Source organism: Pseudorasbora parva, chromosome 22, assembly GCF_024679245.1.
Source record: "Pseudorasbora parva isolate DD20220531a chromosome 22, ASM2467924v1, whole genome shotgun sequence".
NCBI lineage: Eukaryota > Metazoa > Chordata > Actinopteri > Cypriniformes > Gobionidae > Pseudorasbora > Pseudorasbora parva.
In genome coordinates, this window is record NC_090193.1 from 32,130,253 (window position 1) to 32,274,431 (window position 144,179).

The 144,179-nt window shown below is 36.8% G+C and overlaps 6 protein-coding genes and 1 long non-coding RNA gene across 11 annotated transcripts in view; 1 reads left to right on the plus strand and 6 right to left on the minus strand.

The window, feature by feature from the left end:
- LOC137058130 (uncharacterized) overlaps window positions 1-294 on the minus strand; it is a 5,952-nt gene extending 5,658 nt beyond the window's left edge. The window contains exon 1 of the long non-coding RNA XR_010900596.1: window positions 49-294. This is a non-coding gene — a long non-coding RNA (uncharacterized lncRNA). The remainder of the gene's footprint in view (window positions 1-48) is intronic.
- Window positions 295-8,007: 7,713 nt separating this feature from the next.
- On the plus strand, window positions 8,008-20,459 carry spoplb (speckle type BTB/POZ protein like b). Its single transcript, XM_067431700.1, has 13 exons — window positions 8,008-8,204; window positions 10,193-10,308; window positions 11,113-11,242; window positions 12,165-12,290; window positions 12,383-12,504; window positions 14,691-14,842; window positions 14,938-15,065; window positions 15,149-15,326; window positions 15,518-15,573; window positions 16,612-16,734; window positions 16,832-16,974; window positions 17,528-17,581; window positions 19,429-20,459. Exons 4-13 carry the CDS (start codon window positions 12,213-12,215, stop codon window positions 19,571-19,573), a joined length of 1,179 nt encoding a protein of 392 aa, XP_067287801.1. The 5' UTR covers window positions 8,008-8,204; window positions 10,193-10,308; window positions 11,113-11,242; window positions 12,165-12,212; the 3' UTR covers window positions 19,574-20,459.
- A 1,908-nt stretch (window positions 20,460-22,367) lies between these two features.
- On the minus strand, window positions 22,368-27,417 carry nxph2b (neurexophilin 2b). The gene is made up of 3 exons (XM_067431117.1): window positions 26,790-27,417; window positions 26,138-26,257; window positions 22,368-23,777 (listed from the first exon to the last, which is right to left on the minus strand). The coding sequence occupies exons 2-3, from the start codon at window positions 26,186-26,188 to the stop codon at window positions 23,043-23,045; spliced, it is 786 nt and encodes a 261-aa protein (XP_067287218.1). The 5' UTR covers window positions 26,189-26,257; window positions 26,790-27,417; the 3' UTR covers window positions 22,368-23,042.
- Window positions 27,418-28,617: 1,200 nt separating this feature from the next.
- Window positions 28,618-33,086, minus strand: si:ch211-227n13.3 (uncharacterized). Of its 3 annotated transcripts, none has more exons than XM_067431055.1 (5): window positions 32,979-33,086; window positions 31,425-32,274; window positions 31,264-31,339; window positions 29,931-30,044; window positions 28,618-29,349 (listed from the first exon to the last, which is right to left on the minus strand). In XM_067431055.1, the coding sequence occupies exons 2-5, from the start codon at window positions 32,227-32,229 to the stop codon at window positions 28,662-28,664; spliced, it is 1,683 nt and encodes a 560-aa protein (XP_067287156.1). In that variant the 5' UTR covers window positions 32,230-32,274; window positions 32,979-33,086; the 3' UTR covers window positions 28,618-28,661. The 3 variants fall into 3 exon arrangements, with proteins under 3 accessions (XP_067287156.1, XP_067287155.1, XP_067287154.1); XM_067431054.1 differs by having other exon boundaries at window positions 32,874-33,029; XM_067431053.1 differs by lacking the exon at window positions 32,979-33,086 and adding an exon at window positions 32,395-32,487.
- A 225-nt stretch (window positions 33,087-33,311) lies between these two features.
- On the minus strand, window positions 33,312-52,498 carry phka2 (phosphorylase kinase, alpha 2 (liver)). 2 transcript variants are annotated; one of them, XM_067430940.1, is made up of 31 exons: window positions 51,895-52,498; window positions 50,804-50,962; window positions 50,159-50,206; window positions 49,816-49,984; window positions 48,391-48,473; window positions 48,230-48,310; window positions 48,049-48,147; window positions 47,633-47,779; window positions 46,549-46,602; window positions 46,346-46,468; window positions 46,120-46,215; window positions 45,744-45,851; window positions 43,971-44,049; window positions 42,837-42,971; window positions 42,586-42,695; window positions 42,317-42,461; window positions 42,145-42,223; window positions 41,915-42,054; window positions 40,413-40,580; window positions 40,220-40,320; window positions 39,997-40,130; window positions 39,730-39,886; window positions 38,590-38,669; window positions 38,427-38,505; window positions 38,226-38,355; window positions 38,045-38,146; window positions 37,832-37,950; window positions 37,367-37,420; window positions 36,709-36,936; window positions 35,879-36,079; window positions 33,312-34,583 (listed from the first exon to the last, which is right to left on the minus strand). In XM_067430940.1, exons 1-31 carry the CDS (start codon window positions 51,970-51,972, stop codon window positions 34,410-34,412), a joined length of 3,660 nt encoding a protein of 1,219 aa, XP_067287041.1. In that variant the 5' UTR covers window positions 51,973-52,498; the 3' UTR covers window positions 33,312-34,409. The 2 variants fall into 2 exon arrangements, with proteins under 2 accessions (XP_067287041.1, XP_067287042.1); XM_067430941.1 differs by lacking the exon at window positions 37,367-37,420 and adding an exon at window positions 37,697-37,720.
- A 2,042-nt stretch (window positions 52,499-54,540) lies between these two features.
- Window positions 54,541-79,584, minus strand: col6a2 (collagen, type VI, alpha 2). 2 transcript variants are annotated; one of them, XM_067430982.1, is made up of 29 exons: window positions 79,444-79,584; window positions 78,458-78,762; window positions 73,152-73,235; window positions 68,120-68,727; window positions 67,936-67,956; window positions 67,436-67,501; window positions 66,329-66,382; window positions 66,148-66,192; window positions 65,823-65,849; window positions 65,697-65,723; window positions 65,553-65,597; window positions 65,126-65,179; window positions 64,977-65,039; window positions 64,833-64,895; window positions 64,699-64,752; window positions 64,570-64,605; window positions 64,423-64,485; window positions 64,184-64,246; window positions 64,021-64,083; window positions 63,798-63,860; window positions 63,575-63,625; window positions 63,298-63,396; window positions 62,712-62,774; window positions 62,569-62,604; window positions 62,445-62,490; window positions 62,206-62,358; window positions 60,819-61,274; window positions 60,667-60,705; window positions 54,541-55,926 (listed from the first exon to the last, which is right to left on the minus strand). In XM_067430982.1, exons 3-29 carry the CDS (start codon window positions 73,225-73,227, stop codon window positions 55,325-55,327), a joined length of 3,036 nt encoding a protein of 1,011 aa, XP_067287083.1. In that variant the 5' UTR covers window positions 73,228-73,235; window positions 78,458-78,762; window positions 79,444-79,584; the 3' UTR covers window positions 54,541-55,324. The 2 variants fall into 2 exon arrangements, with proteins under 2 accessions (XP_067287083.1, XP_067287082.1); XM_067430981.1 differs by having other exon boundaries at window positions 78,454-78,762.
- A 20,839-nt stretch (window positions 79,585-100,423) lies between these two features.
- The window catches only part of col6a1 (collagen, type VI, alpha 1), a 45,098-nt gene continuing 1,342 nt past the window's right edge, over window positions 100,424-144,179 (minus strand). The window contains exons 2-35 of the mRNA XM_067431273.1: window positions 143,846-143,975; window positions 141,493-141,693; window positions 141,252-141,411; window positions 137,964-138,077; window positions 137,047-137,067; window positions 136,932-136,952; window positions 136,802-136,846; window positions 136,570-136,623; window positions 132,482-132,526; window positions 132,348-132,374; window positions 132,172-132,198; window positions 132,033-132,077; window positions 130,019-130,072; window positions 128,813-128,875; window positions 127,489-127,551; window positions 127,246-127,299; window positions 127,083-127,118; window positions 126,890-126,952; window positions 124,638-124,700; window positions 121,880-121,942; window positions 121,726-121,788; window positions 121,588-121,638; window positions 121,456-121,491; window positions 119,624-119,686; window positions 108,433-108,498; window positions 107,521-107,556; window positions 105,923-105,959; window positions 104,339-104,347; window positions 104,117-104,241; window positions 103,736-103,845; window positions 103,394-103,580; window positions 101,849-102,020; window positions 101,718-101,747; window positions 100,424-101,629 (exon numbers count right to left, since the gene is read on the minus strand). Coding sequence (XP_067287374.1) covers window positions 101,028-101,629; window positions 101,718-101,747; window positions 101,849-102,020; window positions 103,394-103,580; window positions 103,736-103,845; window positions 104,117-104,241; window positions 104,339-104,347; window positions 105,923-105,959; window positions 107,521-107,556; window positions 108,433-108,498; window positions 119,624-119,686; window positions 121,456-121,491; window positions 121,588-121,638; window positions 121,726-121,788; window positions 121,880-121,942; window positions 124,638-124,700; window positions 126,890-126,952; window positions 127,083-127,118; window positions 127,246-127,299; window positions 127,489-127,551; window positions 128,813-128,875; window positions 130,019-130,072; window positions 132,033-132,077; window positions 132,172-132,198; window positions 132,348-132,374; window positions 132,482-132,526; window positions 136,570-136,623; window positions 136,802-136,846; window positions 136,932-136,952; window positions 137,047-137,067; window positions 137,964-138,077; window positions 141,252-141,411; window positions 141,493-141,693; window positions 143,846-143,975 — 2,936 coding nt within the window. The 3' untranslated portion in view covers window positions 100,424-101,027. The remainder of the gene's footprint in view (window positions 101,630-101,717; window positions 101,748-101,848; window positions 102,021-103,393; window positions 103,581-103,735; window positions 103,846-104,116; window positions 104,242-104,338; window positions 104,348-105,922; window positions 105,960-107,520; window positions 107,557-108,432; window positions 108,499-119,623; window positions 119,687-121,455; window positions 121,492-121,587; window positions 121,639-121,725; window positions 121,789-121,879; window positions 121,943-124,637; window positions 124,701-126,889; window positions 126,953-127,082; window positions 127,119-127,245; window positions 127,300-127,488; window positions 127,552-128,812; window positions 128,876-130,018; window positions 130,073-132,032; window positions 132,078-132,171; window positions 132,199-132,347; window positions 132,375-132,481; window positions 132,527-136,569; window positions 136,624-136,801; window positions 136,847-136,931; window positions 136,953-137,046; window positions 137,068-137,963; window positions 138,078-141,251; window positions 141,412-141,492; window positions 141,694-143,845; window positions 143,976-144,179) is intronic.

The window sequence follows — 144,179 nt, forward strand, 5'->3', positions numbered from 1 at the left end:
TGAATAAAAAAAAGATGTGATTGTTGTTTGATTACTAACTGTTTATACCCTCAAATTAGCCTTGTGCGTTGCCGAAGTAGTTTTCACCTCAGATCACAGGGAGCCTTGCGCAGTAAAAAAAAGCTTTTCATCCGCTCTCTCCCTCACGAGCCCATGAAACATGCGTTTCGCTCAGTGGTTTCTCATTCCAAAAACACAAATTTAGATATAAGTACAAAAAGAGCTTTAAACCGTGCTGTCAACGGCGGAGATGAAAGGGAGTAAAGCGTCGGAAGCCTGTCAAACCGTTGACATTCCCGCGTTATCTGCACAGCGCGAGCTGCTGGAAGCGCGGGAATTGCGTGTCTGCTGACCGATTCGCCGCCTCGCGCTCCCCTCCTTTCTGTCCTTTCTTCTGACAAGCAGTGGGAGAGAAAGGAGGAACAGACAGGCAATGATGTTTTTCTTCTTTTTCTATTTCTAAAGCGAAATAAGGATATTTTCTTGGAAACCCAAGACAAACAATGTGGTTTTTGTGCGGCGCTGTGTGTCTGTACATTTTCTCTGAGGCCTTATCATTAAGGCTAATGTTGATTAACTTCTAACAGCTCTCTTTCTCTCTCTCTTAAGCTATGTGTTTGGAGTTTGGCAATACATTCCTCCTAATTAAACCAATGTATTCTCAAGCTTTTGTGCTTTTGTTGATAATTATGTGTTTTTGAAATAGCCAGCCAGCCAGAAGTCTATGAAATATCTCTATGCAGACAGGCTTGAAAATGCTGTACTATCTCTCTCTCTCTCTCTCTCTCTCTCTCTCTCTCTCTCTCTCTCTCTCTCTCTCTCTCTCTCTCTCTATCAAAAATGTGATAGCACCGCTGGTATGCTGAAGACTGGTGAAGCATTAAACCAACCTTTATAAAATGTTATATCACTGCACACATTCTTGGTACTTTTCACCTCAATAAATTTTCAATGGTCACATAAAGGTGCCGGCACAGGTCATCTCCTGAATGAGTGATCCGACTTAAAATGAAATTGTGTGCATGCACATTCCTTTTAATAACCCTTGGGGAACTTTTTGCTGACCTATACACATGCAAACATGCACTAACATAATATACAAACCCTCATGCAAATACAAAAACTAGCCTATAGGCACAGTATCTAGCCTACTCAGTGTCTACTGTTGATCAAAAGACAGGAATACCTCTTATTTCTTTAAATGTTTAATACAGTACAACTAATATTGTGAAATATTTTTACAATTTAAATGAACTGTTTTCTATTTTAAAATATAATTTAATCCTGTAATGGCAAGGCTGAAATTTTCAGTGTCACATGACCCTTCAGAAATCATTCTAATATGATGATTTGATTTATGATGATTATATATATATATATATATATATATATATATATATATATATATATATATATATATATATATATATATATATATATATAATTATTTTTTATTTTTTTGCTCTAAACAGTCTTTTTTTCCACAATAATATATTGATATACATGTCTGCATGTATACAAGTCCAATCATAAACATTATGCCACCATTAAATCCCCATCAAGGAACACTGTCTTAGTGAGTGAGTTAAGTGATTTCTGTTTTTGTCATATAATAATTCAACATTTGGTTACACTTTATTTTAAGGTGACGTAGTTGCATTGTACTTACTCAGATAAGGTACAGTATGTAAGTTTCACCCCTATGGTTGCTTATACAAAAAAGGTGTAGCTTGATGATGCCATGAATGAGCGTGGAATCATGGGAGTTGTAGTTGTAGTTGTAGTCTATTTTTCTCCTCCACAGCTGATGGAAATAAATCAGACAGACTCGAGCAGAAATCATGTTCATGAATGAGTAAATCTAGTGAATCAAAGTTTTATTAACGTTTTATTATTACGGTGTATGAAGCAGTACTTGTGTGAGAGACCTTGGGAGCGAATGCTAATGAAAGAGACCTGTGTTTTTATTATGCTTATGCTAGAGTCAGCCGCTTCTGCTCTTTTCTTTGCATATGTGGGGTAATGCAGAGCTGTTTGGGTTAAAACAATCGTACATATATTTTACAGTTGCTACAGTTATGTTGAAACATTACTCTGTGCGTTCACTCGTTGGCTGGTATACGGGAGACTAGTTGCAATTTGCTGTACTCTATATCGAAATTAGAATATCATATTAATAAAAACAGGTTTTTGATTATTACTTGACAAAATAGTGTTGTGAGGCATGGTAAAATGTTATTTGCGGTCAATCAAGAAAACAAAGGATTCAAGACTGTGTTGCGCTGTTTTTTGTTGATAAATGTTTCCAAACAATTGCTCGTCTGTCTAATAAAATACATACTATATCAAAGAGTCTTTGGTGTTTCCATGGTTTCTATGGAAATTATGGCTAGCACGAATATGATGGCGTGGTGTAGACGCAGTGTTATGGTGAATTCATACCAAATGCGAATGAAGCGGTAAGCGCGAATGATTTACATGTTAAGTCAATGCAAAGACATGAATAGACATTCTGTGGTGTAAACTGAGCTTTGACGTGCGTAATGCTTGATTCTGAAATTTAGAGAATATTCACGCCGCGTTAACCAATCAGGAGCTTGCTCTAGTAGTGACAACAGTGAGGACAAAACCATATGTGGATACCTGGAGCTTTACAATAAATCTTATTACTTTATAGTCACAGGAATAAAAAGGATCTTGCTTGGAAGAAAGTGAGTGAGGGGGTCGAAAAATCTGGTAAGTTTGCTCTTTACTCAATTTGACATTTCAGGGTGAATTCAGGGTTTTTGGGGCACTTTTTGCCATTGAGGTGACTTGGTGTCCCAATCACCCTGAATTCACCCTATTGAGACTACAAGCTAGTTAAAGCTGGCAAATTGAGCTTATTCACCATATTTTAAAACAATCCATGTCAGCCATTTTTCAACGAGATGAGCCCCCTGGCAGAACCCCCTTCCATGATACAAATTCACGTCTGTTGTAAAGTGAATGTCACGCGCGAATGAAGCGAATGTCACAGTTATGGTGTGTTCACACCAGACACAACATACTTGAATAAATTGCACTATTTGTGCGTAGTTGATAGCTTGAACATTTTGATTTTACTCGCTTCATTTGCGCGTGGCATTCGCTTTATGCGTTTACACTATACAGGTTACACTGTAAAAAAAAAGCTGCTGTCTTACATTTTTTAAGACAATCAACTTGGATTTTTAAGTAATTTCAACTTAAATTACATTGAACTGACTTTTAAAAAAAATTAGTTGAATCTAAAAATGTAGTTAAAGCAATGTAAAAACATAACTTATTGGTCATGTGTGTGTGTTTATATATATATATATATATATATATATATATATATATATATATATATATATATATATATATATATATATATATATATCACAGTGTTAGTTACTTTATGCATATCGTGTACTGTACACTGTGTACGTCTCCTTAAAATAGTGTTACCCAAACTGTATCTCTCTATTATTATTTTTTTACTAATTTAGAGTTCTATTTCTGTTTATAGCACTGTGACGATCATGTTGTGAAAATGACATAAATCTTAAGCTAGTGTATAAGTAGCTATAGTGTAGCCTGTGTGGTTTGACTTTGTGGAATCCCTCTTGTAGACCGGGTGTTAATCACTTTTCTCTCTCTATCCTTTCCCCCCTATCTCTCTCCATCCTTCTCTCTGTTGCCAAAGGTTTTAAAACTCATTACTATTACCCAGATTAGAATTCAGAACTCAAACAATGAAGTTAATTACGACAGATGATTACTGCTGTAAGAGCTCTGGAGTTCTATAAGACATCAGTTGCCAGGGGGGTATACTTTGTAGGAGCATGCTGAAAGTGAAACCAGTTCAGCTAAACCTATACGCTGAACTATTTTGTTTTTTGTCAAAACATAAGAAGAAGAAGAAGAAGAAGAAGAAGAAGAAGAAGAAGAAGAAGAAAACATTTAGTAGTAGTGCATAATTAAAAATTATATTTATTCACCATAAAAAAGAAGTCTGAAGAAATGTCTAAAACTTTTAGAAATATCTCAAATCTAATTCACATTGCTTTTAGGGTGCATTAATTACCATGTGAGTCATATGAGTCACTGGGAATTAAAAAGTCAAATTAAAAATAAAAATGTTTAAATTCCACCAATTTGTTCATATACATTTTTGGAATAGCAGGAGAAATGCTTGCGTCCACATGCACCTCTCACAATAACAAAAACAGGTCCGAAATCCATGTCTGCATATAGTGAAAATGCTCTGTTTGATGCAGCATTTCAGCTTTTCATTCTGATGAAACTGGCCAACAGCAGTTTCCCGGTGTGCGAACACCAGTGCTTTTATCATCAAAGAAAAGTCTCAATTACTGTATGATAGAACATTTTAAACTCTAATATTAACAACACTGATGCTGAAAAACGTGATCAAACATCATTCCTTTCAGCGTCCCACTACCTGACAGGGAATTTCTGTCTCATAATTGGGAAAGCCAGAGGGGTAAACTCAACACAGTGCTGGAACATCATCTTTCTTTCTTTTTTGGCTCTCTTTCCCTGCACCCTTTTATGTTTCTTCCTTCATTTTTTTTCATTTTTAAATTGTGGAACTGGCAGATGTGCTTGAGAAGAAAATAAATTCCAAGATTATCAAAATTCTAAATTATATTGTGACATTTCAGGTATTTTGGAAAACATTTTGTGCAGTTAATAACCAATATTACTAACTGATAGCGATGATAAAACCAACCTTGAACTAATACATTCTGCTTTATAGCCTTCCAATAACATAAAACAGAATATAACATAAAAACTTTCATAGTACATTTTATTATTGTCTTTTAGTATTGTCTTTTTAAATATTTTTTTATTTTAAAGTCACCATGAAATGGAAGTAGCAACAAATCTTCTCTATCTTCTCATATTGTGACACATTCAAGTGTAATGGATTATTGTAAAAGAAAAGATGTAGGGCGGGGACTTGTTTGAAATGTAATTTGATTGTTTAGTTTGTCTTGCGTTTCATTAGAATACATGGAGGAGGCGGGGTTTATGAGATATACTTGTATCAGCCACCTGGGCGATCAAAGCGCTTTAGCTTCACTTTTTGCTGCACACTTGACGACAACAGTGTATTAAGTATTTCCTTTGTGTTTTTGAAAAGTTTTGCATACAGATGGCAACGTTGTCAAAATGATCCCTGTTCAGATCCACCAAAACAACTAAGAGTGCTGTACTATGCATTCCAGGCCAGTAGTTGGCAATGTCACTTTCTAAAGAAACACTAACAATATTGTTTTCAAAAAAGGCCCCCGAAACGCCGCTGTCATGTAAACAAAAGAACAAAACGCAGTTTTCGTTTTCTGTCTGTCATGTAAATGCCCCCTAAATTATTAGAAACCTCTCATACGTCTCCAGAGAGAAGTCTGTAATTTCAGCAGAAAATCAAGTTTAAAAAAGTATAACAAATTTGCTTGAATAAACGATTACTATAATATCAATAATATGCATTTATAAAATAGACAGGGTAAAGTTTCATTTCACATTGAATTAACAGTCATTTAAAATGATTTATACATTTATACATGCAAAAAATGAATATATTTTTACAGTTAAAGGTAGCCTGACGTCATCATTCTCTAGATTCCAGACAAAATATGAGTCTTATACTGCTCCATTGAGCTGTGATTATGGGGCGTGTTTCAGTCGAACCATAAAATTGGATAGGCCTACACTGTGAAAAAAATTCCGTAAAATTAGGGCACAATGTACTGTATAAATATGAAGGAATTTTTAAATTAAGGAATTATTTTATTTTTTACAGGGTTTTTTTACCTGTATTTTGAATTATACATTGCATTAGTTTGTGTTTCAAGGATCAATAGAAATTTCTGTAAAATTACTGGATAATGTAATGGCAGAAAATGACGAGTACATTTCCCGTTTTAATTTTTTAAAGTGTACAACCAATCAGAGCAATGGAGTAAGTGACATGTTTTGACTTGAGCGACACATAGTTGTGAACAGAACTCAACTTCACGCACGCTGGAAGAAGTAGAAGAAGAAGATGAGTATAAACAATATTTGCCATTGTGTACAAATAATAGATAATAGAATAAAATAATAGAATAAAAGATACACAGAGTACTTATCAACACGTTAAAATTCATTACGTCATTCATTACTCACCCACATGTTGTTCCAAACCCCTAAGACCTTCGTTCATCTGCGGAACACAAATGAAGATATTTTTGATGAAATCTGAGAGCTCTCTGACCCCAGCTCCATAGACCGCAGTTTAACACTTTCAAGGCCCAAAAAAAAAAAGAAAAAGAAAAAAAACCACCCGTTCAAATAGTCCATGTGACTCCAGTGGTTCAACCTTCATTTTATAAAGCTACAAGAATACCTTTTATGCACAAAAAACTAACAAAAATAACTTTATTCAACAATTTTGTTCTAGCCTGTGTTAGTCTCCTTCGCAGTTTACATTGTAAATATGAAGTTATTTTGGATTTGGAATGACATGAGGGTGAGTAATTAATGACAGATTTTAAATTTTTGGGTAAACTAACACTTTAACTATACTGTAAAATAATGAATGTTGGTTTAACTTAAAAGTAAGTAACCTGGACCTGGAAGTTCATTGAAACTCAAAATTTTAGTTATTACAAAGAGACTGTTTAATCAACAGAAATTTAAAATTGTGCATTCTGAGTAACATTGGTGAATCTAAGTGTATTTGACAAGACAAAAAAGTTGAAAATTAACAGATTTAGAATTTTTACTAACATTTTGCTAAAATTACTAACATTTTATAGTGTAAACCAAGATCATCACAACTCAAAGCAAAGCTTTGTAGTTGTTTATTAAAAGCCTCTTTCTATATGATTTGTATGCAGGGCTGTTATACAATCCAGATCTACATTTTTACCACTGATTTATAAAAGCCTTTTATTAAACTTTAGTCTGCGTTTGATAATAGAATATTTTTGCACACAAATACTGGTTCATCCACTCTCATCTTTTTCATTTAGTTGATAATCCTCTTACTTTCAAACACAGATAGTGCCATGAAGCAGGTCACAGGGCATTGAGACTTGGGTTTTGTCATGGTAATGAAGCAAGTGAGACAGCTTTTAATTCACAGACGATGAGCTCACATCAGAAATAATAAGATAAAAAAATGTTTTAAATCATTCAAATTGGCAAGTCACTTTTTCATCTGTTATTATTTCCATGTATATCTCCCCTGGCTTAAAGGAACTGCCTTTCATATTTCATTGAGTGATAGCCTGGATTTGTTGAGGATCATTACCATTACAACAGCCCCTGCAAAAAATACTGTTATCTTCTCCCGTGATATAAAACGATGATATATATTGTGAGGTATCTCATTCAGTTTCACAGATGTGATAGCGATCAGCATGCCAAGAGTATATAATGATGGAGTAGGAGAAGATATAATTTGAGTCAGCCTAAGTGACGCTTCAGTCCCGTTTGGTTATGTGGCGAAGGGGGAACTGGATAGTCATGCCTTTTTCCAGTCATATATATACTAGGCCTATACATCACTAAAAAAAAAGTTACTTGATTTTGTCATACAAATCCAATACATTTTTAAGGTAAAGTTTCTAGACTGTATAATGTTTCAAAACGGCTTATACAAGATAGAGTATATAATACGTGTAACATAATGTGTGATGAAGTACCTATCAGTATATAATAGGTTCACTCTATTATCTTCATGTCATAATTTTCTCCCCCACTTCACGTAAACTGCTAGTGTTTTAACAGCTGAGAGTAACTTTGGAGTGCATCATAAAATGTAGGCTTCTAATGTAGGTGCATGTTTTATTAAAGTAATGGCAGCCAAACTAATTAAAAACAACCACGATAATTACTCCATCCGTAGTTTTGAATCGCATTTCTAGCCATTTGAATTTAGTGTAGGCTGCTAACTAACTGTGCTTGTTATTAGAACAGATGGTTTGAGAGGAAGTTCTGTGCGCATGCGCAGTGCGCCTGCACAGAGCTGAAGCGCAGGCAGCGCTATGAGAGACAGGGAGAGAAAAACACCCCTTATCTGTAGAGAAAGGCTCAAAAGTTCACTCGTTTCGCACAAAATTCTTTCTACGACTCACTCAGGTCACATATCGTACCGTGTTTCTATGTCTGTGATGCGGAGTGTCTAAGAGGTTTGTAAAATTATTTTTCTTGTATTTTAACCACCGCTCTGCGCACTGACACAAAGACAGATGCTTACTCGATCTACACCATTATGTGCTGCTTTGGGACAAACAAATCAGATACGTGCGGGGTTTAGTAGAGTGATCGTTCTTTGTTTCGGCCTTAAAGCAACATTGTTGGCTGGGCTTTGTTGTGGTTCTGTCTCTTGTTTGGGCCGTGCATGAAATTTAGGCCAAGCGAGACAAGCCGTGGTCGGCTAACTTGGTTTCCTTGACTCTCTTTCTCTTCGTTTTCCGCATCAGTTGTACAGCGAGCGAATACAACAGAAACACGACAAGTGTTCGGTGCTCATATGTATGTATAAACTTGTTCGAACGCGGTAAGAAACACGGTTATCGATTTGTAACAAAAACTTGGGGCGGATGGGGCTGATTTAGTAGCGCATTACAGCGATATCCGATTCGCGATCGAACGAATCGTTATTTGGAGTCGAATCTTTTCAGTGAATTGATTGCTTTGGTTCACAAAACCTGTTTGAACGATTTATTCGCGGTCCACAATCGGTTCTCAACAACTAATTCGTAATGAGCGTATTAAAGGGATGGTTAACCCGAAAATGAAACTGCTGTGAGCAATTATTCACCCTCATGTAATTCCAATCCTGTAAGACTTTCGTTCATCTTCAGAACACATATGAACATATTTTGTAATGAAATCTGAGGATTTTCCGTCCCTCCATTGACAGCTATGCAACTACTACTTTGACACTTTTAAAAGTTCATAAAGACATTGTAAAACTAATCCATATGTATTGAGTGGTTTAGTCCAAATATTCCGAAGAGGCCCGATCACTCTATATGACTAACAGAATGAATCTCAGCCTTTTATTCAAATATAAACATTGATAAAGCTCAACCAAACCTGCTTTATGCGTGGGAACAAACCACTGACGGAAACGCAAATGCACACACACTGCACAATATGACAATGAACCGCATTGGATCTGGCTCGATGAGCGAACATGCTTGAGCTTCTGTTTATCAGACCTGACTTGTGCATTGATGAATGTTTATATGTTACTAAAAGCCTAAATTGAGTTGCGTCTCCTAAGATTTTTGGAATGTTTTCAACCGTCAAAGTGGTAGTTGCGTAGCTTTCGATGGAGGAACAGAAATCACTCAGATTTGATTAAAAAATATATTCATTTGTTTTGAAGATTAACAAAAGTTTTACAGGTTTGGAACGACATGGGGGTGAGTAATGATGACGGAATAAAACATTTTGGTTGAACTAACCCTTTAACAATCTAAGTCTCTTAGATATTCATTGTTATTATATTATTTGATATGACATATTAGATATTAGAAGTTTATTTTAAACCATCTAAATCGAGACAATTTCTAGAGTGTTGGCCGAAGGCTGATACAATAAGTCGATTTTATTTGGATAATTTGCTTTGGCCAATAACGGTCCACTTGACCAATAAACAAAAGTTCTTGTTTGTTTGAAGTTAAGTTCCTTATTAGTGTAAAAACAAAAATTTCTGCACAATAAATGTTAATGTTCTACTTATTATTCACCATTATATCTGCTGTCATTATTTCCACCATCCATTATTGCAGTGCATCGTTTTTAAAAAGTAGCTTTCAAAAAGTTCTTTCCTCAACTTCATTAGGAAATAGGAAATAATACGTTTATTTCATGCAATTGGCTTGTGTGTGTTCCTGTCCTCTGCATCAGTTATCAAACATTATGCGCTTTGCGTTTACCGCTGCATTTTATAGTGGTTGCGCATTTCACTTGTTGACAGAACGTTCCCAAACACAACTGGTTTTTTTTGTTCTAGATCGTCTCGTTCACCCGACTCAAATCTGCCCATATCAGCGTTATGATGTCAATAGTCTATAGTCAGAAATGTGAGCTGCAAAGCAAATGGGACCGAACTTGATGCAGTGCCAGTGTAGATGTTGTGTTAAAATCCAGTTATTCCTGCCAGGGTTCATTGAGTCTCTGCTGAGAGTGGCATCCCACTGAACCGCCCTCATCTGCCAAGCTTTCCGCTCTGGAAGGCTCGCAAAACTCCCACAAGTGAGATTCAGCATTCTTACTGAGGTGAGTGTGCGTGTGCGTTTTCATAAGGTCAGTTGTGATGTGTGGATGAGTTAAATGCAGACTTGATTGTAGAGAATGGTGAATTCTGATTCGTCATGTAGAGCTGGCACATTGATACATTTCATCTAAATACAAGTTAAGCTCAGTTGACAGCATTTGTAGCATATTGCTGATTACCACAGTAAATAAGCTATAAATAACTCAATGGAAGTAAACACTATGCATATTAAATGCACAGTGTTTATAGCCTCAAGATATTATACATAATAGTGATACAGTTGCTCGCCGACTTTGTCTGTGTACTACTTATATATCATTTTGTTTTGTTTTGTCATGGTGATGTAAGGCCAGTCATAATCTGTTCACCATGAGTGATGAAGAAAATAGCCAGAAATCGTTCATCTTTATTGACACCTGTTCATATTCTGGCAACGTTCACAGATTTTACTTAGGTGATTAATAACTAGCAGTTCATTAATTTAGAAAGGTAGTCAGTAAGCCAATAAATATATGTACATGTTTATAAAGAAAACATGTTTTGTGGAAGAATTAACAAAAGTATTACCCTTAGGATGCTGGCATTTCTTGCATTTCTTTCTCTTTTTTTTCTCTTCTGGAGATTTTTGCCAGAAGTTGTGTTGTGAATCAACATTATGCAACAATGGATTTTTCAATTTATTAAAAATCTTGTATTTTGGAAGTACTGTATGTTCTTTTGTTTTTTACTCCAAGTTAAATGCTATACAGTTTTGCTGATTTTCATGACATGGATGCATGTGAGGTTAATTCTGCGTCTGTGTTTAGGATGGCTTGTTTGGAGGCTGAGGTCAGTATGCACTGCTAGTCATTGTTTCCAGTCACTCTGACGGCTGTGTCTCTGAGCTTGAGCCCAGGGATGACATGGAAACACAACCTGCTGATCTCTGAACACAAGGTATTATTTGAATTGATACCTCCTGTATTGCTCAGTTTTTGCCATTACTGAGTATTTCAACTACTGTTACACTAACCATACGCATTAAACTTTGCCATTCACACTACTGTTTAAAAGTTTGGGGTCAGCAAGATATCTCTTTGCATTAAATTGCCCAAAAGTGACAGAGGATTTGTTACAAAAAATATATTTAAAAATAAACGATGAACTTTCTGTTCATCAAAGAATCCTGAAAAAAATATTCCGTTTTTTATTTAAATTTTTTTTTTTTTACAAAAATATGGAATATTTAATATTAACTGTTTTCAACATTGATAATAAAAATTGTTACTTGAGCATCAAATCGGCATATTAGAATGGTTTCTGAAGGGTCATGTGACAATGAAGTTTTGTGTAATGATGCTGAAAATTCTGCTTATATTAAAATAGAAAGTAGTTATTTTAAATTGTAATAATATATAATAATATTACTATTTTTACTGTATTTTTAACTGCAGTATTTTTTAATTGTAAAATACAGACTGCAAACTTTTGAATAGTATTACATTTTGATAAAATAGTCAAAAAACTTCAACATACTTGCATTGGAGATCACTCTGAACACCTTAGCATTGTGGTTTATAATTCGCTTTGGATAAAAGCATCTGCTAAATGTAATTATTGTCTGGAGTTTTTTTAATATATTTTTTTATAGGCAAGCATCTTTTTTAGAAAATGCAGAAATCTAGTTTCTTAGTAGATTTCAAACTAAACTATGACTGAATGCTTTTTATGTTAGCAACCACTAAATATAAACTTTGACCTAATGGTGTACCTCAGTTGTGGTTATTTATAGAGCTGCCTTGTGATTGTAACCAGTTCTCATATTGGGAAATCATATTGACTTGTTCTGACTACAGTTTCATCTTGATTTTGTGTATAGGCTAGACAGTAAGCTAAATCAGGGACGTGGAAAGGGTGAAAGCAGGCCATGTCACGGGTTCCCACACCCCCTCCCCCAGGGGAAATGACATCAGGACCTGTGGCGGAGAGCTGGTGTTATACACAGGTGAGAGAGACTGAGCGAATGGAAAGAGACCCGTTCTGAGTTGAGAACGCGAGTCCTAAATTCCCCTCTGTGTTTTTTATTTCCATCGACAGGTAAAAGTCGTGAAGTTTTCTTACATGTGGACGATTAACAACTTCAGCTTCTGTCGGGAGGAGATGGGAGAAGTCGTGAGGAGCTCGACCTTCTCCTCGGGCCCCAACGATAAGATGAAGTGGTATGTTTCACCGCGTTCTGAGTGTTGTCGACAGATCTCAAGTGGCCTCTTAATTCTTCTCTCTAATGCCCCGCAGTCCAGCCCAAACCAAACACAATCACAATCACATACACGCACAAATACAGCTTTGACCTTTCCAAATATAATTTTCTGTGAAACCACTGTGGCCCATTTTGATTAAGGTTGGGTTTACACTGAGCCGTTTGGGAAACATTTTGGGGATCGCAAAATATTTGTTTTGTCACGACAGTTGATTAATTGCTTTTATGATGAATCTTAGTCTACGATGAAGTTCTGACAATATCGACATCAAGCACAGTCCTGCAGTGTGACTGCTTCTACGATGGCTATTTTAAGATAAAAAATGAAATGATGCTGACAGGCCATGCGCATATAGACTGAACTAGTCTTTGGGCTGTTATCGAGTTAGTAAGTATTTGTATTTCTTTACAAACTATATGGATTTTGGCAATATCGTTTATATCGATATATAGTAGTTTTATAGGAGCATATTTGAAAAATAGCAGAGTGCATAATCCAATTATTCCTAAACGTGACGCATACTTTATATTAAGTAAAATAAAATAAAAACTGGTAAGATATAGTTAATGTGTATAGTTTAAATCAGCAGACACTCTGAAAGATCCATGTGATAAATACTAGCGCTGTTTAATGTGTTTGAGATGTTGCGCTTTCTTCAGTGCATAATTTACATTTCACAAGTATATTCTCCATCTTTAAATGTTAGAAATAAGGGCGCAATAATTTTGAATAAATATACATTTTTCTAAAATATTTGTTGTTGGACAATAAATGTGCAATACGTGGAATTTTAAACCTACAAGTAAGTATAATTTTATGAAAGTGACCATTATTATGGGGTAATAAAATGTAGGCTATATAATTAGTCTGTGCTTTTGTTTTTATTTTCATTTTTAGTTTAGTGAATTTAACAATTTTAGTTTCAAGATTGATAGAATAGAATGTAATGAAATGTAATGTAACAAAAAAAACTATACTGCAAGTTGCAAATATAGTGAATATAATAAATGTAGGCTATGCAATATATTATGTGCAAAAAGGGGGTGAAACATCAGGTACAATATGTACCTGACCCGCATTTTTTAAAAGTAGTAAATGCTCATCATAGCGTAAATTTATTCATTTATTTTGTTGGATATTCTTAACAGTTAAGATGCTGCATGTGTTTATCCAGTCTAATCGAAGTGTGTCATTCCCCCAACTTTCCCAAGTCCCACCCCTCTCAGAAAAATGCATAAAACTGACATTACTGAGCTAAATGCATTTCAAAGTAGCCTATTAAAATGGTTCAATGGCATTGCTCAGTTCAACGTGTTGGGAAATCGTCAACTGGGCCTTTTGTCCCTTGTCAGGACAGCGGTTAAAAGGGCTATAAGGTTCAGTTGGTGGCCTGAAACAGAAGATTAGCCTACTTATTTTTAACTTTCCTCGCGCTGTGTAGAAATAATATTGAATCAAGCGTCCCTGGGTTTGAGACGGTTTCTTCTTGCCACAATGACACGAGCTGCGGAGCTGAATGTGCAATCACTGGCTGCACTTGATGCTGGAACGCAGAGGATCCTCCTTGCCAATGGATTTCGTAGTAAACTGTCTAGTACTATATAAATTACAACGGTTCAATTGGCATCTTTATTTCAAATGACCCGACCGACCGCGACTCGAATATCCTTAAAATATTTTTGGATGATTCGTAACCGCGGGTGACCGCAGGGACCCGCTTGTTTTGGATCAACCCGCGCATCACTGACGTCACCGTTTTCACAAACTTGAAACCACAAACTACACAGAGACAATAATGGTAGCGTTTTCAAAAGTTAGTTTTTCATCAGGCCCCCTCTGTTGTCCTGAAATTGAAAGGCCAAAAAGCATACGTTTTCTGTGGGTGTGTAAATGGCCAAATTACAGAATTGTGTGGATATACAGTAGGTGGTTGTTCAGAAGCAATGTTGTCCATGATATTGAATTGGTTCATATTTTTATATTTGTATTTGCCTGCATATGGACACGGTTTATTTTCCTAATGTAGTTTTTAAATTGACATATATTTAATTAGTTTTTTATTTATTATATATAAATATATATACACACACACACACACACACATTTTTAAAACATTTTTTCTATTTTTTTTTTTTTTTCTGTAGGTGTTTGCGAGTGAACCCAAAGGGTCTGGATGATGAGAGTAAAGATTATCTCTCTCTGTACTTATTGCTTGTCAGTTGCCCAAAAAGTGAAGTGAGAGCAAAGTTCAAGTTTTCTTTATTGAACGCCAAAAGAGAAGAAACTAAAGCCATGGGTAAGCGTTTTCTGGACGCTCAGAGGACCGAGTTTGATTCTGTAGAGTGACTAAATGTTTTTATATGTGCTTCTTTGTTCTCCACACACTTTCAGAAAGCCAAAGAGCCTACCGCTTCGTCCAGGGAAAGGACTGGGGCTTCAAGAAGTTCATCAGGAGAGATTTCTTGCTGGATGAAGCTAACGGACTACTTCCCGATGACAAGCTCACTCTGTTCTGCGAGGTACTGCAACGTACCGTTTCGTGTATGCTAAATGTTTTGGTGTGATAATGTCCTTGCTTCAAATCAATGACTCATTTGTTTAGGTGAGTGTGGTCCAGGATTCCGTAAACATCTCTGGCCAGTCGAACACAAACATGCTGAAGGTTCCGGAGTGTCAGCTTTCTGATGATCTGGGTAACCTGTGGGAAGGCTCTAGGTTCACGGACTGCAGCTTGTTCGTAGGAGGGCAAGAGTTCAAAGCGCACAAATCCATACTGGCAGGTGAGTTTAGTCATCCTAACCCAGTATTGATAGACGCTTGGGGTAGCCCAGATTTTGCTTTGCTAAAAAGACAAGCTGCGCAGACAATAGAGAATGTTCAGTGAAATGATAATGAGGCAAGGGATGAATTTGGCAGTACTTGACACGCATATGATTCACTTGAAACTGATGATTCATGTTTCCTTTGACAGCGAGGTCGCCAGTATTCAATGCCATGTTTGAACACAAAATGGAGGAGAGTAAAAAAGTAAGTGAAATTATGCACACTACCTGTCAGAAATTTGGAAACGCCCACTCTCTTTAGAATGAATATTTACCACATTTTAGAATAACAGTAGTCATAATTGATATATGTATATACACACACACATGCATATAATAGAATTTTAATTTAATGTATTCATTATGTTAAATATTATATTTATTTAAATAAAAATGGTAGAAAACATTGGGAAGAAATTCTAAATAAATATAAATAATTTATTGTTTTTGTATAATATTATTGCGTAAATGTGGCGCATATATATATATATTTTTTTTATAAAATGTTTGAAATAAAAATAGTAATGTATTACATATTCTATATAAATAGAATCTTTTAAAATAAAATAAATAATTTTACTGTCACTTTTGATCAATTTAATGCATCCTTGCTGTTAATTTATAGAATTATTAATTTACCCCCCCTCCCCTATTCTATTTTATTTCAGAAATAGAAAGCTGAAATAAGCTTTCTATTTCAGATAAATACTGTTTGTACTTTATATTCATTGAATCCTAAAAATAAAAAAAAATAACATTGATATTAATCATAAATGTTTATGATTAATATCAGTGTTAATATCGTTCTAATATGATGATTTACTGCTTGAGACAGCGGTAAATCATCATATTAGAATGATTTCTGAAGGATCATGTGACACTGGAGTAGTGATGCTAACAGAAATAAATTGCATTTTAAAATATATTTAAATAGAAAAGTTATTTTACATTTTAATATTTAAAAAAATATATTTTTAATTAAAATAAATGCAGCCTTGGTGAGCATAAGATACTTCTTCTAAAACATAAAAAAAATCTTACAGATCAAAAACTTTATATATATTTACTGATCTTTTTAGATGATTAATAAAATTAAAAATGTTCTAAAACGTACCATGTTTACCATGAAACTGTTTAATGAATATTTTGCTATTTTATTAATCTTTTGTAATATTTTTTACAATGTAATTCTAAACCAGATTTTTAGTTCATTAGGTTTTAAATGATCTCAACCCTATTGCAGAACCGTGTGGATATCAGTGATGTGGAACCGGATGTATTTAGGGAAATGATGGTATTTATTTACACTGGTAAAGCTCCTAACCTGGAGAAAATGGCCGACAACCTGTTAGCTGCTGCAGACAAGGTAACAGACTCTTGTGTTTCCTACTCCTGAAGGACGGGCGCTTTAGTTTTGTGTTCCTGCTATCTGCTACCTGCTGTCTGTTTCTCTTTCTCTTTAGTATGCTCTGGAAAGATTAAAGGTATTATGCGAGGAAGCTCTCTGTAACAGTTTGTCTGTAGAGAATGTGGCCGACATCCTCATTCTGGCTGACCTGCACAGCGCAGAGCAGCTGAAAGCACAAGCCATAGACTTCATTAATAGGCAAGTACAAACACTCAGTTCATAATCTTTTTATCTTTAAATATAATCCTTTGTACACTTTACTATCAATGCTTACTGAACACTTAAACGATATTGTATTTACCTTGCAAATATTTGCCAATTTAATGGCTCAAAAGTTAAATTGAGCTTAAAACAATGCATGAAGGGGGCAGAAATTGAATACTTACATTATAAAACTAATCTTCAGTGTTGAAGGGTTTAAAAAGTGTACATCTAAAATGGACCATACTATTTAAAATGATGATAAATAATAATAATAAATCAAATTTATTATTATCTTCTTTCTTCAAAGAATCCTTTTTGGCTTATTATTATCATTATCTTCCTTCAAAGCCTTTAGAGAAATCATACATTTTATTGTGTGGTTCCAATTTCACTTTGAATAAATGGCTGATTAAAAGCAAAGCTGACAGCTATATTAATTGCAATTATTTGTATGATGCTAAATCCTAATTTGTCTTAATGGTGACAGCCGTAGCTGCAGTGCATTCTGGGAACCCTCTGTGAATTCTGCTCTGTGCTCTTTTCTCAGATGCAGTGTTCTTAGACAGCTGGGCTGTAAAGATGGGAAGAACTGGAATAGCAAGTATGTGCGCCAACATGTTACCATCTCCCATAGTCCTTTGCAAATAAAAAGCACCCAACATATCTGTATATTGCAGGAAGCTCTAGTTTGCACAGTAATTATGTGACTAAGATACCTGTAAACCAAAGGAGAGGTGTTTTTTTTTTTTTTTCTCGAGTTACCTTGCACAAAAACACACGACAACTCTTATTGTTTTGCACCATGTTTGAAAGGAATAATCTGGGTTCAATGATATTTAAGTACTATCAACGGCATCTGTAGCATACTTTTTTATTACTATGGAAAATGCCTATAGGAATAACTTTGGTAAACCATAAACAGAATTTCAACCACTTGTAACAGTAATCTCACAGCTCAGACAACATTACAGTTTAAAGGGTTAGTTCACCCAAAAATGAAAATTCTGTCATTTATTACTCGCCCTCCTGTCGATTTCAAACCCATAAAACCTTTGTTCACCTTCAGAAAGCAAATCCGAGAGCTCTGACCCCTCCATAGACAGCCGTTGAATTACCACTTTCTAGGCCCAGAAAGGTAGTAAAGACATTGTTAAAATAGTCCATGTGACTCCAGTGGTTCAACATTAATTTTATGAAGCGACGAGAATTACTTTTTGTGTGCAAAAATAAACAAAAATAACTTTGGCACACGCCAGAACAAACTTTTGCATAGTTTCCTACACAGTATATGCTGTAAATACAGTGCAGCTCCTGTGGCGTGGTGCTCACGAACAGCATCAGGTACCATAGAACTCGAAAGCGCTGCTTTGTTTACAACATGAACTAGGAGACTGACACAGGCTAAGTAATTTTTGTTTTTGCGGACAAAAAGTATTCTTGTCGCTTCATAATATTAAGGTTGAACCATTGGAGTCACATGGACAATTTTAACAATGTCTTTACTACTTTTCTGGGCCTTGAATGTGTTAAATTGCTGTCTATGGAGGGGTCAGAGAGCTCTCGGATTTCATCAAAAATATCTTAATTTGTGTTCCGAAGCTGAACGAAGGTCTTACGGGTTTGGAACAACATGAGGGTGAGCAATTGATGACAGAAATTAAATTGTTGGGTTAAACTAGTCCTTTAAAATAATAACTTTAGCTACATGCCAAAGGGGGCTAGTGTGACATTAAGCATTTTCCCCTAAAAAAAAAAGGTTTTCATGAAAAACATTTTTATATAATTATTTATAATATTTTCAGTTATTTATTTATTTATTTGACACAAAAGTTTGAATTGTTTATTTTTTTGAACGTCTCTGAAGTCATTTATTTGATAAAAAAACAATACATTAAAACCTGTAATATTGTGAAATATTATTCAAATTTAAAATGACTTCTATTTGAATACATTTTATAAATGTAATTTATAAAATGGTAAATGTAATTTATAAAATCAATGTAATTTATCAAATGTATGTGATAACTGAATGTTCAGCTTCATTACTCCAGTCTTTAGTGTCACATGATCCTTTAGAAAACATTTTAATGTACTGATTTTTTTATTTTTTTTTATTTTGAATCAATGTTGAAAACAGTTTAATTTCATGACAAAAAAAATCCATATTCTGAATAAAGTTGAAAGAACAACATTCGTTTGAATCTCTGTCAGCATCCTTGCCCCATTGCTGTACTTTAGATGTGATATAATATAGTTTCCCAAAGCGCATGCCACAGATGCCGTGGAAAGAGCTAAACTTGTTTTAAACCCAGAACATTCCTTTAATTAGCATGATTTCACTGAATTAATAAAAATCCCAGATTATTTTTACTCATTTCATCAGTGTATAGTGAATGTTATGTCATTTATAGAGAAAGAACCTTGAGGCTTGTTTTTGCTCTTTTGCAGTCATGCTGCAGACATAATGGAGACTGCAGGTTGGAAAGCGATGATTCAGTCCCATCCTCACTTAGTGGCCGAGGCATTCCGCGCTCTCGCATCAGCCCAGTGCACCCCTTTTGGTCTGCCTAGGAAACGGCTAAAACAGTCCTGACCTTTGCCCTCAGACTACTTGGGACAAAACGCATGAGGAGGTAACTACCCCACCGAGCCCTACTTCCCCCCCCTCCTTTTCGCCCCTCTTCACTCGCCCTTACCAGAGACACGATGGAGGAGCTAGATCAAACCACAGTGCTTAAGAAGAAAATGGACTTCGCCATGCTGTTTACTTTGAGCGTCATTTGAGAAATGGCCTTAAAGGATCTGCCCCTCTGCTCCTTTGTATCTCTATGTGTAGCTACGTGCCTGCTGCGACTGATCCCAGACCTGTCTGAATTGCACTAGCTCCCACATAATGCAGTAGTTTTAACATGGTGGTGCTTAGGACCTTGTATGTTACATGTTCGTAAGAGGGGGAGGGTTGCGTTAGCCCTTCTTATGAACTCGTGGTCTGACGTTTCAAAAAACCAAGTATACACTCACTAAACGCATACCCACGCACACCCATCAAGTGCAAAGATCGTCTCCACTGACACTTTTAAAGTGATGATGTTGCCTATATTGCTGGCAGAATGTCGCATTTGTATGTTTATCATCATTCAATTTGGCGTAAGTATTAACAGAAGTCGTGCTGTAGAATACTTGGGTGAAATGTAATGCAATTCACATTATGAGTATTACACGAAAACAGCTAAAGATGTCGATATTTTGCACCAACCTAAACTATTGGTAAATATGAATATTTGTTTACCGTGCTGTTTACAGAAATTATCCCTTTTTCGCACAGAGTTAGTTCTGACTTTAGTTGAAGTTATTTTCCATGGTTTAACGTACTCTATGGATCAGGAGATTTCTTTCTGTTGGAAAAAATTTATTGTGGTTCAGATTAACTTTGATTTATTGCTTTGGAAATAAAATGGAGAAAAAACTAATTAAATGTGTATAATTGTTTTATTTATTTTTTACAAAACATGTTTTTAAAGTCAACTTCAGCTCTGAATTTAGCTAATTGCTCAAGTTATGTGCCGCCTGCTCTTATTAATTTTCTTCATATTGCATTCTTCACTTTCTATTTAAGCTTTTTTTAAATTGGTTTATTTGTTTAAGCCAGTCAATCGCATAATGTTTTTGAAATTAATTTAACTCCAATGAAAACCTCATGTTGGGATTTATTATATATATATATATTATGTATGTATGTATGCCTAATGGTTCATCTTTAATGGACACTAGCATGTTGTAAACACTTGTTCTCTTTGGTCTGTGGCTTGAAGTAATTTGAATTAACTTTTAAAAATCTTCCCTCCATTTAGTCTTTAAACATCTGGAGACGACTTAAGCTGAGATCAAAGCCAGCGTGCTGCAAATCCTCAAACGTCCTATTCATCAGGCCATGCGATTACAAAAACTCAAACTGGCATTGTGTGTATATTTTTCAGATCAGTGTCTGCATATATATTCAGACCTCTGCAAATGAAAGGTTTTTCTGCTGATGTGAAACAATAGTCTTTGTTCCCCATTTCTTTCAAATGGCAAAATTTACAAACATTAAACTGTCAAAGTGGCTGTTCTGTACTGAGAGTCCCTCTGGTAGCATATGAAAGATGCTAATGCTCGTAAAAAGATTTAATAGAAAATGTAGTACAGATTTGACTTTCAATGCTTAACCACAATTTTTTCTTTTTGTTCACAGCATCTGTGGATTATTATTTAACTTTTAGTTGTACAACCAGAATCTGCAGACAGTCTTGGGGCCTGTTGTATAAAATGTTGAGCCATCCTAAATTTGATCTTATGATAATTTCCCAAATGTATGTACAAATTATGCAGAGAATGAACATTTGCAGACAAAAAACGTGCATACACCCCTCCAGATGTGAAATTTAAACATTGCAAATGATCTTGAAATGAGCAGCTGAACAATTTTAGATATCCGCCTTGTAAACGCAGCCTAATTAGTCTTTCGCATGGGGGGAAAAAAGAGCGCCAGTCAATGCCCAAATCTCGAGAATAGTGAGCAACGATAATTGCTTAGATTTCCAAATACCTGTAGTACTCCGATTTTCTGCCACAAGGAAAAGTGCGTACATCTGCTTAGACCCTGACATGGTGCGAAGCACTTTTCCACGTCAAATACTGTTTTTATAAATATTAAATATGGACATTGGTGTGTTTTTTTAGCGCACACACACTTTCAAATGCATGTTTTATAAATGAGGTTTTGGAGTCTGTAAATAAAATACACAAGGGAGGGTTCTGGAAACTCATATCAACTTTTCTTTAATAACGAAACAAAATAATTTAGGATACAGTGGAACACATGGCTTCAACATTAATCTTAGTTATTGATTTTCTGTGAACACAAAATCATGTTGGCATGAAAAGGAGGGCACCACAAATGGCTGCAACACAAGATGGTTTATATATTTTTGTGTTCTGTTCTTGAATCTCAGCTTGTGTTGATTGGAAAATGTTTGTATTTTTTAAACTTCACATTGATGACGTCACAAGTCACTGATAAAGGGGTTGGGGTCATTGTGGAAACCGTAGATGTGTTGGACTTGTCCAAGCGCAAGTGTAAAGCCTTCAGGAGATCAGGTCTTACAGGGTTAGTGCACCCAAAAATAACAATTCTGTCATTAATTACTTACTGTCATTCCAAACCCATAAGACTTTTGTTCATGCTTGGAACACAAATGAAAATCTTTTTGATGAAATCTGAGTGCTTTCTGTCCTTCTGTTGACAGTCTACGCAACTACCTCTTCGATGCTTCTAAAAGTTAATAGAACATTAAACTAATTCCTATGAATTGAGTGGTTGAGTCCAAATTTTCTGAACAGACATGAAGGACAGAATTAAAATATGCTTTTATTTCCCATTTAAACATTGATCAGCAAACACAAACTCAACCTGCTTGATTAGCAAGAACAAACCTCATTGGTTCTTGCAGAAGCTCAAATATGCTGCTTAAAACAAGAAAGTTAAGTTAGAATGCTTGAGCTTCTGTTTACTACAACTGATGACTTAATGAATGTTCATACACGAGTAAAAGCCTGATTTCAATCTGTTCATCATTCAGTCTCTTCAGAAAATTAGGACTAAACTACTCAATTCATTTGAATTACTTTTACTACATCTTTATAAACGTTTTTGAAGAACTTGCTCAGATTTAATTAAAAAGACTTTCATTTGTGTTCTAAAGATTTTTGGATGAAAAACCCAAAAAATGAATTTGTCAAAATTACCCTCATTTTGTTCCAAACCTGTTTGACTGTCTTCTGTAGAACAGAAAAATAAATTGTGAAAATGGTAGAAATAATCAATTTTAGTTTTGGGTGAACTATTCCTGTCATCAATTGCCCTATAAGTACAAGTCAGGTGGAATAGAAAGAGTGGTTCCTCATCTGACCTTGCTTCCATTTATCCAGTTTTTTGTGAAACATGACAAGGAAACTACGGGCCAGAGAGGCTGTAACACTGAGATAACACCTCGGATACCTCAACACATCCAATCTAGACTGTGCTATCCTACAGAGGTATAGGGAGTGTCACTGTGGTAGTTGTAGTCTGGGCAGACCTTCTGTACTAGCTTGTAGTCTGCACTGAAGAAGTCAATGTAGATGCAGATGACCTTGAAAGGCTTGGAGCAAAGCCAGGAGACATGGCTTTGGGTCTGCTCCTGGAAACATACCCTGTTTGGGAAGTCGCTGCAAACAGACGTCCTCTTGCTGCGGTCCGTCTTCTCGTATTCCACTCGACAATTGAAGGCCTTGTTGTCTTTGGGTACCTCTATGGTTTCCTGTTGAGTGATCTCAAAATCGACAGCCTTGGAGGGCGGGACCAGACTGACGGACACATTGCCCAGGCCGGTAGAATTATGGCGGAAATAGACGCTGAAGGTTCCGTTGCCGTGGTCAACTATCTTTCCAGTAATGAGAAGGTTGAGCTTGACCGTTTTGATGTTTGAATGGAAGTCGCCCCAACCGAACATCTTCTTAAACTTGCCTGTTTTCACATAGGGGCGACGTTTGGCCCTAGAGAGGGTTCCTTCAGTATCAGTGTGGTTGGATAACCAAGCCCACAGATCCAGTGCCCCAGGGTCCTGAGCAGTTTCACGGCTCTGGCTGTTAGATTGGGAAGTGTGGGAGAAAAGCCGCAGGGATTTGAGAATCCCTGAACGAAAGCCGTAAGGGGAGACACTTTCCTCTTTATCACTCTCTTCCCAACCAAGAGGACTGAGCTCAGCGCCACATGTCACCTTCAAAGACAAAACCAGGAAGAGGACTGTTAACCGCAAAGGTTGTAATGCTAACATATTTTGAGAAAAATAAAGATTCCAATCCAAATCAATGGTTTATCTTAAAGTATATATAAAATGACATTCAAAACCCACTCCATTTCCATTAGGTGACCTATTTCTGTGGGTCTTTATCAATTGACAATTCAGGCACTATTTGGGGTTTCTTAGTTTGCTTCACTAGTGGAACCCTTTGGAGAACTGCCGTTTTATCTTTTGAAGGTGCTTCAAATATCCTAGTAAGGAACTATCCTTTAAGTCGAGATTGCTGGAGGTACCAATGATAGTGTTAAGCATTCTTGCAGAAACTGGTTTCCATTTTAAAGGTTCAGAAGAGAACTGCCCTTTTCGAAAGGGTGACTTCCAGAGGGTTCTACCAGTATAGCAATCTGAGGAACCCTATAATGTCTCAAGCATCTATACAAAAAAACAAAATAAAGATACTTAAAGCATCACTCAAACCAGAAAAATGCTCTAGTAAAAATCTGGTGGCGTTTTGAGGGTCAAAAAGGTTTTTAGGGTGCCTCGAATATCCAGACCAGAAATGTGTATTAAGAACGATATTTTGAGTTTAGATTTGATTTGGAGGAGTTGCATGCGAGCATAAAAAAATTATTTTGATTCAGTGAACATTCATATAAGGTTATTAAGGATTTAAGACTTCCTGAAATACTATAACCTAATGTGCATGTCCACCTTTACACCTCGGATGCAAAATTATACATGAATATCTACTACAGTGTAACATGAATAAAATTACAGCTAGTACGAGATGCATCACTACATAAATAAATCAAAACATAAAGGATGAGAAACTGAAAGCTACACCAGCCTTGTTTAAATGATGCAAACAGGATGTAACATCTTTGAAGCATAAAACTTTACTGCAATGCAAGTTTACTACTGACACAATGCACATCATCTACCTAAAGCATAAGACAGTGACACCCTCACACACCAAGCAAAACTGGTTCTTAAAAAAACAACCACGACTCCTAACGGTTTTAGTCTAGTCTCATATTAGTACTACAGCCAATCACTATGCACTTACTTAGTTAGTACTGTAAGCATGGTGAAATATGAATGAACAGAAAACTGCATAGAAAAGACCAAAGGAGGAAGATCAGGAAGATCTCCTCCTCTCTATCTCTCTATCTTTCAGCAAAGCTTAAAAGACTCTCTCGCACATACTTTCAAAGGCATAATTTTATAGAATGAAAGAGTGTATATATGTCCCACAAGGCTGTTTATCTCCCCAAGTATATATTCAGCTTTCTCCAGCATTTCCCTTTCATTTTCAGAGATAAACCAAAAGCGGGAAGATAATTAGGAGACAGATAATCTGTTCTGTACACCTCACAATTCAAACCTGTGATGGTGAATGAGAACTTAAACCTGAGCATGAAAAAGTATGTTTATTAACTTCAATATAATGCAAATTCATGGTCGTCCCCCGCACCCAAAAACAAAAAAACACTGACATTGTCTGGCGTGAAGGAAAGTCAAGAGATGCAAAGTATTTTAAATGAAGGAGTGTTACCAGAAATAACAAAAACAATGATCATAAATCTCTGAATATTTTTTCTTCTTCTTCAAAAATTAGAAATAGAGATTAGATTTATAAAGTAAATACATTTTATTACAGTTCAAAGATGAAAATAAGTCAAGGGAAATAGACATGATTCAAATAGTGATGGCAACGAAAGAAAAGTCTCTTGAGAGAGGACTTAAGGCTGAGCCATCACACGTCATTTCATCTTAAACTGGTTTCTGGACTAAAGCCGTAAATTAAACTTTGCGTTGGCTTTGTGAAGTCAATTCATATGCATTAAAATTAATCTTTGAAAAAAAATAATCATGCACACATTTTGTTCTCCTTTGAGAAATAAATAAAACTGATGGATTAAGCGCCCTGCAGAAACTGGATTATTTGAACTTAAATACATGAAATGAGACAAAAAGCCACAGCATATTCTAAAGACATATTTGGATTATCTAAACTGCTGTCTCTTTATGGTGAAGATAATCTACAAAAAACCTCAATAATTTATTATTAAAATAATTAATTTATATTTATTTATTTTTGAATTCATACCTACCTGTTTTCTCAAACAAAAAACAGCTCAACACTGACGACTGATAGTTACAAAGATGTAAGTTGCAGTGATAATAATAGTAATAATACACAATGTCTTTTTACATCTCTTACCAGTAATACACCCTGAGAGAAGAAAAGATTCATTAACTTTGGCAAACCAAAACCGGCAATAGTCATATATAATAGTCTGCTTTAATTGAAACTATTGAAATAAAACTCATACCATGTGTAAGCAGAGCATAAGCAGGGCAGAGTAACACTGGCACATCTTCATGAATTTTGAGTCCAGATCCGGGTTAATAAAGATCAGATCCACTCGTGGGAAGGTCTTGTGTCAGTATGCCTAAAAACACAAAAACCATCATGCTTAAAGATATGAGGAAATATATCACATTTGTGTTAAGAACAAACAAAAAAAACGGATAACAAGAAATGCTCAAACTTTACACTACATACTTCATGTAAAGGGGTTCATGTAATTATTTTAGCATGTCATTAACAAATAACAGGTTAAAATGTATATGAATGTATGAAAGAATGCATACATTATAAACGGTCAAATTTGAACCGCCTTTTTTGTTTGCAGATCTTGTGGTGTGAAAAATAAATTCTTAAAAAATTACAAATTCACCAGGTAAAATTAGGTCATAAAACATAACAGAAAAACATAAAACTACAATAATGTTGTTTAAGTTATGACACCGCAGAAAATAACTACTGAGCAATATTAATGAGCAAGAAGTTATTTTGAAAAGATCCTTGTGGTTACTTGTTGTTATAATTTTATTACATGAAAGAGCTGCAGTTAATAATTAATGTAGTGTGAGCAAAAAATAGCAAATTGTATTTAATATGTCAGCTTTAGTATAACTCACCCTTCTACTGTAGAATTGGACCCATACTCTCATCTCCGTGCGGTGAGCATCCTTACAGTGCCGTTCACAGATTGCATTTAGAGAGGATGAAGACAAGCATCGCTCCTCGACAGTCCAAACTCAAAGTGACCAGCAATAAAAAACTTTTTCACATTTGATTAAAACAATATAATCTTCTTCTTTACTCAGTGTGGCTCATGTCCAGCTGCTTTAAATCCGCTTAGCTCTGCTCATCTGGCTGCATGCCTTTCCTCTGCAACACTCACATATCCTAACACGATTATGTGGGGATCTGATTGTCCATCCAAAAGAAAAACAAATAATAAAACTGCTCTCTAAGCAGTGCCCAGGGTGAAAGTCCGGTTTTGCTGCATTCTTGTCCGCTCGCTCTTCCTAAACTGATGTTGTGTGATGGATCAGTGCGCTTTTGGGTTGTGACAGTGGAGTCACTGAGCCCAACCCCTCAACATCAGCACCAATAACAGCACACATTACCGTTTCAAGCTTTTTTTATGTATGTAAACCCATTTAAAACCACTAAGTGTAAACTCAGTGTTTAAAGCACTTTGTTGGTTCATAAAACAGACGAAGACATGCCTTGTGGGCAGAATTTATATTTTTTGATAAAACTGCTATGCCGAAGCATTCTGTCTCATTTTTGTCATGAGACTGCAATATTATATATGAGATACTAGGGTAGTTTCAATTTCATTGAACATTTCTCAGGGTGGCTTTGTTTTTTCGTTTTTATTTTTTATAACATTTTCATCTTGGTAATAAAAGCTATTAACCCAAAATAAAAATAAAAACACATTTACCTTATTCCACATAGCGTGCTACCAGGTCATGTTGTTACACTATATAGGCAAAGTTAATAACAATAGTTAAAAAAACATATATAATAATAATAATACATTTTATTTATAACGCACTTTTCATTCCGAAGAATCTCAAAGTGCAAATATATATATATATATAAAATGTATATATATAAAATATTTATTTTTTAATAATGAAATGCAAAACACCAAAAATGTAAAAGCAGCATCAAACCATTGTTTTCCCAAACAAATATTGCAATTTACAATTCTTTACATTGATTCAAAACATTTAAACTGCATAAAAACCTGCCCCAACCTTTACAGAAATTACCAGTTAAATTACTCTTTTGTGCCGTTTTGTTTTATTCAAAACCTATTACAAAAATATTACATTGGAATTACATTTAAGATGGTATAACTGCTAATGAAAACATATTTGTATAATTTACCATGACTTACCCATGACTCAAAGCCTACATTGTATCTATACATTAATTTAAATAATATTATATATTATCAAACAAATAAAATATATAAATTGCTGGGTCTAAAAGGATACGTATCCATTTAAACTACTGCGTGATAAAACAGTTTTGGTTAATTCACTGAAGAAGAAAAAAAAGAGAGAGAAATAGGAAGTCCTGCATTTTGCACAAATTCATGTTAGATGTCAAAACATCATGTTTAGCCAATGTGATATGTGTATTTGGAAAAAAAGAAAAAAGTCAGATGTAAGATTTAAAATGGTTCAAACAAAACTAAGTGTACATGCAAGTTCGCTAGGAAACACCGCCACCTTGTGGTTATTACAGTGACTGCAGTTCAAGCCACTGTGGCATTAACAGCACAAACATGCGTTTGTTGAAAGATTTATTTACTTATGAAAATACCGATGTTAGAACACAAATAAAGGAGCAATACAATAAATATTCGCCTTTTTTTTTCCGAGATCACATCTATTAATTTAAACAAGAAACCGAAGAAACAACGTGAAGGCAGCGATATTCAACTATACAACTACCAGAACTAATTACAAAACTCCCATAGACACTCATTTGCAGGACTCTTTAATAATCTGGTTCTGAGATTTCACCAGTGTGGCTATTAACATGGACTTGAAGTTTGGCTTCTGTACAGCTGGGATTGTATCACCAGAGGCAGACACTTTCTTCTGGTTCCCTCGCTTAATCTTATGCTTCATGCTGACAAGATCTGTTGGCGTCCTGAAGCCATCCGAATACTCAGACAACTCTTCCTGTTGCTCATACTGGAGACCATTCTGGCCTTCACGAATCTCTCCACGTTTATGCTGCTGCCGAGGGCTTCTCCCTTGTTTCGCAGTTTCCACGGCAACAGTTTCAGGCGTATCGTCAAACTTCAGCACCCGCCGCGTTCCGTCTGTGCCGTCAGACACTTCCTGCTTGTTCAGTTTGCCCCGGACATTAGTCCTCCTCGGTTTGCTGGAGGCATCAGTGTTCTGTTTGTGATCTGCATTTAATCTTGAATTCTGGTCATCTGCAAGCAGCTTCTCCTCCTGTGTCGCATTGATACTCAAGTTGAGTGGATAAAGCTGCTGAGATAATGTGTCATTTATGGAAGACTTTCTTTTCGCCGAATATTTCCACCCTCCAAGGGGCGGCCAGACCACAGCTCGTGGTCTCTTACGATGCCGTGGCTTTGCTTTGGTTATAGACAGGTCAGTCTGAATGGAGATCAGAAACTTGCAGCGACGCAAACTCCTAGACATACGCACACAAAATGACTTTACTTACTACTGAAATCATAGTACTGGGGTATTTGAGTCTATCTTTGAATGTTAACATTATAAGTTACATCGTGCTCATATAAAAACAGAAACAGTTGGATGGCTTAATGTGGTGAACTTTTAAAGTGCATCCAGGTTCACTATCACATTCGCTAATTAGAATGATTTCTGATGGATCATGCGACACTGAAGTCTGGAGCAATGCCTGATAAAAATACAGCATTGCAATCACAGGAATTAATCACATTTGAAAACTATTTTAATATAATATTTCACAATATCACTGTTTTTTTCTGTATGTTAGATCAAGCAAAATGCAGTCTTGGTGAGCAAGAGACTTCTTTCTAAGACAAAAATTTTTTTTCATAACTTTTGAACGGTAGTGATAAAAATTTGAAATAATGCTACTAATAAAAATCAACGATCATTAGAAAAATAGTAATGGAAAATAGGTTCAGCCATCGCTGAAGTGGACCACAATGAGATCTTAGTCCATTTTTCATAGTTCGGCAGTTTGAGTTTGAGTGATCCTGATAATAAATGACATTGACTCACCTCCACTGAAACACATGAGGCCTGGAGCAGTTCACTCGAGTTGTGTTGATGGCTGCAGAACCTGAGCCTTGTGCTGACAGCTTCCTGATGCGACTCAGGCTTTTCCACAATAATCTGAAGATCAACATTTACACAATTCACATTCAACCTAATTAACTGGATTATTAAACTTGCAAGGTGGGCTTTTAATCAAATCTGGCAGTCTATGCAGCATGTAGGAACCAATTTTTTTCAAGCGAGGGATAGAGTTGTGGGAAGGATAAGGGTATGTTTGGATATTCTAGCTCCACCCATTAGGCCCAAATTACATTCACTCCTCTTTGCTGGACGTCTAGCGAGGGTTAGCTACATGTAAGCTCCCTACATTTGCTTTGCAGCCTCTCAGTTTTTGCCTTATTTGACAGTTAATTGAGTCTTTATTTTCTTGATTATCTTCAGGACAGGATAAGCTTAAAGGTCTGGGTGTGGCCTACTGGAGTGTGGCCTGATGGAAGCACATGTTGCCTGTGTCATGAAGCCAGTTTCAATATCTACCCATGGGTGCGTTTCCCGAAAGCATTGTTAACCAACTATGGTCACAAATTGAGCTATCATGAGCAAAATAAGCAAGCTGACATTCAGTGCAATCTCTATTTTATTTTTAATACATGCAAATGTCATTCATGTCTTTTAGTTCGTCTAAAAGCAATTTTACTCTCTCTCCTCTCATCCAAGATGTTTGTGTCTTTCTTTCTTCACAGTCAAAGAGAAATTTAGTTTTTTGAGGAAAACATTCCACTTAATGAACTTTGATGGGAACCAATGGGTTGAAGGTTCAAATCAATGCAGTTTCAAAGGGCTTTAAAGGGTTCTGCCCGATCTCAAAAGAGGAAGTATCTTATCTTGCGAAACGATTAGTCATTAAAAAATAAAAATAAATAAATAAATACTGTTTAACCTAAATTGAGGATCTTGCGCTGTCTACTTTGTAGACAATGCCGCTAAGACAAAGAAAGCATCACCTACGATGCGACTTACAGGACAATTTGATTAAGGACAGTCACTACACAGTAGAAAGGCAATCTATATGATTAAAGAAAACAGTGCTGTGGCATTCTCTTTTGCCCAATAGATAGGGAAGCTTTAACAATCTTGCCTTTTAAAACGCCTGAATGACTTGGGACATTTCTTGACAATTCTCTTAAGTAAATAGGCTTTTGTTGTCTGATTGCCAAGTCTTTTAGATGTTAAAAACCTTATAGTTGTTGTTCTTGGAAAGCCCAAAACCAGCCTTTCTAAATTAAATCTCTGTCTTTTTAACATCAGTTTGATATTCATTTAAAACATAACATACCCCTTCTCCCGATTGGGTCTCTGAGGGTGCCACTTCTTAAGGAGAATCCACTCATCACAAGATAAAGACGCTGGATCTAATACACAAAGAAAATAACATTTTCATGACACAATAACAGGCACTTTATATCAAACATAAATATCAACATCCGAAATGCTTACTCCTGTCTCTGCTTTTCTTTTTTGGGGTCGGCTGTCTTCTCATTTTGGTGAAAAGACTCTCGCATTCTTTACATCTTACTGTATCAACAGGATGACAGGGCGAGCTGGGACCCGATTCCACCGTGAGATCAGTGCTGGATTCGTCCAATACAGACTGTCCTCGAGACTCAACAGAGCTTCTAGGCCTCGGCTCAGAAGTGTTAGCCATCAACCTGAGTTTACCTAGAGTGTCCTCGGCCATTGCACCTGGAGCCAGGGAGATCTTCTGAATGCTTCCATATTGTGGTTCCACAATGGAAAGCAGCCTCTCATCTTCTTTACTCAATAGGCATGATGCACCAGCTCTACTCTTCTTTTTTGGATGCTTCATATCATGAATAACAGACACATGTATATCTTCAACACTGTCTGATTGGCTAGAGTTGGTGTCACTCAACACCACAGAGATGTTCTCTGAGACATTCTCGTGCTCACGCTGTTGCTGTCGACCTCTCAGGGCTATTTTGCGCTTCAGTTTCATAGAGGCAGAATTTTTAATTTCTTCAAGACTGTCTGATTGGCTAGAGTTAGTGTCACTCAACACTACAGAGATGTTCTCAGAGACCTTCTCATGTTCTTGCTGTTGCTGTCGACCTCTCGGGGCTGTTTTGCGACGCAGTTTCATAGAGGAAGATTTTTTAATTTCTTCAACACTGTCTGATTGGCTAGAGGTGGTGTCACTCAACACCACAGAGATGCTCTCGGAGAACTTATGTTCTTGCTGTTGCTGTCGACCTCTCGGGGCTGTTTTGCGACGCAGTTTCATAGTGACAGATTTGGTAGTGACCTCACTGAGAACCAAGATATTCACCTGTGATAAAGTAAAACCAAACAACAACTTAACAAACAACTATATTTACTGACATAATATACAAGTTACTAAGTTAACAACTCTTCCAGGTAACCTTAAAAGTTTCTAACTGAGTTCTACCTCACTGAAGCATCCTGACTCTTGTCTTTGAGGAAAGTTAGTGAGGTAGTAGTAGCATGCCCTGAAAACAATAGTCATCAGTGACTAAAACACAGTTCGTTTTATGACTAACAAGTTTTGGGTGACTGCAAATCCAAAAAGCATAAAAGTAACACATTTGATTGACCAATGCCCCAATACTTTCAATCTTACTAAGCTACATTGTGTACTGTAAGATAAATACAGTAAAAAAATTACATAAACTGTTACCATACTTTAAGTATAAACTTTAAATGTACTCTTTTAATAAAGAACTAAATCACCCCACCTTACCTTTAAAATATTTCCCAGAACTCTTAATTTAAAAAAAACATGTTATTTATCTGTACGTTAACTTACTCTGTTCAGGTTTCGGTTTGTTACTTGATTGTTTTGTAAAGCTTTTGGTACTAGTTAAATAACAGTAACATTTTAGAATAAAAATCGAACATATTTCTTACTCTCTCTCGAAATGTCGATAGTCCGTTTGCTCTAACATGTCCATCGCTTTAAAACCGAGTTCTAATCGCATCGATAAGCAGCGAAAACGCAATTTTTCTGTTTACCTCAAAACTGCTAGATGGGCTGTTCACGCGCGATCACTTTCAAGCCTCGCGCGACTTGTCATCATCAACCGGAAACTGCAGTTCTAGAGATCGGACATAGCAGGGCGCTGCAGGCTATTTTTTAATTATTATGGCTTAAGAAAGATTAGTTAAAAATATAATCACAATAAGGTAATTAATTCACATACTGCTTAACTTAAGACAATATATATTTTAAATATCTGTAAATGTATACTATTAACTTCTTATATATTCTTGATTACCCACGATTCATTACAATATTTTTAAACATTATAATAACCAGAGAAATCCACAACATACAGCCAGGAAAAGTCATGGTTAATTAAATTAGATTTTATTTTTCTGTGGACATACAATTGCTTAATGGGGCTAAAATATAGCACTTCCATTCAAAAGCAGTATATTTTACATTAACATAAATAAATTATCGGACAAAAAAAAAAATCACACACACCTGAAATCTCTACTGCCATTGTCCATGAAGAAAACTACAAATGCCCGGAACAAATGTCAAAACTTACAACACAACCTTAAACATTTTTTTTCCTAATTAAATTATTTAATCCATTATATTTCTAATGATTTTCTCCAATAACTGCCCCCCTATACAATGAATTTAAAAAAAAAATGTGATAACTTATTTTTTTAGCTCACTAAAATGATTCAAATGCAAATTGCCAGGTTACTTGTACAAACAATTACCATGAGTTTTACCATGAGTTAACAGAAAGCAATTTTCTTGCAAAGAACAGACTATAATTTCCTTTTGCACATGATTCTCAGAGGTATTACATGCATTTGTATTTGTAATGCCTGTATGTTTTTTACTGTATGTTTCTTTGAATAAGAAGCACATGTTAAATAACACATTACAGAGTACTTTTATAATGTAATAAATAACAGGCTTTAAAATACTGTTATGACGAAAACACAGTTTTAAAGCTTACAGTAATACAACACAGTTTTTTATTTAACTAGAGAGAGTACAGCTCAACGGACATTTAAGTGGCCTATAGACATACAATTCAAGCTACCATTTAAATTAAATAAAACACATTTCTATGAACATAAAATTATACATTCTTTAAAATTAGTTAGCAAACCAAAAAAAAACATATATCAAGATTTTCTGTAATGTAACGGTTTAAATTAATTATTTAATAATTATATAATATTATTTAAGAGTTAGATTATTTTATATTATTTTACATTTCTTAAATGGAATTGTAGCAGAGCAGTCTGTTAGTTTCACAACATATTCTGTGGCATTTCAGTGGCTTCCCTGTTGATGCTTGTCCTTTGCTACTGAACTGTGGTCAACTGTTTTTTGTTTTTTTTTCACTGTTAGATTTAATGAAACTGGTCATAGATCAGTCCTGAAGGTCACTGATTTTCTGGGAACTGCAGTCGTTACTGCATTAGACAGCTGCTGCTTGGCAGGAAGTCTTGAACATATGTGACCACAGCCTTGGAAAGATAAGTCATCGTACCATAGCTGCCGCTAGGAGCACTGTCATAAAAGAAGTTGCAGATTCCTGTGGCAGGATCTTTCTCCAAAAAATACTCATTGGCCCCGTTGGATCTCTGCAATAAAAACACATATGCAACAGTGTCCAGCAAAGCTGGAATCAAGACAAAAAAGGCCACTTTAATGAAGCTAAAATATAAGAAAACATTTAAAAAATAAAAACCATTATTCCATACGTGTTATTTCACACTTTTGATGGCATTAGGGGGACCTATTATGCCTCTTTTATGCCTGATTTCTGTTAATAGGGTTTTTTAGAATAGGTTTTCACGCTTGAATGTAAAATAAAATAAAACACATTAATTTATAACACATTAAGCCTCTCTTTTCCCATTGCTCTGTTTAGTTCCGGTCTCTATGAAGCTCATCCTTCCGCAAAGCACAATGTTGGTCGGCTGGTAACCGCAAGTTTTAGCACTATACCAACTCAACCAGGGCTCCTCCCCTATATTTTGCATATGTTTAGGGTGAGAATTATTTAAAATTAGAAATATTGTGAAGTGTACATTTCCAGAAGAAAACTAGACTACAATCCAGGCGTTTAAAGGAGTTCAGAAACATGACTTTGTGCTTGGTAACATTGCCGACCTTTTTCATGCTCAAACAGCAACATTACACACTAAAGAAAGTTAAGAATGTACAAAGCACAATATGACCCCTTTAACATTATGCTATAATTTAGAAAAGAGTAATAATAATAAAAAAAGCAGGTGTGTAATACCATTGACTGTAAAAAAAATTATGGATGTAGTGTCCGTGACGTCACCCATAGGATCCCCGATGAGCAGTTCTGAAATGTAAAGTAGAGACGAGCTGGCTGTTGCCATCTTGCCAGTGTCATTGCGCGTCATGCCCGAATAATAGAAAATTGTCAAAGAGGATGTCGGCGGACAGCGGATAACAGACAGTGGATAAATGGCTATCCACCCGTCACTCAAAGTGACCACGCCCTTAATTATGCAGAACTTTAAGGCTTTATATAATGTAAATGAGTTATAGTTAATGTAAACACGTAATGAGTTATAAAAAAAAAATCACCCCCCTCACAGTTGTCATGAAGGGCAAAATTAGCCGTATAGATCAAAACCACAATTTGTACCAGGCTGTAAACATGTTTTTTTTTCTACTGTATAGTTGGGACTTTTAGCATGGGGCTCAATGAGATTCTGCTCCCTTCTGGAGCCCGTCCCTAGTGGCCAGTCGATGAATTGCAGTTTAAGTTACTTCTGTATTGGCTTCAACAGAAACTGGAGGAGGTTGCCGCTTGGTAAATCCATGTGAACATACCAAGCAGCATATAATGAGCATCATACGATTACATGTAACAGCATATAAAAAAGCATGATGATACCTGATCCTGCTGAAAGAGATCATTGGCCATGTGGACAATTCGGTCGATGTGAATAATTCCACCAATACTGGGAATCTCCATGTCGGCCACAAGCATCAGCACCATAATGGCCTCCACCAGCAGCTGTCTGTACTCAGGCTGTGGTACATGATTCAGTACAGACTCCACGTGCACTGCAAACTTAATCTCACCCTCCGTCATCTACAATAATACACACAGGCAACAGACAACGTATACATGGTTATGGGTATTTAAGGGAAAATTCAAGTTCACGTTTACATATTATATAGCAATATAAATTATAAATAAATATATAAAAGTTCAAAAGTTTGGGGTTGGTTATATTTTTTAAATGCGTATGCCAGTCACCAAAACTACTTTTATTTGATCACAATAAAACAGTAATATTGTGAAATAATATTACATTTAACATAACCGGTTTCTATTTTAATGTTTTTTAAAATGTAATTTATTCCTGTGATGACAAAGCTGAATTGTCTGCATCATTACTCCAGTATTCAGTGCGATTCTAATATACTGATTTGGTGCTCATGAAACATTTCTTATTAATGTAAATTTTTTAAATATTTTTGTGGAAATCATGATGCATTTTTTCCAGGATTCTTTGATGTTTAGAAAGTTCAAAATAACAGCATTTTATTTTAAACATAAATCTTATGTAACATTATAAATGTCTTTACTGTCACTTTTGATTAATTTAACGCACCCTTGATGAATAAAAGTATTAATTAAAAAAGACCCAAATTATTGAATGGTAATTAAGAGGCTCAATACATTATATTGTGTATAGTGTGCACAGGTGTATGCACCTCACTGGTGGTGGAGGAAGGCAAGACATATCCGGCAATGGAGAGGCCGTGACATTTCTGGAGAATCTTCCAGACCTTCTGGTAGAAGCCCATGGGCACCCTGTTTATGGCCCCGTCTAATCTGCGTCTCCTCAGCCACTGGCCCTGGCGCTCTTCCCACTGCAGGTGCGAGTCACCTGTACCGGTTGGAGACAGGATCCCACTGGGAGTGGAGGGGCTGCTGCATCGCTACAGATACGCATACATTGGGCTCGTGAGTATATCAAAGATATGTACAAAGACAGAGCTAACAATGTGGTTAGCCGGTTTTAAAGTGACGGCTATAATCAGCACATAATTAAAAACATGCTTCAGGTTTAGTAAGCAAAGAACTAGGACAAACACAGCATAAGACATATGTCAGCCCATGCTAAGTGAGTGAAATGACCACAACAAACAAGACTGAATTATGACGCATTTTACAAACATGTTATGGCTGTAAGTCTGTCTTATTTCAACTCAAATAACTTATCTGAGGCACTGAAGAAAAACTAAACTAACAATTTATTTAAAACCAATGAGCTGGCTACACCCCTCCAAGTTGACTGAATCTTTTAAACTGATTGTATTTGATGCAGGGGTTAACGGAGAGGGTTTCTGTAGTTTTTTTGCGAGTTACCGTGGAACGCGGGGATGTGAAATTACTGCTGATGGAATGACTGCTGGTAAAGATCTATGAGGATAAGAGCAGAACACACAAACATTTACAATGAACAGAAGAATGGAAAGTATACGAATGAGCATTTGAGGCATCATACAGAGAGGCTCACAGTCTAAAAGATGCTTCAAGATGTGTATGATATGGGTAAACTGAACTTTACTCAGAATTTTCATGGTTCGACAAATGTGCTGAGACATCTAGACAGAATGGGCTCTGCACAAAAAAAGCTAATCTAAAATATTAGCATGGCATGCCTGGGAAAAAAAACATTTCACAAACTCAACCCACGCTTAGGGGTCTGGAGTCATCAAGCTGAAAACAAAATAATATAAATGTTATTTAATGTACACTAATAAAGGAATCTGTTATATATAATAATTTATGAAACAAACACAAAAAGACATTTGTCTTCTCTCACTCCACCTGTTTGATTTCCGTCTTGAGTTTTCTAATGCCTGTGCGCTCTGTCTTGGTGGCCCCTGTGTGTCCGAGCTCACGGATGGAGATGGCAGGACTGGTAGCTGAAGACTGGATCGGACGCACTTTCACACAATACAAGGGAATTATTAAAAAACAGACCAGCAGAATTATATGCTGGTTTAAACTGCATGAAAACTACGGTTGATTAATACTCACTGCTCCTCTCTACACCAAACTCTTTCCCGCTCAGGATGTGATGTAAGAGATTCTTCATGTCAAATGGACTGAGGCTCATCAGGCTCTCTGACGCCTCCTCGCCTGTAGAAGTCATATGGGCAGATTCATTGCAGTGAATGTAAGCAAATGAAAAGATTTTGTCTTGTCTGGATGGTTGTACCTGAGCAGTGCAGACTGCGAGCAAGTTCTGTAGCCATCACCTGCATGATTAGCCCGATGCGCAGACGCAGCATATCTCCGAATAGAGATGGCTGAGAGCGCACGTACATGGCCAGATATGCCATGATCTCCTGAATTCAGAAGTTTAGTAAGTCAATTGAAAAAATTGCAACGTTACTTTAGGGCTTAAAATTAGGGCTACCTGTGTGAGAACTGCAATGCTGATGTCTTGTCCACTGGCCTCATAGATCAAGCTAACCAGTTCCTCAGGAGGAAGAGGACTGGAAATAAGAAAATCGGTTAAGTAATAGGATAATATTAAAATTATTTAAAAAGCTAAATCTAAAATGACTAAAGTCACTCACACTGTGATGACTTTCTCTCTGGGCTCGGGAGGAAGACCCACTGTAAGCTGTTTATGATGGGAAATCAGATCTGTACAGGCCTGTGTGCATATAAACAAACAATCTAACTCACGAAACTATTAGAGGCTAAATTATTGGTCATAGTAGAAATAATGCTACTGAAGGTCAAACTGATATAAAGAATCTTTACTTTTTTTTTTGATTATTTTAAATCTAATAATTGAAACTATGGACTTTCATAATTTAGGTCTGAAAAAGTAGTAAAAATAAATGATGAATACTTTCCCATTCCCAACTGTTCAAAAGTTTGGAATTAATATAAAGGAAAGAAATTAATACTTATACTCAGCAAATAGACATTTAATTGACATTAAATACATTTATAATTTAACAAAAGATTTTTATTCCACTAAAAGCACTTCTTTTGAACTTTCTATTAATCAAGGAATCCTGAAAAATGTTTTCTTATTTAAAATTAAGTTTTTTTGAACATTGATAATAATAACAAATGTTTTTTTTGAACAGCAAATCAGCATATTATAATTATTTCTAAAGGATCATGTGACACTGAGGACTGGAGTAATTATGCTGAAAATTTAGCTGTGCCATCACAGGAATAATTACATTACAAAATATATTAAAACTGCTATTTTAAATTGTAATAATATTTCAGAATATTAAGGTATTTTTAATTTAATAAATGCAGCCTTGGTGAGCATAAGAGACTTCTTTTAAAAATATTTTAAAAAACGAACCTAACCTAAACTTTTTAATGGCAGCGTTAACAAATTATATATATATATTATATATATATATTATATATATATATATATTATATATATATATATATATATATATATATATATATATATATATATATATATATATATATATATATATATATATTTATATAACAGACAGACTCCTATACCAGATAGAGTTGAAATATTGCAATATACTAATTTATAATAACAGTAATATATATATATATATATATATATATATATATATATATATATATATATATATATATATATATATATATAAAATATTATAATATATTATATATTTATTTATTTTAAATGTAAAAAGTTTGTGAAACATAAAAGTGCATGTAGTTGCATTGACATGTGGTCTCACTTCAGCAAGGACTTCCACCCTCTTCTTCAGGATGCCTGAGATGTAGCGGATGAGGCCCCATTCCTTACACGATCCTGCCCGGACATAAAGCTCCTCGAGAAGAGAGCGAACTGTCGCCTCACCTTGTCCTGACATATTTATCACCCAATCCGGACCCCTTAACACACACACAAAGACCAGGAAGAAAAACATTTAATGATTTATTTCAATTCAAATTAGAATATAATAGAATGGATATGCACAGTTAAATTGTATGGATGGTCTCACTTCATAGCATAGAGGACATAGAGGATATCTGCCTGGTCCTGAAGGGTTGGGCAATGTTTTAGCTGATTGACCAGATGGGCAAAGTCTGTGTTCCCATGAGAATCACGTGGCAAGTGCAGGTCAACGCTATTAGTCTAAAGTTTTTGCAGACAAAACTCTGTGTCATACAAGTGAATTAATTTCATTCTCCTCACTTTATGTTTGCTGGAGTGTGTGGACTTACCTTGGTGTGATGAGAAACATTGTGCTGAGCAACATCTAGCAGGTTCAAAGACTTCCTGTGTTTGCTCATGACTGGGGCAACAGGCAAATACATGGAAGGCTCTGAAAAGCACATAAATCAATGAGATGGTTAGTCGTCATTCCAACGAGAAAACATGAAAACAACTTAACAATTAAAGCTCTTGAGGGCTTACTGGGCATGTTGTGGCCCTGAACCTGGGCCATGAAAGAAAGGATGTCCCTGGTGGTGTGTTCAGCACTGAAAACGTGGTGCTGCCCTCTCTGGATGGGCGGTAGATGGCATTTTATGGCAGTGCTGTGCAACAAATCTGTGAGATACTGGTCAAACATGTCTCCTGAACCTCCAATGAGGAAAAAAAAAGATACATAAATTAATTAAATACAAATAAATAATCAAGTCAAGTCACCTTTATTTATATAGCGCTTTTTACAATGTCAATTGTTTTTAAACAGCTTCACAGGGATAAACAGGAAATTTGGATATTACAACAGAATTTAAATCGGCTGTACAGCCGCTCTGGAAAAAGTGGTGATGTCATCTGAGGTTGTTTTAATTATCATATAGTGTCAATACGGGCAGATCAGTGATGTAGTTGAAAATTTTGTGTCCCAACTGAGCAAGCCAAAAGCCGAAGGCGAAGGTGGAAAAGGAACCAAAACTCCTTCAGGGGACAGAATGGAGAAAAAAAACCTTGGAAGAAACCAGGCTCAGTTGGGCAGCCAGTTCTCCTCTGGCCGAGGAGTGTATGATGTCCAGGAACAGTGTATGATAATGATTCTGGCAACATTACAGGTCAGAAGTCATATTAGATTCGAAAGATTATTCGAAAGATCGGAGTCACCATGCCAGAAACGGGTTTAATGGGGGTGTCGTGTCAATGCGGCATTTACAGGGAGAATTTAATTGAAAATAAATGTTAAAAAGTTAATTTAGGCATCACAATATTATAATGTACAGTATGAAAAGTTTATATTCAATTTGAGATAAATTAATTTAAAGATTACATTTATCAGTGTTAAATTATTAAATTATTGTTCACTTTATTCATTAAAAAAATTATAAACTTGTGAAAAGTAAAACATAGTCAAATATAAAAATAAATGTTTTATTTTAGTATTATAAATATACTATTATATTTCATTTTAATTTTAGTTTATCTTTTTAGTAATTATTTTGTCTTTTTTTTTTTTTTTTTTTAACCACAGCATAATGTACAATACATTATGGCATTGGGTGTTAATGCCATTTAACATGTTAGTCCATCATATTCCACAACATTGACATTTGTTCAATCTTAACTGTCGTACATATTATACAGAAAATAAAAACAGACACACCTAGTACTGGGGAGGAAAGGAAAGCGAAAAGAAAAAAAACGGAGAAAGGCAGAAATATGATATTATGGCTCATGATGACTGTAGTTTTAAAAGCCTTACAGGATCCCATCTCTTTAAAAAAAAAAAATTCTGAATTCCTAACGCATATGTGATTTGTTCCATTTTGTACAAATACTTTTTGAATCCAGTATGAAAAACCATCAGCTACACCAGTACTAACCAGAAAAATCCAACTTTGATCCAAAATCAATTAAGCTAGTCTTTTCAGCAAGGTGTGGATATAGTTTTTGGGAACAGATTATTTCCAAAGCAGCTGTGTGTGAGTCAGCAGGGATACCTGAGGTCCCAAAATTCTCTTCCTCCTCCTCTTCCTCCTCATCCTCCTCTAGCAGATTCTCTTCAGAGTCCGCGTCCAAGAAGCTGAGTTGGGTGTGAAAGGAAGTGGTAAGGAACGAGGCAAGGTTTCCCATCTGCACCCTAAAAAGCAAAGGAAATGAACTACATTTGTGCCATAAACATCATACTATACATATCTATTTTTATTATTATTGTCACAAGTTGTCTGACCTAGCTCCCGCAAAGTAGCCATCCTGAAGCTTCCGCAAGGTGGAAAGAATACATGGGTCAATACTGTCGCCATCTTCAACTGGCCCAATAATAGAAACAAGAAAACTGTTAATATTATTTTTTGCCGATTGTAACAATATGTTCTGAGGATACCAACAAAAAGAGGTTTTACTCAGCATGCTCTGTGTGATGGGGAACGTGAGGGTGGGTCTTCCAGTCATCCGCCAGCAGGAAGAGAGGTAAGCAAGCTCTGTCCGCAACATCTCAACAATCATCTGGTTATCCAAGGCCAAGTAGAAGTGATGCTGGTCAATGAACTATGAAGGGGGGAAAAAAGCTGTATTGTATTTATTAGATTTATATTAGTATATGCATATATTTGCAGTCTGACCATAGAGTAGGTCTTCTACTAATAGTAGATTTCCTGTCATAAGAAATTACCTGTGGAGTGAATGTATAAGTACCATTTCTGATCTCATAAAACTTTGACGTTCCCAGGACACCGATGTGCCTGTATGGTCGCCCGCTCAGATTCAGTTTTTTAGAGTTACCTGTGCAAAGGAGAAAGGAAATGGTTTGATTTTAATTCTGTTTCCTAGAACCTTAAAGACCTTCTTCTTAATGCAATTCTACAGATGCAGCTATTTACACCATCTAGTTTTGTCCTGTTAGTCATAGATCTGAACACTTACCCAATTTCACATAAATGTGGCTCAGGATTCTAGCTGGCATGACTCGGATTGGCGAAACATCAGAGATAGTCTGAACCTCAATCCCATGATCCCTCAGAAGCTGCTGGATCTGCACGGACTCAGCCACTACACTCACTAAACAGGACAAATAGAGCTGCTAGCAAAAGGTCAATTTTCTCTGCTCAGTAAATTATAGTGTCAAGATTCAAATTTAAAACTCAGGTAATTAACTGAATCTGCTTCAGCCCAAATCAACTAGCTGGGTCATTCTTACCATGTGGCAGATTTTCTAATATAATATAATATAAAAATATTAATACATTAATAAAATCACACATTTTGTAGCTGGAAATCGTATTATAAAGTTTTCTATTATATCATAATCATGATATTATATAGTTTATGTTATACATTTATAACATGAAAAACAGTATATACATAAGTATTAGCAATGAATTTGATAAATGTTGTGATATTAGTCTCACACAAACACAGTGATCATTGTTCACTTTGTTAGATATCATAGAATATTGGTATAATATAATTTGAACTGGCACTCCCTTACTGAGCAACTTTTGCACTTTCTCTTTATTTCCTTTTTATCCTGTAGTACTTTGTGTCTTGTTAATTTTGTTGTAAAACTATTGTGTAAGTAATCAAATTATACTGTAATTAAAAAAAAAAAAAAAAACATTATTACCTGAGATTGACCAAAACATATTTCTAAAAATCTGACATATACAAATTCCTTTAAATTACAAAGGTTTCCCTTACGAAAGGAAAATATATTTACCAATATCTTACTTGAAATATATTTTAAATTATTGTAAATATATGGAATAATATATTGATGGTATTATAAAATATATTATATATTCATGTAATATATTGCAAAATATACAAATGATTGCCACTTTCAATATATTGCAATATATTGGAAAATATAAATATTAAATCCCATATATGTGAATATATTGCCTAATGTATTGCATGATATTTTCCAATATACTGCAAAATATTTTTGTTCCGTAAGGGTTAAAAGGTAATAACAGGAACAAAACTTCTACACAACTCAAGAAATTGTAAAAATAGGTCAGTGTCCTAATAAGTGCATAACTGTCTATATTCACAAACCTTGCACAACAACGTCTGGTTTGAATTCTTTAGAAAATCGTCTATTAAGAGGATCAATCTCTCCAGGGGCCAGAAATCCCTGATAAAAAAGAAATCATTTGTCAAGGATTGAAGAAACAGAGATTAATATCTAGTTCAGATAGCACAGTCTGATCCCTTAATATAAAATATTAAACACATTTTTTTAGATCAAGAATCAAGGGGGGGGGGGGGGGGTCACCATAGACATTAATTATTCTCAGTGTCTGTGGTGGTTAACAACAGTCTACATTAATTAAATAAATGTTATGCTATTCAAACACAGTGATCATTGTTCACTTTGTTGGATATCTTAGAAATTGGTATAATATCATCCTTTCAAAATGTTATTCTTAATTGAGCGCTTACTCCCTTACAGAGCAACCACACCATACTTGTAAAATCAAGCTGATTGACCTCTGCTGATTGCTTGCTCAACATTCAATAGTCTGGTTCAGTGTTTGATGTAAGCTGGCCCTACAACACACTATCAGAGTTTCTCTGAAACCCTCGACCTACCTCAGCTCCACCTGTCTAGATCTGCCTGGGATTTACATATGTCTATTGATGCAGTAGCATCATATCTTACATGCTCACAGCAGTGTGACAGCTGTGTATCTAATGGCAGTAGCAAGTCCAGTCTAGTCTGCAGAGGCCAAATATATTAACATTGTCATATTCATTACCATGCCAAATCTACTCAGAGAGTTGTCATGACTGACATTTTGCATGTGCACTTAAATGACAACTCCGGTGAAAAATAAACCTAGGGGTAATTAACAAATGGTTGCAGAGTAGATCGTTCTCTGGGATGCATTTTCATGAAAATCAAATGTAATGAGTTTGACCTCTAAAAACAGATTAGCTTATAACGCTTGCCTATGGGGAACAGAGTAAGTAAAATTAAATCGTTAGTTAATACCACTAACAAGGCTCAAAATAGCCTCACACTAACATGGTAGCATAATTAGGGTCCCTACATCCAAACCGAAGCTTTGAGAACTTTGTAAGTGTACAAACAGTTTAATAAGAAGATATAAAGACAGTCCATTGCGTGTATACAGACAGCAGCCATCTTGGAAAAAAGTCTTGACGAGTCAAACCACGAACACTGTGCTAAGTGAGCTGCTCGATAGGAATTAGGTTTGTGAAATCTAATTACATGGAAATTTATTTTCTCTGTTGCATTAAGTGCTTTCTTCTGGAAACAACGGACCATATGAGATTCCAAGACATAGTTCATCACTTAGCACAACGTTCATTGCTCGATTCGTCGAGACTGTTTTCCAATATGGCTACTGTCTGTATACGACTATGTACTGTCTTTATAAAGTATCGTCTTATTAAACTGTTTGTACACTTACAAAGTTCTCAATGCTTTGGTTTGCATATAGGGACCCTATTATGCTACCGTGTTAGTGGGAGGATATTTTGAGCCTTGTTAGTGGTATTAACTAGCGATTTGATTTAATTTTACTTACTCTGTGCCCCATATACAAGCGTTATAAACTAATCTGTTTTTAGAGATACAATTTTTACATTCGATTTTCATGAAAATGCATCCCAGAGAACAATCTACTCGGTAACCATGAGTTAATTACCCCTAGGTTCATTTTTCACCGGAGTTGTCCTTTAATCAACAAAGATGATTAAAAATGTAGCACTTCAACACTTTAAATATCAACTCCTTCATTTTTAGATTGCATATAACATGTTTAATATGAATGGGCATTCTGTCTTTCCAGACCTCAGTACCTCAACCAGTAGACTGCCCAAGATATACAGTGACTGGCCCCACATATGCGGGAGCTGACCAGCGGCCACACGCTCCACAGAGTGAGGATTCCTGTATTCTTCCTCAATCTAAACAAGAAACAAACACAGAGATGAGTAACAGACTAAAACATTTTACCCAGAATTGTTTTTGCCACGGTTTCTGACCAGAGTACAAACACTCATTCAACTTGAATTACTTTTCAGAACTGGCATACTTCAGTAAATATTTAATGACAATTGCGTCTTTACACAGTAAAAAGGAGTATTTGACATAATAAATGTGAATGACAACCCAGTACGATAAATTATCACATTTATGAAATGTGTAAACTAGCTCTAAAAAGTCTAAACTCACTTTGTCAGCAGGTACAGCGTAGAGTTCAGGCACGAGACGAATTCCATGTTTGCCCCTGATCAATACTCCATCAAGAGCTTCTCTGTATTCCTGCACCTATGAGGAATGGCACAGCTATTAATCATTACTACATACTGTCTCCATGTGGCCATAATTCTCATTCATTATATTTACTACAGCTATTTTCAGAATAAAGGTGAGTATTCACAGGATAGCATGTTCATACCTGCTCATGTTCCTCATTGAAGATGCCATCAAGAATAAGGTAAGTCCAAAACACTGGCCACTCACATTCAATGTTCTCAAAGAGCTTCAGCTCAGCTGGATCATAGTGAAGTCGAGTGGGGTCCTATTACAATCATTAAAATATAGAATGCATGCAGTCACACAACTAGCCACACCTACTTATTTGGTGTAAAAACTACTTACCTCTTTTGGGGTCCTGTATCCATCTCGGATAAATCGACAACAGCCGTAACGTCCCTAAAATCATTAAAATAATGCTTAAGCTTAAAATAAATTAATAGCAAATAGGGATGCACTGATATGAACATTTTGGATGATACAGATAATTCTTTATATTTGAAAGCAGATATATTTCTATATAAATCTAAATCCAAATTTTTATATGATTTGAGAGCCTGATTACAAAAACAAAATCTAATAACAAAACCAATAAAAGTGAGTGTCAATAAATGTCCCAAGCACACAATTATAATTAGCACTTAACAATATTAACACTTAACAATAACATATATATATATATATATATATATATATATATATATATATATATATATATATATATATATATATATATATATATATATATATATATATATATATATATATATATATATAATATTTTAGGCCGATATATTGTGCATCCCTAATAGCAAAGACGGTTGAAAAGAGTGGAAAAAATATTATACATTTAAACATTTCCAAACTCTGTGTTCTTTTGTATTGTGTACACAATACTTGTGTTCCCCTGAGAACTTATAATAAGAACTTGCTTGCAAAACCACTGAAATCTATGGAATGCAAATGTTTTGAGAGATAACAAAAGTTTTGTGAGAGAATAATTTTTCCTCCTATCTCATTTTCTTCTAATCACCATGAAGAATGGTCCCTTTAGGGGTTTCATAGGAAACATGTCTGGCATAGTTTTTTAATATAATATAATATGTGTGGGTCATGGGTAATTTCATCTCAAATTGTTAAAAATGGAAAACTTGGTTGCTTGATCATAAAAATAAAAAAAAATTGCACATTCTCACCCCCATTAAAAAAATGAAGATACAATTCAAATGAACAGTTCAAATGTTCTACATATACACTATACTTACCAAGGTACTCCTCAGAAAAATATTATTAAAGCTGAGAGCTTTGAATCCTTCCCATTATAAACTAACCCTAAATGTGGAACCCTGAACAATCTTCGATTAAAATGGTCCATTAGATCACTTAAGATGGATTGACCTGCATAGCCTTTTCCCTAACACCACAGTACCTGCAGCTTGGTGATGATTTCACCCTTGGTGATGTTGGCCAGATCTGCGTCCTCCACTGCAAATGCAGGAAAGGAGATCACAGAGAGCAGACCAGCATCTATCTCCTTAGAGGTGGAAGCTCGAGGCAGCATGGAGCACAAGATAGACTAGAAACACAATATGAAACAAGGTGTTTGACTCAGGAAATCTCATTAAATGAAGAAACACAGTTTTAAATGTGAATCATTCACTTCAATTCTTAAGAATAAACCTGGGCTGCATCTTCTAAAACCATTGTAAGCCTAAGTAGATCATAGATCACTTTTGTCGATGGTTTCTATGATCTACTTAGACATATGATGCACTAGGGAGATGCAGCCCTGGTCTGTAAAATATTAACCAACTAATAAGCAGGTACAAATTTTGGTTAATTTACCTGACAATGTTCTACTTCATCTGGGAGAACATGAATGACTGATTTGGGGCCTCCGTGAGCTCCAAACAAGTCAAGCTCATCAATGGCCTCCAAAGCTGCCTGAAAATGTGAAGAGCAAACCAAACCAATATTAACATCTGAATGAGCAGACAGAATAAATGAGAATAGATGACTCTCCAACCTTAGCCATTCCGACAGAGCTGCCGTTTAGTTCAGGGATTCCCTGATTGGTCTTGTCTCCTCTTTCCCACATCCCATAATCCTGCAGGGGGAAATGAAAAGGACTGTGACGCCAGTTCGGCTCTGGGTATTTAACCTCTTGGTAAACCAATGCGAACTTACAGCCACTTTGTACGCTGCCTCGATGTAGAACACCAGGTTCTGGATAAACGCCACCTCGTCCAAATTAGATATGATACGTAGACCTGCGATATGATTTCAACAACAATGAAAACAAGAAACTCTACAGCACAACAAAAAGCACAACACAACCAAAGGCTAAATTTAAGACCCCATGCAATCATTTTGTGTGCATGTGTGTTAGCCTTGAGGCAAATCTATACAAAATCTGTGGACTAGAGAGTTCTGTGGAACGGACTTGCTAATCTATCCTAACTATGCTTTGCAGATGAAAACATTTTTAAATGTACTAATAAACAAAGGTGTGAAAGATGTGGAGAGCTCTGCACATACAGATTCTTTGAGAGCCGGACTATAATTAATGCTAAAAAAAAATATTTACCACATATACACAAGTACATATATAAATATACAGTATTTTTTTTTAAAGAAAATGTACCCATCTTGATTACTATATATATTTTTGTCCAATCAAATGTTCTCCAGAATGAAAATTCCCCTAAATATATATACATTTGACATTCAAAAGCAAGATTAAAATCCTACATCCCACTCTGGATTTCAGGTTTAATTGGAAATATGTCAACACAGAAATGAAAAATGTGCTTATCAAGGAATTTCAATGGGTCTTTAAAGGCATAGTTCATCTAAAAAAAAAAAAATTCTGTCATCATTTACTAACTCACCCAGCCACGTGCACAGGTAGGGCTCATTCTGTGCAGAGGTGCCCTTTTTTGCCCTTACTCTCCTAAGTGCCCTTTTTTTGGTCTACTACCTCAATAAATCAATGCCATTGGATCATCAGAAAATCACACAGCACAGGTGCGCCTGCTCTGTTTCATACTGCATAAACTTAATAAAACCTGGTTTTACTACAGTAATGTCGTCTAATTAAGTTCAAACAGCCCTGGTCTGGTTGGGACAAAATTACAGAAGACACCATGATTACTTGCAGCGGCAGTAGCGTAGGAGTAAAGTAAATGGTATGAAGTTTTGCCACAAGTTGACCCAAGGTTCGAATCCACCTTTTGAACTCGCTCTTCTCCCTTTTCCCCATTACATAGTAGATCGAAAAGTCATTTATTTTCAATAAAAATTTTAGAAAATGTTCAAAAAGTGTTAGGGGTAGGTGAGGAGACATGCACCTCAAAAGGATGGCCCTGAACTCACCCATGTCAATTCAAACCTCTATGACTAGAAAGAAGATATTTTGAGGAAAATTGGAAACCATATTGGGTTTTGGTGACTATTGACTTTCATTGTTTGGACAAAAAAAAAACACTGAAACATTCTCAAAATCTTCTTTTGTCTTCCACATGAAAGAAAGGCAAACAGGTTTGGAATGACATGAGGGTGAGTAAATGTGTGAACGAATGAATCATTTTAAGGATCAATTGTGCTTCTCACCTGAGGCAGTCATCTGAGCCAGGATGAGCAGGTACAGAGAGGTGGCATCGACCTGAAGGTGCCCCCACTGATCATCTCCAACCACTGTGGCACAGGTGGGTGTGTGATATTTGGCATGCAGGCAATCCTTTGTGCTCTGTGTGTGTTTGAACTTCTCTACCTTTTCCACCTGCAGTAATACACAAATGCTTAGCCAGGCCAGATATGTGTGTGTTCAGATATGTGCAGAGACATGAGCTCAATAAAGAATCAACGAACTAATGTAAAAAATAATAATAATAAAAGCTCAAATGGATGGGTTTAGAATAACAAATGAGCAAGACCATAGAGTTAAATGAAGTACCTGTCTCATCATACACTGCAGCAGCCCCTGCATTAGCTTAACCACACTCTGAAAAAATAACAAATTGCTATTAATAATGCAAGTAGTGATTTTATATTTACAATATGTTACAAAATATTAATATACCAATGAAAGGCTATTCTTTTAACCTTTTAATCCAAAAATCCTTGAAAAAAAGAATGGTAAAATTTGCGGTTCCCACAAAAATATTAAGCAACATATCTGTTTTCAAAATTGATAAGAATGAATGTTTCTTAAACAGTTTCTTGAAATCATCATATTGCATGATATCTGAAGGATCAAGTGGCTGCTGAAAATTCAGCTTTGCATCAGATAAATAATTACCTTTTTAAAATATGTATATTAAAATAGAAAACATGTATCTAAAATCTGAATAATATTTAACTGGTTTACTTCTATGAAAAACATTTTAAAAAAAATTACCATCCTTGTAAACATTAAAAAGTCTTACTGAGGTCACACCAAACATTTGAACACAAGCCATAATAAGACTTTATCAGGTGATACAGTCTTTGGTATGTATAGTGGAAGCAATCATTCAACAACCTGTTATAAAGTACTCAGCGAGAAATCTACTACTAAACAATGCTGCAACAGGTGGTCATGTTTAAAAGTTCTAGTCACCTGTTCGAGTTCGTACGCTTTAGCTTTGTCCTCATCGCGGTCTGCATTCTTGCGGTAAGCCATGCCAAGCCCCCACACTGCCAAGATGCTGTAAACATTATCTCTGACCCAGGCATCCTTCTGCTGCTCGCTAGCTGGCAGTAGACCGGTCACTGGATTCTATATGGAGAGGTCAAACCCATCTTTATTAGATCACAACATATAATTAAATACAATGATCTGATTTATTAGAGCTTTTGTATATTTTAAGTATAAAGTGAGTATAAAGTATCTGTAAACACTAGATAACTGCTGTGAAAATGTTAAATCATATAACGAACAATAAAAATTATCAAACATAGTTATGGTAATCACTTATTATTACTTACGCAGTTTTGTTGTCCATAAAGCATCAGCTCTGCTTTTAAAAGAATTCACATGCTACAGATAAAACAAATATTTCCCTCGCTCACAGGTTATTTAAAGGTGACCTTTGTTCAAGCCTTATTTATTTTTAGATTCCTCATGTCAGAATGGCCCCAATGGTAGCCTACAGAAGAATCTCAACCGCAAGAAACTAGACATGTGTTTTTATTTGCTCTATATTCTCAAGTGTTTTACCATTATTTTAAATAATTCAGCTTATGATGAAGAATGTTTTGTACAGAATAGAATATAGAATAGATCACAATATATTAAGTAATGCATAATATTAGAAAAGTTAAGTAAAATGCATTAGTACACTCTAAAAAATGCTGGGTGTTTTAACCCAATGTTGGGTCAAATATGGACTAACCCAGCGATTGGGTTGTTTTAACACTGCGGTTGGGTTAAATATTTGCTTAAAACAACCCAATCGCTGGGTTAGTCCATATTTGATCCAATATTGGGTTGTTTTTTTACCCAGAATTTTTTAGAGTGTACATAATATAGAACAAAAAAGAACAAAAAAGAATAGAGTAGCGTAGAATAGAATAGAATAGCACAATATACAGTATAATACACTAGAGAAAATGAATAGAATAGAATAGAATAGAATAGAATAGAATAGAATAGAATAGAATAGAATAGAATAGAATAGAATAGAATTCTCAGTCGTGTTTTGAACAAACCTGGTGACATAATATTGTTTCATGGACAAGTCTGGCAAATCCATCCAACCTCACTCCTGAATTACTGCGACTTCTCATGCTGTCATCTGTTGTTGTTGATTTGTATGGTCTATATATGATCTTGTCATGGAATTTCAAAAGAAATCTTGCTAAATAACCTATTGCTTACAGGAGGAGAACACGCAACCAGATCTTTACTGACACATGATTAGCATGCCCGCGACGTTGTAGTCTTTCCATTTACTCCATAATAAAAATGAATGAAATAAACAGGCTCACCACACACGCGGGCGTTAAACGCCCTTTTACCATTTTATGGATCTGTATTAAAGCTCAGCATGTTCTGCAAGTGTTGCGCATCCCGCATGAATGTTGACAGCAAACGGGAGCTCGCCCACATGATGACGTAAGGCGGGTTGAGTGACAGGAAAACAGTGAAGTTTAATAATCCTTTCGCCAGCATCCAGGCACGGACAGAAGATGTCTAGTTATTTCAAACATTCCAATTCGTAAGAGCTTTCTAATCACCTATTCCTCGTGCTAAGCGCTATCAAGACGTTAATTAAAATGTCGTGTTTTGTGGTTTAAAACGGAAAAGTCCGTCTAGGACCATAGACAGTAAAAGAAATGGACGGAGGGATCCCATTGCCTTCTACGGCGTTAAGTGATGTCAGTATAGGAGCACTCACTTCCTGATGGCTGAGCGAACTGCGCAGGCTCAGACTGAGCTTGACGACGTAGATGTGACGTGAGCCTCCTGTCTGACAGCTGTGAGTCTTCTAGTAGATGTGGAAAGCGAAATCTGAATCACGTTGTTTAAATATTTTCTCCCGTTGCTTTTGGCTCACTATGGGCTTCTCCCCATTCTTCCCCCTTGACTTTATCAGACTAGTCTCCAGGACATGTCTCCACGTCCCCCCGACTGTCTCATAGACAGTAAAAGATTGCCTGCGAGCGTCTCCTCAGGTCTATACGGTAATTTCTCCACTGTGCGACAGGGTCGCGTTGGTTATGACGCAATCGTTAGCCTATTTTTACAAAAACAGCTTCTGCGGGGCGATAGTGTAAGATACAAGGTAATGGAGCCTTTTATACATTGTTGTGTTTCTTTAGAAATAAACAATGGACAAATGGAGTCTTTAAACGTCTCAGATGTAAAGTTATTCACTGTCAAAGTGACTCAAAAATGAATGGGAGTCAATGGGATGCTAACAGCAGGTGATGGCTTGGTTAGCAATGGCAGCCCCTAGGGGTGGAACGCTTTCCGAGCGCTAGATTACCCCCTTGTCTAGGACTAGGTTCTCCGTTTGACATTGGGCTCTGCCTACGGTATGCGCGCTGGAACAAACGCGATTTGTTTTCATGTTGAAGCTCGTCTTCTGATTGGTTCACGATGAGTGCACTAAAATATATTTACACAAGCCAACAATAAAGATTCTCCCAAGTTTTGCGAGGCTAGTGTGATATCCTGGGCCATATAAACATATGTAGTAATTCCATCAAACTTTTATAGTTTCCATCAAACATTATACTTTTATCTCGACAAGTGTCATACATTTCAGATTCTTCAGTTTCAGAGACTTTTTAAACCAGTGACTAAACTCACTGACCAATCCAAAGTCCAAAAAAAGAAGAAAAAAAAGAAAAAAGAAATCCATGTGCTCAAAGGAGTAGTTCACTTTAAAATGAAATGATCTCATGATTTACTCAACCTCAAGCTATCCTATGTTTATTTGACTTTCTTCTTTCTGATGAGCATAATAAGTTATATTAATAAATATCTTGGCATTTCCAAGCTTTTTAATGGCAGTGACGGGGTCCATTGAGTTTAAAACTCAAAATACATATCCAAAACGTACTCCACATGGCTCCGGAGGGTTAAAGGGAAAGTTCACTTTGAAATTTAATTTTTGAAACTACTGGGGAAACAAATACTCCTACATCTCGGATGCCCATGAGGTTAGCTAAAACATATCAAAATTTAATTTCAAAGTGAACTATCCCTTTAATGAAGGCCTTCTGAAGTGAATCCATAAGGTTTTGTAAGAAAAAGATCCATATTTAAAACTTTATGAAGTAAAATATCTAGCCTCCGGCAGACCACCTTCTGTAAAGTGTAACTGCGCGACAATGACGTTTAGCGTTTTAACGCTTTGAACTGTGAGAGGCCTTACACTTTCTGTGAAAGTTGAATAATGAAGGCAGTCTGACGAAAGCTAGATATTTTACTTCATAAAGTTTTAAATAAGGATATTTTTCTTACAAAACCCTATTGATTTGCTTCAGAAGTCCTTTATTAACCCCCTGGAGCCGTATGAATTAGGTTTATTATGGATGAATGGGCTTTTTTTTTATCTTAATTGTAATTTTAAAGTGAACTACTCCTTTAAGCCACAGATGTCTCAATATGTTGTTCAAAACTACAGACTATCCAGTCAAATAATATAGTAATGTAGAATAGAACAGCATGATAATACACTAGGTTAGAACAGAATATAATAGAATTTAAAATAAAAAGTGACAATGATATAATATTGAACAAAAACCACAGACACCTCAGTTGTGTTACCACAGCTTGATTTATTGTACTAAAATTTAAGTTTGACAGCAACTATGGAAATAATCATTCAAGTGTCCAACAGCATGTCAAATATTTAAATGTTTATTTTTGGTTCTTGGAATTAAATGATTGATTGCAGTGCTAATAATAGGCTCATAATTATTCTTATGTAGGTGAAGAAACCTATATTTCACTATAAGTAAATATTAATCTTAAACAATGGACTCCTAAGCATGTGTTGGATCAAGAGTGCATGTGCTGTGGAAGGTGGCACAGATTTATCTGAGCTACTTTAGACCCTTCAAGTCCATGGCCAATTAAGTCAACAATGTTTTTAGACATAAAGGTGATACAGAATGAATGTGGCAAGTGTATGTGTCAAATTATTTTACCCCTGAATTAGTGCACTTTTTTTCTACCAATGTGCATCTGATAATGATATACAGGAAAAACTCCAGTCTTACTCTGGTTTAGCACCTTGTGTAGAGGAATATATAAAACAAAACTTCAGCTAGAGGCTTTTCAGCATGAAAATACAGAAATAAAAAACTACAATTGCAATTGTCAAAATACACATTCAGTACATATTCTTTGGAGTGTTACTAGTAACTTGACCTCTTGGTTTTACTGCAGTGTCTTCTTGTACCCAAAACCCATTTCCACTGGTGCATCATTGAGTTTAGGCAAATGACAGAGTTGTCTACTTTCTAAGGTCTTCCTAAGTTGTCAGTTCAGCCATGATCTCTTTTGCCAGAATAGAAGTGCTTAAACCGCATAGATTTAGTATGGATAAAATGCTTCCGTTCTACTCTAACCATTGTGCTGAACCCTATGACACACCAATCCCCCACTAAAAACCCACCCTACCCCTCAGCAGATCCACCGAACGAATCGCTCAAAAAAGCTGGCTTTGTTCAAATGGGCAAAATCCTGCCCCCTGAAAATGGCCGTCTGGTCTCCTAGCGAAAGCTTCGCCAGGATTTCCTTGTCGACATCGCTGCCCATGGCAATCACTGTGGGAACGCCCTCTGCCCTGCGCATCGCACTAATGCCTTCCTCTAGGTTCTTGTTGCTGGTGACCCCGTCGGTGATGAAGACGAACGACAGCTCGGCATTTCGTCTAGCCAATCGGGTGCCTCTGCTAGTGATAATGTTGTTGACGGCGTACATAATACCACTTCCCACATTGGAAGTAGAATCCAGGTACCTCATGGTGGCCAGGCCGTCAGAGATAACTGTGAAGTTGTTGGTAAGTTTGAAGACCAGTTCATGTTGGTTTTCATCGCCAAACTGTAGAAGAGCCACCCTTGCGTTACGTTCATCGTCATCTCCACGGGCTAGGGACAGACGGTTGGCGACATTCTCCACGAACTCGCGAGCATAGCGGAAATTCTCCTGACCCATGCGCTCTGATCCATCCAGCATAAAGACGAGATCAACAGGTCGCTGGATGCAGTTGGCTACGGCTGGCTCTATAAAATACAAAAACAGCAATGATTTTCTAGGTTGTCATGCTTTGGATTTAGGTGGTACTTCAAGCTTGAATTAGACCAATAAAAAAAATCCTGAATTGAATCAAATACTTTGCTATTATATAGCATGTGAAAAACAGTATGGCAACAGAGCATTATGTCCGAATACATAGTTTTCGAAAAACAGTAGGTGAAAAATACCCAGGTGACCTACTACTTCTGTTGAGGTTCTGAAGTGTGCATTCGATGGACACTTTACTATGAGGCTACGGGTCATGTGACAGTAACAACATGACAGATGTATACATTCAGATATACTATATAGAATCGCAAAATAATTTCCAATTCAAATGTAGTACCTACTCAATCAGTATGAGATTTTGAATGCAATTTAAATAAAATGTACAGCATAAATTGGTTAGAATTGAGATAAAGCTGGATTTGTGTGTTAATTTAATTTTTTGTGTTCATTTAAAAGTAAATAAACCTTGAAATATTTTAATTGCTAAAGATATTTATTTGTTACAAATAATTCAAGTTGCATTTCTTGCAGTCCAAGAGCTTGCGATTTTTTTCATTGCACATTTCTAATATACAGCGTCATATATATATATATAGATAATACTTAGTACTAAATATACACAATTTTGTATTACCAAGAAAAATCTCATTGCTTCATTCTCATTTCAAATCTTATTTGCCATAATGGCAGACTGAAAAAAAATATTCTCACTGATTTGTGCATAGTCCATATAGCTCAGACATCTTTTTCCACTCACAGATAGTCAAGATCAAGATATACAAGGCTAATTCACATTCATATGTATAACCACCAAAAGAATCACTGAGATAACATCAATCATGCAATATATGCCACATAAATGGCCATTACGTTTATATAAGGAGGCTACAAAAAGTATGACTGAAATGGCTTTGCACATGCATGCTTTTATAATGATATACTCCCTAAAGCTTTTTGTTGCCTAAAAATCGGATTAAATCTGCAGTAGGTAACTTTTGTAAAAATGTATTTTTTACATATTTGTTAAACCGGTCATTATGTCCTGACAGTAGAAAATGAGACAGATAATATATGAAAAAATCTAGCTCCTCTTGCTTCCAGTTGTCATATTGCCATTTGAAGAAATACACCGCTCCCGGTAAGAAACAACCAATCAGAGCCAGGAGGAGTGTCTTAGCAGTGTCAATCAAGCTTGTGGCGCTGATCACAACCCCCTCTCATGCACAGCACGTACAGGCTTTCAAACTCAAGATTACCGGTGTGCCTCAGCTTTGCTTATGGTGGACAAACAATCCAAACTGCCAATTCTTTGAGTGGCACCTGCTCATAAAATAAAGACAGGTAAACGGAAAAATGTTTCATCTAACCAGTGAATGTGCTATACTGTTTGCTTACTAGCCTGCGTGTTCACGGCAGGCTCTGTTGTGATGGGGGAGGAGCTGTGGAGGGGGGGCTGTAGCGCAGCAGAGAGCAAGGGGGAGTGACCTGTGAGTTGTGCTTGTTCAAATTTTTAGGCTATGTCAACGTTTTTTTAAAAACTCCCTACTGCAGCTTTAACTCCTAGGGGCAATTATTTAGAAAATGTACTTATTAAATTTATATATATATATATATATATATATATATATATATATATATATATATATATATATATATATATATATATATATATATATAAAAAATTAATAATAGACCCGAATGCTGTAACAATAGTAAAGCAATTTAGAAAAACAATCTCAGTTGATCATCATACAAATCATTTGTGCACAATAAAGTGGCCATTTGAAGGTTGACAATGGTAAAGCAGCAGTAAGAAGCTTCATAGATATTTCACCAACCTATGAGAAGCTACTGAACTCAGTCTTAATGTGCAAAGTGCAAAACTGATATGAATACAGTATCAAAATGAATTGTTCATTAATGTACAGATGCATTAAAGGAATAGATGAAATGAAAATGAAAATTGAAAAATGGAAATTCAGTCATCATTATTTCAAACCTGTATGACTTTCTTTCTATGTACTACTTTTAAGTCACTTTCATGGAGTTGTTGTTTTCCTCTCTGGAGCCATATGTTTTCATTGTTGCAAAGCTCACTTAAAAAAAAGAATCCTTTTGTGTTCCATGGAAGAAAGAAAGTCATACAGGTTTGAAACAACATGAGTTTGTGTAAATTATGCCACAAACATTTTAATAAAAAAAAAAAAATTCCCTTCAAATCCTAGAAACCCTGAGGACTCGAGCAAATGAGGATAAGCTAATGATAGCATGCTATGCAAGCAGTGTTGAAAAATCTGTTCATCTGTTCTCTTCATTTGCAAATTCGAATGCAAAAAAAAAAAAAAGATAACAGAGCAGCAGGCATCAATGTCAAGAGGCAAAGGTTGCCATTTCACATTATTGTAGCAGGGAATTGCTTTTAGCAGAGGTTAGCAAAGAATTAGAAGTTATTAACTGGCCATAATGCTAACATGCTAGTTTCTTGCAAATTGCATCTTTAAGAGAGTTATTAGCAACTGCATTCGATTACTGATAACGCAAAAACTACATTCATGCATAGACCAGCTAGCTTTTCCTTATTAAGCACAATTTCTCAGCGAGGCCAAGGGCTTCCTACTGTATCCTTTTAGTCAAGCTACCAATTATTATTATTTATTTTTTTTGGAAATGCCCAATCCCATGCTTCCTAACACAAGCCAAGAGCTTTGTTTGGGTCTCCCATCTCAGAATAGATCAATCTAAACGATTCAATGAACAGATTGGTCCATCTCTGTTTGTCGGGTTCAGATGTCTGTTTAGCCATCTGGGCTGCGTAAGCCAATGTAGCTACAGCCTTGGTGTAGGCATCAGGGTGTTTGGCCTCTTGTAGATTGTTCATTAAGTCTGAGATGTTTAGTACAGTGGTTGGGATGGGACTGTCCTTCCACTCCTCAGCTAGGCCATCATCTGCAAGTGAGTGTTGAAACAATAGTTTTAGGGGCCTCCTAGCAACTGGCTCCCTCTAGATGCTGTTTGATTGATTTGAGTTTTTATTTTGATATTTTAACTTTTGCGCTGATCATTGTGCGTTTATCTGAAACCCTCAAAAGGAAATGTCACTCAATGACTGTTTACACACGACTAAAACTTTTTGTTGGTGAATTCATCATCTTTTAATGTCTTTTCACCTGATTTGTTGATGTTTTCCATGAGAAGATCATTTAATATTGATTTAATTTTAGCCTGGTAGTAGAAGTACAAATGTGTTTGTCATTCATACAGTACAAAACTATTTTTTTTAAAAGCCAAATTAACTGGTCAAACTGCTTATATATAAAGTAAATGAACACTAGGTATTGCACATTTGTACTTGTTTTTGAAAGAAGACTCTTATGCTCATCAGGACTGCATTTATTTAATCAAAAATACAGTACAAACAGTAATATTATTACACATTTTTTCTATTTTAATATATTTTAAATCAAAGCTGAATTTTCAGCATTATAAGTCTTCTGTGTCACATGATCCTTCAGAAATCATTTTAATATGCTGATTTGGCACTTAAAAAAACATTCATTATTATGTTGAATGTTGTAAACAGTTGTGCTGCTTAATGTTTGTGGAAACTCTGATTTTGGAGGATTAACAGAAAGTTCAAAAGAACAGCATTTATTTCAAATATCATTTTTTTGTAACATTATAAAATGTCTTTACTGTCATTTTTGATCAATTTAATAATTTTCTAATAATTTCTTAATGATAATTTCTTAATGATACTTTTGATATGATACTTATGATACTCTTTCTTTCTTTCTTTCTTTCTTTCTTTCTTTCTTTCTTTCTTTCAAAAAAAGAAAACCCCAATTTTTTGAGCATTTTTACAACAGCAACTTTGTACTTTCTTCATAGAAACGAAACAAGGTAAAAAAGTTTCCACTGCAACATTTAGTTTATGCAAACGGAGCCACAGTGACATTTCCCTGGTGAGACTGGGCTGGTTATTGCACATAACAAATCATTACATATACATTTGAGATGCATATCCTAACAAATGTATAACATTTGTTATGTGCACTGAACCGTTAATGCATAAAAGTGACCTTCATGAATATGTTGATCATTTACTCTGAAAATCTGGACAATTCTGTGCATTTTATTATTTTGCAGAAAAAAAATGTATATGGCTTCAATAGGCCAAATACAACCCGAGGGGGTTAATTATATTAGTATAATATAAAGGCTGATAATAATTGGCCAATAATAATATATTTCATGGCATGCATTGTTGTTATTAACTAAAACCATTAAAAAATAGTCTTTGGGCAATTTAAATAAAATAAAATATAAATATTAGATGGAAAAACTTGAAAATTACCACACAAAAAAAAAAAAAAAAATCTGAAACTGAAATAAAAATAAATGAAAAGCTAATTAGAAACAATAGCACAACAAGATTACCAAAACTAAGATTTAAATTAAAAAAACCTGAAAATATAAAAATAAAAAAGAATTCAAAAATATTAATAAATACTATAATAGTATGATAATACTAAAACAACACTGATTGTATGTATAGAATACTTTGCTTCAAACCCTGTGAAAAGGGCGATCAAAAAATAATAAGGTAAAAAAATATATATAAAATGTAGGTATTGACAAAAACAATTCTTCAAAATGTCTTTTGAAAAATTAGGAGCCTTCATCTTCTGTGAATGGACAAGTTAGGAAAGAACACTTACCACTTTTACATGGAAGATCTGGGCAAACAATCACTGGATCTAATACAAAAAAAGAAATCAAAGTAATCAAAAGAAAGCTCTTTTTTTTTATAATTTTGGATATCAAGATCACATGTCAACATGTCAAAGTCAGGCCAGGTCACGAGACTCACCTGGGCAGAGGACGGTTTCAATCCTATCGATGAAATCTTCTGCAACCAGATCGGCGAAACGCCTCATGCCCATGACCCTTCCATCTTTTCTGCAAGCGATGGACTTCAGGCTTTCATTCTCTTCCGGCTGGTCGAACATGTCACCAATACCGATGGCATTCACGTCAATGCTGGTGTCCGTGCAGAGGTAATTGAGCAGTTTGTCATCGTCACGGGGGTCATACCGGCCGTCTGTGATCACAACCACTGTGACGTTAGCCTTCGCACGCCGGCTGTCGCGAATCAGGTTATCATAGGCAAACTTCAGGGCGGAAGGCGTCCACGTTCCTCCAGCGATCCACTCAAGCTTTTTCACAGCTTCTTTAAAGGCAGACATAGAGTCGATCTTGGAGTCGTTGAGACGAATAGCTTGGAATGTTCCGTTGTGACTGTACTGGACAACGCCGACTCGAGTTCCTGGGAAATTTAGTAAATACAAATTTCGTTAGATTAAATTAAACCACTTCTGCTACTAAGGAAAAATATCCGTACATGAGTCGAGTGACCTCTGACCCGACATATGACTTAGGATGTAGGAGTAGCGTAAACTTAGAGGTAGACACCTCTTGTGGTTCAAACAAATAGGGCTGAGTAACAGTGTTTTGTTTTGCGCTATCCTCTGCGCTTCAGTGTTCGACAATACGTCAGAGGTCACTCTTCCGCTGGAACTAGACGTGTGCACAACTGTTAATGGAAGCCAGTGATTATACCCCAATAGAAATTTTACTTTCCCAGAATGTTCGCAAAACATCCCCACTGGTGTCAAGGATGTCACCTAGTAACGTTCCCAGAACGTTCCAGGACATCATAATGTGGAGTTCTTTTAAGAGTTGGGGCACGTTATTTGGCGGACCTTCACAGAACATTCAGGACGTTATCGTAATGTTTAGAGGACCATATTTTATTTGGAAATGTTATGTTTCCAGAACATTCACAGAATGTCCCACTGGTGTCGATGACGCCACCTAGTAATGTTCCCAGAACGTTTCCAACATGTCATGATGTGTCATGAGTTCTTTTAAGGGTTGAGGATGTTATATGGCGAACCTTCAGGGAAATTTCACGACGTTCTGGGAATGTTTAGAGGACCATTACTATAGGTTGGGGGTGGGGGGGGGGGCATTACTAGATCCTAATGGATTACCTTTATGATAAATGGATGAGCCAGGATATTTTTTAATATTGCTATGATTGTGTTTTATTAGGATGGCTTGAGGGTGCGTAAAATATTGGATATACCTTTCATTTTTGGGTGAACTAACCTTTTAAAAGCTAATCTAGACTGCAATTTTGCCATAAAAGATTATTAAAATTCAGGGCAAACAGAAACACAATGACGTGTTTTTACCTGTATCAGAACTGGGATCTTTTGCTATTGAGCCCAGTCTGTTGATTGTATTGATCACAAAGTTCTTCTCCAGGGTAAAGTTGGTCAAGCCTACACTTTCAGAGCTGTCAATCACAAACACAATATCCAGGGCACCGCATCTCTTTTCACAATCTGAAACAAAGAAGAAAATTATGTAGCAAAAGCAAATATACTGTAGCAATCCATTCTTTTCAATTGAAAAGTTATAAGAACCTTACCACAGCATCCACAGGTCTCTCTGATGTAGTTCATGACATCGCATTCCTGAGGAAATGTATTCAACATTCATCCCTAATGTAATTATGTGCAATTTAACCACAACAACTGAATTTGAATACTTACAGTAAGGCCAGGGTCTCCCTCTGGTCCAGGGTCACCCTGTTAAGTACATAATTTAAAATCATTTAATATTAAGTTCACATAAATAGTAACACATAAAAGTTCACATCCTTTAAATATTAATATGCACTGAAAAATAAGCTTACATCTCTTCCTCCATCTCCTCTAGGCCCCCTTTGTCCAGGCTCTCCTGAGGGTCCAGGCTCTCCCTGAAACACAATGAAGAAATATTATTATTAATAATAATAATATTATATATTATGGAAGTTATATCAGTTGCAAAAAGAATTTCATGTTGACTTTAAAGTCACCCCGAAATCAAAATTTACAATTTTATTTTTTAATTGAATATTGTTTTTAGTTTTTAAAATAAATAATTTATCAGTGCACAACATTATTTAAAATATGAATGTGCCCTTGTGATCTTTAATTAAAATATCTTGTCCCTCTTGAAGCGGTATCTCTTCTTTGATGACGTGTTTACCGGCACGAGGGTGGGGTGACCTGTCAATCATGAAATCGACCAATAGCAAACCACAACAATCCAATCAATTCTCAATGGACAAAATAAAGTCCCACACTACATTTTCTTGCTCAAGAAGCCCTTTAACTTGGATATACATCACAATAGAGAACAAATGACTATCACAACTTCCATGTCATGCTGACTTTATTTATTTTTTTATTATATTTTACAGCTATTGCGCAGCTAAAATGAGTCAATTGACTTACTGCCTCTCCTGGAGTTCCCTTTGGACCTGGGTCGCCCTTTGGTCCGCAGTCTCCTCTACTTCCCCTGGGTCCAGGAGAGCCTTTATCACCCCTGTCACCCTGTAGGACAAATATATATTATATAATATTTAAATACTTTGCAGAAATGATGTTGATATTTTGTAAACGGCTTGGAAAAACTGTTTGTATTATACAAAATCTTAAACTATAATTTGATCTAAAGTTCTGAACTGTAATAACTTTTCCATACAAGTACAAATTTAACTAATTACATTACCGTAGGTCCTCTTGGTCCAGGATAGCTGAACCCAGGTCTGCCAGAATCACCCTATGGCAAGAGAAACAAAACCTTGTTTTAATAATAGACAAGCAAGCATTGTAACATCACTATTTTAAAACCATTCGATTTGTGTGTGTGTGTGTGTGTGTGTGTGTGTGTGTGTGTGTGTGTGTGTGTGTGTGTGTGTGTGTGTGTGTGTGTGTGTGTGTGTGTGATGTACCTTTGGACCTGGAGGGCCAGGATCACCTCTAGGGCCAGCATCACCTGGGTCGCCTTGGGAACCCTATAATAAAGATAACACGTTTGTTACCAATTCTAAATAAGTTCATTGTCTCACTGGGCAGTGATGCAACAAGACTGGTTTTGGACACTTTCAGCCAATGTGTACTGTGAGACGGCTGGAAAATATGACTGGACATTATGTATTTCTCAGGGTTTTTTACATTTCTGCCTGGTTCTCCAGGAGCTCCTGGTGGGCCTCTTGGTCCTGGAAGTCCATTATCACCCTAGAAGTTAAAAACAAAAGCCAAAAATTTTGATTTAATTTTTAATCATGTTTACCTTAAAACCAATAAAAAATGTCCAGTATTTAAGCAGCCAAAATACCTTGGTTCCTTTGCTGCCAACTTCCCCTGGAAGACCCCTGGTACCCTCAGGACCTGGTTCACCCTGTCAAACGTTATTCATATTTCAATTTATCATCTAGGACATTGATAAAATAATTATTATATCATTAAACTAACACCCCCCCCCCCCCCCCCCCCCCCCATGCAATCTGAGTTTACAACAGAAAAAGTTACTTTATTTTGAGTTAATTATCATTTTCAGTGAACCCAAACACTGACCTTGTCTCCTTTTGACCCATTAGGTCCAGTGCTGCCTTTAGGTCCAAAGTCTCCTCTTCTTCCCTAAAAATGCAATGGTAAATATTACAGTTCTGACACAGGTCAACCTACTGTAACAATTTTTACATGTCTAAAACTATTCCTCACAGGGTCGCCTTTAGGTCCAAGTCCTCCTGCCGTCCCCTATAAAACAAAGCAAAAGTTTCCTATAACATCAAATAAAAATTGCTTTAGAGTGTTAAAATGAAAATAACCTTAATCAAAACAAATCCTTACAGGAGATCCTTTCAGGCCAGGAATTCCAGGCGATCCAGGGCTTCCTCTCTCTCCCTGTAGGGGATGTTAAAGAGTACATTACAAAATGTTTGATAGGCAATATTAATGTAATCTCTGTGGTTATGAGATCTTACTTTGGGTCCAGGATCTCCAGCCAGGCCAAGTGGACCTGGTCTTCCTGGACGACCTGGATCCCCCTGAGAACAAAGTGAGAAACCATGACTCCATAAGCCTAATTATTGTTATCGTTTTATTTTTCTCTGCAATTTATCAGGTACCTTTTCTCCCGGAGCCCCTGGAAGACCAGATTCTCCAACATCTCCAGAATAGCCATCAGGACCCTGTGAAAGGCACATTCATTAGCTGACATTAAATGACTTGTAAAAATCAAGTAACAGATACTCCAAAGAAAAGACTTGTCACATACCTTGTCACCCGGGTCACCTTTGCAGCCAGGAGCGCCGATCCTGCCAATTTTACCCTGTTAAAAAGACAGATTTTTAAATTTTATGTCAATATTGATTATTTCGATGTATATTTTGGCAGTCTAATGATGTGTTATCCAAACTTCACTTTGAGTCTACCCAGTGGCGTAGCGCAAATCCACGGGCCCCCACGTGAAGTCTGTGGCTCCCCTCGTTAGAAATCTCATTCCAGGGTCCCGGTAGTAATCACGTTCCGGGGAGGGTGTGTGGTGAGGGGGGTTGGTGGTTGGTCGCCCCCGGTAGAAATTGCATTCTGAGGTCCCGGTAGAAATCACGTTCCCGGTCCCCCTCGACAGCGGTTTTAACAACACGCAGGTGCGTGCCCATCCGCTACGCCACTGAGTCTACCCCACATTTACCATAACTAACCTTCTGCCCATCCGTTCCATTGCGGCCAGATATTCCAGCAACACCCTATGAAAATAAATGTATTTTATAAATATTTCAACATTTTGGAAGATTCCGTATTCAGAGAAAGTATAACATGATAAGTAAATGTTATGAGGAACTTACCTTTTTCCCTTGTGCTCCAATTTCTCCCTAAAACAGATAATTTCCATATAAACAAAAGTAAGTTTTTGGTGCATTATCAATATGACAACCATATTTATCAGATCTAACAAACAACTTTGTAAGTACCTTTTCTCCTCTGACACCAGTCTCTCCCTAAATGAGAAAAAGAAACAGTAGGGTGCTTAGAACTCGTAAATTGGACATTTAATGACAGCTAATTAGATGTACACTACATTTGAAATGAACAATATTTAAATTGACAATATTTACTTAAAAACACCTAAACATAAATGATATATTGTCAAGGCTGTCTGAGCCTTCCTTTCTTGTAATCAGCTAACCATATATGGTTATCAGTTAATGGCAATCATTTCAGAATAGCCAAATATGTGCAGATTCATTGCTCTGATTGATATATATTGGTCTATGACAAGACATGTGAAGAACTCACTTTGGGTCCAGGATGTCCAATGGGTCCCTCAATACCTGGATCTCCCTGTAGGTTTTGACATGAGTTAACACATGTAGCACTGGTGTAAGATCTTCACTGAATACAAATGAGGTTTAGCATAGTCTTTGGTTGAAGTGCAGTATTTTACCAAATGCTTTCATGTGAACTTGATTGTACTCACAGGACGTCCTCTTTGACCTTTAGGGCCAGGGTCACCGTTATCTCCTTTAGCTCCCTGTAATAATCAAGGCACCAGATCAAGTGTTAAACAGTAGTGAAATGACTTGTTTATTTAAGGGTGCAGTATGTAATATTGACAGCTAGTGGATTAAATTGGTACTGCAGTCCAAATTTAAAATATTGGAGGGGATGTTCGTCTAGAAATCTAGACGCACCCTAGCAACAGCTAATCTAATCTGCCCGCGAGTGTCGTCTAGGAACTCTCAATACCCATCTGAGCTGTAAACGCCAAGCTCTTGACGGGCCAATCACATTGTGTATAGAGTCGGTGGGCAGGGCCATAATGACGGCAGAGTTGTGCTTGCGTGCTTCTAGTAAACACAGAAACTGGCGAACGGCAGTCTTTCGAATCAGCTTTGACCACGACTCTGGAAGACTTGGAGTTAAGCTTTTCTCTTAGAAAAGAACAAAGAAGGGCACTGAAGTCATTCTTAAAAAGGGAAGATGTGTTCGGAGTTTTGCCGACCGGATACGGTGAATATTTAATCTATCAACAAGCTCTGCTTCACCTTCGTTGCTCTGGTTGGTTGTAGCGCTATCCTATCGCGTGCAGAGGGGGTTTGAAAGACAACCCTTTATCCCGCCCCTCGGATTGAGCCCTGTCAATAGTGAGTTTCCAGACCAAACATCTTGATGTGGGTCTGGCTTGACAGGCTAGGGGGATGTTTCACCTCTGCTACTCAGACCTGCTCATGCGGGTCGCCAAATTGAGGACAGAATGAGCGCAGTTGACAATGGAAGGCGAGGCGACTTCCATGCTGCAAGTTAATGAGTTAATTTATCTGCGTTTTAATACCCCAGTTCATGGAGATTTTTTGATGGATGCTGAAGTTTTTAAATTGGGTAAAATTTTGATCTCTGACCCAGCTCAATTGCTGGCTTCCATGGCTGCTGCAATACGCTGCGATTTCTGCCATGGGTAAACTGGCATTGGATGGGATCACACAGACCAAAACAAAAACAGGCATTTTAACCAAGAACGCACATTTCAAAGTATAATAACTGGCTATTTCAGTCTTTTTTACTTTAGGTTTTTTTAGATACTCACTTTCTGTCCCCTGTGTCCTGCTGGACCTGGGGGTCCTGGAGTCTCCAAACATTTCGCAGAGTAGCACTGGAAAATTAGTATGAAATTGAGTTAGAAATCATGATGCAATCCAAATTTTCCTTTTTTTTTAAAAGACGTTTTGTCACTTATATGATGAAGCCATAAGGATGACAATAAAGTCCAGAAGCTTTAAAAAAATGACACTCAAAAAATAATTTAACATTCATGGAATATTTCCATTGCACAAAAGGTTCTATATAGTGGAAAAAAATTATTTGGATCATTAAAATGTTTGAAAAAATATGTTTTTTTGAAGAAGTGTTTACTGAAAGGTTTTTTGGGGAACCCAAAAATGGTTGTTCTATGGGACTGCTGAAAAAAAACCTTATTATAACCTTTATTTTTAAGAATGTAGTGACAGTTCTATGGATAATAATGTTGACACCCAATGAAAACCAAATTGAAAACAATAGATGTCTGTACATTGATATGTATCTCACCTCTTGATAAGCCAGATGAAGCTGTAAAAGAGAACGAGAGCAAAGGAAGATTATTAAAATTCTAAATAATCTCTAATACTTCTGATTTTATCCTTAAATGTGATTGAAAATGATCAAGCACCATCATATCAGACTATTCTGCCACTGAATACCCAAAAGAAAAATATAAAAGGCATTGCATTACCATTGTGTCATAAATGCGGTCGATTGTTGATGTCACTAAGAGAGGTCGCACTCCTGTGAGATCAACCGCCATGTATTTATCACGATAAACTCCAGCGGGTGAGTTTGCGATCTCCCTGAGTCCCGTCTCCTCCAGGTTCCTGGACGATGCGACAGCGAAGATCCTAATGAACTCGTCACGTGCTCGTTCCGCCGCCACTTTGATCCCACCACATGGGTTTCCTGTCACGTGACCATCGGTGATGACCACCGCAAAGCGCTTGGCATTGGGTTTGGATGGAAAATCGACAAGTTGTTTGGTCATGTTGGTGATGGCACAGTCAATATAAGTGCCCTTGCCCAGGTATTTGATTGGTTGGAGCAACCGGATGAATTCATTCTTATTGGTGACCTTGCTGATGATTTCCTGGCGCTGGGAGAAGTGAAGACCTCCGACAGACCAGCTGATCTGAACTGAACCTCTGTAATTAACATCTTCCAGTTTCCTAGCAAAGGCGGCGGTAAACTCTTTGATGCTCTCTACCAAGCTGCCAGGTGGGTTCTCCTGCAGAGCTATGGTCTCAGATGTGTCGATGACAAAGTATAAGTCGATTGGGCATTCAGGTGGTTCTGGAGGGACAGAACACACACAGCAACACAGTCATTACAGACACTGTTAACAAAATAACATGTTTAAAGTTAATTTAAAGGGGTGATGAACTGAGAAATCAACTTTTTCCTAGAGCTTTTGATATATAAAAGGTCATGGTAATATAAATATAGCCTGTAAGTTTCAGAGCTGAAAACCCCCTTGTTAGTCAAAGAAAAGCTTTTATACACCAGGCCCAGAAAATGATGGCACGCACATCTAGACGTCATCATGTCGTGAAACACTGCCTCTACATGAGTATAGAGAATAATGAGTATAGAGAATAATGAGCACGTCTAATTCAGTAGCCGTGGGTTGAAGCGCCTATTATGTGATATATAGACCCATGATTGCGAATTTTAGCAGGCAACCCTGCCAAAATAACACATTTTACCCCCCAAACACGTTTTTTTTTTTCTCGGAGAACCCCCCCGAGAAGCTATTGTTTAGGGCTAGTAGTTGGCGGATATTTTTGCAAAAACTTGGCAACCCTTTCTGCACGTGCGCTGGAATAAACGATCTTAGCCGGTGTTGTAAAAAAAAAAAAAAAAATTTAATGATACACAGAGTACTTACCCAACATGATCATCATTTTTGAGAGAAATTGTGAAGGTGAATGCATACACAAACAAGCTCTCCGTTTAGGATTCAAACTAATATTATCCAAGCCCCTTTGATGATGACGCGCATGATTACGTTTCTGTTTATCATCTGTCCGTCATCGTCTAAAGCCCGCCCTGATGATTTCACTGGTCCAAACAGTTTCTGTTCAGAGATAATTACTCCTCTATGGATCAGGTCCAGACTGAACCACCCAACCTAAACATTTTGTGGGCGGGGCTAAGTTCGGCTGGCATCCAGGCTAACTCGGACATGTAGGGGCCAGGGCTCGCAAAACCCAACGTCCCAGGCCATGTGTTTTCCAGACGGGCTACCAAAACGTAAGCCCGTCGGCAGGCCGTTGATTCTCAAATAGTTGAAAGAATATTCCTTTCTTGATCTGCGCTGTTCAATCTCTCTTGACTTGACATTTGAAGGGCGCGTGCTCACGTATGTGTGTGTGTGCACGGTTCGCGCTTATATCCACCGATCGGGCGGGCCATGTAATACAAAAATAATATTCTAATCAATCGCGGGTGGATGAGAAATAAATAATTGTCTTTGTTTTGTCTTTGACGTTTACGAGCCCTGTGATCGACAGAATCATTGCCGCTTTCAAAACAATCCCTCCCTCATGTGAACTGAGCTGACAGGGGAGCTGAAGCTCATTAAATATGCAAATCATATCCAATCCTAGCCGTGGGTGTTTACTTCCAAATCTCTAGTGCGTCACACCCACCAAAACACAACGTTCAGAAGACAGCCTCAAAACCAGTGTAGAAAATAGCCTATTACTTATTAGTTATGATGTTTTTGAACGTAAAAACCACACGCATGTCATTAGTTGACCTCAGACAACAGTATAATTTTTTTTTAAAAACAGTTCATGACACCTTTAAATAAGTAGTTACTTTACTAGTGGTTCTGACAAATTGTTTATTGCGGCAGCCTGTTTAAAAATGTTTAAAGGTCCCGTTCTTCTCGTGTTTTCGAAGCTTTGATTATGTTTACAGTGTGCAATATAACATGGGTTCAAAAAAACACAGTATTTTTCACACAATTTACTTATCTGTACACCGCTGTTTCCTCTGTCCTAAAAACGGCCTGATGATTTTCTTGTTCTATGAAGTCCCTCCTTCAGAAATAATTCACGAGTTGATTGGGCCAGCGCTTCCCGTGTTGTGATTGGACAGCAGCTTAGGTACTTTCCCCGGAAAGGTCCCGCCTCTTACCATAACGGGGAGATGCAAGCGCTGAATGCGTGCTCTTCTCCACGTGGGAGAGCAACAAGACCACGCCCCCTATTTTGCGTGTTCTTGTGGGCAGAGGGTTAGTCAACAAACGCTTCTAGTGACGTCATTCCTGCAGGAAGTGCAGGGGTGTAGTCCAAACCGGCCGTTCGCTGTAGGCTTTGAAAGGGAACTTCTGTTAAATAAAATATCTCGCTTGGCATTGAAATTTGAGCTTTATAATTTTACAGGTATTATTTATGCTCTAACAGCAACATTACACACTAACTAAAGTTTGAAAGATGGAATCGCGAAGAACGGGACCTTTAACAACATTCAAAGCATGTTAAAACATCACACTCTTACTTAATCTAGACAAACTGAGTATCATTAGAAAGATTTAAGACTCCAGCTTCGATATTCGACCACTGTTTATGATAAAAATGGGTTGCAGGGACATTCATTTCTTAATTTATGTCAGGAGTGCAAAATAATCTGTAATGTAAGAAATTTTGAATAGAATACCACAGTCATATGAATTCCCCCTCGTGTGCTGAGGTTTATTTGTGTCTACACAGCTGCATTGAACGGCGTTCATTAGGGCTCTTAGTTAAAAAATGCGCATATTTGGAGAAATGCTGATTTATTATCACATGTTTGCAAAATATTTTGTCATGCAGAATACCATTTGTATTCACTTCCCACTGAATTGAGCTGAAAGAGTGTTCACAGTGAGCTCGGCCTCTTCTTCCTAGTTCGTGTCAGACATGACTCGCTCATTCAATCTCTACAGCTGTCAATCATCTTTCATAACCATAACTCCAGCCCTTCTGCATGAAGCTACTTCCTCATCCAATTCTCAGTGAAGAACGAACTGAAGAAACATTTTTACATTTGAAATAAGAAGCTAATAAACACAACGTATCTATGGTATATGTTATGTGTGTGGGAAAAAATAGATTTGAACTGTCAGGCTCGGATATAAATATTTTAATGCCTGTCGGGCTCGGGTCGGGTTCGGTTACTGCTCTGTCGGACGCGGGCCGGGCTCGGACAGAAAAATGCGGCCCGATCCGCACTCTGAAGTGAACGCCCACAGCTAGGATTGAAGAAGATCTGTATATTAAATTAGCTTAAGCTCCCCTGTCAGTTCACACCAGGGAGAGGAGAGATTGAGGGAAAAGTGGCAACCAGAATGATTTTCTCGATCACAGGGCTCGTAAACGTCTTTATCAAACAAACACAATGATTTATTTCTCATCCACCCACGACTGATTGGACTATTATTTTTATAATACACACAGCCCGCACGATCGGTCGATATAAGCGAACGTGCGTGCGCGCGGCCCTTCAAATGTCAAGTCGAGAGAGACAACAGCACAGATCAAGAACGGAATAAAATGAGTTTCATCGGCCTGCCGGGCTTTGTGAGCCCTGGCCCATACTTCAATGAGTCCAGCGTGCTAAAGGTATGTTCTGTTAGACACGTACACAAAAGCAAAACAGTCTATAACAATGCAATACTATTATTACATATAAAAACACGTTTTACTCACATAAGTGTGTTGCACCATTCCTGACAGATCGACCAGAGATTTGTTTACAAACGATCCCGTACTGAAATTAAGTGAACATGTCTTCCCCACGTGAGCTGAAACTTCATTAAAAGTAAAGTTCAACAACCCATTCCTAATATTAGTATCCGAAGGAAGACGACTGTGTTCTTCCACAATCAGGAATAACGCAATATCTTGCTATCTTCTTCTGCATGTTTATTGTCGTTGGCTAGCTAGCACAAGTTGATCACCTCCATGAGGTCAGTGGGCGAGGCTACTGGATTAGACGTGCTGTAGAGGCGGTGTTTCATCGCGCAGTGATGTAAGAATGAAGCACAGGACCGTTTGCTGAGCCAGCTGTCTATAAAAGCTTTTCTTTGACTAACAAGGAAGTTTTCAGCTCTGAAACTTACAGGATATTCTTATATTACCATGACCTATAATATCAAAAGCTCAAGGGAAAGATGATTTCTCAATTCATCACCCCTTTAAAACTTTTTATTCACCAAAGAATCCTAAAAAAAGATTTTATTGAAGAAAATGTATACATTTATTCAGCAATGATGCATTTATGCATAAATATGCATAAAGACATATGAGGTACAATTTTTGTTATGTTTTTGAAAGAATACTCTAACCAAAGCTGCATATGTTTGATCACAAATATAGCAAAAACTGTAAAATTGAGAAATATTATTACAATTCAAAATAACTCTTTTCTATTTGAATATATATTTTACAACGTAAATTATTCCTGTGATGGCAAAGCTAATATTAATACTGTGGAACCTGTGATACGTTTTTTTCCAGGATTCTCTAAAGAAAGTTAAAAAGAACAGCATTTATTTAATATAGAAATGATTACATATCCAACAAACACTATTATAAATGCCACTTTTGATCAATTTAATATGTCCATCCATATTGTTAAATACAACATATGTGTAATGAGCAAAGACACAATGCATTCATATTATAATAAAGCAGATTAATCGGTTACTAAAGCAAGTATTTACTTACTTGAGCAAGAAGTCTGGCCCTCAGTGTGAACCACCACAAACAAGAGGAGGAGGATTGATAGTCTCATCATCCCCATTCTCCTTCCTAAATAGACAAGCAAACAGGATGTTTGACTAGTTGACCACTTATACAAGAGGGTAAAATATGTCTCTGCAATGCCAAAAATTGGGGAATGTGACTGTTTTGCCACTTTAAATTAAAGTACTCTGATGCACATTCATTAAATTATAAACTAACAATAGTTATAATAAATTGATAAATATAACAAATTCACCCAATAAATATAATATAAACTAAATAAATTCAGTTTCATATAGTGTATCTTTTGCATCAGTCCAGTTGCATTATCCACCAGTACTTCTAATAGAGACACATACAAACAGATAAACTGGTACATCAAACAATCAATATATAATTTATTAAGAAATGTATTCTAAAAAAGTATAATTGGATTTTTGTCAAATATGTTATAGAAATGTCCTTGAAAGTTCTGACAAATGGAAAGGCTGTTTGGTCACACCCATAGATGTGAATTGAAAACCGAAAGAAATTCAAGATGGGCCCTGTCCCAAATCCCACCCTAAACACTCAGGATCTTCCTACGAGTCTGCACTTTTGTGACGCAAAGCCGCTTTGACTGTCGGGAAGAAGTTTGCTGTGGAGCTCAATTTAGTGTGTGATCGACAGAAGTGTGCATCAAGGGCATATCAACTGCATGGACTTAACGGACATTAAAGGGTTAGTTCACCCAAAAATGGAATTTATGTCATAAATGACGTTCCACACCCGTAAGACCTCCGTTTATCTTCAGAACACAGTTTAAGATATTTTATATTTAGTCCGAGAGTGTATGCAAGTGTATGCACACTATACTGTCCACTGATGTCACATATGGGCAACTGATGTCACATATGGGCTACTTTTGATGATGTTTTATTCCCTTTCTGGAATAAAAACATCATTAAAGTAGTCCATATGTGACATCAGTTAGTTAATTAGAATCTCTTGAAGCATCGAAAATACATTTTGGTGAAATAAAGATTCAAACGGACATGAATCAGCGTATTGATTCATGATTCGGATCGCCAATGTAACATGATTTCAGCAGTTTGACACGCGTTACGAATCATTAATCAATACACTGATACATGACCGTTTGAATCTTTATTTTACCAAAATGTATTTTCGATGCTTCAAAAGATTCTAATTAACCCACTGATGTCACAGATGGACTTCTTTGATGATGTTTTTATTACCTTTCTGGACATGGACAGTATAGTGTGCATACACTTAGATACGCTCTTGGACTAAATATAAAATATCTTAAACAGTGTTCTAAAGAATAACGGAGGTCTTACGGGTGTGGAACGACATTAGTGTAAGTCATTAATGACATCAATTTCGTTTTTGGGTTAACTAACCCTTTAAACGGTAGCCATTGCACGTCCACCAGACTGAAAGTGCATATAAAGTGTGCCATTTGGGACAGGGCCAGGCAATGACATTCTGGGAAATAAAGTGTTCTTCCACAACATTCAAAGTCTGATTTGACAAACTTAAACATTTTCTTGTTAAAAATGACATGTATTGATAATTTACGAATGTAATATTATTATTATCATTAATAATTTAATTTACGTTTTAGTTCTAGTTCCTGTTTGATTCAATTTGGAAAATACCATTTGGAAATTAGCTATCATCCTTTTTGAGGTACAAGTCAATTTATTTACTTACAATGTCAGTACATGTTTGTTGCCTGGTCTATCACCAGTCCAAGCTCAATTTAAACATCGGTCTGATGAGTCTGCTCTGTATTTTCTACTGCCAAGCGGCAACCTCCCGCGATCTCTCTTGAAGCCAATACGGAAGTAATGTAAACTGTAATTCCTTGACAGGCCACTAGGGACAATCTCCAGAAGGGAGCAGAATCTCATTGAGCCCCATGTTAAATTTCTCAACTTTACAGCAGAAAAAAACATGTTTACACCCTGGTACAAATTGTGGTTTTGGCCTATAAGGCTAATTTTGACCTTCATGACAACTGTGAGAGGGGTGAATTTTTTTATAACTCATTCGTTAACGTTATATAAAGCATTAAAGTTCTGCATAATTAAGGGCGTGGTTACAGGTGGATAGCCATTTATCTGCCGCCTATAGTCATAGCGTCTCCTCAGCTCCGCGCACATCCAGCCTTTTGCCCATTTTCTGTTATCCGGGAGTGACACGCGATGACTCGCTCACAAGATGGCAACGCCCAGCTCGCCCGTACTTTAAGCTTCAGAACGGCTTATCGGAATCCTATGGGTCCATATTTTACGTCACTACTTCCATATTTTTTTACAGTCTATGTCTACTGCACAAGAGGTGTGATAAACGAGCATTATTCAAATGACTCTGTATGCAAATGGATAGTCTTTCAACCAATCAGACTACAAGAGGCGTGATCAGCGGGCAAAGACCCATCATTTCTCTATCCATAAACCTACCAATAGCGCGCCAGGTGGATAACCCAGTCTGTGATTGGCTCCTGCAAAAGTGTAACAGAAGCAGATGAATGTACAGGTTTCCAGACTGAATTGCTGGGTGAAATCAAATCGCCGGCATATCAGGCTGGGTTTATTCAGTCTATGTTTGATGTATACATATTGTCAAATGGCAGTAGAGCTGTTAATTTTGTAGTCCTAAAACCCAGAAGAGAACTTAGCATTTTGAATCATGATTTTTTTCCAATGGATTTTTAAGTTGAGTAAATGAGTAAAATAAGGGTTGTGGTTAACATTACCAGAAGAGACATTCATGTTTTGTTCTAAAACACAATGTCCACCTCAAGCTCGAGTTTTTAAAATGGAAGTTGCTAACAAGATGCTAAATAATGACTACAACCACCAATAAAACAACTTAATTTTAAAAGTTTAAAAATTCACATTTGACTGTGCACTGTAAAAAAAAAAAAAAAATGCAGGTCTCCAATTTAAAATTTTAGTTTCATTTGGCCCAAGTGAATTTCTGTGAATTAAATTGCATCAATTCACAGAATTTCAATTCGGCAAACTGAAAAATTTAGATGTGATCAGTCACTAAAAAATTTTCAATTGGAGAAATTTCGTTTTTCTACAGTGTGTAATTTATGATGTAAAACAAAAAATGATAATGTATTCAGTAGTTTTTTTAAATATTTTTTTAAATATACTGTATAAATGCATAAAATATGCATATTATATATGTGTGTGTGTGTGTGTGTGTGTGTGTGTGTGTGTGTGTGTATAAATATATAAATATAAATAAAATCAACATATTTAAATTAATAGCTCTATATTCCTGCATTGTTTTTAATTCAACTATGTCATTAGCAATGCTTCAAGGGATGGTAGCTCTCTAATTAAAGCTGTGTTTTCGTACCTATTGTATTTTTGTCCCATTTTTTATATATACATTTTTTATTAGTGATTAAACTAGTATCTGGTTGGTTTGGTTCATGAGTTATACCTCTTCAACAAATACCTGTTTTTTTTTTTTTTTTTATCCCTACCGAAGTTGGACTCAATAGACTTGTGGGCAGTGCTCCGACAAGTTGAACGCTTGCAACCCAAGTTCATGTCCCGAAAACCCAATTTTGAGTCCCGGCTCGGGGGGCTCTTTCCCAGTCCCGCCCCCTCTCTCTCTCCCACTTTGCTTCTTGTCAGTTCACTTCTATCCTATGTCAGGGCATCTTTACACAACAACGATACAATTTGCCGTTTTTCATGGACATGTAGCAATACTGTCAAAACGATCCGCGTTCACACAAAACAAAAATGCTGCATGCTGCTGCCAGGCCAGTGGTTGGCGATGTCACTTCGTAAATAAACTCTACGCACCTATAGACTGAACACAATACTCATGCACACGATAACGGTATAGTTCTCAAAAACTTGCACTTTGAATCTCGTTTTTAAGTTCGCATTTTCTGGCCCCAAAACGCAGCTGTCGTGTAAACGAACGGCCAAAACGCATAAAATCAGTATTAGCTGAAAACGATGTCTTGTAAAAATACACAAATAAATCTTAAAAATAAAATCCCCATGGGAAAAATATTTCCAGGACCAGCTGAAAAAGTGGGCGGGCACTGTTGCAATCTATTAGCTTTAAATAGGGGCGTGGCTTTGGCCGGAAGTTGTTTTTAATTTTCTCCATATTATTCTCAGTGTCATTATTCATGTATAAATTATTGTCCAGGATACTGCTGAAGGGCCAAACAAACGGCCTGGTACTTTTCTCTGGGGGTCAAAATGGACCAATCACAATTGCTGTATATAGATTCAATTAAAAAATATATATTTTATATAGATTTCTGGGTTGGATTTTTCATCTACAAGTCAGATATCAATTACCAGAATTTATCCATTCAAGCAACTGTACAATATCTACAGTATCAGAGGTCTCAAATAAGACAAAATGACAGTTTCTGAGCCCCCAAGAAGTACGACAATTATTCTCTCAGATTAAACTATTTGCTAGTGTTTTGAAAAGATAATATTAAAAACTAAAGGGCAACTAATTTAAAAGGCAATATTCTCTCTAGACCGCATTTGTCAGATGCCAATTCTTAAAAAAGCATCTTCCATTAAAACAACAGATTCAAACTGACGTTTCAGTTGAAGTATAACACAATTAGTAAAGTTTTATTTCAAACCATTATCTCATCTTGGCCTTCACGTTTATTCAAATGACTTTAAAAAAAGGCAACAAAACAGAAATATGACCTATGGCCACAATGTTATTCGTGCTTGCATCTAGTAGCACAGGGGATCCAATGACATGATGAATCAAGTATTGTAAATATTTATGATGCATCTAGGCCTATGCAAATATTATATGCATTACATTTACATTTGGTTTTCGAGGTCTGTTCGTTAGTCAAACTGATTACACCATAACGTCAGGTATTTCAGGCCCATTCGACAATATGAAATATATGTGAAATAGGCTAGCCTATATGAGGCAGTCATAATATCATGCGTCTTTTAATCATATAAAATACGTTTGAAAATAAATCAAACAGAACAGCAACGATCTACGACATTAAATAACATGTATAAGTGCATGCAAAGCACAGTTAGCCTATGGAATGCAAACCCATCGATTATTTCACTAAATTGTTTTTCAGCAAATATAAGAAACAAGTACGAATTTACTGCTGACTGAATAAACTGTACAATGTGAGAAAAAGTGATAGCATTAAGTGTCTAAGCATTTCCACACTTCCACTCATCAGAGACAGAAACGCAATGCCAAAGTTTCATAAAAATGAGTCTTCACTTACCCACCAAAGATCCGAAAATCTGAAGAACTTTTCGAATGCTGATTTATGTTTAGGGTTATCAAGCATACATTCCGAACTAGGTACAAAGCAGAATTCAGAATAAAGTCCAAAATAAGGGAGTGAGTGAGAAGCCAAGCTGCAGGAGAAGTTTCCTCTGCGCTTCTCCCAGCTTGAACAGAAGTATGGTCCCTCCTTTCATCCGCGCTAGAGGACCGAGCAGCCGTGCATGGTCCATTCTGTCCGCATGGCGGCGCTGTGCATCCACACTAATGGACTATACTCCCACTCCTCACGATTTTTGATGGATAGCTGGTGATAAAATAAGGGGGGTTGTGAATCATCCACACATGTTCACAAAGACCGGCGTGAGGACATCTTATTGGGTTATTTTACGTTTTTTTTTGTTAAAAAGTAGGTCCGTATTTATTGTATTAATCTTAGGAACGAACTCTCATATGGCATTTCTTCTATGGAAGTGCATGAAACGCATGTGGCAGCATCTGTCGGCGGAATGACCATTAATTTTCAAAGAAAACAGGCGTTATATCTTTTTGAGTTCTTGCAGTTTTCTAGAGAATGCATGGGCAAAACACTGCCAGATGTAATAAATAGGGACTTTAAATATACGTTATCATTGCACACACACACACACACACACACACACACACACACACACACACACACACACACATTTAAATACATTATTATTCATTTTACAATTGGAAATATTATGTCTGCATTCGCAATTTTTTTTTTTTTTTTTTAAGTCCAAATACCAATTATTTCCAGTGTACAAGTAGGCATTTTTATAGGCACGGTAGCTGATTTGATTGTTTTGTGTTGCTGGTCGAAAGTCACTTCATATCCGGATAGCAATAACTAAGTTAAGTGGTCTAAATGTATTGGAAGGTCTGTGGAAGGTTTCTAGGACCATAAAATGTTCATCCAGTCATTTAATTTGGTGTGAATGCAATGATACAATGTACTCACCTGCCTGTCAACGTGTGTATTTCCATATCATTGCGCACATGGCTCCATTTCATGCTAGACAGACATCAGACACTGAGCACCAAAACTGAAACAGCAGCCACCTTTACAGTCCTGAACTAAAACAACAAGCTTATGCTGCATTCACACCATAACTACTGTAATTTGGAAAATATGTAAACCGTGAAGTTCTACTTGGAGCACATCGTGACTCGAATGTATGCGTTTCAATGGCAACACTATCAATGAAATTAATCTGCAGAAGTCAGGTGATACAGATCAGTGCTCTTTAAAGGGGCACTATGTCGTATTTTTGCAGTAAAATATCCAAAAACCACCAGGCCATTGTTATATATTTTGCTCAGTTGAGTACTTAGAGTATCCCAAATGTTTCCAACTATTTGTAAAATGTGAGAAAATTGCTATTTTAACCAAGGAGCCAGGACATCTGAGGGAGTCGCCTGCCAATTGCGTCATATCTGCGTTATCCTCGGTTTTTATTTGGCAGAAACGCTTTACTCTTAGCAGTGTGCAACAAGTGTCCCAGAAGCTGCCAGAGTAATGTCATAACATCATTTTAAAAACACTTAAATGTATCTAATATGATAAACAGAGCTACGTTACCTTAGCCTGACAAGCCAGACAGAGCTCAATCCGAGGGGCTGGATAAACAGTTGTCTTTCAAACTCTCTCTGCACGGCGTGCACGCAATTTGACAGCGCTACAACCAACCAGAGCAACGAAGGTGAAGCAGAGCTAGATGATAGATTAAACTTTCGCCGCATCCGGTCGGCAAAACTCCGAGCACATCTTCCCTTCTTAAGAATGACTTCAGTGCCGTTCTTTGTTCTTTTCTCAGAGAAAAGCTTAACTCCAAGTCTTCCAGAGTCGCGGTCAAAGCTGATTCGAAAGACCACTGATCACCAGTATCTGAGTTTACTAGAAGCACACAAGCGCAACTCTGCCATCATTATGTTAAGCCCCGCCCACCGACTCTATACACGATGTGATTGGCCCGACCAGAGTTTGGCGTTTACAGCTCAGAAGTGTATTGAGAGTTGCTAGACGACACTCGCGGGCAGATTAGATTTCTGCCGCTAGGGCGTCTAGATTTCTAGGCTAACGTTACCTCCATGACCGGAAAAGCGGAAATACTGCCGGCGCCCGTCGACTGTGTGCCATCATAATAAAAGTCCCACTGCTCGTAAGACGTGTGTTGTGTTCATCTCATAAAAAAAAAAAAATTCGCTTCAGCAGCCTTGCTCAGCTCCATAACACTCGGTCTTGCTCTGCTTCATACTATAGTAACGTTAATAGCCGCATCTATCAACATTATTTACATGTCCCAAGATTCTGCAACTTTCTCAAACTTTCAGCGTCATCAAACTACGCCTTTGTTTTGAATAGGCGCCCTCTAGCTGACGGAAAAGTTGCATGGTGCACCTTTAAGTTATTTATGTTCATTATTATTGAAGTGCTTTGAGACATGAGATGGCGTCCCTCGTGGCGCTTGTTTGCTCTGGCTGCGTGGCTTTGGAGATGCTGTGAAGGGAGGGTGGGATCTTATGGTGTGCGCACACCAAATGCGAAGGGAATATTTGCATCAGGTTACTCACGCTAGATTACTCGTTGGATTAGGCTACTTTTTTGCATCACTCGAGCGAATAAAACATAACACGATGAGGAGTGTCTTCACACATATCAACATAAACATTTCTTTCTGCCATTTTTTTCTGTCATCAACCATGTTGGAGGTAACTAGGCCTACTACTGCTGCTCTGTACCTGTTGTGAAGCTCTAAATACGCTGGAAAGCCAAATGCCGACATGCCTGGGTTCACAGCACCGCCCAGAGGGGCACACACAACTCCAACTCCAGGAGAAGTCTTCTCCAGGAACTGCCTCTAGATGACAGCCGCTTCCAGCGCTACTTGAAGATGACAGGTGCCCAGTTTGATAACCTGTCATTAAGCTGATTGGCTTGCGCGACTGTGCACCATGCAAATGTCACGCTCATTTTGAAATTTTTCAGCTTGCGCAAAAGACGCAAGACGCCCGCCGTGTGTAATGTTTGTATAATCTACTCACGCAAATAATTATAATTGCACAAGCCATTATGCTTTCAATGCTAGCTCGCTATCTCAGAAATCCAAAACGTCTCCCTTTAACATGTGAAAGATAACGTGAAAACGTCAGTGTGAATTATATAAATCACCATTTTTTTCATAATACAGAGAATTAAATGATTTTGCATTACAATAAAGAAAATGCTACTTAGAAATAATTATTTTAATATGAAAATAATGTTAAGAATGTTAATGGCCATAATAAATGGGCTTAACTTTCATATCCAATATACTTTCTTATTTAATAATTTTTTTTTCAATAATTCTGTGTCCATGGTTACAACCGTGGTCATTTCCTTAGCCTACTCAATTACATAGCCAAGCATAACAAAGTATTTCCAACTGTAGGCATCTGACAGAGCGTTTGCCATGCAGTCCAGTGAATCATACACACACCAAAAAAATCTACATAAACATTCATATTCCAGTAAACTTTCCAATAAACACGAGTAAGCGCACACCCAGTAAATACACGACTCAATTACTCAATGCATTTAAACACAGAAATGCTTATACAAAAAAAAAAAGCACACAAAAGTACTATAATGCTTAAAAGCATACATTCATATGATGCATATCACATGAGAGGAAGAAATTACTGATCATCCGCCATGTGTCCTGCACTGCTGGGTAGGGAGAAGGGGGTGGCGGGATTTGGGATTTCCCCTGTGTGGAGAGAGAAAGGCGAACAAGAGAGTGAGAGAAAAAAGGGAAAGAAAATAAGTTATCTTCCACATCCTCTCTAAAGTTCCACATAATTTCATATCACTTGCACAAATATCCCCTTGAACCCAGATTACATAAGATAGTCAATCTGCACAGAAAGCTCTTTATATGCAGGAGGAAGAGAGAGGGATGGTCTAAACAGGATTTTTAGTTTCTGAAGAAAATGTAAGTGAATGTATGTGAATGGTAGCCTATGTGAATGGTACTTGCTCATGCAAATCTCACCACTATAATGCTAGTGAGTGGTTGCTGGAATAACAAAGGGTTATAGATATAGCTTGCTCAATCACATATTACGCTTTTCCAGAAGCATGCTTTGAGGTTCGATGCAGGACAAGTTACACACTGAAGATATTCCATCCACCACACTCTTAAAAATAAAGGTTCCAAAATCTTTCGCAGGAATTTTTGTTTTTCCAAAGAACCTTTTTTTCTTAGTGAAGAACATTTTAATAATCTAAATATCCCTGTTGATGCAAAGTCCTTAACTTTACTTGTACTATAGTGGCTGGAAAAGATGGGTTCTTCTTACTCGTCAAAAAGTCAGTCAAAATCCGTAAACAAGTGCGAGTTTAATAATCCAGAGGTTGGTGGTTCAATCCCCGGTTCCACCTGACCAAGTGTCGAGGTGTCCATGAGCAAGACACCCAACCCCAGCTGCTCCCGACGAGCTGGTTGGTGCCTTACATGGCTGACACTGCCGTCGGTGTATGAATGGGTGAATGTGAGGCAAAAATGTAAAGCGCTTTGGATGGCCATAGGGTCTGTTGAAAGTGCTATATAAATCCAGTCCATTTACCATTTATTTGCACTTAGGGTCCTATGTTAATGATCTGAGCACATGGTCTGTAGTACATGGCGTAGCCTCGCAGGTGCTCATTTAGGGCAAGTTCGAATTCACTTTTGAATTCCAATTCAGTCTGAATGGTTAATGGTAAAACAAACTTGGCTCGACCCCGAGGTTTGGCTTGAGCTCCTAGTTAAACCCCTCTAAAACAATACTGCACAGAGGGAGAATAGAGAAATAGAGGAGGAGATGGGTAGGTGGAGGGATGCTAGAAGATTTGACCGTTCGCAAAAACCCGCCCCCTTTAGTTACTGTTGCTATGCCCGACAAGCCGTGCTCTCACACCACACACACGTTCTCACGCAGTGAAAAACACATTGCGGAGCAGAGGATACTGACAGGACTGACAGACAAGACAGAGCAGGTTACTTTCAATATGAAACAATGTCTCAACCCTAAAATTGTGTTATTTTTTTTAAAGAAATGGAAATAAATACAGTTTTGTGGCAGCTTGTGAAACTGATTATCTCTTCCTTCTAGTTAATTTATAGTATATCAGAAGGAATGTTGTTCCAACCACGGAAAGACGCAAGTACAAGCCGTTTTTCACGTTCAAGTCCACCGACGTTAATCTACGAACTCTCTTGACTGCTTTGTCTGACAAAAATGGCGGACTTGGCGGATGGCAGATTGTGATTGGTCAGATCGCCTGTCAATCAAACTGCCGGGGATGACACATTGACTGTATGCTAATGCTATATTCCAGGCAGGAGCCCATAAGTTATGACTTCAAACCACGACTCACAACTTTGTAATGTTTCTAGGCAAAGTCATGCCAAACAGAACTGAACGCGAGGACTTGTGCTAGTTAGATGTAAACTACATATTTCATGGCGGACTATGCTCATTTACAATAATTTCTATTGCCAAAGGTGCTTACTCCTTGCTTATTTGAGGAAACCCGTGGAGAAAAAACAAGTCATAAGGCAAGAGAAGCTGTTATAACCTACCTTTTATTTGACATATTATTAATATATTTGGAAATGTATTTGTTATTATTTTATTCTTGCACTCAATGGACTGAAAACTTAGCCTAGAAATCTAGACGCACCCTAGCGGCAGCAAATCTAATCTGCCCGCCAGTGTCGTCTAGGAACTCTCAATACCCTTCTGAGCTGTATTCCCCTAACTCTTGCCGGGCCAATCACATCATGTATAGAGTCGGTGGGCGGGGCCATAATGACGACGGCAGAGTTGCGTTTGCGTGCTTCTAGTAAACACAGAAACTGCCGAACGGCGGTCTTTCGAATCAGCTTTGACCGCGACTCTGGAAGACTTGGAGTTAAGCTTTTCTCTGAGAAAAGAACAAAGAACGGCGCTGAAGTCATTCTTAAGAAGGGAAGATGTGTTCAGAGTTTTGCCGACCGGATACGGTAAAAGTTTAATCTATCAACAAGCTCTGCTTCACCTTCGTTGCTCTGGTTGGTTGTGTACCGTATCCTATCGTGTGCAGAGGGAGTTTGAAAGACAACCGTTTATCCCGCCCCTCAGATTGAGCCCTGTCTATGGTGAGTTTCCAGACCAAACATCTTGATGTGGGTCTGGCTTGTCAGGCTACTGAAAACTAGCTAACACTAGAAAAGCTGCTGATACATTTGCTGATAAATAATGTTAGAGCAATACCTTACTTTAAACGGTTTGGTTTTTAATGTAGGACTTTCATAAACACCGCATCCGTAGGAGATGCCATATGTGACGTCAGAACTTAACTGGAAGTACATTGATCTAGTACGAGTTCACGGGTGGGAAGTCACAGGTTTAACGGGCGTTCCAGTGCAGTTTCACGGGTAGAAGGTTGGAAAAAAGCGGCTTATGGGTTGCCCGGAACGCTGGATTATATCCACAAGTTTCCAAGGCAGGTTTTTAAGCCTGTAAGTTATGACTTCAAACCACGACTTACGACTTTGTAGCATTCTAGGCAAATTCACGCCAAACCTCCTCAGTGCGAGGAACTGTGGAAGCTAGATGTAAACAAAGCATGTCGGACCATACTGCGCTTATGCTCATTTACATCCTTACTCCTTGCTTATTTGAGGGAAAAGGAGGAGAGAAAACTGTGCATAAGGCAAGAGATGCTGTTATACCTTTTAATTTACATGATTTGTATATTTGGAAATTAATTTGGTAATCATTTATTATTGCACTCAATGGACTGAAAACTAGCTAACGCTAGAAAAGCTGCTGATAATGCATAACATTTGCTGATAAATAACGTTAGAGCAATACCTTATTTTAATAAACAATTCGGTTTTTAATGCATGGCTGCCATAAACACTGCATCCGTAGGGGATGCCATTGTTGTTTCCCGGGCTATGTGACGTCAGAACTCGTAACTGGGAGTACATCGATCTAGTACGAGTTCACGGGTGGGAAGTCACGGGTTTGGCAATTCTAATGAAGTTTCACTGGTAGAAGGTTGGAAAAACATGGGTTACGGGTTGCCTGGAACGCGGCAATAGTGTCTGCTTCAGCAATCAATTCAGCAATAGCAATCAATTATATTTTCAATAAATGTTGTTTGTGTGTACTTACTTAGTATTACAATGAATTTTAAATAATTGCTTATCCAGAACCATGTATAACAGCTTTTGACCATGATAATGGCTTGATCAGGCATTTAAAACAGCTACCACGTTGGGTCCTAAGCCGACACTATTTCACAGGGGGAGAGGATTTCTCATGACACCAGTTTGATGTAAACAAGTGGGACGTGACACCCGTTACACTGACATTTAACAGTTAACAGTCATTCAAGCTATCCAAACATGCTAACTATGTGAGAATACAACCTCAACGAACTTCAAAATGGTAAAACAACAGCACCTTTACCCTCCGCGGTATTTGGTTGGAAAGATGCTGTAAAAAAAGTGGCCTTATATCATGTACGGTAGTATTTTTAGCTATTATAGTGCATCATGAAAGGTCTGCGAGGTAGGATCTGGCTCTCCAGAAACCTCCGTCACAGCAGGCTCATCTGCAGGGAATGCATTAAGTAAATAGTTAGTCTTTCAAGTACTATTTATTCAGTAAAACATTTTTTATTTATCTAGCTCTTTTCACAATACAGTTTCAAAGCAGCTTTACATAAAATGCATGTGTCAACATTACAATTTGGAGTGATGTTCTAGAGGTTTCTAGACCAGAAGTTACTTCTCAGATTTTAATTAAAGAGTACTGCAACAAACACATTTTTTTTTTCTGTGTATTAACTTGCACAGATCAATTGTTCACCCTAAGACCTGTAATGTGCTAACAAAGTAAATAGGGTGGATTTTGATTTCATGAGGACTTTTAAGTTCTTCATATTCTTGTTGGTTCGTCGTCTCTTGGGAGGCGTTAGAAGCTGTACCCTCGTTGACAGGAACACTGATTTAGTTTTTGGGTTATGTTCAAAATACTAACGTTTACACCACTGAATTAGTTTAGTCCGGTTATTTGTACAACCGCGAACAGCACGTTGCCCCCGCGCTCCGCAACTACATCTCTCATAAAGCTTTGTGATAGTAAACGAATTACGGAAAAAAAGCTTTGCCTCTTCCCTAACTAGCGCACAATATACCATTGGTATACTACTTCCGCCACCTCGCCCGGAAGTTGTACCCACATTCTTTTTTACAGTAGCACCTTGCTGCTACCTAACTGCTTGCTCAGTTGGGACACTTCATTTTCAACTATATTACTAATATGCCTGCATTGACTCTATATGATAATTGAAATTAGCTTGATGACATCACCATTTTCTCCAAAGCGGCTGTACAGCCAAGTCAAATTCTGTTGCATTATTTTACTGTTTAACACTGTGAAGCTGCTTTGAAACGATCGGCATTGTAAAAAGCGCTATGTAAATAAAGGTGACTTGACTGACTAGACTTGATGATCTAAGAGTGTTGTACGTGGTCTTATAGAGTCATGGGTGTGTTGGGTGTAACGTGCAATAAACCAATCAGACTCTTGGTTTCTGACCAGCACGCCCATGGGCGAACAGATGGGTGCGAATGCATTTGCTATTTAAACAACGGCATCAATCTGCATCAGATTGAAACTAGCAAAAAATATTGCATCGTGCCTGGCATCGCATTGCATCGGGGCCTTAGTGTAAGACACTCCATATTTGGCAACCTTATCAAATGTAAAAGTGTGAATTTTATGATTGTTGCTTTGGTGGAAAAATGAGAGATGCCTTCTTTTGTGTTGATTTGTGTGGAATAAACCGGGCCATTAAAACCAATTCAAATGGAGCTGTTTTATAAGGCATTTAAGCAAAATAAACATGAAACTGATGCCAGAAGTGAGATTGGACTGTGATTCTAACTTAGTAGGTCTGCAATTTGTTAACAAGTCAGAGTCTCAAACAGTAACACACTCGATTAATACACACACAAACACACTTAAAACACATATATTTCCATGGTCACACTCATAAACTCGCAGATGTGCATGCACTCCCTCTTTCTCACACCCCACGACCCCCCCCCCCCCCCACACACACACACACACAAGAATAACAACAACTTCCAGCTGGATTTTAGCCTTTTTTTGCTACCCTTTCACCTTTAAACACTTCGTGTGTGGCATGTTCGTATACATGCATGCATATATACATGCATTGTATATGAAGTGCAAACACAGTCATCTGTTTGTCAAATCTGACCTTGAGCTCTACATGTACTTCAGTCCAGACCACTAGCAGACGAAAGCAGTTAGGACTTTAATCGCCTCCTTTTTCGTAAATAAATGTCTGTGTCTGGATATTAGAATCTGCTTCACCCTGTTTTTCAGTACTCCCATCCCGTGCTATATCCAAACAAAAATTTTCAATTACGCTTGTGCAGCTTGCAACACTATATATTTTAGCTGTTGCACGCTATACAATAAAACATGTAGGCTACTTTGCTAATAATCAGAACTTTTCAGTAACGTTCTGGCTCTCTCAAAGGTCATTTTAAATTATAGAACGTTAGTTATTTATGGATAAATTTTTTTCAGAATCGTTTTAGATGTTTGTCTAACATTTTTTGTAATTGTTTCATAAGTATGGTGGGCCAGTAGTGCAAAACACAATGAAAAAGCCACAACAAAAAATAATGCTCCCGACCACTATAGGAGGCTCTCGGAGTGCTGTAAAGTTAGATTTCCTTGCCATTGTTCTATAGATTCGCCCGTCTTACCATTGTATGTATGTAACCATAACAAGTAGGTATGTAAGTATGTAGCCATTGTATATTGACATGAAATATCAATTCAAAATCCCTTACATGCATTATAGCTGGATATTTATACTCGTGAATGCCTGTAACCCCTTATCACGGCGCTTGATGCCCGAAGAGAATGTGATAATAATGACCTATTATATCATATAATCTATATTTAAATGGCTTGTGGTCATAGTGGCATCAGCTGCTGCTGTAAATGTGGCATATTTGAGCAATTTTCAAATATTCTCCTGTTAAATCCATATTGTCTACCGTGCACAGTTGCCCTAAAGCCAATGGGGTGGTGGTGCCACCAGTTTGGGCCCATCATTGATGCTTGCAGCTTTAATTTATAATATATATACAATGATTACATACTTAAAAGTGATCGTAGTGTTTATACATTTTGTAAGACTGGTGAATCTTTAAAATAATGTCAAAGAAAACGACCTTACTCTTAGAACCCCCTAGTGGTCGGGAACATTTCCGTTGTGTTGTGGCTTGATTTCATTGTGTTGTGAACAAGCGGCAACCTCCTCCAGTTTCTGTTGAAGCCAATATGAAAGTAACTTAAACTGCAATTTATTGACTGGCCACTAGGGACAGGCTCTGGAAGGGAGCAGACTTTCATTGAGCCTCATGTTAAAATGGCCAACTTTACAGCAAAAAAAAACAAAACAAAAAACATGTCTACAGCCTGGTACAAATTGTGGTTTTGGTCTATATGGCTAATTTAGCCCTTCATGACAACTGTGAGGGGGTGAATTTTTTTAAATAACTCATTTGTTTACATTATATAAAGCCTTAAAGTTCTGCATAATTAAGGGCGTGGTTACTTTGAGTGGCAGGTGGATAGCCATTTATCAGCTGTCTGTTAGTCAACGCGTCACCTCAGCTCCGCCCACATCCCGCCTCTTTGCCCATTTTCTGTTATCCCAGTGTGATTCGCTGGCAAGATGGCAATGGCCTGCACGTCTCTACTTTAAGCTTCAGAGCTGTTTTTCGGAATCCTATGCGTGATGTCAGACACTAAGTCCATTTTTTCACAGTTTATTTTTGTGAACTTATGTATGCTTTTAAATTTCGTTGTGTTATGGCTTCATTTTGTTGTCTTGTAAACTGCTTTTTAAATTCCGTTGTGTTGTGCACTAACATACGGGCCTCCGTAGGAACATTTAAAAGTAATGTTCTTATAATGCTTATCAAAATGTTACAATGCAATTTAAGGTTTGTACAGTATAACCAAGCCAAAAAAAAGTGCTGGTGTTGAGAAAATGTTTATCTACAGATTCAGCTGTGCATTTCTTGCTACTATATAAAAATAAAAAAAAATACCAGAAAGAACTCTTTTTTTTTCTGAATCAATAATTATTTATCTGATATTGTTGATAGTATACATCATGGTTGAATTTGTTGTATTGAATTTGTAAATTTTAACTTTAAAAATCATGACAATGAATATTTTCATTGTTGTATATTCATAGTAAAAAAAATGGAGAAAATATACTGAAAGGCAAAAAAAAATTATCTAGTGGGGTTGGGAAATATTAGTATGAATAATACACACAATAATATCTTTCAAAATCCTGTTTTACATGTAATATGGTTTAGGAAGCACTAACTATAATCTTAACACACTGTTAATGTTAATAAACATGTAAATGTATAAATAGAATACTATTTACGATGGATAGTATGCAAATTGGCATACAGTCTCCAATCTGACAAACTCATTTTAAATCACATGCTTTAGATTAGCCAGACATTTAAAATGTGCAGAACTGAAGGAAGATTGATAAACACAGCTTCGTGAGACAGCCTGGACTCTGGATCCTTATCTGATTCACTGAAATGTTTCTCTGGAAAAATTCAAGCACTCAAGCACCTGTGTGAAGAGACACGCACTAGAGTTAGCATAGAGGAAACATCATTTCAGCTGAACTTCTGCAGAATAATCAAGCTTGTGAAACAGCAACGGATTTGTGTTTTTTTTCCATGTTTCTTGGCAACGCTTGCATATTTCCTTAAAAAGGAGAGAAAGGAACAGAGGAAAAAATAAGGGGATGGAAGGGGTCTAAATGAGGGGGGGTGGCTGAGTCTGTTTTGTCTCAGAGGCACTGGATGACTAACACTGCAAGAATGATTCCATACTCCCCTCCAGTTACAAGCTCGCAAACGAAAAACTACACCAATACCCTGCTGAACAACTCCGCCACGGAATAACTTGCACGTGGTCACATTTCTATACTGTTTTTTAAACCACAAGCTATTTATGGAAGCCCTTTTCTGACACATAAGAAAAAAAATGCTTTAAGTCATATATTCAATATCTCACCTAAAGGATTATTAGGAACACCATACTAATACTGTGTTTGACCCCCTTTCACCTTCAAAACTGCCTTAATTCTACGTGGCATTGATTCAACAAGGTGCTGAAAGCATTCTTTAGAAATGTTGGCCCATATTGATAGGATGGCATCTTGCAGTTGATGGAGATCCAGGACATAAAGCTCCCGTTCCACCACATCCCAAGATGCTCTATTGGGTTGAGATCTGGTGACTGTGGGGGCCATTTTAGTACAGTGAACTCATCGTCATGTTCAAGAAACCAATTTGAAATTATTTGCGCTTTGTAACATGGAGCATTATCCTGCTGGAAGTAGCCATTATAGGATGGGTACATGGTGGCCATAAAGGGATGGACGTAGTCAGAAACAATGCTCAGGTAGGCCGTGGCATTTAAACAATGCCTAATTGGAACTAAGTGGCCTAAAGTATGCCAAGAAAACATCCCCACACCAATACACCACCACCAGCAGCCTGCACAGTGGTAACAAGGCATGATGGATCCATGTTCTCATTCTGTTTACGCCAAATTCTGACTCTACCATCTGAATGTTTTAACAGAAATCGAGACTCATCAGACCAGGCAACATTTTTCCAGTCTTCAACTGGCCAATTTTTGTGAGATCATGCAAATTGTAGCCTCTTTTTCCTCTTTGTAGTGGAGATGAGTGGTACCCGGTGGGGTCTTCTGCTGTTGTAGCCCATCCGCCTCAAGGTGTGTGTGTTGTGGCTTCACAAATGCTTTGCTGCATACCTTGGTTGTAACAAGTGGTTATTTTAGTCAAAGTTGCTCTTCTATCAGCTTGAATCAGTCGGCCCATTCTCCTCTGACCTCTAGCATCAACAAAGCATTTTCGCCCACAGGACTGCCGCATAATGGATGTTTTACCCTTTTCACACCATTCTTTGTAAACCCTAGAAATGGTTGTGTGTGAAAATCCCAGTAACTGAGCAGATTGTGAAATACTCAAACCAGCCCATCTGGCACCAACAACTACACCACGCTCAAAATTGCTTAAATCACCTTTCTTTTCCATTCTGACATTCAGTTTGGAGTTCAGGAGATTGTCTTTACCAGGACCACACCCCTTAATGCATTGAAGCAACTGCCAGGTGATTGGTTGATAAGATAATTGCATTAATGAGGAATTGAATAGGTGTTCATAATCCCTTAGATGAGCATATACAAAAAAGTTATCATCATGAGATATTAAGTCATTATTATAAGTTAAAAAGACATTATCATGAGATACAAAGATCAAAACTCATAAAACGTGATAGAAAGTGATACATGAGTGTGTGTGACATGGGCAGCTTACACATCTGGAAGGCAGCATCAATGCTGAAAGGTATATCCAAGTTCTAGAACAACATATGCTCCCATCCAGATGTTGTCTCTTTCAGAGAAGACCTTGCATTTTCCAACATGACAATGCCAGACCAAATACTGCATCAATTACAACATCATGGCTGTATAGACGGAGGATCCGGGTACTGAAATGCCCAGCGTGCAGTCAAGATCTTTTACCCAAAGAAAACATTATTCGCATCATAAAGAGGAAGATGCAACAAAGAAGACCTAAGAATTATTAGACAAGAATGGGACAGCATTCCTTTTCCTAAACTTTAGCAACTTGTCTCCATGACTAAGTCCTCAGACATTTAAACAAACAAAGATCTATCAGCTATTAATCAATTTACTGCACTTCGTTAGACATCCAGGCATTATTAGGCAGAGCTAGTGCGAATAGCTCTTGCCAACAAGGCACACTATTTGCAAGTGGTGTGAATAGGCACTCTGTTAAAAGTAATTATGAGATAAAAAGCTGAAATTATGATTAAAATGAAATTACTATTAACTACGAAAATTATAGTTAATGCAGTCATAATAATTACAAAACTTTGGAAAATTTGAGATTAGGACATCATAATGACAGGTAAAAAGTCATAATTTTTTACAAAAAAATCAATGAAATAATTGGAATTACAATATAATTATGGCACAAAAGTCATAATGATGAATTTAAATTATGACAATAACAATTATGAGATAAAAGGAATAATTATAACTTTTTGTCATAATTTTTACCTTTATCTCATTATTATTTTTGTCAAAATTATGATTTACAAAAGCAAAAAAAAAAAAAAAATTGTCCATACAACTCTTAAATGGAAAACTGCCCCACTGTCTGTCATTCTAAATAACTCACAAGAACTCTTTCTTCTGAAATGTGAAGTTCCTGCTGATGTGGATCTGAAAAATAAGAGATTAAATAAGTAAAAAGCAATGTTTGTGCAACTGATAAACAATGAAGAATATGTGTGCGTGCCATCATCTCTTTAGAATCATGGAGCCCTGTGTTTGAGTCCCTCTGAAATCTTGGAATTAGCCGAGGGAACCAATTTCCTTATTCAAACGAAACCACAGGTTTAGAAAAACAGAAGCACATAAAAAAAGAACATAAAAGAATATCGTCATTTTAGTGCACCCGCACTTAGTATGCAGATGTGTTTTTAATGAAAGCAAGGCGTAGCAACCCAATCATAGTTTACTATGACATTTAGCTTAAGATAACATTTAGTCTGCTGTTCAAAACCAGATATGTGATATTGCAATTGGCACACAGAACAATTCACAATGAGTTTTTAGTCAGCATAACACGTTACGTAACGCTCACTCTTTCTCACTAACCAATGACTCGTGCCGGATAGGGCTTCAGAACAGTGGATCCCTTTGAGAACATCGACTTGCCCTAAACAGGGAAATATTGCCTCAATGGGAACATAACGTAAAACATATTCACAGAATATTCCTTTTTTAAGTGTGCTGTGTGTGCTGACGGTTCCACTGAGTCATCTGCTTATAAATTGTAAACACAGTGTGGTTTGTTAGTCAATTGGGCTGCTCTCACATCAAGGCCAGGTTAAACAGAGGCGGGTCGAATTTGTAAACCGTCATTTGATGAGCAGTTTTAACCGATATTTTGGTTGATGCTTGGTGCAAATCTGTGGAAGACATATTCATTACTCATTTTATGATGTATGTCTAAGGTTGGACAATTGTCAGTCGCAACCTCTAATTACAGTGAAGTCTTTGGAGAATCAGAGGGAGTCGGTGCAAACGCTCACGTTTCTCAGCGGGTGGCCGTTGACCTTGGCGGTGACCAATAAACTTTTTCTCACACCAAAGAACAAGATTGTCCTGATGTCACACAAAAGCTGCTGAGTATATCTATGGTTATTGTGTCACCGATAGGCAGGGGCGTGGGACTGGGGGGATAAAGGGTACTGAGTAACCAGGGCCCAAGGCAGGGAAGTCCGTTCTATACATACACATACATGGTACGGGGGCCCAGCAAGATGGTTTGTACCCAGGGCCCAAAATTTGGTGCTACGCCCCTGCCGATAGGGTCAGAATTTAAAGGGATAGTTCACCCGAAAATAAAAATTACCTGATGATTTACTCATCCTCAAGCCATCTGTGCATATGACATTCTTCTTTCAGACAAATACAATCAGTTATACTAGATTTTATAGTTATACAAAATTACAACTTACTTACACTTTCTTCTTATAAGTGTCCTTACCTTTTGGTGTAATTTGCTTCTAATGATTCTCTGATTAGTGAAGAGTTCTTCATGGAGGGCAATATAGTTTTTCCACCAGAAGATTATGTGAAATAATGCAGTGGTTTCTTCAACAAAAACATATACCAACGAATTATAAGCCAAAAATGAATCCCCCTGTACACTGTAAAAACAAAAACAAACAAAAAAAACAAATCAGGTCTCCAATTGAAAATGTTCTAGTGACTGATCACATCTACATTTTTAGTTGGCCAAATTGAATTTCCATTATTTAAATTGCACCAATACACAGAAATTCAATTTGACCAGTTTAAGAATTTAGATTTTTTTTTTTACAGTGTATAGAAAATTATGATTTTTTATTTTATTTATTTTTTTTCATTTTTGGGTGAACTACCCCTTTAATTCCCCCATTAATTAGTAAAGTAGGCTGATTTTTCAGTGAAAAGTTTGGTTCGTTATATGATTCACAATATAATGACCCCATTATGTTTGTGATGATGTATGCTTATTATAATATGAAGTGTTTGGATTCAAGTGGGTTTCCCTCTCCTCCTCCTCCTCTTAATTTAAGCCTGTGATTCAGCTTCTCCTACGGGCTGTAACAAGATTGCGTGTGTCATTTGACTAAGTGTCTAACCGTGGTTTTGGTATCCCAGTCCTGTGGTTCACTATTGGCTGGAGTTTGTTTAAACTAAACTAAACTCCCACTATGGAGCTCTCACAGTTCTCTTTGCTCAAGCAAATTACAGTACAGGATTACCCTGCTACGCCACTCAAGCCAATTCTTTCCTTCCCCCCTCCCACCATTTTTCTCTTATCCTCCCATTTCTCTGATCCTCCATCTTCACAAAGGTTCCTTAACTCTCCCCATATTAATGCCCACTTCTTTGAACCAAACATAAGTTTCAATTTCCTCCCATATATTTACTTAATCCTTTTTACACGTATTTCCTCTTTTGTTTTCATTGTCATCTTTACCTCACGTCGTAACTTTTTTTTCTGCAGGCGACTTGCATCCTTTAACTGAGATGTTTCTGTGACCACATGCCTCCAGATGTTAGCCCTCAGTGTTCAAAGGCAGCTGGGAGACATTAGCTGGGCACATTGTACCAAACCTCACCGCCTCCTCTCTTTAAACCACTCCCACACCTCCATACACTCAGTTCCCATGGCCACAGTGCTGGTCTGTGGGATTTCAAACCAGGAGGATTTGGCGATTGCCGAATAGGTTTGGCATGTATGAGGTGCTCTAGGCATGATTTTGCACAATATTGGATCCCACTTTATATTACATAGCCTTAACTACTATATACTTTCATTTAAATTACTAACTGATGCAGTTATTGTGTAGATACATGTTTTTACGTTGTCCTTGCTTTTGGATAAAAGCATCTGCTAAATGATTAAATGTACTTATATTTCAAAAATATATGCATGTAATTAAATCTGTATTTCAATTCTGCTATTACATTAATAATTACACTGTTTACCATTCCCTTACCCTTTGAACCACACATAAACCTACCCATACCACCAAACCTGTCCCTATAACCTTACCCATATCCAACTCAATAACAGCAAAAGTGTTTTGCAATACAATATCAACACATATTGCACTTATTATTTTTTTTGATGCAAGTACATAGTAGTTAAGACCACCTAATATAAAGTGGGCCTGAATTTGTATTACCATATTAAAATGTATATTAATGGGAAGCTCCCAAAGCCACCCATGTTGCACCACTTATAATATGAAGTGAACTGTAACACCAAATCTGGCAACATGAAGAATGAAAATAGGTTGAAATCAGTCAAAAGTTTCATTACAAGGATGAATGTCTTTGTGTTGTGAAACTTAAGGTTTGCTGACAATAAAAAGCAAGTGTGGTTCAGTCAAATATCCAGCCGCTTGCCAAGTTAAGGAAGAATTGTAAAAGGAGGTTGAATTTGCCTGATGGGAGAGAGAAAAAAGTTGAATAGGGTTTGGATGTTTTAGCAGCTGCTGAGCTTTTTTTCTCGAGCAAGTCTCCAATGGGAAGTCTTGTTCTTAGGAAAGTGGGTCATTAAAAAAAAATATTCAAAAACTGTATTTTAAAAAAGTAGGGGAGAGGGGTGGGTGGTTGAGGGTGAGACACTTAGTTTCAGTCAATCTCATGTCAATATTGAGTGCCTATAGAGTAGTATTGCATCCTTCATATCTCCGAAAAGTCTTTAGTTTTATTATATTTATTGAAAAAAATAGGCTACGTGCCTATTAAACGCACAGCTATTGCGTTGAGAGCGTCTGAAATCTGTGACGTCCTTAAATGGAAGAAGAAGAAAAAAAACTAAGCCTAAATATACCATAGAGATCAATCAGATTTAGCCATATATATATCGTGTATAGAGTCAGTGGGTGGGGCTTAACATAATGGCGGCCGAGTTGCGCTTGCGTGCTTCTAGTCAACACAGATGCTGGCGAACGGCGGTCTTTCGATTCGGCTTTGACCGCAACTCTGGAAGACTTTTCTCTGAGAAAAGAACAAAGAACGGCACTGAAGTCATTCTTAAAAAGGGAAGATGTGTTCGGAGTTTTGCCGACCGGATACAGCGAATGTTTAATCTATCAACAAGCTCTGTTTCACCTTCGTTGCTCTGGTTGGTTGTGTACCGTATCCTATCGCGTGCAGAGGGAGTTTGAAAGACAACCGTTTATCCCGCCCCTCGGATTGAGCCCTGTCTATGGTGAGTTTCCAGACCAAACATCTTGATGTGGGTCTGGCTTGTCAGGCTAGGAAAGAGTATTTTTGGCACTGAAATACTCCATCAAAACTCCATCTAACTTTTTTTACTTTGTCCAATAAAGAGGTGGGACAGAATGAAACCTGTTCCCTGTTTAAAATGTCATTTTATTCATGTGACAGCGAAGCCTAATTTTCAGCATCATTACTTCAGTCTTAAGTGTCACATGATCCTTCAGAAATCATTCTAAAATGCTGATTGGCTGCTCAATAAACATTTCATATCATTATCAATAGGCCTACTGAACTCAGATGTGCTGCAATAGTTCTTTAATGAATAGTAAGTTCAGCATTTTTTAAAAGAGAATCGATTGAAACAAATGCATTTACTGTCACTTTTGATCAAATTGAATGTATCGTTGCTGAATAAATGCAGGCCTATTCATTTAAAGTATATGGCAGGAAAATGGAAAACGGAAACATTGCTTGTTCAATTCAGAGTTGTGGTCATGACTAGCTATAAAAGATATATTTCAATGTTTGAAAAAAAGAGTAATAGTTTAGTTTAGATAATAGTTTAATGATTGCTGTGGTTTCATGCTCCCTGGAGTTTGGAAAGGAAATGGACACCATGGCAAAACCTCAGATGGAGGTGAGAGATTACACCACTGCTACTGTATCCCTGACCGGAAATGACCTCGTAGCTGGCTACCTTTATGTTCATTTCCAACCCATATGCGATTTTGGTGCTCCAACACCCCCAAACACTTCCCAGACTTACAAATTCAGTGGAAAATTCGGCCGCTCAATGGAGAAAATTACATTGAGTTTTTTTTTTTACTGGTACATGGTGCTTCTAAGGGATATGAGAAGCAGAGGGGTAAAGTTTTTAAATATGGTATTAGTAACTGGTAAACTTAAATATTTTGGAAAGATACAATCCAAATCGGTAGGCTAACAGATATAACCCTTATAGACATGTATGAAATGTTTGTTACTTTAAAGTATTGGTTTATTACCATCTAACAGATGCTAATGATGTACTAAAGTTAGGATGGATGGATGAATGAATGAACAAGGTTTCCAGACATTAAGTAACGCTTGCCAATACAAATGTTAAGTGCTTTGTTTACCTGATAGGCATCCAGTGAGACTATTAATTTAATGTTTCACAGTTGTTCTTCAATGTCTTTTCAAGGGAAAATGAGCATTAATGAGAAACAATGGCTAAAACGAATCCACATGTGATCTGTTTACAGCGGATGTGAATCACACTACAGCTTCCTCATGCTTTGACACCTCGGGATACTAAAGAAACTAATCTATAAAACAACCGAATTCACCTGGCTCTTAAAAGACAAGAGAAATTCTTGGGATGGAGAAAATGGAGAACATGAAATACAAGCTTTAAATAAATACATAAATAAAAGTTTGAGGTCAGAGATGTGTTTTTTTAGAATCAAAATAATATTTTTATTCAGCAAGAATGCATTCAAGGGTTAGTTCATCCAAATATTAAAAGCCTCTCATTAATTACTGTTGTCCTTCTAAACCCGTAAGGACTTTGTTCATCTTCGGAACACAAATGATACATTTTTTATTATTATTATTTTTGAATGATCCTTCCTTAGACAGCATCTTAATTTACACTTTCAAGTTTCAGAAAGGCTGGAAATACTGCAGCATTTAATATTGGCAGAATGACTTTGTGTGTGTGTGTGTGTGTGTGTGTGTGTGTGTGTGTGTGTGTGTGTGTGTGTGTGTGTGTGTGTCACTACGCTCACGTGAACATCATTGGCCAACGGTAACCTGGCGTTCTGGAAGTGCTGCGCGGTTTACACTACGTCAGCAGCGTAAGAGTCTGACAAAGGCTAGAAGAAATTGTTGTACAAAGTCATTATTTTTGTTTGTTTTTTGTACAAAAAAAGTACTCGTCACTTCATAAAATTAAGGTTGAACAACTGTAGTCACATGGACTATTTTTACAATGTCTTTACTACCTTTCTGGACCTTGAAAGTGGTAATTACATTGCTGCCTAAGAAGGGGTCAGAGAGCTCTCAGATTTCACCAAAAATATCTTCATTTGTGTTCCGAAGATAAAGAAGGACTTACGGGTGTGGAACAACATGAGGGTGACGAATTGATGACAGAATTTTCATTTTTGGGTGAAATAACCCTTTAAATTGATCAAAAGTGAATTATGATTTCTGAAGCATCATGTGACCCCGAAGACTGGATTCCATCACAGGAATGAATTACATATAAAAATTAAAACAAACAAACAAAAATGTATTTTAAAATGTAATAATATATCAAAATATTACTGTATTTTGATCAAATAAATCCAGCATTTGTCAACAAACGTGTATTCTGACTCATGAGGCTGGCAAGTGGATTGTTGTCCTGTTTCATGTCTTCTCAAGCCAATCATTTTTTTGATAGGTTTAAATGGCCTTGTCAGATGATATCAGTTCTTAGCTGCTTTAGGGTGAGGAAAGCATTATGTCACATAGAAAAAACACTGCCAGATCTCTAATGACATATTGCATGTTGTCAGGAGGCTGTGGTTGTTAACTGGATGTTTTCCATGTGGAGACTTGGCGTTATACATTGTCAAGTTGCCGCTGTACAAATGTATAGGCAAGCCCATTCACTGTTCAACAAGTGAACAAGCAGCAAGTGTTCCTCCTCTTCGGGATTTATTTCTTATGGGATAAACAGAATATCTCACATAGTTTTTCAACGCTAACACTAAGGGACACAAACTGCGTAAAAGTGCAAAAATGATTTATTATTGCATCTTTCAAATGGACAGTTGGCCAAAAATTCATTAAAGATAGTAAATAAATGGTTTCATAAAGATTTTTGTGGCATAAGTTTAGAGATAAATTACTAAGAAAAGCAATTCAAGACATTCTCCTTTAACAAATAAATTGACACTGATCGTCCGCAGCATCTCGCATCCAGTGGATTGTGTGCATGCGGCTTATTTTCAAGATGGTCAAATGACAGAGGCGTTAGTAGTGGGGTGTAGCATCCTTTATTTCAAATTCCTTTACAATAGCCCCGAGTCTGGTTTCAAATACATTTCTGACATGAGAAACATATTGGTAAACACTTTGGCTAAAGGCATAAAGATCTGCTAGAAGAAATCTGCATTTGAAGGAGCTAGTGTAGTGTTTACATCGGTAGCACCAATTTATATTCAAGTTTTACTTTTAATACTAACAATTAAGTGTACCACAGACTAATGCAAATAAAAAACTGACTTGTTGCAAGCAGGGTCCAAAATAAATGCAATTGCTTTAGAATTTTCAAATATTTGACAGTATATTTGGCAGTGTATATATATATATATATATATATATATATATATATATATATATATATATATATAAGATAGATAGATAGATAGATAGATAGATAGATAGATAGATAGATAGATAGATAGATAGATAGATAGATAGATAGATAGATAGATAGATAGATAGATAGATAGATAGATAGATAGATAGATAGATAGATAGATAGATAGATAGATAGATAGATAGATAGAACATGTTTATTTTGGACCCTGGTTGCTAGATATAGCTGTTTCATTGCATTTTTATTTGATACACTCCTTATATTTATAAAAAGTCTTCATCCTCATAGAGATTATAGCTCCTGACCACTGAAAAAATAATTTTGTGTGCCCTCAATATCATTTAATCCTAATTTCTGGTAGTTATGGAAATCAAACTTTAATACAGTCATATAGTCATGGCACCAGAACTCACTCGGACAATTGACGTAAACTGTGAAATGACTTGATTAATCCCTATACTTTACAAAGATTTAGTGACATAAAACATAGGCACTTTTATGAATTCTGACACAATCATTTATTGTCTTTTATGAAATGAAATTGAGACTATGAAAAACCTTTTAAATTCAGATATATCATTCACATAAAAAATAGACCAAAAACTAAAAACAATCAAAGCTTGTGCTATACTGCCGCCCACCACCTTTATTCCTGGACCCCTCCCACTACCCAATCACCCCCTCGACTCCAGGGAAATCTTGCGGGAGACAGTTTGGTAAAAGACCCCAGTGACCATTGAGCGGTAGTCAGGTACTTTGAATAGGTGACGGTAGGCGTACGTGTTGTCATACGGCCGGCCACGGCTCACCAGGGTGCGCAGGTGCGCCTCGTTCACCTGATTTCCCACGGCCAGCACGTACAGCTCGATGCCCGCGTTGCTCACCTGCTCCACGGCTTTATCAATCTGGATGGTGTTGACACCTTGGGAACGACCATCGGAAAACACCAGCAGCTTCTTCTTCCTCGTCCTGCCACCCCTGAAGCGCTCGATGGCAAAGTTGAGAGCGTTTGTTACCTGCGTACCTGCATTCTGAAACTTGGTTTCGGCGATTTGAGCGACCACCTGGGTGGCGTTTGAGGAAAATTCAGCCTCCATGTTGGCATTGTTGCTGTACTGGCCAACGGCAACCCGGACCTGGAAGCCTCCTCTTTCTGCTGACAGAAAACGCTTAGCCAGCATCCGTGAGAAGTCCTTGGTCATCTCGAAGTTCTTGGAGCCCACGCTGGCCGAGCTGTCCATCATGATGAGGACATCGGTGTTGTCATTAAATGAAACTGGAGAAGAGGAAAAGGGTGTAACCATTATTATCTAATGGTCAAAATGCGTACAAAACTTTTTGTGTGTTCTCAATTAAATACTTACTTGGACAAGTATAAGTGGGACACTTTTTGTCTGTGAAAAAAAGCACAATGTAGTAAATACTTGTTTCTCAAAATCAGATCCAGAAGTCACAAAGCACCCTTAATCTGCGGGAGATACTGTATTTAACCTACCTTCACAGATTTTGTCAGTCAGGTTTTGCAGGAAGCTGTCATCCAAAAGAAGACCAAAGTTGTTCAGGACAAAGGAGAAACCTCGTCTGGGATCATTTTTACACACAACCTCATCAAGCTGTTCTGGATTGGGATTCCTTTCCGCATAATCCGTGACTCCAACGCCGCCAACCTGCCAGAAACCAGAAGTGAGTCAAGGTTCCTATCAACCAGAAAATCCTTTTTCCTGGGAGCTGGGACATACTTGGACATGAAATGTCATTGTATCACAAGAAACATTATGATATTACATCTGCAGCAAAACAGATTCATATAATTGAATATTGAATTAAAATTCTTTACACTTTATCTCAAAGATCCACACACCTACATTAGTTCATTAGCTCATTAGCTCCAAGTCTAACCCAGCCTCATTGGAAAAATGTGCCTGTTGCAACATTTCTGCATATTGATGTTACATTGCTTCTTGCATATTTCGCAACACTTTCAAAGTTAAAACACAATGAGTGGCCCTAACAGCTAGTTGTTTTATCTAAAACAGATGAACGTGAATCTGGAAATGGTATAATGGCAGTCAGGCAATAAATTCCAGTGAGGTATTCCAGTGAAGTAAAACGTTAACACTCTATTGTGTTTGAAAATAACATACCACCCACATTAAATCCTACCTTAAACCTAATCGATAGTGTTAACAAAAGCAAATGTGACATAAAAACACATTTTCTGAAGCAACATGCCATTTTAGCTCGCAAGTCTTTGAGCTCTTTTATCATGACTCTAGTTTCAATGGACTCTTCCTGAGCCCCGGTTGTACCAGGTGAGCTACCGAGCATGTTTACTGTGCTAGAAAAGCCAAGTGGTTGGAGCTGGTTTTTGGATGCAAATGTCAAAAATGTATCAGTATGCAAGTCATGCAGTATGGTAAATGTTTTGAGGTCATACAGTAGGGGTGCAACAGTATTCATCCCGAACCGTTACGGTTTAGTGCATACGGTCAGACAAAGAATACAGTCAGTCAAAGGCAAACCATCCAGAGGGGGGCTCGCACGGTAATGCAACACTGTTCGCTAACCACCACAACAGGAAAAAGAGCAGAAGAAGAGATGATCAATGCACCAACCCAAAACAAGAGCCTATTGCTATTAGCCTATACGCTGAGTTTCGATTTTTTTTGTGACACGTTCCACAAACTTCACAGAAAGAAAAACCAGGACAGCAGAAAGCGGCATCCTTTTTGTTTCCTTTGAGTGTACAGAAATAAAAAGGAAAACACAAACCCATTACGGTTTTGTTTACTTTTATTTGTATGTATAAAATGGTGGAATGGTGTAACAATTGTGGAGCATTTTAAGTTATTTCCACTTTTATAATGAGACAAAATCATTTGGCATATTGCTGATTTGTTGTGGGACGCCACAGGTGGCGCTTCATTCGAGTTAGTGTTCATTTAATGGAAACTGCAGTAAATTGTACCGTATATTCGTTTTGAAGTAGACGTTTTTCCTATGAGCCTAGCCCTAGTTTGCCCAAGTTCATTAGGTTTACCTTCAGTCCCTTGCCACACAGCACGTTCAGGGGTACTTTGTCCCTCCTGGTGTCAGAGCGTCCATCAGTTAGGACAATGATTACACTCCTCTCCGTCACTAGCTTGCTAATCATGTTGTTTAGCGAGTACTGCAGAGCTTCTCCAGTGTACGTGGCTTCAGCTATCCAGCGCAATTCCTTCACAGCTCTAAAGTGAAGGACAGAGATCATTTTTCTTTATTTCTTCAGACACAATGCCAGACATAAGCACAAAATGCAAGCTCATCTGATGAAGAAAATAATTCCTTCAAGTCACATAAGAGTTTCTTTAAGGTTGTTCAAGAGACAATCCATATTTCATACTGCTTTAGGTCTGTGATGGTCTTAATGTTGGGGTCACCAAGCTGTACAGCCTCCTGAGCACTAGCACCGCTGTACTGCACCACGCCAACACGAGACTCATTGGCACCAAACTGCAAAGAAATAAGACACTTAATGCATTTATTATCATTATAATGTGAAATATATTCATGCATCTAGTATGTAACACCACGTCTTCAAGATTAAAGGGGACCAAATGTAATAATTTAAGTATCAACCATTGAAACCCATATTGGTTAACCACTAATCTGAATATGATGGGGAATGTGTCTTTCTCAGTGTCTATCATGATTACAGCCCCAATGAATTCAAGTCGACAGTTAGCTAAAGTGCTAATGAGTGTCATCTAAAACTAAAACTTACCTGTCTTAACTTGAGTCTGTCCATTACTGTCACAATGAAGTCTTTAGCAATGGCAAAGTTGGAAGCTCCAATACTCTCAGAACTGTCCACAATGAAAGCAATGTCCAGGGGTCCGCATGTGCATTCTTAAACAAGACACGCATATAAAGATGGCGGCACTGCAGAACACTAAATAAAACAGTTGGAATTATTTCTTATATACTTCAAAGTACTGGGACTTACCACAGCAAGCTGAAAGAAAGAAAGAAAGAAAGTGAAAACATTACATTTGTATCAAATCAGACAATATTAGGCAGATCAGAAACACATGTTCTATCAAAACATTCAAAGTAAGGGATCCACAATTATTTTGCTATTTTATAGATGGAAAAATCTGGTCTGGAAAACATAAGTGTTCACAAAAGCTTATTCATTTATGATTTTAAAAAAGTAGTTAATGCTCTGACCTAAATTCCTTACAATTTTTTTCTCAAATTTTTAAATTTGTAGCCCAAAGGGAGAATATCATATTTAATCTGTGGTGACAATAAAAAAACAATGGCTAGCATCAGTCTCTGTTATAATACCAACCACGGTCAAACTCTGGACAGAACTAGGCATAAGTAATATTATGTTTGGGAGGAAAAATAAATGATAAAACTCTAATAAACACTAAGCAGCCTAATCTCAAGGGAATGGGTGGATGTTTTTCTTGTTGGCTGAAAATATTTTTTATTTTAATTTTGTCTGCTTTTTCTCTGGCTCCTGGGGTCTCATTTATAGTACATTTTACACACTGATTTTACTCTTGCATGAAAAATGTCATTCATAAAATTAACTGACACAACAACACAGTTAAGTTTTTTTTTTTTTTTTTACAAAAGCAACTCAAGATGAATGCACAGGGCTGAAGCCTAAGAGCCATACAGGGAGGACAGCCTTCACTGACCAAAAAAGAGGGGCATATTAAGTAAAACAGCAGCCCACAAAACATTATTCACATCTGATTGGTTAATACTGTCCTGTTCTATTCCTTTAAACTGGTGTGTGCTTTCACACTGAACTTTTACACTTTTCTGTTCAAAGAATCAGTGTTTTCTCTCCAATTGGATTATGTCCTGTTTTCACATGCCCAGATGGCGAAATTAAATAGCCCAAGTTAAACTTCCAAAACCAATATTTATGATAAACGTGCACAATATGAGCATTTAAATGAATCCATTCTGGTTAAAGGCTATGACTCCAACAAGAGTTATAAAACAAAAATAATGACTATCCTTTCAAAAACAATAAACCAATGATTCTGTGGCGTAATTTGATTAATTAAAAACAGGCATAATAGTTTGTGCAACTTAAGTGCACCTACACGACATATTATACATATGAATGCTTTCTGACACTGACAGTGTTTTGGAGGGAAAAGCACATTTACACACACACACACACAAACACACACACGCACGCACGCACGCACGCACGCACGCACGCACGCACGCACGCACGCACACACACAGTATTTTGAAATCTACTTGGCTCAAAAAATCTGAATGTGTTGTGTAAGAGTTTGTAGAGGGCCTTAGTGCTTAGTGGCAAAGTATTTCAGTGTTTTCTCATTTCTTTCACTGGCTCAGTTTTTTGCATGTTCTATGCTGGCCTGCAAAATTCTATGAGCCCTGAGCTGGCTAGGTGGATTGCTGTATCATCACTTCATGGCACGAGTTGACATTACGGTGTTAAATCAGTGTGGGCGACAGGCAGGTCACCATTTATGGAGGTAGTGAAACTGAGTAGTGAGTCATGGGTAAATACAAAAACAGGTCTACTCACAGCACATCTTCATGATGATATCCAGAATCTCACATTCCTACAAAGAGAGAGAGAGACATTAATGGAAAGAGACTTGCTGCCTCTGCAACTGATTTTCCCTGTCGCCATTTTGTATCACAAAATGGAGCCACAAGTCCATGTTGTTTTAATTACAGGAAATTCTGCACTTTCTGCACAACGCTCCCCCGAGACTCACAATTACTGCAAAGACACAATTTAAAAGTGTATTTCCTCTTGTGCTGAATGATGAAAACATACTGTAAAAATAAACCAAGAGTCCTGATAAAGAGGTCATAACTAATATTAAGAGTAAAATAGGCAGTTCCTTGATGTGTAGCACCTACAGCTCTGCAGAAGATTAAGTTTCTTTATCAGTCTGATCTTAACAGTTAATGCGCCAGATTTCAGCACAGATTGCTAAGTGGGCCTTTGAAGAAATTACATTGGACTCTCTGATTTCACATGCAAAAAGGCTGATGTCTTAAAGGAACTAGGAACTATTGGCCAGCTTAATTCTATAATGGAGAAAATGGTTAAATAGTCACAAAATAATGAATGTTTTGGGTATAAAAAAAGGTAGCACTTTATTTTACCTAGACCTGCTCCCCATATACATACTATGTACTTATCAGTGTTACCACAGTTACTTTGAAAAAGTAATCTGATTGCTGATTACTCCTTTAAAAAGTAACTTAGTTACTTTACAGATTTCTTGATTTTAAAAGTAACTAAGTAAGATTACATGTGACTTTATTAGTAACATTCAGCAGTTACCGACAACACCCCTGCCGCCTCACTCACTTTATTGGAAATGCATTTTTAACAGTAACATCAAAAATGTATCTCCTGCCATTTTAAGTTAAAAATTAAAAAATATTTCCAGAAACAATATTCTCCCCGAGATGCAAGAAAGCAAAAATATATTTTTTTTAATGTTTTACTAAGGAAAATGACTAAAATAGTAGCTTACAGTGACTTGGATAAATTACTTTAATCTGATTACTGGTTTAGAAATAGTAATACGTTAGATTACTCGTTACTGGAAAAATGTAGTCAAATTAGAGTAACACATTACTAAACCCCTAAACCTAACTTTAACCCATGTAGTTACTTTATATTAACCAGTGCTTTCTTAGGTAAGTACATGTATTGTAAAATAAAGTGCAACCGAAAAATGTTTACAGTTCACATTATAAGGGATATAAAAATAAATAAAAACCCTCCAAATGTCACTCTTAAAGACTGCACATCTATAGTGTCATACATTCATTTCTTTGCAGATGCAATTGGAACAAGCCAGCTGTCGTGCGCTATTAAAGGATGCTTTTATTCCACAAAAGACTAGTCTGGTATGTGCTTGGGCCCTGGCTAGAGATTACCATAGCTACTTGCTGTCAGCGATGTGGAATCCACCAAAATAACGGAATTGTGGACTGTCCAGGATCATTTATCACCCTCTCATCTATTTATGTCACCCTCTTTGTCTTTTCATACAGGAAACTGTACTGGAACATTTGCATTATACTACATCCAATCGTGTGCTTTCTTTGATTTGTGCATTCATTAAAACCCAGTTTATTCTAATTAAACTCACTCACATCAGCTCCTTGAGGCCCAGGTGGTCCTGGTGGTCCCTGTGCATGAATACAAGACAGATGAAAAATATTATGTCCACATGAAGACACATACTATACTTCTGTAGTATCGAACAACATAAACAGGTCTGTGAAAGGGTCACTGTCTGTTTTTGTTACATGCTACACAGATGTAATTCTGCCAGAGCAAAGAAGCTCTGAATCCCTTTCCAAATAAGAGCATTTTTGAGACAGACAAGTCTCCTCCTTTCTGGATGTCATCCAGTGGCAAAGAGGAACATCACAAAATTGCAGGCTGAGAGAAATTTCCCTTCCCACACACCCATAACTCATGGCTGCTCAATGCCGTTCTACATAACTGAAGATTTGAACACTTAAAAACTTCTCTTGGCTCCTCTAGAGAGTGTAAGAGCCTTGCTGTTTACTTCTGAAAATATAATAGCGCCAATCACCTTCTAAATGTATCTGATGAGATTGATTCTCTTTGTCATTTAAAGATGTTTAACCGAGTTCAGGTCCAGGTTTTCTGGCATACCAAATGTCAACAGTGGCCAGTGGTATTTTTGATTCTATATCAAGCTAACAATAAAACTTGTTTTTCTAGCTTTTATTTGGCCAGAATTTAGGGGTTAGATTTGTTGATCACATTCCATTGAATTTCTCAACTGGACTTTCTTGTGCCTTTGGATCTCAGACATTCAATCCAACAGCAGATCGGCGTGTCTAGGTTTCACTGATTCAGAATACAGATACGTTATTTAAAGTTTGTCAGGATGTTGACATAAGCACATGGTGCAGAATATCATGCTCATATGGAACTTCATTGGAGAACTTGAATCACGATACGAATAAATATAACCATTTTTATACAGTAAACACAGGCGGAATCCATTGAAATGGTCCTATCACACTCACAGATCTTCCTTCAGGTCCTCTGTGACCTTTGGCTCCTTTAGGCCCAGGTGGTCCTGGCCTGTTGTTCTGTGGAAAATAAGATATGAACATTTAGCCTGGAAAATACAGTGTTGTAAGCAGCTATACCAATTTAACTTTTTCCATTTTAACTTTTCCCCCAAAATGGTGGATTTTTTCATAATTTATGAAAACACTTCCCCACCATTGACATTTTCTGGCAGTTTTCACTGTTATAAGGTAAGGATCACTTTTATCCATCTTCTGAAAGAGTACAAAATATCCAGATCCAAAAACAAGCAAGAAACAGAAACAAGTGATAGAAGCATTGCTTACATGTGAGCTGACGGGATTATCAAACATTAAACAGCATATAAATCAAAAGTGTTACTGAATGAAATGTCGACCCACAAAGAGATATAGACCTGTGCAAGCTTTGGGGGTGTTGATGGACTCGATCTACTCAATCTGTGTTTTGATCAGCATTTTGGATCTGATATGGACGTAGTCTTTCTCAGCTTTTTGTTTCAAATGTTTTTTTACAACATACAAAAAGATAAGAACATGCAAAAATAAAAATAAATAAAAAAATGAGCAAGAAGTGAAAGAACTGAGAAAACACTGAGACACTTTGCAACTTGACGAATATTTTAGGCCCGCTACAAAACGTTCAGATTTTTGAGCCAAGTAGATTTCAATATATACTGCATATGTCTGTGTCTTGCATTTTTTATTTTTGATATATTATATGTTCAGATATTACAAAAACTATTCTGGGGGCCATAACATTTTTCTGAAATTTATTAAAAACCTTTTATAATGTGGTTTATAAAGTTTATACACTTTTATAATTTGGGATTAAAATGCATCTACTCTACATTAGAGTCAATATTACTTCAAATAGTCATTTTATGTCATTTCTTCTTCAAATGTCATGACACAATCTCAAAATCTAATTTCCAGGAATAAACAGTTTTTTTTATTAATATAATTATTTACATGCAATGTATATATATTATTATATACATTAAAAATATATATAATAATATATATACATTATTATATTATTATATTATTATTATCAAAACATTAAAAAGAGATTATCTTTTTAATAACCTATATTATTATCATATCATAATAATGTATTATATTATTATCAAATTTATTATCAAATGTATTATTATCAAAACATTAAAAAGAGAAAATAATATATAGTACTTTTAAGTCAATATTCCTTTTTAATGACAATTTCATCTGTTCATTTTCAGGTTTTTTCAGGTTTCAGGTTTATCTTAATTCCAGCCATAGTCTTTCAGACCTCATTGTAATATCAATACTATGAACATCATAACCCGCTTAAACACTCTGAGACAACTCTCTCCCTTCATATAAACTTTAAATGGTCTCTTCAGCTGTCTCTGCACAGTTTTGCCACCAGCCCAGCAGATATGTTCATCCCTTCGTATCTGTCTCGAGCCAGATCACGGTCGGACGGTGAGATAATACTAACCACCTGTCCCTATTACAACCCGGATCTCCCATGCTGCTTCAATTACCTACAAATTCCTCACTTCAAAGTCCACAATTGTCACTGACCTTCTCCTAGCAGACTCCTAGCAGACTCACAGTAGGGACGAAGTTAAATTATGCCGTCATGCCAATATTGTTATGACTCATTGTGATTACCTTGACAGATACTAGACCGAATGTGGGCCCCTCGGGTTTGGGAGAGACCGGAGGAGCCCAATCAATTGTTTACAAGCGCAGAAAAACATTTCCAAACAGTTTTGGCCAGCGGAAAGATAGAGCCAAACACAAGAAGAAGCAAAGCACCTTCATGGCTCATATAGAGCAGATGTAAGGCCCTGAATAATAATGTATTCAAAATAACATATGCACACCATTAAATCAAGCACCTCATCAACGGAATGCTAATGCTCCAGACAAATGCAGTTAAAGCCAAAACATCACCTGACAGCTATACTAGGAGAAGGAAAGTAAATAAACTTTCCTTTCCCACAAAAAGTAGATCAGGCTTATAACTGGTTGTTATAAGCTATTATTTGTTCCAGCCACACTTAGTTCTATGCAATGAACACAAACTTGATTGCTAGCATGCTAGTGTTCTGAGTGCTTCATACTAGCATGATGCTATTCTGGGTGTTCTGGTGCCGGCTATCATGGTTAGCTGGTTAAATACTGATTACAAAAGTATTTAAAAAAACAACAATAAGAAATCGATTGATTGACTTGGCAAACACCACTATTAACAGAAGTCTTTAGAAACGGGCATGTCTAACCAGATGATCACTGTGTAAACAGTTTAAACATCCAAAATGCTTCCAAATGTTCATATATCATGTAAACATCATGTTTGATTAATAAAGGCGTTTCTCTGGCCCAAACATTCAATGTTCAATCACAGCAGTTTAACTTTACTTTCAGTGTTTGTTTTAGCTTGTTAAAGTGTTCTTCCTTCTGCATTATTGGAAATATTGTTCCCTCCAGACCTGAGGGTTATTATGAAGAGCTTCTGGCCATTCTTTAAGATTCAGTTGTAAAACACATGGTAAACATTTGAATTTATGACCACTGCTATTTTGCTAATGATAACTTTTGGAATTATAGTCAATTGGCTTCTTTTAATCTTTGTCCATTTTCCATTGTAAATGGACTCTAAATGAATCTTAGTATGGTAAACTACTCTAAACTTTTACAGGGGGGCTTTAGATTTTTGTGAGTAGCTGAAGAGAGTTACAGAGGTGATAAACACAGGGGTACGGTTCTAATTATCGTAAAGTGTATGTGTGGTTGAACTTTGTGCGTGTCTGTCTAAAAGCCATGGCTTTTCATGTTTTAGGCTTAGTGGAGTTTAAAGTTTGTTGTCTTCTGAAATGTGTCCGACCACAATTCATAACTGTGGCAAGCAGGACGAGGCTGAGGGACCGTGAGAACAGGGCAAGGCCGGTAGCGTGAGAGAGATATTGATACCTCTATTGAGAGATATTGGTCTTGTACCTCACGGAGGAGCTTCAGAGGTATAAAAGGAGGAGCGACGACAGTGACAAGGACAAGAGAGGACCAGGCCTGGACTTTTACATTATGTTTTATTATGTGTGTGCAGCAGTCGCCCGTGAGGAGGCTGCCGTTTTTACTTCCGTTTGATTTATGATTTATTAAAGATTAAACTCTCACCGGTGCCTGCATCCTTCCCATAACAACGAATTGTGTTACAATCACACCATGCAAGCATTTTCAGCCTTTTCACAAGAGGTAGTATAGAGGACAATAACCCTTAAATGCATGAATGTTTCGCCAATCATCGTTACATATTTGGGTCTTTAGCAACCCGGATCTATATCTAACACGGATGGATCTTTATCTCTCGTGATAATATAAAACTCTCCCGATATTAGAGCAACAATTATTAAACAATAAAATCAAGCCTATTTTGTTATCTTTTGGAGCTTGGAAGGGTTCAGTTTGAGCAGATGTTATACAATCACTGTCCACAGTCAGAGCTCATATTCGCCATAACAAACATATTCTCAAAATCACTGACAGCTTCTTCACCAGATCCACCGCAATCCCATTTGACTGTGTTCAGTATTTGCTCTGCAGTAAATAGCTTTCAAGTGCTGATGATGCTTCCTCTTTTTTTGTTTTCTGCCTGCAGTAACTATGAGTGAAACTTCATCATTGTGTATCAGACACTGCCACCTTGTGGAACAAAGGTGAATTGCACTTATTCAGTCATCAACAATTCAATTATTGATGTGCTGAGAAAATATACTTGCACTGTTTCACAACTTGGGTCCTTAGTGACCCAATACAATTTTAACAAAATTAACAGGAAAACAGGCGTTCTTTTAGAATTGTATTCATTTTTTCTTGTTATACTGTTTATTATTAACTGATTGAGAAATACTATTGAGAAAAATGAATGAGGAGGAGGGTAGTGAATGAAGTCTCATGCCACTAAAAACCTGAGGTATGCATTTAAGGGTTCATGTAAAAATCCAATAAGAAACAACTGGGTACATGGAAATATCATTCATATATCCTTTTTTCATAAATCCTTACAATTGCTCATCCTTTAACTCTCTATGGGTTTTTCAAATATTTAAACAATGAAATATATTTAAAAAGCTTGAGACTAAACCACTGGATCCTCAAAATGTTGGTAAAACCTCATAACGCAGAGTAAGGGAACTTAGCATTAACCAATTAACAGGTTTTAGTGTAGCATTTTTAGTATTTTACAATTAAAATTACAATGTATTTTGTAATATGATTTTCATCTTGGCAAACACCACCAATATCCGAAACCCTGCAGAAAGGGTATTGTCTTTAATAGAAAGGGAACTAAGCGTAAACATTTTACCCACATCTGTTGCAAAATGTGTATGGCTTGTAAACATCCTGTATGATTTATGTGGCCTGTCTTTAGCCCAAACATTCAAGTGTGCATTCAATCACTCGCAGCTCAACAAACAAACAAAACCCTGGCACTCTATCCTCTCAATATGTGAGAGAGACCAACCATTTTAAAATTAGAACATAATTTCTAAAGAAAGAACCATGAACAGCCGACAGATGAAAAACAAGTATTCCACATATGCACGTCTCCTCTACTTCCTTGAAGGTTTTGGTTTTGCATGGACAAAGACAAACACAATGATGAATAGTGAAGCTGTCTGGGCGTTAGATCACTAGAAATCGACTCCAGATGACTAAAGATGAAAGCTTGTGAGCATATGCATTTGTGCTATTTTGTGTCGGCTTGTACAACCACAATGAAGAGACTCAAGATTGTTTTGATGTAAAAATTAAACATGAGCTCAGCGCTTTGATATACGCATATGTGATATGTTTACAGCTGACATTCACCTTTTCACTTGACTAACATCCCACACAAGGGTGGGTGCTATGGGCAAATATATATGGATATTATCATGGTTATTAGATACTGTAATCCACAGCTAGGTGTGTATTGCATGAATTTAATGTACAACATGGAGGCAAAAAACCACCCAACCCGAAACAGAGGTGGAGTGCAACAGTTATTAATGTTTACAGCGCAAAATTGGTTTGGAAGTGTTAAAATGACTTTTTGCCAGATACCACCCTTTAGATCAAGCATTCTGCCTGCTTTAAATCAGAAAGCAATAAAGTAGTGTGGTAAGATTACATTTTATTTGACTGAATTATAGAATTTATTTGACTGAATTATAGAATTTATTTGAATTAATTATTGAGAGAGAGAGAGAGAGAGAGAGAGAGAGAGAGAGAGATGTGTTTGTGAATAATCTGCACTCTAATAACAATGAAGCTGCGAGTTTAATTACTTCAAAAACAGCGATGTCACTGAGAAGTATGATTTAGAGATTCAGTAGCAACAAGTTTCTGTGCTCCTCTGTTTCTGTGTGTGTGCAGCGCAAACTCCAATCACTGTGTATGAGAGACGTGTGTGAGTGTGTGTGCTTCAATTAAAGCATTGTGTTAATACAGAACAGTGATTACACTGACTGGCACTACACACGGATTAAACCATTTCTAATGCACACCTTCCAGCCATAGAGTCTGACAGACCATGGTATCTATTTAATAAAAATAACCACGTGGTAATGTCTATTTTGATGATAAATTGAATTTTTTGTTAAAAAAAAAAAAAGTTTTGAGTGCAAACAAAAGATCGACTGAACAATCTCACATTGTCTCGTATAATATAAAACATTCGAACAATAAAAAAAAATCTAAATAAGAACACAAATATTATAAAATAGATTTGATTTAAATAGATTTGAAATATTTCTACTGTCACACAATATATACCATCTTAATGCCCCAACCACAAATTTGTTCCAGATGCGAGGAAGTGACGTAATGAAATGGAATCCATGGTGTGATATTACAAAGTGGGCAACCCATGCTTTTGTCCAGCACATATGGAAGTTTGGATTCTTGGATTACAATACAAACAGTTCAAATCAACCCGCTGATTAGATCAAATGAGAACTGAGTGCTGGAGGAAAATGCTGCAATATAAATCCAACAGACGTACCAAGTGGCCAGAACGATCAAAGCACTGAATGTGCGGGACATTTCCTCACATGTTTTTGCTGAGGAAGTGCACAGCTAGACAACATAAACAACAACAGGAGAAGCCATTAGTCAGTGGGGATGGTGGCAACGCACACGTGCTTGCTTAATACAGTGCCTCTTTTATCTTTTTGTTGTTCAGATTAATATTTGCTGTTAGGAAGGATTAATTCATTTACTGCTTATTTCATTATAATTTTTATTTTGATTGCACTTATTTGTAATAATTAGAATTATAGTTGTCAGCTAAGAAGTGGAAAAGAGGTTTCTCTTTTCATTTCAACCAGATGAAGGAACTGCACGGATCTCAGACTGCCTGGCGGACGTCCCGGCATGAATGAAAGAATGTCACCTGCAGCTCAACCTGGCAAAAACAGAGCATCTCGTCTTCCCTGCACACTCCGACTACACAGCACAATTTCACCATCTAGCTAAGTCATCGACAATAATCTCAGCGAGTTCTTGGGTAATCTCTGATGACCAGCTAACCTTCAAAGCCCACATTGCAAAGACAGCTTGATCATGCACTGCACAATATCAGGAAGATCAGGTCCTTGCAAATGGAGCATGCCGCACAACTTGTCCAGGCCTTTGTTATTCTATACTGGACTACTGCAATGCTCTTCTAACTGGACTTCCATCATGGCAAATTAAACCACAACAACAGTGTTGGGGAGTAGACTTAACTACATTACAGTAGCTTGACACAGAAGCTTAGGTGGTTTTAAAACAGTGTCATTTTCCCGGTAGCTAACTACATTTTCCACCAAGTAGCAGTGTAGCTACATTGCGTTTTGACGAACCTGCAATGCCCTGAAGCAGTGCAGTGTCTGCTTTTTATTAGATCACAAACTAAAATCGTGCATTACCGCCGCACGTATATTGCGGCTTTACAGTTCACTGAGAAGAGTCAGTCTGATGGTTATGTAAAGGACGTACACGTACAGGCGCAGGCTGATATTTCACATGAATTGACTAGTAAAGGTTACACTGCAAAGATTCATGCAAATTTTATGCATACACTGTTCCTTGCTATAGTGAAATGACCTTTCCAATCCCATCCAAAACACAAAATCCCTGACAACCTTCAAGAGACATCTGAAAACTCTTCCACAAACACTTGACTGCATCCTACTGAAAAAAAAAAAAATCTAATAATAATTCCTCTATGCTCTAAATACCTATAAATATAAAGCTCAAAGTTCAATGCCAAGCGAGATTTTTATTTAACAGAAGTACCCTTTCAAAGCCTACAGCGAACGGCCGGTTTGGTCTACAGCAGGAAGTGCAGGGATGTAATGACGTCACTAGAACCGTTTGTTGACTAACCCTCCGTCCACAAGTACACGCAAAATAGGGGGCGTGGTCTTGTTGCTCTCCTACGTGGAGAAGAGTGCGCATTCAGCGCTTGCATCTCCCGTTATGGTAAGAGGCGGGACCTTTTCAGGCAAAGTGCGCTAAGCTGCTGTCCAATCACAACACGGGAAACGCTGGCCCAATCAGAACTTGTTACGTATTTCTGAAGGAGGGACTTCATAGAACAAGGAAATCATCAGGCCGTTAGGACAGAGGAAACAGCGCTGTACAGATAAGTAAATAGTGTGAAAAATACTGTTTTTTACACGCAAAACATGAACTCATGTTATATTGCACACTTTAAACATAATCAAAGCTTCGAAAACACGTGAAAAACGGGACCTTTAAAGCTACACTATGTAACTTTTCTTTCCACTGGAGGGCACCTATTCAAAACAAAGGCATAGTTTGATGACGCCAAGTTTCAAACTATGCCAAAATAAGACAAAAACGAGCGCAGAATCTTGGGACATGTGGTTTTCACCTCACAGAATGTGATTATTAATGTTACTTTAGTATGAAGCAGGACTGAATGTTGAGGGAGCTGAGCAAGGCCGCTGGAGCAATTGTTACGCAAACACACACCTCGCGAGCAGCAAGACTTTTATTATGACGGGACACAGTCTCTGGCACCATTTACGCATTTCCGGTTATGAGTATAACGCAGCTCTTTTCATCAAATTAGATACATTTAAGTGTGTTTTAAATTATGTTAAGACATTACTCTGCGCGTTCGCTCAGCGGCTGCTGGGATACTTGTTGCACACTGCTAAGAGTAAAGCATTTCTGCCAAATAAAACTGTAAACCGAGGATAACGCAGATATGACGCAATTGACAGGCGACTCCCTCAGATGTCCCGGCTCTTGGTTAAAATAGCAATTTTCCCACAATTTACAAATAGTTGGCAACATTTGGGATATTGTAAGAACTAAACTGAACAAAATATATAACACTGGCCTGGTGGTTTTTGGATATTTCACTGCAAAAATCCTACATAGTGCACCTTTAACTTAATTCCCTTTCCCTTAATCTCTCCCTGTTCTACCTTCTACAATGCTGAACTTTGTATTACAAGCACTTCTCGTGCCTCTTTATGATTAATCACTTCTTGTATTCCTAATTTGTAAGTCACTTTGGATAAAAAAGCATCTGCTAAATGAATACATGTACATGTAAATATTACCCATCATATCAGCAGTCAAGTCCCTGAAGTCTAATTGATGAATGCACAGAATCAAAGCTACTAGTGACTAGTACAGACTGACACAGTGATTTCAACATGATCCTGGATCAACATCCTTGTTGATCCTGGAACAGCATTTCAATCAACTAATCAAATTTGAGGACAGGTTTATAGTTAATGTCAAGTTTAGGCTTACAACAAGGGTTTGGTGCATCTATTTGTCTGGTGCTTCTTAATCACCTATCATTTCCCTCAAATTTTAGGGATCATTTATGACAGTAATTTGTTCCAGAAAAAAAAAAAAGTTGGTTATCCAGGAACATGGCTTACTTGGCAAAATCACAGTGACCAGATAGACAGAATTGTTTATTTTGGGACGAAATCAGAATTTTTCTCTTTGTAAACACTTTGTAATTGCATCCTTGAGATGCTTGTACATGTTTGGGATCAACAAGGAAAAAAACAACACAGTCCAAAGTTGTTAACGTGAGGAATTCTCCCTTAAAATATGTCCATACTCAAAACATGCATGCATACTAGTTTGTGATTAGCTCAAATAAAGTGTTTTTTGCCATTTTAGCGTGCTGCTAGGAGGTTATGAGAGGTTGCCAGGTAGTTTCTCAAACTGTATGACATTCAAGTCCGTAGATAAGGCTCAAGTACTATGCATCATATGGCATTTTCCCACCTGTTTTATTAAGTCTAGCAAAAATGATCTGACTTCTTGGGGAAACCAATAGCACACCTTTCTTACACAAGTTACATGATTTGAGACATTTATGTATTACTGTACAAAGTGCTAACATTTAAAAACATTTTAGGTTAGTTTAAACTATTTATAATCAATACTAGCATTCTCCACTAAAATGTAGGCTTCAAAATGGATGCTGCATTCTCCATGCAATTTCCACCATTTAAGTCAATCATCAGACACAGAAAACAACCCTGTTTTACAGCATGTTCTTTGTGAGAATGCTGGAGACCCATCTGTTGGACTGAAAGTGTCAAGGGGGGCTGTCAAAGAATGTAAACCAGCTGGCTTTAAAAAGTGTACAACATGAACTTTCCAAATAATTTCTGCTCTTAAGCATTCTTGTTTATCCAAACTGCTGTTTAAATTATTAGGCACCAATAAAAATGTTTTGTTTATTAATGCAAACATTCAAAAGTGACTAATTTGGTTACCCTGTGTAGTTTACCAAAAAATAAAACTTGGCTCTGATGTGATTTTCTCACAAAAACAAATCTGGCGAAATCAAATAATCTCAAGACTTCCTGTCTAGCTGTTTGAAACTGAGATAAATAAAGATATAGCCTCTTGAGCTTTGCTTTCATGAATCTATGATAACAAGATATACACGGCTGCCTTAAGACAAACGCTAGACAGCGACAAAAAGAGGCTCCAGGATTCTTTATGATGTATGTGAGACTGACACACAAGAGAGTAAGACAGGGGCTTGGCAAACAAACACATATTAATGGCATGTTCAAAGTTAATACTAATCATTTTCCTCTTTAAATTGCAGAGACTAATAGTTAATTTTGTGCAATTATGTTTTAGTTTCATTTGTGTGGAGTCATGGGGCGGTCATGTTGAAATCACATAATCAAACACTGCTCGCTTTACTTCAGAAACCCCCGTTATTGGACACTTTCTTTTGCTGAATAAATTTGCAGAACTACTGCTGACTGAGCCACTTTTCTTCAATGCTATTGGTAATAAAAAAGTTTTTTTTTTTGCATTTGCATGAACCTGCATTTATTTTGCTCAGTATTTTAACCAAGACAAGCGTTGCAAAGTTCAAGGTGTGTTCACGCTTGACATGTTTGTTTTGTTTAAAACAAACCCTGGTGAGATTGCTCTGTTAGTGTGGATCATTTGAATAAGTGTGAACGCTGCCATCCGAACCCTGGTGCGCACCAAAAAAGCGGGCCGAGACTATTGAAAAGACGGGTCTTGGTCCACTATCAAACAGGCGTTTCGATTGAAACACTGTATGAAGGCAACAGGAACTAAAGACATGTAAATAAAACAAAAAAGGGGCATGATGTCCCAAGATACGACCCCAAAAAGGACAGAATGCTCACACATGCATTTTGTTTCAGATGTTCGGTAACTTCAGTTGTGAAATATACGTAAAAGCTGACCAATCAGATTCACATATCCTTATGCCTTTAGGTTCGGTATCTTTAGGCTTAGTGTTATGATGCCAATGTGAACGCTAAGCGGACCAGGACTAACTTTTTTTTTTTTGGTTGTGGTCTGGACCAAACGAAGCAAGTGAACCAAACTACAAGTGTGAACACACCCTCAGATTTTAAACCATTGATGATAGTGCTTTCAATAGTGTTGAAAGCTTGTTTTTAACCCAAAACAGTCCTTTAAAAGAGAAGAATTTAATGGAAAAAACTAAGAGAAAAGTGATATGCACACTATGGAAAATTTGGACTACTTGAGAGAGAGGAAAAAAATATTAATAAGCTAAACAAGGTAAAAAACAGAAAATAAAGTTATACAGGGTATGAGCACAAGTGCATTTAAAAAGACTCACATCTAATCCAGGGTCACCTGGCTCTCCATCGTCTCCCTTGGGTCCAGGGGTTCCTTTTCCACCCTTGAAAGTGAGAAGTTAAAGAAAGTGCAAGAAGAACGGGTATGAGATCAGAGGAATTATCTTTGCTGTGTCAGCTCATCAGCCATCTCCCCTTAACGTCTGGACTCAGTCTCAGACTAGACAATTTACATCTGCTGGGGATGAGTAAATTCAGCTGTTGTGTGTCTATAGTGATCCACAATCCCTGCTGTGAGAGACATATGCACTTACCCCTGATGAATCAAGTCATTTGTGAATCAACAGTTAGGCATGCTAATAAACCCACTAATAAATCATATGAATCATTCTCAGTATTAACATTATCCATTAACATTAACATGTGGAGGCTATCTTTTAATTGCTTAATAATTTTGAATTTCATGAAAACCACAGAAGTGAATTATATGCTAGTTGACTGCAGGGTAAAGGATTTTCCAGATCATTTTCTCCATAGGGATTTTAAAAGAACAGCTCTAAGATAAATTACATTACCATATAAATAAAACAGTTAATTAATACAAAAATAAAATAAAAAGATTATAAAATAGATTAGTCTTAATGCCTTTGATGAAGGAACAAATGACTCATCTAAGTAAATTAAGCAAATTAATCTGAAACATATATATATATATATATATATATATATATATATATATATATATATATATATATATATGTATATATATATAAGATTAAATATTAAACAATATTATTAATTATTATTAATTATTAACTAATTAAGTCACTGATGTGCATGAGCATATTATTAAAGTTTCATGCAAAATATTCAAACATGCAAATATATAATAGCCTATATTATATATTTTAGCTATACCAGCAAATCTGATTAATGGATAGTTCTTTAGGATTATGGTTCTTTAGGAATTAGTATTGTTATAATACTGGTATTTCCAACTTCTATGCGATACTTTAAAAAATATCGATACTTTAAAAAAAAAAAAGATATTCGATACCATTTTCGATACCACGGGGAAAACTGCCATATATACCAACATAGAGATAATTTGTTATTAGCTCTTTTTTTTCCCTCTTTTTTGATAATTTGGCTGCAATAGAACAAGGAGGCTTTATTTGAATTGTTGAACTAAATTTACACCAAAAAAGACAAGTAAACAGTAACAAATTGCAAATGGTACAACAAATAAATACAATAGAATAAAAGACAAATGCAATAAACAAGGCTTTAAGTTTTTCAATTGGGTCTAAGAGTAGAAATTAGGTAAGAAATGTAAGTATTCAAAACATTTTCTGAATTATTTATGTTCCAAAACTGACTGATTTACTTAAATATTTGACAAAAACTGGCTTTTTTTTTCAATCATTTTGTATATATTTGTGTGTTTAAGCGCCATAAGCCACGAAAAAGAATTCAGTTTGGTACTTGCGAGCGGTTTGAGAGGCGGCTTTGTGAGAGCGCCCCTTATATAGATCAGTGGTGCATGTGCTTTTGGTGAGAGTGAGAAACCTGTGGGAATTACTAAAATTATGTGGAATATAAGCACATTTCAGGTGCAGGTGGATTACATTTTTTAAAGGGTAAAGGGTTTAAAAAATGTATCAATATTTTTGACGACCCTATTAGAAATAATTTATTTTTGTTTGTTTAATTTACAGAAACATATATCATCATTTAACAAATCAAAAATGTTATTCATAATCATTCAATATCAGTTTTCTCAGTCAGAGAAATTAATAGGGATTTTTACTTCTGGAACACTAGTGTTGGGTTCGAATGAAATGAAATCTTCTGTAATGTTCAGGATACTTACAGGTGCTCCAGGATCTCCCCTGGGGCCAGGATAACCCTAAAATGATACAAAACATGCACATAAACAATAAAGATACTGTAATAAATATGATTTTTGAGGGTAAGATGTTTCACCAATTGAGATGCACTCTACCTGGAAACCATGGCAACCTTCAGTTCCATTTCCTACTGGTCCATCCTCACCCTGAGCAGGTAAAAAAAAGGTTACAACAACAGTCATGTGCCTTTGGTTAGGTTAAACTAGTTCTGAAGATTAACAGGACTAACTCACCCTCTCTCCTATCAGGCCTCTGTCTCCTGGGGCTCCTTTGATTCCTCTGCCCCCTTTAGCTCCCTAAAGCACAGAAAATCAACATAGGAAATCAGTTGTAGATGTAACAATAGGTCTGGGTGACAGGTAATCAAGACAAATTAATATTACCCACCTCTGGCCCAGCAGGACCCTCATCGCCACGGTAACCTGGTGCCCCCACCCTTCCTGGCTCACCCTGTTGGAAATGGGAAATTATATTCCTGACATTTCAAGACATTTAAATATATTAGCATCCCTCTGTTTGAGGAAAAAAAACACTTAAAACAGTCTAAACTAGTTTTCTGGTTTTAGCCACTAAGGCCTTAGTAGCTAAAAGAACAGATGGTCAAAACTGACCAAAACTAATTTTCAAATTGAATGTGAAATTATTGTGAATTATAATAGTGTGAAGAGACCACAGAAGAGACATGACATTAGTACCAATTCTCAGATATATGTCCAATTCTCACTGTTAACTATAATTGCTTATTAGGATGCATATTGTTTTTTATTTAATTTTATTTATTTATTTATTATCTTGTATGTATTTTTATTTCTATTTGCAAAAATATATACCGGTACATCTATTTATTTCTATGTATGTATTTTATTTCTATATTTCTATTTTATTTCTATTTCTTTTATTAATTTAATATTTTTTTTTTTTTAAACATTTCAGAGTTGAATGACATTACTGAGCCATCAGAATGAAATATTCTTGAAAGCTGTGTAAAGACATAAACTGTAGTAACGGTCTCATTCAAACGTGGAGAATAAAAGTCACCTAATAGTCAAGGGTGTAGACGCTGAATACAGAGAGCCATTCAATACAACATGACCACATATTGGAATCATACAGTTATCTAATGTTTAGCTTTTGCTGGCCTTGGAGATCTGAGTCATCAAACTAAAAATATACTTTTGGTAAATGACTCAAAAAAAAAATCCAACTTTTTATTTATTTTTCTAATTTTTTACAGCAGTATTACATACATTTCCAAGAGCGGAATCTGACACATGAGTGAATTAAATAAGTAAAAAAAGCAAGCTTTGAGAGAGCAGTGGCTCATGACTTCAGAAACACATCCAGATTTCCACCTATTTGAACACTTGGTTCTTTCCCATCCCACCCACTCAACTCTACTGGAAAATCCCACTGCCAGGACAAAACCAATAAAAAAGGAAAAACTCCTGATTCGCTGGTAAGCACAAAAGCTGCGCATCTGGGATAGCGGCGGTTCTTGCTAGCTGCTAATGAAGATTATGTACAGTGAAAGGCTTGTACAAACGGCTGTTTTTGAGAAACAACAGATGACGTTGAGAAAACCATGAATCTCAGAAACCATTCCGCACGCACATGCTCTAAACACTCTCACGTAAAGCTGCACAGGAAATTTAGAGTCCTGAGAGGCATCGGAAATTTGTTCTCCTCGCAGTTGGCCTGGTAGTTTACAAGTGCTTTAGAGAGAAGTCAAGTGCTGACAGAACTAGCATGCATGGCGTTCTGTGGTGCAGCTGGTGATGTTGTAAGCCTCAAGAATCCAAGGTCGAAATCTCCGCAGATTAGCTCGTTTCAGCTGGGAAATTTTGAGTCAATTCTGGCATGTATAATCACTCGCAATGTCTTTCCTAGACCTGAACCCTTCTATTGAATGTTACTCAACACCTAAAAACCATCCAAGTCGTTTGTTTGAGACTTCTGCTGTTAATTTTTTTCTCTGAGCAGGAGATGCATTAAATAAAATATCAAATATTAAACCACCATTGTTAAAGTATTTATTCTGATTGGTTGAAGATGTCTTGAGATAAACAAATATTCACATATGGTGCATATTTAAAAAAACAACTTGGCGTCACTAACTGGCCAAGCTAGTGGTTAACTAGCTCATTTCACAGCTGAAAAGTGCTTAAAAACCAGCCAAGTCTGGCCAAGACCACCAGGGCAGTTTTTTAAGTACCTATGATATTGCTATTTTTTTAAGTACCTATAATATTAGTGGAATAGCTGATATTTTTTCTCACTAAATAAATGAATTTAATAAAAATAGAATCTCAAATTAATTGATTTTCAGATCCATTTATTTATTTCAGTCAGGCATTATTGCACGATAATAAAAACCCCATCTGCTTTGTGCTGGGGTCCACTTTTTATATCATAATTATGACATTAATATATGATACATTTCTAATCTATTTTCTTTATTCTCTAGAAGAGGACACATACAACTCTCCCTAGTGCTCTTAGTGCTCTATTTAAAATAATATATTGTGTTGTATGTGGTTACGGCCCGGATGGAGGAACTTAATGAGTTTCAGCCACTCAGTCAACCCTACATCCTAAAATGACATCATCTTTTCCTACACAAAGTATACAATATTTCTGTCAGGGAAGAACATTTGTATACTTTTAGGTATTGAAATACATCTGTTGAACTTTATCTGCTACTCAGGTTTGATCGCACCCGGCTGGTCTAGCAACGTCCATCTGGAGTCCATCTGACCTTAGGAGCTTATATATCTTTTGTTCTTTCTCCTCCCACTGCCCAAACCATCACAAATGGCGGAGCCACTAGATGTATGTCTTTGTTCCTTAAGTTACTTTCTAACACAGCCCAGAGGTCCAATGATCTCAGGGATTTCAGAGGGCCTCTCAGAATGCCTGTGTCCTGAGGTCATACGCTTTCATCCTTGTTCAAGCGCTAGTGGTCTTATGTCTCACATACTACAATTCTGCAATGTATAATTCTGGACTAGCTGATAAATGTATAAAGATGATCAAGGTTAGTGATTTGAAGTCCTGAAATGTCTTGGTTCAGACAGGATAGTGCTAAAGGAGTTTACACCATCTTACATACTCAAAATCTGCTATCGTGATGGTTTTCGTCACTCACCGGATCTCCGTTTGGCCCAGATGATCCCTCGCGTCCTTGCTCACCCCGGGGCCCAGGTTCACCCTGTCAGAGTTAAAAGTCAACATTAACTTCAGTTGAATCAATCTTTTTTATAGTTGAAATGAATTTGTTTCATAACTTATGAACTTTGCAAGACTGACATCGTAAGTGAGCTAAACATTGAACCGAAAAATGACACTATTATGTTCTGTAAAGCTGTTTTACAGCTGAAATTGTGTTTGTTTCGGCTTTGAAAGCATCTGTATTGTGTACAGTACTATGAACTTGAAAATATAATTTTCTTCTTGGGTGCATAAACACTAAAGGCTTCAGTTGTCAAAGTAATTTACAGAAAAGAACATGCACAATTAATATCTAATACATTAGCTTGAAAATTATGTACATCTGTGCATATATGTCAGATATGTTTAACTTATGAAAATGTGTATTTGATTAACAAGAGAGCCGTTCGCTCATCAGTGAGAATACAGTGTCCTTTAAGTCAACATACAATCAAAATTGACTTTAACTGATTTACTTTATTGTGAGTGATTAATTTTAATGAAATAAAAACTGTGAAAAGAGGCCTTTTAACCATGCCTCTTTCAGTTGGAAATCCACAAAATTATCGTTATTAACTCTTTCCCCGCCAGTGTTTTTTTTTACCAGCTAGAACCAGAATTTTTGATCATATCCACAAAATTTTCATGATCAGATTCAGAATAATGTTCAAGCAGGATTCGAACCGGTGCACTGGAGGCGGGCGCACAAACAAGGACACCAAAGACTGTGGCCCCTATAGTGACAGTCACTAGTGTGCCTCTTGAAGCCAGGGGAGTGAGGTTTACTCAAACAGCTCTTTACTAGCTGGCCTCCATTATAGATGGACTCAAGAGTAGATGGAGTCCATCAACATCCCAAAGCTTGCACTGTCCTATACCTCTTCATGGATTCAACATTATGTGTCATTAATGACGGAAAATCTTGTCAATGGCGGGGAAAGTGTTAAAGGGGCAGTAAATGACTTTTTAAACTCTTGAAAATGGATCGGACCGAGCACCACAACAAACTTGTGGCCAATCAGAAGTAGGGGGCGTGTCCACTCCTGATGTTGGAGGAGAGAGAATGAGGAAGAGGGAGATTTGAAGAAAGAAAGCTGAGAAACATTACAAAAGAGAAAAGGTCAGAGGAATATCACTGGAAAAGAAGATTTATGATCAGGCAACTTCAGGATCAGCATTAATATTACAAAAGCTACCGGTGACTAACAACATCTTGCTACAAGAAATGCTCTTCTTACTTAGTAATTTTGTCTTGTTTCTAGTCTAAATACCTATTCTTAAATGAAGATGCATTTACTATACAAGTAAAACGATATAAGATATTTTTTCTTGTTTTGTTGAAAATAAAATCAAAATGAAGTGAGTTTTTGATTAAAACAAGCATAATTATCTGCCAGTGGGGTGAGAAAAATAATATTATTTCTGTTTGGGACGGAAACAAGGAACAAGATTTCAATCAGAAACAACAAAACACACACACATTTTTTTTTTTTACTTATTTAGTAAATGCATCTTGATGTAAGAATTGCTCGATATTTAGACTAGAAACAAGACAAAATGACTAAGTAAGAAGAGCATTTTTTGCAGTGTATATACTCATGTATTGTGTGTTCCGTTTTTGTTCCACCTTGTTGTTTATTCGTCATGTTCGGGGGGGGGGGGGGGGGGATAATCTACTCTTGCATTACATGTTTGTGCATTTTGTGAGGCATTAGTGTATTTTGACAACGGACCAATGAAGGGAGGGGTGTGTTTGTTTGGGCTGATTTCATATATCAAAAGTGTTCAACAATGATTCTCAGGAATCACTTACTGCACCTTTAAGTGAAATGGCTTGCAAATGTAATTTCAAGTTGCGTTTAAATTATTAGGAGGGTTTTAACATTGTGTTTGGAAAAGATGCATTGTGGGATATTTTCTCATATCCACCTTATTCCGCAATATATAAGAAAGCTAGTTTCTTTGAATGTGCAAGGTTTCTGATTCATTAGTTGCTATAGGTAAATAACTAGAAGAATAACAAAGTGCAGTACTAAACGGATGTGTTTTTATGAATACAAAAATACATTTAAATAATATAATAAGAGTTACTTTGCAAAATCAAGTAGCATAATGGACTGTTTTTGTACAGCTAAAATAACTAGAAGTGGCAGCGCCGGTTCATATATTAAAAATAAGGTGGATACTCACAAGCTCGCCTCTGGGCCCTCTGTTACCACGGGAACCTTGTTCACCTTTTTCACCAGGTGTGCCCTACAACAGAAGAAAAAAAAACATCCTATATATTTTTACCCTCATATGTAAAAATGCAAAAAGACCCACATTTGCTAAATACATAAAATGCAAGCTACAAGAAAAGAAGTAAATATAAATGCTGGATTACTCTGTCTCCTCTTGGGCCATCTGGTCCTGTTGGTCCCTGAAAACAGCACAGGAAATGGAAGAAACCGTTAGATAATACTACATTCACATCTGTCACACATAAATGCATTGCATGTGTAGAATCCCAGACTTTGAAAAGATGAAAAAAGCACGAAAACACTTACATCATCTCCTCTTTCGCCTTTATCACCGTTGGCTCCACGAGGACCCCTGTCTCCCTAAAACAACAAGCACTAGATTTGCAAATAGGCCAATATCCTTTGAAAACTAATCAGTAAAGACCCATACTGCATAAAGCCAAACACCACCAGTGGTGAAACCTATACTAACCTTACATTTACCAAATACATTTTCCAAATGCAATCAGGACATAAAAGACATAAATATATCAAAATGTTCCTCCATACCTTGGCCCCTGAAGGTCCATAGTTTCCAGGTCTTCCTGCTTCACCATCTTTGCCAGGATCTCCCTGAAAGCAAGAAACAAACCCAGTATAATATGTTTCTAAGTTAAATTCAGTTTTACTGCAGGAAATTACTCCAAGACAGAACTGATGATAAATGGAGAGCAAAAGGAGACTCCATCTTAGATGTTTCTTCATATAGCATATATTTCTCATCTATTGCTCCAAAGGCAAAAAAAAATAAAATAATCATCTTTTATTTAGCAAGAATGGATTAAATTGATCACAAGTAACAAGTAAAGACTTGTATTGAACTTTCTTTGTATTCTGGGAAAAGAAAACAGAGGTGCTTTTCCAAAAAAGGCTGCACAACTGTTTTCATTCATGCTAATAATCATGTTTTTTGAGCAGCAAATCATCATATTAGAATGTTTTCTGAAGGATCATGTGACACTAAATATTGGAGTGATGATGCTGAAAATTCAGCTTTGATCATAGTAATAATTACATCTTAAAAAATGTTATGATAGAAAACAGTTATTGTAAATTCTAAAAATATTTAACAATATTACTGTTTTCGCTGTATGTTTGATCAAATAAATGCAGCCTTGGTGAACATAAGAGACTTATTTTCATAAACATTAAAGGTAATGTTTATACTGCAAATATTGTAATATTTATTACACTGTAAAAAAAAAGTTGGTTTAACTTAAAAAAGTAAGTAACCTGGTTGCCTTAAAATGTTGAGTTTATTGAAATAAAAAATTTGAGTTGATACAATGTAGGAAATTGGTTTAATAAAGAGAAACTCAAAATATGATTGTATCTGAACCACATAAAAAAAATGTATCATGAAAATAGCACAATTTCACTGCGTTATCACAAATAAAACACACAATTACCCAATATGCTTACACAATCTTTGAATAATATTTGAATAAAGGTTGTCGATTCTGAAAATTGTTAATTGTATTAACTCAAATTTTTAATTTCAATGAACTCTATTCTAAAAATACATTTTTAGGCAACCATGTAACTTATTTTTATTGTATTTATTTTTCACAGTTTACTATTTTATTAATCCTAAAAATAAATAGGCAAATTAAGAAACATCTTGTATATTGATATTGGTAGGACGGATATCCACCTAAAATGGTCTGAAAATATCTAAAAATAAATAAATAAAATATATCTAAAATACCTGTCATTAATAATAAATGTATATACTGAGAGCTCTTGTTGCTGTCTGATTAGTGATACATGTTTTAGCATGCTCTAAATTCTGAATCAACATTTTATGAAAGGCTGACTCATTTTCATCCCTTACTCTTTCTCCTTTGGTTCCATATTGGCCGGGGTCTCCTTTAGGACCTGGTTCTCCTTGCAAACCCTACAATATGAAATAGAAAGGTTTACTTATGAATAAAGAAGAAGAACATACAACCATATATCCTACTTTGCGTTTAGTATATTCTTTACTACAGAATGTAAACAGAGTACAAACACTCTTGCGAATTCGACTTGGATATCAAATTTGGTAAATGTTTGGCTGTTAAAGAGGCAAACATCCCCTTGTCCTGGTCTCCAGATGTAGGCTGGAGTGGAAACAGCTGCTCATAAAACTGACTGACACATCACGCAGCCAATGAACATTGCTGAAATGGGCGGGAACATCTGCAGCCCTAACGAGGTGATGTTTTATAGGAGAATGATATCCATCTTCTCATCCAATTAGATTCTGATATCTAAACATTTGGATCTATAACTTGGGACGATCTCAAATGCATCTGGATCAACAGAAGCTGAAATGTTTCTGGATCAAAGTGATATGATGTGAACATGCAAACATGCACACAATGCATGCCTTCAGCTGCCTGACATACAGTTATGGGAGTCCATAAATATGCAAAACCCCTGTAAACACTTAACAGTGTCAAGTAAAAAACCTGGCGAAGATGATTTCAAGTTAGAAGATTTTTTAACATACATGTGCAAGTGTAAATCCCCACCCTATGACAAAATAACCATGTATGGCGCTTACAATGTGTGTTTTTATTATGCATGACCTCATCTACATAAAATCCCCATATGCATATTGCCATCATCAAATGCAACAAAAACAAAGGAGATCAGACAGATAAAGTACGTCTCTTTGCAAAAAAAAAAAAATGTTTTCTTTATCACTATTACTAAACAAAAACATTTTAATTGAAAGAGTATTATTCTCACACCATTTTTATGTTGTTTAAATAATAAACTTAATGTAACTTACACAATAGGTTGTTTCTCTGGTATTATTTTTTAAATCATTTTAAAGATTTTTAGGTATTTTTACTGTAAATAAAACAAATTTCCTTTAACTTAGAATGAGATATTTTGCAGAACATCCTCCACCAATCTTTCCTCCATACAGATTATTTTTAACGTAATATAACTTTTAACATATTTTTAATGAACTATGATAAAGTCATAAGTAAATGTAGTGTATTAACCATTACTTAACATCATTTTGAGACACAGCAGTTATACTTACATCTGGCCCCGGTGACCCTTTGCAGCCTGGAAGGCCAGCATATCCCGGCTCACCCTATGAAATATAATAAAAACACTCAAAACATAAACACTCTTCTGCATGGTGGGAGTCAAACACCTTGAACTGCATTTAATTATCTAGAGGGTGACATCACACTAAGAAACAGCGAAGTTACACAGAGGAAAAAGATATTTCAAAACAAGACTGCATGCAATAGATAGACTGAAAATAAGGAAGACAGGAGTTGTAAATCACATCACATGATTAAGTTTTACTGTGAGTTGAGATGTATCATGTGCAGATGGGGAGATTAAGACAAGAGACAGTGATTTGTTGAGTGGAAAATGTCCTGAGAAGAGTAACAGTACACGTCGAGAACTAACTGAGCAAAACAACTAAAGGAGAAAGACAAAGTAAAGTCAAGGGTCAGAGATACAAGACTAGGCTTTTTGCCCAAAGGGCAGACACTTAAAAGAGACAAAAAGCAGTAATGGAATAAAGTGTCAGACAGATAGCCATGTGATGTATTTTGTATCTTTTGTTCACATACTGTTAACCTGAAATCTTACACAGGATGCCAGAGAAAGCAGCACAGGAAGATAAGAGAAAAATAATGACAAATCTAAAAGCAGTGTATTAAAAGCAGATTTTAAAAGGAATATTTCACATTTAACTTTAATACTTTCGTGGAACACAAAAGGAGATATTTTGCAGAATATTCATGCTGCTCTTTTCTGCGCAGTAGCCGTTTCCATCCAAAGTTATGACGTTAACTTATGCTCAAAACTGGAATATCGCATAAAACATTTGCGAATAAAGCACCATTTCCATCCAGTGAATCAAAGAGAACAAAACTGTCACTTCCTGATAAATTGGTGATTAATATCACTAATAAAAATGGAAACTGATACAGTAGGAGAAGCCACTGTATACAGTATAGGCCTATAATATTATTTAGAGCGTGCAGACGAAACGCAATAACACGTTCATGTTAACTTTCTTTTTGAGGCGGATATTGCTGTTTGGGAATGCAGTCGTCTAAGACAGTTCTGGGAGGTAATTCCATCGATCCACTTTGACTCTTTGGCATTTTAGAATGACCGAAACAGCATTTCAGATGCGGTGCAATGAGCCGTCGCAGTCACGTCTTATTTTTGATGCGCAACGCATTCAGTAAATGTGTTTCCATTGTAGCTTATGTGCATGTTTTCCTAATCAGATAAAAAAATATCCAACCCAGTTGAGTGCATGCTTTTTTTTATGCACATTTTTAAAATTTATGCGCATCTTGGCATTTCTATCCAGCGTTTTTTATGCGATATCCCAAAATGTGCATAAAAATAGGTGGATGGAAACATAGCTAGTGACAGTGAATATAGATGGGGAATTGACAAACGATGAAATAAAAGTTGTGCACTGTGTATTCTAAGTCTTCTAACAGTCTTATGATAGCTTTGTATGAAGGACAGAAAAAAGTGTAAAGGTTTATTTTCTAAAAATCCCTAAAAATCTTTGACATCAATAGCTGGGTTTACATGGACCCTAAAAATACGATTGCAATCGGACTAGTAGCACAGTCAGAATAAAAAAGACACATGTAAACACGTCAATCAGAATGAATTGGTCAAATCCAATTGAAATTTCATTTGGATTGTAAGGAGGTGTCCAACAAACAAACGGTGTCCTTATAGTGGGGAAAGTTTCTTCATATTATTGAAATTTTCTTCTCACTAAGAAAATTATTATTATTTTAGGAACTGTTAAAAGAAAGATTCTGTGGGGTTCTTTCTTGGCATCACTATGAAATCCTTATTCTTAAGAGTGTATAGACCACTTTTATAATGTTTTTTGCCGTTTTAGAGCTTTGACGGTTCTAAACTTAACAGAACAGAAAATAGTAGCAAAACTGTGAACATTTTTTCCTTTTGTGTTCCAAGATATGTTTCAAAGGTAAAAAATGAAGATGTCCCCTTTAAAATTATGATGTGTGTCACGTAAGGACATGAGCTCTTACCTTACGTCCATCAACGCCATCAAGACCACTGTAACCTTTGTCTCCCTAAAAGAAGATTGGGATTAAATCCAGCAATATATACAATTTCTGATTGACAAGGCTACATAATTTAAGAGAATAATAATAAGAATAAGCTCACCTTGAAGCCTTTATGACCTCTCTCTCCCTGCAGATAAAACAAGAGTGTATTAGTGACGTTTTACAGCTCTAGGAAGAATTATAAATTTATAAATAAAATAATTGACTGCAGACTGTTGGAATTAGTTTTTAATAAAAATTTCCATCGAATCAGCAACGAAGTTCTGTCTCTTTTACCTTATCACCTCTTATTCCTTGGTCTCCCTGGAAGGAAAGGAAAGCAGTATAGATTATAATTTCAGCAAGAGTGCACAAATCAACTGTAATATAAACAGAATGTAAATATTTGTGAGAGAGAGCGGAAGACAGACCTTCATTCCTTGGTAACCGACCGGACCGGGATCACCAGCATTTCCCTAATAGGAGAAGTAGAGGAAAGAAACATCAGAGAGAATGCCAAAATGAGTTTTGCTATGTGTTTGTGGTATAAATAACTAATACAGAGACATTTGGATGCCCTCTCGACCCATATTAAGAACCCCCATCAACCTCTAGTGACAATATTAACAGGCCTGAAGTGAGAATAAACAAAGGATGAAGGCAGGATAAAGTCATTAAGATAGTATCTTCAAGAAAGAATTCCTACAGAGGCTTTTACTCTATGCTGTAATTACTGTTTTGTCTACAAAATCAGAATGCCCTGCAAAATAATAGAATAGCTGGCTCAGTCCCCATATGTTGTTTAATAGCTGGATGTTTTTGAGTGTGTGTGCTTGTTTTATGATACTTATTAGGGCCAAAGATCTTGAAACATCCTTACAAACTTAGAAAAACGTGTGCATGTGGCAGACAGGAAGTCCACAAACAAATTCAGAGAGAAAAAACTCATTGTGAAAGGTCATTGAAATTGTAACAGCTGCAGAAGATGAAAGACGCTCGGCCCCGGGTCAGTCGAGGGTTTTGCTTTGATTGGATTCTCAACAAAGAGTTTCGGAGACGCATGGAACATTTATTGGACACAATGATCTCATAGCCATGTGAAAAGTATTAATCGGCATGTTAATAGGCACATACGATTGACTTTTACGATTGACAGCTGTATATTTTGACTTAAGGTGTGGTCTCATTTAATGTTCTTCAGTGAATTCACACAGGTGAAATCCTTTCATTGCAATAGCATAATATCTGAATCCACATGATCAGGAATTTTGTGTGAGGATGAAAGATTTCCCCCATGAAGATTTCAAGTTGGTCACATTAAAGCTGCTAGCTTTAAAAGTGACTCTGTGTGAGCTGTGATTTATACATTGCTACACTATTGACAATGGATCTTTTTGGCAGAGAAATTTCGCTAATGTGCCTATAAGTTCATATTTACTAACAGCTTACACCAACTTAAAAACACTATAACGCAGTAAAAATCTGAGCTGAAAAGGCGATGACGCAGTAATTTTTTGTGGGCTGACCTTATTGCATATGTAGGAGTTTCCCTTTTAGACAGAATTTAAGGGAGAAGAGTATTTAACTTAATCACATAACAAAGGTAAGTCAATTTACTGGAATTTTCACCATTATTTAACTTTCAATAAAAGCATGTGTTAACCCATTTTGGGCTTGACATGGTTGCATCGGTTCTTTAATTTGCGCATTGTCAGTCGATATTACCTCTTAATTTAGCAGCAGGTATATTAGGCTGCTGTCACTTTAAAGGTCCACTGAAATCAAAATTTAAGTTTTTTAGCTTTTAGTATGACTGTGTTAGCCTTAAAGTTATGAATAAGCTGGTATGTTCCAAAACTATGACAAAATTAGCATTTAGGAGATATAAGCATTCAAAATTTACAGTCTCTCAGTTCCGTTAAAACGAATCTCAGATTTTGGTGACATCATCGCAGACATCACTTTCTCGTCAAATCTTCTGTCCAATCAAAATGCTCTCTAGAATCTAAAGCCCACCCCCTACACTGCTGAAGCTGCGACTGAAATCGGTCAGTTGTTAACCCACATTTACTCATTTCTACATGGTGAAAGGCACATAGCAAACTATATATGTGATAGGAAACGATTCAGTGTAAATATGTTCATTTGACGCGAATAAAGTCTGTTTTCACGTTAGTTTCACGCACCGCCTCAGCGTACACACTCCAATGGCTCTGGTCTAAATTTAGACTACAGACACGAGAGCGGAGCGTGGATCAAATGCGCGAGTCTGCACAGACAACAAACATATCGACCCATTTGAATTATGCAACAGAATGCTGGATTTTTAGCGATATAGAGATTATGATGGTAAACAGTGTTAGAGGAAACTGGCTTTACCAAACAGAGAAGGTCCGCTCTTGCGCTCTAGTCAAACTGTATATTAACGAAACGCCATTGGCTGTTTCAAAAAAAGGGGAGGAGCTGCTAACAGCTGAAGCCGTTTCAGGGGAAATTACGTCAACACATTGAATAATGCGGCGCGTTTCATGGCACTTCATTGGGCCTTTAAGACCTGACACACAGAGCCATTATACTGTTACATATGCAGTTTTCTTTCTCAACTGTTTACATTGACTTAAAACATAGCTGACTGTGTTTACATGAATACACCAAGACCAGCATTTTGTCATTATTTTGTGTGTATTTGACTGTATAAGCATAATAAGCAACGTAAAAAGATCTCAATTTGGTTCTGAGAGGTGGCTTTATGTGCGCACACTTTGGGTGTGAGCTCAAAATCTGCGGTAATGAGTAAAATATGTGCAAGCAAACCCACGCCAAAATTCAAGCTCTGTAATCAACAATATTCATCTAGAGCAGCGGTTCTCAAACTGGGATAGGTTTGCCCACCCTAGGGGTGTGCAAACTGACCACCGGGGGTGTGCGAGAGAATGTTTGTAATGGCAGAAAATTGTCTCTTTTTTATTTTTTATTTTACGTATCTAACTTGGATAAAATTCACATGTCAGAGTATTATTGATAAATACAAATTTTACATTACAAGCTGTAGTAAATTATAGTAAATCAAATTTTCATTTCATAAGCGCGTTAGCGTCAAAGACCTGCCCTTTTCATTTTAGGTCGAAAGAAAGGTGCGTTTTTTTTCACTGAGCACATTCTCTGCAGTCCGAACGCGATTCACTGCAAGCTCACTCTCACTCAGGTAAATCTTTAACACCATCACCGCTTACAGTTCATGTGTTTTATTGAACTAAACACATTACAATCGGCTAAAACTAATACGCAGGTTACTTTTCTGAACAACAGCGCTCTCGAGTCCGTGTTTCTCTCACTGTTTACGTGAATCACGGCACAGTTCGGCGCACACACACACACAAAATACCGGCAGTTCAATGGGGAACGCGCATCTTAAAGGGGCCACACTATATTCCTACTCGTGGAATATGGACCTCCTCCAGGTATGGTGTGGTAGCTAAACTAAGCATTTCATATCTGGCAGCTGTTTTAGGATTAAAATGTTAAACTACCGATAAAAATAATCAGGCAAACTAATAAACCTTTGTTTAATTTATAATGTGATTTAACGTGATAATTAACTATACTGTCAATGTGAGAGAGGACAAGAAACATTAATGAATGTTTTGTTCAGATAAAAAAAAAAATTCTAACTATAAATTTATCCTATGTTTTGTTGAATGCATTAGGAGGGGAAGAGACAGGGCAAAATAAGGAGTGATGAGGAGAGAGCAGGAATTGACAAATAATTTACTGTCCACAGACTTAGTTTTAAACCTATTTCTCATTATTTTTTTGGCTTTCAAATGTCTTAGAATGCTCATATGTAGATCAGAAAATTGAAAAAAATCAGCGGGGGAGCATGCCCACGAACCCCCCTAACTCTATGCTGTATATATATTACAACTGAAATGTAGATTTTTTCTTATAAACAGAGAATATTTGTATTTAGTTATTGCTATTAAAAATCTGATGTTTAACCGAAATAAGGTGGTGGGGGTGCTTGACAGGTATCAAACAAGATAAAGGGGTGCGTGCTACAAAATGTTTGGGAACCACTGATCTAGAGCGAATGAAACGAGTGAGTGAGGGGAGGTGGTTTGTGTCAACTCGCTGTCGGAGAGATGAGAGAGTGAGAAAGTGCAGCTGGTATCATGTATTGTGGGTTTCAGATATGTATCGAAAAAGCTATATTTTTGATAACACTACATTGCACTTCAGATGCCTTTTTAAAAGACTACTATTGAAAAATGTATATATAAATTATATATAAAATTCACCCGCCAACGTGGCTAGAATAAGCGTGGCATCATAACACACCCACTGCTGAAATCCATCCGCATTTGGCGGGTGTTAATGTCAAGCCCTGTGTCTCTACATATAGCCGAATGACAATAAAGTGTGGTAAAATATATAAAGTGTAATAAAATGTATGCCTACAAAAACCATTATCACTTCTAAGAAGGCATTTGTCTTGCAAAAGCAGATAGCAGATGCCTACCGGAGAGCCAACATCTCCTTTCTCTCCTGGCATGCCTGGTCTTCCAGTCTCGCCCTGCAGGAAAGGCAAAGGTTAGGCGTTTTAGATGTCAGTGACAATATGTATCGAAAAATCTATATTTTTGACAATACTACACAGACCTCTGTGCTTGCTGAGAGTAAATTAAACATAAAATTGAACATTTGTGGATGGATGGAGGAAACATAAAGACATAAATTTTATTAATACTCACTCTTTGTCCTAGTTCTCCAGCGGGTCCCTGAGGGCCTCCAGGGGCCTGTGAAAATATTGCATGAGACAGTTAGAAGCAGAAAATATCCATACTGATCTGTTAAAATGGGTTAGACAAGAATATCACTTACGTTGCAGTCAAAGGAGCAGCACTGAAGGGAAAATTAATAAAACAAAATGTATTTAGTAATGTACAAAAAGAAGTAATGTATATAAATATGCGAAGGCTATGGGAAAGCAACATACCACATCCTTTGTTTCATTTGTCTAGAATGAAAAGAAAAAAAGGGGAGAGAGGACAACATTAGAAAAATCTACACACACAACTGGCGTGAGCTCAAATGTTTTGCTTGCAATGGCTGCCATTATTGATGGCGCACAGATAAAGGAAGTTCAGTGGGTTGGAATACCCTCTGTGTTGAGCTCATGTGTTTAAAGAAAGCTGTATAAATAAATAAATAAATAAATAAATAAATAAATAAATAAATAAATAAATAAATAAATAAATAAATAAATAAATAAATAAATAAATAAATAAATAAATAAATAAATAAATAAATAAATAAATAAATAAATAAATAAATAAATGCAGCATATAAATTAGAATTGATTTTAGCACTATACAATACTGTTCAAACACTGTGGGTCAGTACAATTTTTATGTTTTTGAAAGAAGTATACCAAAAATACAGAAAGCAAAACTGAAACGTTGTTAAATATTTGTACTTTTCTTTTCTTTTTTCCTATATAAATACATTTTAAAATGTAATTTATTCCTGTGATAGCACAAATGAATTCTCAGCAGTCATTACTCCAGTCACATTCAGAAAAGTGTTCATTTGAAATGGAAATATTTTGTGACATTATAAATGTCTGAACTGTCAATTTTATTATATTTTAATGAATAGATATATAAATTTAAAACTTTTTAAAAATTATGACCCCAAAGATTGAACGGTATACTGTATAGCTCAAGGTACACAAGGCAGAATCTATACAAAGGTACAAATATTTAATAATGCAAAATTGAAGCAGTTTCTACTTTTTTTTGTTGTTGTTAGGCAAACAAATTCTGTATGCGTTTGGGTCAGTCTGACTCAATAAATCCACAGGAAAACCACATAAACATCCTTGTTGTGGTGAGTATGTGTCACGATACTCACAATCATGTGGATGATGGAGTGTATAGTGCTCAGTTGTGTGGAGCGGGAGTTGTCTGCTGCGGTGAAGTTCTGTCTGTAGTTCGCATCTGTGGCAATGACAGAAAGTCTGGTGTCCTGGGAAGAAGACAGATGAAAGAAAAGTGAAACATTATAGCTTGTCCAAAACACTTCTGCTTTCTCATTAAAGGTGTCATGAACTGGCTTTTTTATTTTTTTATACTGTTTTCTGAGGTCAACTAATGATGTCTGTGTGTTTTTTACATTCAAAAACATCATAACTAATAAGTAATTGGCTATTTTCTACACTGGTTTTGAGGCTCTCTCCTGAACGCTGGGTTTTGGTGGGCGTGCCGCACTGGAGACATGGAAGTAAACGCCCACAGCTAGGATTGGAGAAAATCTGCATATTTAATGAGCTTAAGCTCCCCTGTCAGTTCACACCAGGGAGAGGAGAGATTGAGGGAGAAGTGGCAACTGGAATGATATTCTCGATCACAGGGCTCGTAAACATCTTTATCAAACAAACACGATGATTTCTTTCTCATCCACCTGCGATTGATTGGATTATTATTTTAATATTACAGGTAGCCCGCAAGATTGGTCGATATAAGCGCGCACCACGAACACACACATACACGTGCGTGTGCACTGCCCTTCGAATGTCAATTCGAGAGAGAGAGAATAGCAGATCAAGAACGGAATATTATTCATCCGATTCATCGGCCTGCCGGGCTTAGCGAGCCCTGGCCCATACGTGTCTGAGTCCAGCGTGCGAAAGGTTTCTGTTAGACACGTACACATAAGCAACACGATCTATGACAATGCAATACTATTACCTATAAAAACACGCTTTACTCACATAAGTGTGTTGCACGATTACTGTCGGATCCAAATCCAGCATCGACCGGAAATTTGTTTACAAACGATCCCGCAGTGAACTGAAGTGAACATGTCTTCCCCAAGTGAGCTGGAACTTCATTTAAAAAAAAGTTCAACCACACATTCCTAATATTAAGAGCCGAAGGAAGCTTATGTAGCGACTTTGTTCTTTCACAACCAGGAATAGCGCAATATCTTAATCTTCCTCGGCATGAAATTGTCATTGGCTAGCTAGCACGAGCCCTCCATGAGTCATGGGCGAGGCTACTGGATTAGATGTGCTGTAGAGGCGGTGTTTCTTTGCGCAGTGACGTCAGGATGAAGCACAGGACCGTTTGCTGGGCCTGGTGTCTATAAAAGCTTTTCTTTGACTAACAAGGAAGTTTTCAGCTCTGAAACTTAAAGGATATTCTTATATTAGCCAGACCTTTTATACATCAAAAGCTCAAGGGAAAATTGATTTCTCAATTCATCACCCTAAAAGCACGACATTTTGTGTAAGTCTTATGTTGCCAGACTTTTGACCATTGGCATAAAGTCTACTACACATTGCTGCTTATTACTGCTGCCCACTTACGCAGGAAGAAGATATTTGATTGGCGGTTTTTATATTGTTTACTTGCTATTAAATATTTCAAATAAAAATCTTGGTAACATTCCGCTAACTATAAGTAACATTGCAACTACAGTATGTCAACTAGCAGTCATTAGAGTATTAGTAGTCAGTCTGTTTAATATTTGCTAACACTTTCTTTTGGTCCCCCAACAGACTTTCTACTGACTATAAGTTACTTTGCAAGTATATGTAAATTTATTATACTAACCATAACACTCTACTTATTCTTATTCTGTAATAAGAGTTAGTTGACCAGCTTTTCTTACTTAGTATTTTTGTCTTGTTTCCAGTTAGACTGGGTAAACCCCGCCTGATCTGCCGGCGATTTGATTTCGCCTAGCAACTTGGTCTGGAAACCTGTAAATTCATTTCTACTGCTTCTGTTACACTTTTGCGGGAACCAATTACAGAACCGCTTATCCACCTGGCGTGCTATTGTCGGGTTTTAAGCGATGGGTCATTGCCTGTTGATCATGCCTCTTGTGGTCCTAATTGTTGAAGAACTATCCAATTGAGTACAGGGTCATTCTAATAACACTCTTGTGCAGTAGAAAAAACAGACTCCCCAGACCAATGTTCAATTTTAAATTGAGCTTGGTCTGGTGATAGCCAGACAAGATTCCTGTTCAAATATCTAAAAAATCTTAAATCAAGATGCATTAAATAAATGAGCAAAATGGCATAATGTATTATGCCTTGTGTTCTGGAAAATCGTTGCTTTAAGGTATAGGTCACCCAAAACTGAAAATTTACTCACCCTCATGCCAACAAAGATGTATATGACATTCTTCTTTCAGACGAACACAATCAGAGTTATATTAAAAAATGTCCAGGCTCTTTTAATGCATTATAATGGCAATGAATGGCAGTCCAAAATTAGAAGCCTAAAAAAGTGTATCCGTTCATTGTAAAAGTAATCCTGAAGCGAATCGATGGGTTTTTGTAAGAAGAAAATCATTATTTAACATGTTATAAAGTAAAATATCTAGCTTTCAGTTGACCGTCTTCCATATTTGAGCCGTTTGGATTACTTTTTTTATGGATAGACGCACTTTTTTGGATTTCAATTTTTGGGCTACCATTCACTGCCATTATAATGCTTGGATTAGCCAGGACTGATTGTATTTGCCTGAAGGTAGAATGCAACCAAGGATGTCTTGAAGGTGAGTAAATCATGGGATATTTATTTTTATTATTTTCATGAACTATCCCTTTAAAATTAGTAAACTTTTCTGCCAGTGGAGTAAGAAAAATAATCTTAATGCATCTTACAATTTTAAGCAGAAACATACTTCATTTTTCTTTTCTTTGTTTTAAACAAGACAATATCTTAAGTAAGAAAAGCATTTTTCTAGTGTACTTGCAGTGTTATTAGAATGTTTAAAGTGGAAAATTATAACTAAAGTGTAAACAAAATCTTAAATACCTTTCAAACATTAAATGGCATGCACCTTGTAAACTTTGGCAAAATGGTAGTCTACTCTACGCACTTATTATAGGAACTATGAATTAAAAGTAACTTGTTTTTATATGTAATAAAAAAAATCTGTTTAGGTGAAGTGCACATTCATTCTCTGAAATTGTAAAGCCAGTCAACCAGACCGAAGCTTGCTATTTTTAAAGAGCACTTGCCTATTTTTAGTATAATATACAGTACATCAGGCATTTTGGAAGATGAGTTTGCTTGTCATGCAAAATGGTCTTCACGTCATCAGTCATTATCTACTTATATTGTCAGAAAACATAATGCAAAGCACTTCAGATTCAAGTAGCATTTCTTTTGTGTACAGTACCTCCTGGTCAGGTGAGACGGCCACAGCGAACACTTTGATGGCATGTTGTCGCGCTTCATTGGCAGCCTCCTGGATCCCACCACATGGCTCCTTGTAGCCGGTCACAGGGTGACCATCCGTGATCACCACAATGTACTTATTCTCATGATAGTGGGAGCCCCTGCAAGCAGATATTTGCATGTATGCATGTAGGTATTTTAAAATGCATATGCAGTTTCAAATAATGCCAAAATGAACATACGCTCGGAGCAGCTCAGCGATACCCTCCTTGATGGCGCAGTCGGTGTAAGTTCCTTTGCCTATGTATTTGATTTTGTCTATGGCAGCCTTCAGGTCGTTGCGTTTTGTGTTCAGGTCAACTAATTCCATCACCAGCTCGGTGTCGTCACTGTAGTGCAGCGCTCCTGAGTTCCACGTCACATCACGATCACAAGGCTGTCGCCTGTCAAAAACATAATCAAATTACATTTGTTTTGAACTTATTGTTAAAGGTGCGTGCTGTTTCAAACAATTCAGTTATCGATGCAAATGCACTCACAGAAAAGTAAATATAATTTGACCTGGTCGTGTGATCTCAATATGGCAGCCATCATAGGTGACTCATCTCATGGGTAAAATAAATCAGATTTTTCTAAGCCTGGTATACTCTGTGCACCTTTAAAGGGCCACCTGAATAAGTTTTCATGCTTGAATGTTTAAAAAAAAAAAAAAAATCACACATTTTACAGCCAACCAATCAGACACATCAACCAATCAGAGCTTTGCTCGTTTAACCCCGATGCAGTTATCACTTTCACGTCTAGCACCATGTTGTTTAAACAGCAAACGCACTTGCGCCTATCTGTTCACCCATGTTCTAAAAACAAGGTGTGTTGAGTCGCAATGTTGGCGCGTTACTATTTTGAGGCAACAGAAATCGACTGCGCCATTGACCAACAAAAAAACGGTTTAAAGTCATTAGCGCAGTATTTTGTGTTATTTAAAGGGCATCTTATTAATATGCTCCTATAGGCAGGTGCACAACAAGGGACACTTCATTACACACACACAGGAACACTTTTGCAGCAGCACAAAAACATTTTTAACCAGTTAACTTTCACTAGCCCACCGGTGGGCCCATTTGCCACTGCATGTTTAAAACAATTATATCCTATATTTATGCTGATCTAACGTTGACAAACTATATATCATTCAAACATTGCGTTACCGTGGAAACAGTATTGACTCGAAATACTTCTAGCGGACTCCTCCCCTATAGTGGGCGTCATCGTGTTTCATATTACAACATTTATTTAACTACTTTGTAATAAAAAACGTTTCTAATCTTGACAAAACACATATCGTCGGAAAGTTCTGAGTCTCGCGGTTCTATAGATGCCAACTATTTTGTGACATTTGGACAAAAATATATACTTTTGATACAAAAGCTTACATAAAAAAATCTATGGAATTTCAATGACACCCGGTGGCTATTTGTGGTACAGTGCCTAAACAACATCTCATGGGAACTTTAATTTTTGTGATATAAACTTCAAATTTGGAACACAAATTGATTAGACATATGGCTTTGATTTTAAGAGTACAATTTTTTTGTAACATATATATTTTATATAAAAATATGAAATATCTAGTACAGTATATTTGATTTACAATCAATTTAAACATCCATAACTTTTTTATACTGTAATTTTTATTTCTTATATCTGAGTAACAATCTGCTGACTGTTCTTTAGAATGAGACCAAACTTGTCTATATTTCAAAGCATTCTTGAATTGCCATTTAAATTTGGATGGTGAATTTATATATATATTTTCAAAAAGGGGGGTGACAGTTAGCAGGTTAAATATTAAAAATAAAAGGATTCCTCTCTGGAGAAGCATTCAGTCTTTCCACTCGCAAATTCCGTCATGTAAATAGCAAATCCACCATGGTGCAAGCGCAACTGGCTTTTAAAGGGAATAGGAGATGAGACTCTGATTTGTTTATTGCATGTTACGCCCAAAACACACCCATGATTCATTAAAAGACTATGTAAAAACCTTTTGGACCATGCGCCTGGTGCAACAACAATTTTTTTTCTGTCGTTAAACTAGCAAAAGTGGATTTAGACATGCCTCAAGTGCACCTGCACCATGCGCTTCAGGCCATGCACTCAGATCGTTAAAATAGGGCGCCTAATGTCTCAATGAAGGCCCTCCTTACGGAAAGCACAATTCGCTCTGATTGGTTGGCTGGACAAGTGTCTTGCGATTGGTCAACCGTTTCCGAAATGTCAAACCCAAAAAATTAACATAGCAAGTTTCAACACACTACTGATGAAACTCAAAAAAGAATAGGAATAAAACAAGCAGCAAGGATATCGCCCTTTGAAATAGAATTTGTGCTTTGTAACTTTGCAGACTTTTTTCATGCTCAAACAGCAACATTACACACTAAAGAAAAATTTAAAATGTAAAAAAAGCATAAAAGGACCACTTTAAAAGCATATAGATATGATATGATAAAATATATGATAAAAGATTGATATGATAAAAATGTAGTAAATATCTGGGTCATGACATTGATCAGAATATGTAATTTAAAGATATCATACAGGCTTTTCAGCTCATCAATGAACAGCTTAGTGAAGGCCTTGAGCTGGTTGATGTAGAACTCTGGAGGTTTGGCTCTGAGGGCCACACTTTCAGATGTGTCCAACACAAAGAACAAATCCACAGGACAATCTGCAGGAAGACAGAAGTACAATCACAAAATTATCTGCGGTTCAGAAATCAGTGCTCTTTACGGGTCTAGTCTATTAAGTTTACAGTCACGACTTCAGGAAAAGTATCAAATGCTTAAATGTGAGTTTGCATTAAATGACTGTGTAAACGGCAGAAATCCATTGATGTTCATTATGATATGCATTATGAGGTAAAATAAAGTAC

Excerpts from the sequence above, each read along its gene's own strand:
- nxph2b (XM_067431117.1), bottom strand. The coding sequence starts at position 26,188 with ATGAAGATGTGCCAGTGTTACTCTGCCCTGCTTATGCTCTGCTTACAC. Across the intron at positions 23,778-26,137 it reads TTATGCTCTGCTTACACATG|GTGACATGTGGCGCTGAGCT; the intron begins GTATGAGTTTTA and ends TTGTCTTTGAAG.
- si:ch211-227n13.3 (XM_067431053.1), bottom strand. The coding sequence starts at position 32,472 with ATGACTATTGTTTTCAGGGCATGCTACTACTACCTCACTAACTTTCCT. Across the intron at positions 32,275-32,394 it reads AGTCAGGATGCTTCAGTGAG|GTGAATATCTTGGTTCTCAG; the intron begins GTAGAACTCAGT and ends ACTTTATCACAG. Across the intron at positions 30,045-31,263 it reads AGACCCAATCGGGAGAAGGG|ATTATTGTGGAAAAGCCTGA; the intron begins GTATGTTATGTT and ends GTTGATCTTCAG.
- spoplb (XM_067431700.1), top strand. The coding sequence starts at position 12,213 with ATGTCACGGGTTCCCACACCCCCTCCCCCAGGGGAAATGACATCAGGA. Across the intron at positions 15,574-16,611 it reads AAATGGAGGAGAGTAAAAAA|AACCGTGTGGATATCAGTGA; the intron begins GTAAGTGAAATT and ends ACCCTATTGCAG. Across the intron at positions 16,735-16,831 it reads TGTTAGCTGCTGCAGACAAG|TATGCTCTGGAAAGATTAAA; the intron begins GTAACAGACTCT and ends CTTTCTCTTTAG.
- phka2 (XM_067430940.1), bottom strand. The coding sequence starts at position 51,972 with ATGAGAAGTCGCAGTAATTCAGGAGTGAGGTTGGATGGATTTGCCAGA. Across the intron at positions 45,852-46,119 it reads ACGCTGTACCTGCTGACAAA|ATTGAGGAAGAATACAGGAA; the intron begins GTGAGTTTAGAC and ends TTTCTTGTTTAG. Across the intron at positions 40,321-40,412 it reads TCAGGGCCACAACATGCCCA|AGCCTTCCATGTATTTGCCT; the intron begins GTAAGCCCTCAA and ends TGTGCTTTTCAG.
- col6a2 (XM_067430982.1), bottom strand. The coding sequence starts at position 73,227 with ATGGGGATGATGAGACTATCAATCCTCCTCCTCTTGTTTGTGGTGGTT. Across the intron at positions 64,896-64,976 it reads CAGGGGCTCCGGGAGAAAAG|GGGGATCCAGGTCGTCCAGG; the intron begins GTACCTGATAAA and ends CTTTGTTCTCAG. Across the intron at positions 64,486-64,569 it reads TTGGACCTAAAGGCGACCCT|GGAAGAAGAGGAGACTTTGG; the intron begins GTGAGGAATAGT and ends TTGCATTTTTAG.